The sequence below is a fragment of the Suncus etruscus genome, chromosome 17 (genome assembly GCF_024139225.1).
Source record: "Suncus etruscus isolate mSunEtr1 chromosome 17, mSunEtr1.pri.cur, whole genome shotgun sequence".
Taxonomy (NCBI): Eukaryota; Metazoa; Chordata; class Mammalia; order Eulipotyphla; family Soricidae; genus Suncus; species Suncus etruscus.
Window position 1 is genome coordinate 69,287,128 of NC_064864.1, and position 140,046 is coordinate 69,427,173.

At 50.1% G+C, this 140,046-nt stretch overlaps 5 protein-coding genes and 1 non-coding gene across 8 annotated transcripts; 3 read left to right on the forward strand and 3 right to left on the reverse strand.

Moving 5' to 3' along the window:
* The first annotated feature begins 49,382 nt into the window (after window positions 1-49,382).
* On the forward strand, window positions 49,383-49,488 carry LOC125995394 (U6 spliceosomal RNA). The gene has a single exon (XR_007490930.1). It is a non-coding gene; the product is annotated as a U6 spliceosomal RNA (small nuclear RNA).
* Window positions 49,489-60,682: 11,194 nt separating this feature from the next.
* On the forward strand, window positions 60,683-92,853 carry EDRF1 (erythroid differentiation regulatory factor 1). 2 transcript variants are annotated; one of them, XM_049764408.1, is made up of 25 exons: window positions 60,683-60,790; window positions 61,639-61,847; window positions 64,072-64,138; window positions 64,819-64,944; window positions 66,404-66,528; window positions 66,894-67,050; window positions 70,310-70,411; window positions 70,642-70,763; window positions 71,279-71,390; window positions 72,895-73,042; window positions 73,118-73,226; window positions 73,991-74,102; window positions 77,619-77,882; window positions 78,520-78,591; window positions 79,049-79,199; window positions 80,822-81,010; window positions 81,411-81,611; window positions 82,473-82,691; window positions 84,289-84,512; window positions 86,102-86,260; window positions 86,359-86,508; window positions 87,582-87,735; window positions 89,608-89,723; window positions 90,760-90,911; window positions 92,538-92,853. In XM_049764408.1, the coding sequence occupies exons 1-25, from the start codon at window positions 60,683-60,685 to the stop codon at window positions 92,683-92,685; spliced, it is 3,696 nt and encodes a 1,231-aa protein (XP_049620365.1). In that variant the 3' UTR covers window positions 92,686-92,853. The 2 variants fall into 2 exon arrangements, with proteins under 2 accessions (XP_049620365.1, XP_049620364.1); XM_049764407.1 differs by lacking the exon at window positions 70,310-70,411.
* A 2,293-nt stretch (window positions 92,854-95,146) lies between these two features.
* Window positions 95,147-101,473, reverse strand: MMP21 (matrix metallopeptidase 21). The gene is made up of 7 exons (XM_049764475.1): window positions 101,327-101,473; window positions 100,509-100,986; window positions 99,988-100,127; window positions 99,471-99,612; window positions 98,905-99,162; window positions 96,118-96,290; window positions 95,147-95,437 (listed from the first exon to the last, which is right to left on the reverse strand). Exons 1-7 carry the CDS (start codon window positions 101,471-101,473, stop codon window positions 95,147-95,149), a joined length of 1,629 nt encoding a protein of 542 aa, XP_049620432.1.
* A 1,767-nt stretch (window positions 101,474-103,240) lies between these two features.
* Window positions 103,241-110,696, reverse strand: UROS (uroporphyrinogen III synthase). 2 transcript variants are annotated; one of them, XM_049764522.1, is made up of 9 exons: window positions 110,582-110,696; window positions 110,377-110,460; window positions 109,135-109,231; window positions 107,045-107,119; window positions 105,421-105,495; window positions 104,780-104,860; window positions 104,613-104,698; window positions 104,123-104,221; window positions 103,241-103,640 (listed from the first exon to the last, which is right to left on the reverse strand). In XM_049764522.1, exons 1-9 carry the CDS (start codon window positions 110,642-110,644, stop codon window positions 103,503-103,505), a joined length of 798 nt encoding a protein of 265 aa, XP_049620479.1. In that variant the 5' UTR covers window positions 110,645-110,696; the 3' UTR covers window positions 103,241-103,502. The 2 variants fall into 2 exon arrangements, with proteins under 2 accessions (XP_049620479.1, XP_049620480.1); XM_049764523.1 differs by having other exon boundaries at window positions 103,518-103,640; window positions 104,123-104,192.
* Window positions 110,697-112,830: 2,134 nt separating this feature from the next.
* BCCIP (BRCA2 and CDKN1A interacting protein) lies at window positions 112,831-118,261 on the forward strand. The gene is made up of 7 exons (XM_049764511.1): window positions 112,831-113,014; window positions 113,889-113,963; window positions 114,579-114,659; window positions 115,351-115,440; window positions 116,096-116,283; window positions 116,647-116,821; window positions 117,879-118,261. The coding sequence occupies exons 1-7, from the start codon at window positions 112,853-112,855 to the stop codon at window positions 118,047-118,049; spliced, it is 942 nt and encodes a 313-aa protein (XP_049620468.1). The 5' UTR covers window positions 112,831-112,852; the 3' UTR covers window positions 118,050-118,261.
* On the reverse strand, window positions 118,237-132,986 carry DHX32 (DEAH-box helicase 32 (putative)). Its single transcript, XM_049764438.1, has 11 exons — window positions 132,474-132,986; window positions 125,998-126,191; window positions 125,373-125,748; window positions 123,254-123,499; window positions 121,922-122,021; window positions 121,676-121,834; window positions 121,009-121,200; window positions 120,239-120,388; window positions 119,465-119,652; window positions 119,078-119,259; window positions 118,237-118,481 (listed from the first exon to the last, which is right to left on the reverse strand). Exons 1-11 carry the CDS (start codon window positions 132,900-132,902, stop codon window positions 118,310-118,312), a joined length of 2,388 nt encoding a protein of 795 aa, XP_049620395.1. The 5' UTR covers window positions 132,903-132,986; the 3' UTR covers window positions 118,237-118,309.
* Between the last annotated feature and the right edge of the window lie 7,060 nt (window positions 132,987-140,046).

The following is a 140,046-nucleotide window of genomic DNA, read 5'->3' on the forward strand; positions in this document are numbered from 1 at the left end:
GAGCCAGAGCAAAGCCTCTCTTTCTGTGAGTTTACTCGGCACTAGGTGGGCTCAAGTCTCCTGGAACAGGGCCCTAGACATGTGCCCACCTGCTCCCATCCTCACCTTCCTGCAGACTCCAAAGCTCGGCCTCCACCTCTGTGTCTCTGCTGCAGCAGGCCCAGCTCTCACCTGTGTCCCTGCAGCACACCCAGATCAATGGCGATCTTTCCAACACTGAACCCCAAAGAGATTCCCAGAGGCCCAGGCACTTCCTTCTCTGTGGGGGCCCCCCACCGTCCCTCTTTACCACCACCACCACCCCTGCCACCAATGGAGCCCCACACCTGTCTCCAACACCCTCATCTCTCTTCCTCAGCCTCTGAGCATCCCACAAGTCTCAGAGCCTGAGCTTCTGTTCCCTGAGATATCCTGCTAAAGACTCAGGCCCTGGGCCCGGAGAGATAGCACAGCGGCATTTGCCTTGCAAGCAGCCGATCCAGGACCAAAGATGTTGGTTCGAATCCCGGTGTCCCATATGGTTCCCCCGTGCCTGCCAGGAGCTATTTCTGAGCAGACAGCCAGGAGTAATTCCTGAGCATCGCTGGGTGTGGCCCAAAAACCAAAAAAAAAGACTCAGGCCCTAACTCAAAGTTCAATCTTTCTTGCTGTGGGCTCCCTGCATACCTCAGGTCTAGCACCTCATTTCAAGCACTAGAATCTCAACTTCTGAGGGAATCGTGTTTGTCCACTCACACCTTCTTATCCTTCCTCAACTCCAAGCTCATTTCTTGGAAGCAAAGAAGCATCTGAGTGCAGACGAGACTATTAGCAAAAGAGGTCTGCTGAGTAAAAATCAGTTGAGTGAAAGAGCAAAGAGCAACCCCTTTGGAAAAGACTGTGAGGAGACTCAGAGGATGGAAGCATCCAGGCCCCTGGGCTCTGCCCAGCCACTTCTGCTCTTTCATTGGTCTCTCAACCAGGAAAGAAGCTTCTTGTCCAATTCATTAAGGTCAGGTAGGAGAAGGACCTATTTCAAGCGAGGGAAAGAGAAAACATGAATCTAGCTAAAATGTCAATAGCCCTGAGGTGTGAAAAAAATCCTTTAAAATTCCCCACTTGTTCCTTTGTGGTAGCAGTCTTTGTGCAAACCCTTTCTCTAAATTATCTCCATGCCTGATAAATGCAAGGAGGTTTTCTAGAATGTTATCAAATACAACCAGATACCTGGGGCTTAAGTGTTCTAAGTGCCTTTCTAATGGGCACTGCCCAGGGCATTGAAGATTAAAAAAAAGAAGGAGGGTCAGTAACAGAGAGATATGGGAGAATGGGAAGGATAGAAATGGGGGAAAATCTTAATTTGGCACCCAGAAGCTTTGCAGAAAAGAAAAAGGATTTGAGCCCACACATTCCTCAGCTAGTCAAATGTGGACATCTAGGTGGTCCAGCTGGCCCACCCATTTCTCATGTTTGTTTAAAGGCACCTTGTGGCCTCAACTCCTCTTTGGTGGGAATAGCACCCCCCCTCCATCTCCAAGCAGGGCAGGCAAAAGACCCATTCTGAGCCAGTCAGAACCTTCCATCACCTCCATCACCAGCAGGTACCATTGTGACTGGGTCAGGGATGATCTCATAATCTGTCCAGGCCAGTCAGGTGCCTTCCCAGGGGTATTGTTGACTGGAGCAGGAAGCTGTGTCCTGTGGCCATCCTGGGCATCCAGCAGGGCCTTGGGCTCAGTTCCTGGAAGTAATCCCTGCAGCTGGGAGCAAAACAAGACAGAAGAGACCATGGGGTAAGGCATGAGGTCCTAGAACAGAGAGGCTGGTTTCTTCCCCAGCACTGTGGGCCCACCGGGTCCTTACTTCCCTGTAGTCACTGTGACTGGCTTCTCCCTGGGAGTGTCTCAGCAAACACCCCTCAACCCCTGGCCGGTCCCAGGAAGTTCAAGTTCTCAGACTAGCCTTATGCCAGCAAGGAACGACAGGGAGTGGGTGAATGGCCCCATGACAACTGCACCCTCAGCCTGCACTGAACATCCCACATTGTGCTGGACACTATTCAGAAAGTCCTTCCACAATGCCCAGTGTCCTAGCTCTAACCCATCACTCAGTACCATCCCAGGCCTTTCTGACCCTTCTTCCACATTCCCCAGGGCCTCATTTGAGCTTCCTACAAACACCTCTCAGAAAACAACACATTCTTCGCTCAGGCTCCATTTTAGGAAATCCCAAACACCAACCCTGGCCTGCCTGGAGACCAGCTTGTCTAAACCTACAAATTCTCTTTCTGCCAGAATGCATGAATGAACTAGGTGCTGTCCCTCTGACAGGGAGAATCCTAAGAACAGGCTGGTGGCAGTGACCTGAAGCTGGAGTGTGAGGGCTGTGAGGTGAATGAGGGGAGTGAGAGGAGAAAAGCAAGTGAGAGCTATTAGGGCTCTAAGACCTATCAGAGCCATAGGGTCTCGGGCGTGGAAGCTAGAGGCAGAAGGTTGGGAAGACACATCTCTGGAAAAAGCTTCTTTTTCCTTGGACTGGAGCCAAGTGCATCCCACCAGGCCAGGCCATTGCCTATCCCTGTCTCGTAAGAGGAGGCAGCTGCCTCCTCCACCAGGAGGACCCAAGGCCACAGTAGGTGCCTTCACAAGGCCACAGGCACTTGCCCTGCAGGCCCCCCGAAACAATCACACAGAATTCAAGGTTTGGGGTTGGGGAGGCAGGAAGCAGGACCTATGGTCCTCAGACAGTGGGAAACACATCTTTCATCTCATCTCACTATTTCTGCTCACAAATTTCAGCCATAGACACTGTGGCTCCAGGAGGCTCCAGGTACCTGGAGAAGATCAAGGAACTTCCACAGTCCTGGCCTGCCCTCACTGCCTAGCCATGCTTTTGCAGGGTCCCCATTCAACCATTCAGGGACCCCAGACTCTGCATCACTCTGCTCATTTGGGTGAACCTCATGAGACCCTACATTGAGTGTGTGTGGGTCTCTACCCTTCTTAGAGTGCCGACCTGGTTTGTGGGTTCATTTAGACCTTCAGCAAACAAGCCCCAGGAGCTGAAGGGTGAAGAGCCCAGAAGTCCCCTCAAGCTGTCATTCCTTGGTGATTTCACTTTGGGTTGCTAGGAGATAAATTGGTGTCTTTTTTTTTTAACAATTTGCATAAAGAACAGGAAAGCATTTTAATAATGTCAATATATAGCCAAATGGACTAAAGTGCTAAAGTGACTATTTTTCACTGGATAATTAAGCCTCCAAATTTAAATGTTATAAAAGAGATATACTTGTATTCTGTGGCGGTCTCTTCCACTTAGGTGGCTAATTATTTCTCAAGAACAACACAGAGTCATGTTCGACAGCTTCTTGCTAATCTGTTGATATTAAGCTGCCGGGCGCAGGCTATGGCCTATTGAGGAGGAAGGAATGGGAAAGCAGGCAGGGATTTAATTGCTGAATTGTGAGAAATTCATTTTTCTAATCACTGGCACCAATCTGACAATCTGTCCAGCAGCCAGGACTTAAATGAAAGAAGGTCCCTTTTCCCCCACGTATATGCTGATGTCTCCTTAATTCGAACTGAAAGGGAGAAATTGCTGATCTGTTGGGGGTTGGGGGAGAGATGGCCACTTGAGGACTTAGTGGAGACTTTATTTTTTTCCCCTTTCAAGTCTAAATAGAATTTTGAGTCTGGCACAACATAATCAATTTATAGCCAAGTGACTGCTTCTGGAAGATACCTGGGGGACACACCAGAAGGACCTTACATGCCCCTTAACCCAGCCTGGAGTTGCATGCAGATGTTGGCAAGGGGAGTCTGGCCTTGCTCCCCGCCCCTGCACACTGTCTCTTTCAGGCCCTGACCATCCCCTTTTCCTGGCCAGCCGGCCAGGTGGGTGACTTGCTTTGCAGCAGATGGGGATGGAGTCAACTGGGTGAGCCCAACTTGAAGACGTCCTGTTTATGGCTTTCTCTTCTCTTCTCTGGGTGCCTCTCCCTTATGGGCTAATATGCACAGCCAAGGTGGGGACCAGCAGAGATAGACCAGCAAAGGGTCAGACACATTGCCAGCTGGTGAGGTTGAGAGAGGTACAGAAAGCCCCCCAAACTCCTGGGCCTTCGAATCCCTCCTCATCAGGCTCATTCCTGCTCTCCAAGCCCCAGAATTATTATCACTCAGAAGGGGATTGCTGGAACCTGCCGTGTGTGTGTGTGTGTGTGTGTGTGTGTGTGTGTGTGTGTGTGTGTGTGTGTGTGTGTGTGGTGGGGGGATGCTCAGTAAACAGCAGAGAATGAAGACAGACTGGCTTGGACTAAAAATAGAGGAGTCTTGGGGCCCAGGAGATAGCACAGTGGGGAGAGGGATTTGCTTGCCTGTGGCTGACCCAAGTTCCATCCCTGGCACTGCCTATGGTCCCCTCCATGCATTTTCAGAAGTGACCCATGAGCACAGAAGCAAGAGTAAGAGCTGAGCATCCCCCTGGGGGTAGCTCCAAATTCCCAAAGAAACCGAGGAGTGATGCCCTGAATGGGATGTAGCAACCAGCCCATTATCACATCCAAAGTGAACTTATAGTAACATGGACATATTTCTTCCAAACCTTTTTATGTTTGCCTTTTGTTTTTGGGCCACCCCCAATGGTGCTCAGATTTTACTCCTGGTTCTGTGCTCAGGAATCCCACCCCCTGCAGGTTCGGGGGACCCTCTGGGATGCCGGAAATCAAACCCTGCCCTTAGACCTGGGTGCTTAGAGGCCTCTTGAGGTGATGTGAGCAGAGGGACAGTGTCCCCGTGGAGTGCAGGCTGCACAGAGGTGGCAAGGCTAGGGGATTGGCTGGTGCCTCTTCGGGATGAAACCCGGCTCTCTCTGCCCATCTCTTCTCAGTTCAGCAAGAAAGTAAACTATCTAGGCTTCACCCTTTAGAATGACAGAATAGGGCCCGGAGAGATAGCACAGCGGCGTTTGCCTTACAAGCAGCCGATCCAGGACCAAAGGTGGTTGGTTTGAATCCCGGTGTCCCATAGGGTCCCCAGGGCCTGCCAGGAGCTATTTCTGAGCAGACAGCCAGGAGTAACCCCTGAGCACCGCTGGGAGTGGCCCAAAAACCAAAAAAAAAAAAAAAAATAATAATAATAATAAAATAAAATAAAAATAAAATGACAGAATAAGGCACTATATTGGCTTTATCCTTTTATTTTGGTTTCTTGTATTTTTTGTTGTTTGGTTGGTTGGTGAAGTGGAAGCCTTACGGGGGATCTAACCCGGATTGGCTGGGCTGTGTGCAAGGCAAATGCCCTTCCCTAACCATGCCCTGGCTTCATCCTTTTAAATGACTTAGTATAAAACACTATTCATCCTTTTAACTGTCTTAGCATAAGGCCTTACCACAAATACAGCCAGAGGCAAGGATTAAGGTGCTAAAGCTTCTGGGGGGCTCAGCAGGCCTGGATGGTAAGAAGGGATAGAGAAACTGAGAAATGCAGTGAAATCAGCTGTGGGTGGGGTCCTCACAGGGACAGCAAAATACCACCGTTGCCTAAAAGACACATTTTCTGGGAACCAGAAAAGTGTGTGCTTTGCGAAGGCTACAGGGATCCTGCTCCAGGGAAGCTCATAGTGGGGAGGGGGGGGGGGGAGAGTCATCTCTGGGGGCCTAAGCCACCTCCTGATTAAGGACAGAGGCTGAGAAAACCCGTGGATCAGACCTTGATCTATGCCTGGTGGCTGGCAATAAGGGTTTCTCTGCAGAGCCAACCTCATAGGTGGAATGAACCATAAGCAGCAAATGGCAGGCACTCACAGCCACAGCTGGCAGAAGGATCTGCTCGAACTGGAGTCACCATGCCGGTATCCTGCCTTGCCTGCACCCAGCTTTCCTCCACCTTCCAGGGAACCGCCAAAGCCCACTGGGGCACTGGTCTGTGGCATTTCCTGAGTGTGCGAGCCGGCCCTTGCATTTCCCATGAGCAAGCGGCTAGTCGAGTCCTAATAAATGATCGTTCTCCCCGAGAGCCGCAAATGAAATGTGGTGTCCGAAACATGCAGAATGTTCCTCCATGTTTGCAAACACGCACAGAGTGAGGTCTTAGTGACTCCAGCGATTGGGAAAACAAAATGATCTTGCAGCCTGTGGGAGGGAGCACAGGGGACTTCTCAGGCACTGGGAGAGATGCCTTATGCTCCCCAAGTAGCAAGGCTTGTGCCTTGTGCTCTGAAAGAAAACTCGGGACCACCACAGCAGTAGGCAGAGCAGAGGCTAGGGGAGAAGACCTGTGTGCGGTCCCCTGGGTCCCTGCCAAGGTTCTGACCCAATTTAGTACCCGTCTTTTAAGCTTGTGTTCAGAGAGCCCACAGAGTCCAGTCTGTCTGGGCTTGCGCACAAGGTAGCCATCTGTGGGGATTTCCATTACAAAGACAAGAAACAGCTTCTGAGCAGGTTCTAGAGCAAAGAAAGCCAGGAGGAGTGTGCAGACTGTGAGAGGCGCTGTGGAAATGTGAAAGCACACAGGACCTGGGAAGTGTATTTTCTGTCATGTGCCTCTCTGTTAGGTTTTCCTACTGGAATCTGTTTTCCCTGGGAAATAGCCCTAGAAATGAAGAGCTAACCCAGTACTAAACCCCACGCCTTCACTTTTGAATGGTTGATTTGATGAGATGTGATTTTTATCTGAATTGGAACCAAACAGAACAAACAGTAGTTTTCCTGAAAAACTGGTGGAAGCCTGAGCAGGCAGGCCCCAGAGAACCTGAGGCCCCTCTGAGAAGATGGCTGCAGGGAGGGAGCCCTAGTATCAATCCCCTGGTTCTAGGGGCTAGGAGGTGAGAGACGGGCCCACTCACCTCCAGAGCATGGGCCCACGTAGGCTTCATGTCTGGTTTCTGTAATTTAGCAGTGAAGATCTTCAGATAAGGACTGCTAGGAATTAGGTTAGAAACACGTTTAAACAAGAGAAGGTTAAAAGTAAACAAATTCTGGGCCCGGAGAGATAGCACAGCGGCGTTTGCCTTGCAAGCAGCAGATCCAGGACCAAAGGTGGTTGGTTCGAATCCCGGTGTCCCATATGCCAGGAGCTATTTCTGAGCAGACAACCAGGAGTAACCCCTGAGCACCGCCGGGTGTGGCCCAAAAACCAAAAAAAAAATTGATAAACAGGCTTAGCAGGGAAGAAAATGTACAGCAGTTTTGGGACCAAGAGGTCAAAGGAAAGAGACGCTCCAGCTAGAGAAAGGTGGAAAATCACATCAAGGTGCCAAGAAGCAATGCCATGGGCCAACATCTGGAAAGACTCAGGGGGGTTCTGGGGGGGTGAGGAATACATAAGGAGGGAAAGAGAGGAGAGAGAAGAGGGAGAGAGGGAAAAGAGGAAAGATGGGAGGAAAAGGAAAGACAGGGAAGGGAGAGGGGAGAGAGAAGAAAGGGGAGAAGGGAGGAGAGAGAGGACAGAGAAGAAAGGGGAGAAGGGAGGAGAGAGGAGAGAGCAGAGATAGGGAGACTAGTGAACAAGAAGAGAGGTGTGTGAGAGAGAGGCAAAGCTGAGTTAGGATTACAGGGTTGAGGTAATCATCGAAGATTGGCCATCAGGTAACTTGCAGGACATCAGCTTTCTCCAAGCCTCATATGGCAACGCTTGAAATAGGGTGATTTTGGAAATATCTCTCACAAACAATGAATTTAGGTAAAACAAGACCCAGAACCTTCTAATGATGAAACAAACTGACTTGTGCCAAAGCAACTCAACTCAGTGCGGCCTGATGCACTAACCTTTTTGAGCCCGAGTGCCCAAACTGCAGCAAAATACCCAGTCCTCCCAATGGCCAGTCCAGCCCTGTTGCCAGGTGAGCTGCAAAGCAGACACTGGCACATTCGCCTCATGCCCTGCCACATATCTTAATTGCGGACCCCTTCCCGTGTGGCAGCTGCAAGGCCTTCGCATGCCACCACTGGCACGCGTGTCATAGGTTCGCCGTTGAGGCACTAGACCCTGCTGGCACCAGATTCCCACAGCCCTGCACAGTAAGAACTGGAATCCTGAGAAAGGCGGAGCTATGCCTGGCCCTTCCCTTTCAGTGCATCCTCCCAGTACTGAGCTGAGCCCCCCTGCTTGGCTGACGACCCTCCTGCACCCCTGCTCAGAGCCTGCACCCACACCATGTCTGGCATGACCCTCCTCTCCTGTTCCCCTTCCTTGCTCCAGGGCCTTTGCACTGCTCTTCCCTCCCCCAGATCACTCTTACTTCTTGCTCTCATGTCTCCCGCCTGTTACTCCACTTCCCCAACTTCCTGTTTTGCTCACCTTTAGAGGCAGACCTGCCCACATCTGGGAGGGGTCTTTGGCTTCCAGTTTTGCTGACCAGGAGGATAGATTGGGAGAGATTCAAGGGGAGGATAAAGAGAGGATTCAGCAAGGGAGGTGGCTGGTAGAGACAAGTTTGAATGCAGAGCTAAAAGGTTAAAAAGCGGGGGAAATAAGGGAGACATCAAGACCAAACAGGTGCAAGACTACTAAGTAGTAGGTCAGATACAGAGGGGACCACATATTCTAGCCGCCCTGGGGGTGAGGGAAGAGGAAATGGGAGGGAGGACAAAAATGGAGGTGTAGGGAGGACAATTTGGTGATGGGAATCCCCCTTGATTTTATGTAAATATGTACCTAAAATAATATTGTCAACAATAATTAAGCCACTATGATCAAAATAAAAATTATATTAAAAAAAAAAGGTTAAAAAGCTCAGGAGCCACACATGGTGGCTAGGGCCTTAATAAAGTTGATGTCTCCTGAAACTTGACTGCCTGTGAATCATTTCCTCGCTGCCACCCTGAGACGGCCAGCAGGAGGGAGTTGCAGGCATGTGGCACCGGACGGCAGAGAAAGGCCTCACCCTCCATCCATCTCACCATCAACCAGCCCCATCAAGGACTTTATAATTAATATGTTTTCAACACCCGCCCACATGCACAGCCTTTGCTGGTCACCCTGTCCTCAAAAAGGCTTGCCTGGAGCATGCACCCTGAGAAGGTTCTTTCCCTGCTCTCACAGTGCCTAGCAATGCCCAGAGTTAGGCACCAATTGTGATGTCCTAAGCCTCACAGGCTAGAGTCCTGGCATGATACCCTCTCACCTCACCTAGCCCAGGCTCCTGTTCAAACAGGATCAAATATCAGGGAAAGAAGGCCCTTGTGTCTACACCGGCTTGCTCCGATGGGGATCTGTAGATTGAATCCTCTTTCTGCCCCCCAGGGCTCTGCTCTGCTGTTTTGAGGTTCTTACGCATGTGCTCTGGGCCGGGAGCTGTTAGTCCATCACCCTCTACCTTCACCAGGGAGACAGTCTGTTATTAGGGCACCCGTAATCATCAGCCTAGGGACCTCCCAGGAGCTTATCAAGAAGCACATCCAGGCAGGGGCTGTGCCAGGCGCCCAGCGGGGCTGCCCATTCCCCAACCTTCTATCACACGCCCCAGGGAAGGTATGGGAGGAAGCAGATGAGGCTTGTCTGTGTGGTGAAGGCAGGAAAAAAGCTTCGAGAATCTGTGACTGACCCTCCCTATGGGAGCGTATTAGCTGGACATTAGCGAAAGGGGATTTGGGACTCCAAACAGAGTCACGGACTAGAGAAGACAGAAAAGAGGACCCCCCCCCACTTCTGGTGACCTCCACTGCACGAGCTCACCCTAACTCCAGCTGCCAAGTCCCTCTGAAGTGCTAGGTGGTTTCTGGACTCGGGTGGTCATCAGTGGGGCAGTGAGGAGTCTGAGACTGTTTTAGGGACGTGTATGCACACCCCTGAACATGTTGGGGCACAGTCAATCTCAGGGTCCTCTGGGCAGGGCCCTGGAGCTGCAATTCCCCTCCTGATTGGTTAAGGAGCTCCCATGGCTAGAATGGAACAGTGGAACCAATCCCTGTAATAAAAGGCAGTTTTATTCCCTGCTCAGGAAGGTGTGGGTCACGTCAGCATAGACCTGCAGGAGTCTGAGGGATAGGAGCCCCCACTATCAGGATTTTTTTTTTATCAGGGAATTTACTATTTTAAGGGAACTTAGACCTGAAACACTGGCAACTCAGGGCTCTGAAAAACAACCCCTGTGGGCCTGGAGACATGCAGCAGCCTAGCTGCTATCCTCCAAGCATGGGGGAGGGGGGGCAGATAGGGGGTGCTGATTCCACCCCGCCACTACCCAACAATTGCATATGAGCTGGTGCATGTCAGCAAGTGCATACTCAGGTGGCACTCAAGGGTACGTAATAAAACAGGTCTCAACATGTACATGTGGACAATCATGTGTTAATAAGTGTACATGGGGGTCGGAGTGATAGCGCAGCAGTAGGGCATTTGCCTTGCACATGGCTGACCCAGGGTGGACCTGGATTCAATCCCTGGCATCCTATATGATCCCCCAAGCCAGGAGTGATTTCTGAATGCATAGCCAAGAAAAACCCCTGAGTGTCACCAGGTGTGGCCTCCCCCACAAAGAAAAACAAAAAATAAATTTAAAAAATAAGTGCACATGAACAGTGGTTTTGAGGGTGGCAGGGACCCATCCAGAAGTGCTCAGGAATTACTCCTGGCTCTATGTTCAGAAATCACTCCTGGCAGGCTTGGGGAACCCTCTGGGATGCCAGAGATCAAACCCAGGTTAGCCGCATGCAAGACAAACACCATCCCCACTGTGCTCTTGCTCTGGCCCCATGAACAATATATTTACACCCTGCGCTCAATTTAGAAACAACCCAAAGCAGGGGAACAAGAACACTCAGGAATCTCCTCAGATGTGGAAGTCGGGAGAGAGGGTCCTGTCATTGGAGCTGCCTGCAGACTCCTCCTGTAACAGAGCAGATCTGACAAAGATGACAAAGATGACGTGTTGTGAGCTTCCTTCATTTTTCAGCACCTTCAGAAGAAATTCAAACTGCCTGGCTTCACCTTCCCTGTCTGTTCATTAGGTCGGTCTACACCTGCCTCTCCCTTTGATCTATTCAGTGCACACAAAAAAATAAATAAAAAATAAAGAGAGAGAAAAGAAAAAGAAAAACACCAGTTTAACCTTTAAGCCCAGCCATGGACACCGTTTTTGCCCCTCAAAAGATGCTTGTGTGTGGTTTTGTCAAATCAGTCTAAACCTGACCTTTAAACACATCAGCATTGCTTGTGAAAATATTATGGTTGGGAGTCTAGTGAGAGAGACTATTAGCTGCTCCCGATCGGTGCTGTTGAGCCTTGGAGCAAAGAATGGGGGGGCCATGTCCCCCCTGCCCCCCAGCTCCTCTGATAGATGCTACAGGATCTGAGGAACAAGGTAACTGCTCCTGGACTTGAAAGCTTGGTTTCTCTATTCCAATCCCTGAGCTCACGGCAAAGGTGAGTCATTTACCACCACCTCCTGTCCAAATGATTCCAAATTCTGAAGGGGCTCTATTTGTTTCATTGGTAGCTAGCAATTTGCTGAGCAGAAGATCATTATACTTACGCGTCAGTGAAATCCTCACAATAATCACACATTTGCGCTGTCTCCGATGTGTGATCCGAGTTCTCATTAGTCATAGACTTGGGAGAATATGAGCACGTCGTGGTAGCAGCTTTCAGTGAGGACGGAGAAGGCGCCCACATGGATGTGAACTTTGATTCTCACGGTTTTCTTCCATATCAGATTTATCAAGCAGCTGGAAGGACCCACATTCGCATGCAAATGAGTGCAGAAGGCTGGGAAATCGTCTTAATTTCTCTTTGCTCCCGGCCCAGGGAGGTGTTGTATCTGGTAGCAGGGAGAACAGATCCTCAGTGAGACCAGAATAATTGTAGGCTCTTACCCCAAAGTTCCGGAATGGGAAATCCTGTCTCCATCCCCACCATCACTTTTAGTGGGGAGTGTTGAGGTGTTTGAGATGTACCCCAGCGCCCTGAGTGAGTTGTCAGAAGAATGGGGCCCCATAATCCATCTTTAGCAAGTTGGAGTCAGATTCTTGAAAGATTGGTTTCAGAGGGATCCACTGCTACATTTCAGGGGACATTTGGAGCATCTCCTAAGGGCAAGCCCACACAGTGGGTCTCCCTCCTGAGCAGAGTTCGAGGGACAGAGGCACATTGTGTCAGTGATGCTAAAGGAACCTGGAATTCCCAGCAGAGGGTTTTTCCAGCACATTTCCAGTGCATCCTGCCTGCCCTCCCTCATCCCTGGAGATGCGGATAAAGTACCACGCACTGTATGGAGTTCCCTGGGTCTACTGGGTTTTACCCTATACCCTCAGCCTCCAGGACAGACCCTCACATGGAGCCAGTACACCCCTAATATTGATTTGGCACTGAAATATGACTCTGAGCCTGCTCTGGTCCTTTAGATGGGGTGTGCCCTTGTCCAAGGACGACAGCTTAGCTTGGATGGAGCGGGTAGCCCAAAGGACCAGTCTCGTTGCCAGGGGTGGAGAGAGAACCACAAACATTCAAGTGAAGGCAAGGAATGGTGTGGGGCATCGCAGAGGCATGGGGTAAGAACCTAAAGCAAGGGTCCGAGACATAACACAGCAGAGAGGGTGTTTCCCTTGCACGCAGTCAACTCAGGCCCAATCCTGGGAATCCTGTAAGGTCCCCTAAACATCACCAGGAGTAATTCCTGAGTCCTGAGTGCAGAACCAGGAATAACTTCTGGAAATTTCTGAATGTGACCCAAAAAATGACAATAAATAAAATAAAAATAAAACACTTAAAGCAACAAAAGAGGAGGTGGAAGAATGAACAGTCTATTTGAGTGGAGTAGTTAGTGGCCTGGGGCCCAATTGGGGGTGTGGTCAATGATCCCATTTCTGCCTTGGCAGTCAGGGGTGGTAACTTCTGGGCTGTCCCAGCATTCTCTGGCTGCCCTTAACTGGGCCTCACTTGCACCATAGGAGACCTGGCCAGTGGCCAGCGGGATCCTGAGCAAAGCCCCCAAGTTCCTGGGCCCTTTCAGCCCCATGCAGTATCCACACTTCTCTGTCTCTTGGAACAGGGCCCAAGTGTCAGAGTAAAGGTGGTTGTGTCTGGCCTAGGAGAATCTTTTGCTTCTTCCAGCTGCTAGTTGTGGGTCACGTTGAATGACAACCCAAAATAGATCAAAGGTTCTATCAGCCAGAGGGGCTGTCAGACTTTTAGTAGCTACAGCAGAATCTGCCCTAACTGCCCTCTGCCCTGTTTGCAGGAGCAAGAATGAACTTTAGGAGAGCATGTCAGTAGCAGCAGCAAACCCATCCCAGCAAAGTGTTTTCTGGATCCCTGGTTGGCCTTTTGGAGTGTGCTAGCATACCCTTTGCCTCACCAAGCATGGTGTGTGTGTGTGTGTGTGTGTGTGTGTGTGTGTGTGTGTGTGTGTGTGTGTGTGTGTGTGTGTTCTTTCCCTTCAAAACAAAATTGAGGGGCCAGAACAATAGCATAGTAGGGAGGCATTTGCTTTGCAAGTGGCTGGCCTGGGTTCAATCTCTGGCATCCCATAGGATTCCCCAAGCACCCCCTGAGTGCTGGTTATGGCCAAAAACCCCAAAAAATGTTTAAAAAGGGGGGGGGGCCGGAGAGATAGCACAGCGGTGTTTGCCTTGCAAGCAGCCAATCCAGGACCAAAGGTGGTTGGTTCGAATCCCGGTGTCCCATATGGTCCCCTGTGCCTGCCAGGAGCTATTTCTTTTTTTTTTTTTTTTTTTTATCTTTTTTTTTTTTTCTTTGTTCTTAAAGTTCATTCTTGCTCCTGCAAACAGGGCAGAGGGCAGTTAGGGCAGATTCTGCTGTAGCTACTAAAAGTCTGACAGCCCCTCTGGCTGATAGAACCTTTGATCTATTTTGGGTTGTCATTTTTTCCCCTTTGAACATTCTAGCATTAATCGATATTTTCTTGTAAGCATTGTCTCTCCTTGTTGCCGCTAGAAACTTCTCAGCCTAACAGGGTAGCTGGGAGACTTCTAAGAAAATAGAAGAAATCTAAGAAAAAAAAAGTACAGTTGTTCTTTCCACTGACCGATCCCGCCTTGGCATTTCTGCCTGCCTGTCATATTCTACTGGTTTCTTGCTTCCTGTGTGGGTGGGCAACAGTGGCCTGGGTCCCTGCCTCCCACCCCTCTGTTCCCAGCCCATTCTCAAGTGCTCTCACCACCTTGCTCTCCTCCGCTGAGCTTTCCCCACTCCCAGCTGGATATGAGGACTATTTTCCTATGGAGAGGGTCTTCTCTGAGGTGCATGTCAGCGCTGCCTGATTATTTGCCTTCTTCCTTTCCTTTTGCAGTTCTGGCATTCCTATGTCGTAACATGGGGTGAGTTTCCTTCACACAATCAGAACATGCATGTGCATGGATTTTAGATCAGTCCCCAAAGTGGCATTACCAAGTCGGCATCTTTTGAAAACATTTGAGAGTCATTGCCAAATCGTCTCCAGAGAAGTGGTCCCAATTTCTCTTCCACCACCAGCTTCCTGCATCCAATCTCAACTTGTTTAATATCCCAATAGCTTCATCCCTGCCAACTCCACAAGTAAAGAGCATAAAGATATGCTGTTGCTGCTCTGAAGAGTATTTTTCAGAGATTTTTCTGAGTATTGGATTTCTGTATTCACTTACTCGAATGTGAGTAAACACCCTGTTCTAAACCTATTTTCACCTGAGGTGCTTGTCTTTCTTTGCTCTGACAGGTGGTTGACTTTTTAGAAAAACAAACCAAAAATAAAAAATTTTAAGTTCTTGGGCTGGAGGATAGTACAGCTGGTACTTGTTTTTTTTTTTTTTTTAATACAAGGCCAACCTGGGTTCAACCCCTTCCTCCACATATGGTCCTTGAGCACTGCCAGGAGGAATCCCTGAGCCAATCCCTAAGAGCAAAGCCATAAGTCAGCCCTGAATATAGGCAGGTGTGGCCCTCTCCACACCCATACCCACACCCCAAAAAAGGCATTTTTGCCTGTACCTGTTACTATTTTTTTTTTCAATCTGGTGATATTTCTGCATGCAGAATTTTGGCCTGGTCATATGCAGCAATACTTTCCTTAAGGCAAATACTCAACAAAACAAAAACCCTTGTCTAAAATCTACCTCTCAACTTCTTCCCCCTCTTCAATATGCTGTTTAAAAATAAATAAATAAATAAATAAAATAGAACACAGAACCACTGGGTTGGCTCGTTAGTTCTGGCCTCAGAAGACTACTCTTTCCTTCCTCTCACTCTATCAGATAAAGGGGGCCACTTGCTCCCACATTTCCTTCTCAGCTCAAAGCTGGCGGGAATGTTTTAGGTATACATGCATTTTCTGGCAAATACCTGTGTACTTCTGGGGCATGTTCTAGACCTCTGAGATAGCATGAAAGTGGGGCCCTCAGGCCTTTCTACCTATCAGAATGCCTGTTGCTGCATCCAATCCTTCGAGGACAGCCTCTGCCTTTGATGGGAGTATCTGAGGGTGTCTCCACGGTCCCCCTGTCTCTGTTTAGCTCGGAGAGTGCCTAGAAGCCAGGCATCATGGTACATCCTCAGTCTCCATGGTAGCCACGCACAGGCACAATCACCCTGGGATGGCTCTTCCCTCCTTCCACGAACCCAGTGTTCGCCAGGCTGCCCAAGGACCAGCCAGGCTGCATTGCATCCTCAGAGCAGGTCTGTGGGGAACCCCTTGGGGTTTGGAAGCGGGCAAATCAGAGAGCTAAAAATAATCGAGCCTGTCTTGCTTCTCCCCGTCATAACTCACATCTTCGATTTGTTTATTGCGTTGGCTCAGACTTCTAGAACACAGAGTGCTGTTGTCCTGGGGGGGGGGGGGTAGTGGGAGGGAGGGAGCTCCAAAAACCTCAAAATAGAAGAAGATAACTACATTGTAGTTAGGTTGTAATTTTTTTCTTTTGGGTCAATTATAAATTTCAAAAGCTATCCAGATGGTTTCCTGATGTGTGTGCAAAAATAGTTCCCACCGCAATCCTCAGGGTCCGGGAAGCAGTCTTCACCTCCCCAAAAGATACACCCACCACCCCCACGGTTACTGCTCCGTGGCAGTGAGACTAGCCTTTTGGGGAGAAACGGAGTCATTCCTTGCTCCAGCAGCCCACCCAGTGCAGGCCATGAGGCTGGCCAGTGGCAGACACTGTAGTCAGTTGTAGAACCCAGATGTGGGCAGCAGGTCTCAGTCAGTCCTGGGGGAGTGATGGTCCCTGACTGGTACCCCATGAACACTTTCCAACCCAGGTCTCTGCACCCCAGGTCTGAAGCTGAGGTCCACAGGATGGCATGGGGTGGGCCCTGTAAGATGACGCCAAACTATTAACCCCCAAAAATGGCATTCCCCCATCTTCCTTTTTCCTTTTTCACCTAGCCCTTTAATATATAAAAGCCCACCTGGATCACCTGACCTTTCCCCCTTCTTGTGAATTGGTATTGGTTTAATAAAAAAAAAGTTGGTTTAATAAAGTCTAGCTTGGGACTGGAGAGATAGCATGGAGGTAAGGCGTTTGCCTTCCATGCAGAAGGACGGTGGTTTGAATCCCAGCATCCCATATGGTCCCCCGAGCCTGGTAGGAGCAATTTCTGAGTGTAGAAGGAGCCAAGAGTAACCCCTGAGTGCTGCCAGGTGTGACCCAAAAACCAAAAAGAACAAACAAACAAAATAATAAAGTCTAACTTGGCACACAGACACCAGGAGGCAAAAAGCAAACTGACTCCATGACTCTCCTGACAGGCTTGGTTTATTAATTCTTCACTGCTATCCTACCTGCATCACACCTGTCTCCTAGGGGTAGAGATACTGTGTGTGTGGGGTGTGTGTGTGTGATTTCACAACATGGAGGTTTATTTTATAGGCTCTACCCTCAGGGAGTGCAGGTTTTGCCCTCCCAGGTGACCTTGACCTGTGAGCCGGACATCAGAGCAGATGCCAGCCATCTGGGTACCCCTGAGTTTGGCTGAGTGGGGTACCAAGTAGCTAAAGGAGCCCCAGAAAACATTACACAATTATTCACTTAAGCTGAGGTAGGCTCCAGAGTTAAGGACAAGAGCACAAACTGTCAGAAGGGTGCAGGGCCAGCAGGAAACAGAGACAGGATGCCTCCAAACAAATAATTCCAGTCTGTCCATGCCCAAGCCAGTGCCTCCAGTTGTGTGTGGAAGACCCACTCCATCCACCTTGGCAGTTTCTAGAGACTCAGATGGTGGCTGTTGTTTCACTTCTTTCAAATCACACTTTTTTAAATATACAAGGGCTCTTTATTTTTATTCTTGAGAGGTGGCCACAGCCTGCAGTACTCAGGACTTATCCTGAAGGTGCATTGGGCAACCTGTGCCTTGCCAGGGATCAAGCCAGGATTAGCCAAGTGCAACACTTAACTCTTTAATTCCTGCACTATCTTCGGGACCATTGTGTTTATGATCAAACTACTACTTTTGATGAGGGGTTGGGCCACACCTGGCAGTGCTCAGGGCTCATCCTGGCTCTGAGCTCAGGAATTACTTCTGGCAGGCTCAGCGGACCAAGGGATGCTGAGAATCAAACCCGGTTGGCCACGTTCAAGGCAAAAGGTACCCACTCACTGTGCTACCGCTCTGGCCCCTCAAATTAATTATTTTAGCTGTTTTTTGTTTTTTTTTTTTTTTGCACTGCGATTTGCAATACTGTTAATGAAACAGCTTTTTAAAGATGTAGGAGATACCAAAAGGTACAGAAAAAAAAAATATATATATATATACAGCTACTGTACCTGTTTCCTCTCTGATTAACTAATATGCATCTATAAATAAAAATTTCTGGGACCTGGAGAGACAGGACAGACATAAGGCTTTGTACAAAGCCAACTAGGTTTGATCCTGGCAATTTGTTTCCTTGCAACTCACTCACTCACTCACCCTACCAGAGTGATGATCCCTGAGCTCAAAGTCAGGAATGAATCCTGAGCACTGCCAGGTATGGCCCCCCAACAAACATACAGACATAAATTTCTTGCGTCATGGCTTTTTCTGAGTGGCTTAGGAACATCATTTTTCAGCTTGTATCAAACATTCTTTGTTTGCTTGGAATTTAGTTCTTCTAATAAGCAACCTTTGTCCAAAATATTTCTCTAAATCCCTCACTGACTCCTTAAAAATGTGTTCTTTGGGGCTAGAGAGATAGCACAGTGGGAGGGCATTTGCCTTGCACTGGCCAACCTGGGTTTTATCCCCAGCATTCCATAAAGTCCTCAAGCTCACCAGGATTCCTGAGTGCAGAGCCAGGCATAACCCCTGAGCACCACCGGGTGTGGCCCCAAAAGAATGTCCATAGAAGAGGAATTATTGGGTCAAAAGACAGAGATTTTCATAGTGCAGATCCTGTTGACAATCCTCTTTCCTTACAGAAATCTAGTGATTCTCTTTGAAAATCTCCACCTGAAACTCTGGCCAGCCTTAGGTATTTAAATTTCCATAATAAAAACCTTTGCTCACTTTTCCATGGAAAATAGAAACTCATTGTTGCTTTAATGGGCTTTTCTATGAGTATTGGTGAGGCTGAAATTCTTGTCATGCTCTGACTATCCATTTGTAATTTATATTTTGAGGATTTTCTATTAATTTTTCCCCTCCCTCTTGCTCTCTTCCTCAGACAAGGTATAAATCTATACTGATTCCAGAGCCTGTCTGGGGGGGCCCCAGTGGACTTGGCTCAGGAAGACACAGTCCAGGACTCAGCTTAGTACAGGAAGTCCTCCACATTGCCAGACAGCCCAGGAACACTGCCTGGAGGTGGCTGTACCCCAAACCCCAAGTTTGGCTGTCCCCAAACTTTCGTGAAATGTACAGAACTTGATGCCGGCCAATGCAGTGGAAGGCCAGGCCATATAAACTCTGGCAGGACCAGCTGAAGAGGGGACCTGCCAGCTCCAGGCCCTCCTGGCCACAGTCCCACAGCCTTCTCCCTCCAGCAGCACCCCTCAGATTTGCAGGGTCTCCCCTGGAGACTGCCACACGGGGGTTCCCACCCCACTGGGCTACTCCAGCCTCACCCTCCAACTTCTGAAGTCAGGATTGAGTATTGGTTGGAATCTGAACAATACTGCCCCTGGAGAGAGAAAACAGGAATGGAATTTGGGAGTCTCAGGGTGCTTTGTCTACAGAGCACCACCAAACTCCCCTCATTTTGGTCCCATTTAACTCATTTACTCACTCGATTATTCACTAACTCAATCGAATGAGAATGAATTCACTCGTTCATTCTCTCCTTCATTTTTCATACATTCATTCACTAACTCATTACTCATTCTCTCACATGTTCACTTATTTATTCACTCACTCATTCATTCTCTTATTTACTCATTCATTCATTGGCTCATTTTGTACATTCCCTATTCAGCCATATCTCATTCTCTCATTCCCTACTCCCTCACTCACTCACTTATTCACTCTCATTTTCTCATTTATTCATCCAGGTACTGTCTTGTTCTCTTGTTCATTCCTTTTTCCCTCCCTCCCTCCCTCCCTCCCTCATTCTCCCACTCAGTACATGACTTATTCATTCTCTCATAGTTAATTAAGTTATTTATTATTAATAATCAATAATAATATAATTAATAACTATTGATTAATAGCACTAATCATTCATAGCTCGTTCTCTCATCCCCACTCACTCATTCACTAACATTCATCCTATCATTTATTCATCCAGTAACTGTCTTATTCATGTACTTGCTCATTTTTTTATTCATTCCCCACTCACTCATTCACTCATTCATGCTCTCATTTATTCATTCAATAACTGTCTTATTTATTTACAAAGTCATTCATTCTTATTCACTCATTCGCTCTCACTCATTCACTCATTCGTGCTCTCTTTTACTCATTCAGTACCTGCCTGATTCATTCACTCCTGTCTCTTATCATCCTCCCTCCTTCCCTCCTTCTCACTTTCTCCCTCCCTCCCTCCCTTACTCACTCACTCGCTCATCCACTCAGCCTGCACTTGGTTATCCATGATGTGCTGCTCCTGACCATCAGATTTTCATTGAAAATCCAATGAAACAAAGACCTGCTTCTTCTAGGATCTCCTGGTCCAGGCAGAGGTTGATGGCAAAGGATATTTCTGGAGTGGCTGGAGGAAGTGACCAGTAACCAGAGATTGTGACTGCCCCAGCCACAGGACTTGGAGCAGCTTATGAGCAGGACAAAGAGGACAGGTGTGAGACACAGCAACCCAACACTGCTCAGCTGAGTGGGGAGCTCTGGGGGTCCCACAGGCTAACTCCTGGGGAGACAGGAAATTGAAGAATCCAGCCTCCTTGGGGGCCTTCTCATTGGCCCCTGTAAAGCAGAAGGGGGGAGTGTGCAAAGCAAGAGGAGTGGATGGGTGTGGTCTCTCTGCCTCACTCTTGTCTCTGTCACAATCAGTGGGATTTGTTGAATTTTGTGCCATTGAACAGGGCAAGACCCCAGCATGAACAAGACAAAAAATAATCTCTAAGTGAGATTCTCTCACCAACTGGGGGTAAGTCAACCCTCGGAAAAATATTTAAGTACTTAGGAGGACAACTACACTTTGTTAAGATAATCTGCCCAGAACCATGAACATCAAATGATGCTTTTAGATGTATCAAAGATGGAATGCTCTATCTTGGCTATTTATCAAATTAATCACCCTATAATCTAAAGACAAATGGGGTTCTTAGGGCAGTATTCAGCCAGTAATTTAATACCTAAGTTTTCTGATCAATAAGCCATTGGTCTGTTGGAATATTTAAGTTGTGCTTACAGTCTGTTCAGGAAAATAAAATCTATTAACTTAAGTTCTCTGAAAGCTTGTCTTTAATTTAAAATGTAATTTTCCATTTAAGCATTTTATTTTCCATTATTATAAAAAGCACTGAACTTAGTTTTTAACCATTTTTTTAATGTTTGGAATCGGAACTATGTTGTCATTGATGAAGCCTCTTGTTCCACAAATATTTAAATGCCAGTAAGAGGTGCCATGGACTTACTAACTCTTTGTGGAGGTGTTGAGGTGGAAAGAGGGAGATGGAGACCAATATTTCTGTTGTGAGCCTAGGAAGTGGCCTGGGCCTAGGAGAAGATCTTGGGGTGCTGGCTGTGTGTCCATGTACCCTCGAGATTCCTATGTTGACATTCAAATTCCTTGTGTCTAGAGGTGGGCCTGTGAGAGATTGGGAGGTGTCCTAAGATGAATGAGAGGGTCTTGGGAGAAGAGCCAGAGGCCAGAACTACTCAAGCAGTGGGGTGCACTTGACCCCATCTCGAGCTTCATGTTGCAGAAAGCATTGTTGTTGTTTCAGACATCCCCAGGACCAGCTGCTTTGCCAAAGACAGGACTGAGACAGTCCTCAACAATGGAGCCCTTAGCCTTGGGAAGACTGGACAGACAGACAGACAGACAGACAGACAGATGGAAGCCAAAAGAGAAAGGCTTGAGAGACTAAGCACCTTCAATGGACATGATGGAGGTGCTGAGCCAGACACCTTTCAGACAAGTCTGTGCAGACCAAATGGGTTTATGCTCTGCAGAAAGGGCCAAGTAGGTCCTGGTACCTGGACGAAAACACACCAAAGATAGTGGCAGGTGGGAACTGCTGGTGTGTGAAAGGGGAAAAGGGTACAGAGGACAGGGAAGATACCCATTCTTCCCTGGGAACATCTAACTGCTGACCCACAGAGCCAAACCTCCAAGAACTGCATGGGGTTTCATGTGAACTGGCAGGTCTGTGATGGCCCACAGAGACAAAAAGCCATGGAGGACAGATCCCAGACCATGGAGCTATGGAGAATAGATTCTGGGCAATGGAGAGCAGATCCTGAGCCATAGAGGGCAGAGCCTAGACCACAGAGCCACTGAGGACAGATCCCAGACCACTGAGCCATGGAACCATGACAGACAAATCCTGGACCATGAACACACAGAGGACAGATCCCAACCCACAGAGCTACCGAGGACAGATCATAGACCACAGAGCCATGGAGCAATGCAGACAAATCCTGGACCACAGAGCCACAGAGAACAAATTCATGGCAGACCACATAGCCACAGTCCATTGGTCCCCATGACTGAGCACACTTGCAGTAAGTGGGACACAGTCTGAATGTAGGATCTGCCAGCAGGACCCACAGTGCAAATCAGAGGAGGGAGCAGGGGTCCTTGGGACTATGGGATCAGGGGATCCCTTCAGCAAGGACCTCATCAGTGCCCACATTGGGTCTTCAGATGCAGCACGGGGAGTCTTTGAGAGCCTCATCCATGCCGAAGGAAACTTCTAGAAGACCATTTTGTGGGCAGCACGTACATGGGTTTGGGGGGGGGGGGACTTGGTTCTCCCATATCAGTTTCAAAATCCGACTCGGTTTTTACTGAAACCAAGCAGACAGGAAGTCAGGATGGGATGTGTGGAGCCCAGTGGCTCTTCAATGGGGGTCCCAGAGGTGGCTGATCTGGTGGAGAGGATCCCACCATAGTGCTCTACGCTAACCCTGAGTCGCTGCACACTCTCTTGTGGACGGGTGCATGGGCCCCATTTCACAAATGAGAAAACTGAAGTTCCTGAAGGTGCCAGACTCACACACCCAACTTGGGCCTGCCCAGCTCTCTGGTCTCTGCTCATGGCCAAGAAGCAGATGAGCCCGAATCTCAGAGTTTGCAGACCCAGAACCCCCAGGACCAGGAGAGTGATCAGAACCACATGCATGAAAGGAAACGTCGAGAAAACTATTTTCAATCAGAAAAAAAAAAAAAAAGTGTGGGGGGGGGATTTCCTCCTCTGTCTTTGGAGAAATTGAGGCGCTTTGAAATTACCCAACAAATTAGTTCATTTTTGTGTGAGAATGCTTGGGGGTTGGGGGGGGGTGTTCCGAGGTGAAAAGGAAACTACGTGTAATTGCTGCCTTTTTTTTTTCAAAATCACATATTGCTTTGTTCATTATGAAATAATGAAGCATTATTTAATCCCATTATGAAATAAATGAGATTGAGTAAATAGCACATCTGCTTGCCTGCAGTGATGGAAGGTGGGGCGCATTTACCCCACTGACATTTAAAAATAGCAGCTCCATTTTTCTCCGTAATGAAATTGTAGGTGTCTCTCATTACAAAACTCGATTTGATAAGAAATACAAATACGACATTGTCAAATTCGCAGCCAGGGGGCCCGCCCCTGGGGAAGCAGCTCTTCTAGATGTCAACGGCTTCGAGAGAAGCTTAGCTGTGGGCCCCCATCAGTCTCGGAGATCATGAGTGAGATGCAAAAATTAAATACATCAAACACGAAGCCAGAGGTTGCATCTCTGATATTTTTGCAGGGAACCCCGCCCCCTTGTGGTTGCCATCTGCACAGCCCACCTCCATGCATGGGGGGGGCAAGGGGGGGTCTGGAAAAGAGGTCTCCAGGCAACAAATATCCTAAGTGGTCGTTTGTTGCTTGGCTTAATCACAAAGCCTCCAGCTATCACAAGCCTAACCAGACTGATCCCCTGCCCAGCACACAACACACGTGGTCTAAGGATGTTCACCTTGGTGATGGGGATGTTGGGGCAAACAAAAATCTATCTAGGTGCCTGGGAGATAGTGCAGCAGGCAGAGAGTGAATGACTTTCCTTGCAAGAGGCTGACTGGGGTTTGATCCCCAGTACTATATAGGGTCCCCTGAGCATGGCCAGGAGTGATCTCTGAGTGCAAATAAGTTCCTGAGCATTATGGCCCCAGTGTTAACAACAAACAATACAAAACTACATCCCATGTAGAAATGTCTCTCCAAGCAGGGCCTATGCAAAGGAACCAAGCCCTGCCTCCGTAGCCAGTTCAGTTCAGTTCAGTTCATACTAGAATCAGAATTAGAGTTTCCCCAGACCTTTTCTCGCTGAACCTCACTAAGGGAACCAAGTTACCTAAATAATATTAATAACCTGAAAGCGGGGCGGGAAAGATAGCATGAAGGTAAGGTGCTTGCCTTTCATGCAGAAGGACGGTGGTTCGATTCCCGGCATCCCATATGGTCCCCTGTGCCTGCCAGGAGCGATTTCTGAGCGTAGAGCCAGGAGGAACCCCTGAGTGCAGCCAGGTGTGACCAAAAACAACAACAACAACAAAAAAAAAAAAAAAAAAAAAAAAAGCATTCACTAAGTGGAGAGACCCAGGGAAAGCAGATCGTTTTTTATTAGTTCTTTTCAGTTTGGGCACTGCACTCAGTTGTTGTTCAAGGCTAATTCCTAATTCTGTGCTCAAGGGTTGCTCCCAGCAGTGCTCTGAGAGCCATATGCGGTGCCAGGGATCAAACCAGGATCCAGATTCTCTAGCTGGTTCTTTTTTGTTCATGGTAGAAACTTGGGCCACCCAGGAGCCAACCGCCCTCCAAGTGAATGCAGAGAAATTGAGTCATTTGATGTAATTGAACTCAGGTTTGAGCTGTTACCTTAAGTGGCAACACCCTCCTGTTGGCCTCTTGGCTCAACCACAGCCTAAATGTTTTGTCAGTCATTTAAAACAAATTGTTGGTGTTGTAAAAACCAACACAGTGGCAGAAAACTCAGAGAACAGGAGGGGCAGTGGGCCCCCAAATCCTGTCCCCCAGCTCCAAGGTCTGCTAGTCAGGGGCCTTCCCATTCCATCCTGATCAGGGGGTGCTGGTTGTAAACACAGCATCTTTCCTTTCCTGTTTACTTTCACTTAACATTATCTGATTCTTTTGTTTCTGTTTTTTGTTTTTGTTTTTGTTTTTAATGAACAAAGAAATGGAGCTAAGGTAATGCTTTACATATGTATTTTTGAAAGCTCATTTGTTGGAAGAATCTCTGCAGATTCCTGAAGCCCCATCGACCTCAGGGAATCAGGAAATTAAACTTTTTTATTTGTTGATCTTGGACTTGCCCATAAATGGACGCAGCGCCCTTGCTTGGCTGCATTGTAAACCGCGGAGGCTGAACAAAGGCTCGAGGAGGTAGGAGGGAAGGGCCCAGTTTTGTGAGTCACCAGTGCCACCGGCAGCCAGCCCAACCAAATACCTGAGCGCCTTCAGTTTCAACAATTTACCTTGCATGGGTTTATTTTTTGTGGGGGAATCCCAAAGTTGAATGAAACACCATGCACTGATCTTTGGGCAGAAACTTAAGGGGCCGGATGGAGCGTGTTTATGACATGCGTGATTTTTAATAAACATTTTCTGAATCTGGTTCATCTTGGGAGCAGTGTGTCCTATTGGGGCTTAAAACAGAGGTTGTGGGAAGGTTGGGGAGTGCAGAGCCAGCAGTGCAAGTTTATCAGCCTCTGGCCCTGAGCAGGGGAAGGGGCTGGGGGGGGATAATTTTCCAGGCCTGTTGGCTGCCTCCCGAGAGGCTGGGAGGCTGTGTTCATCTTTACCAGAGTTCTGCAGGAAGTGTGTATGGGTTGGGGGAGGCTGTGCCTGAAATATTCTCACTTGTCTCAGTAACAACTGTTTCTTTCTCTAGCTGGGATGATTGTTGCTATTAAATAAATAACAAAAGCGAAGAAAAATCTGGCATAGGTGAGAAAAAGGGGAAGAGCTAAGTCTCAAAGGCGGGGATGGGGGGTGGAGAGGGGGGTGGGGGTACATTGGGGTCCTGCCACAGCCCAGCTTTCTCCACGGTTCTGCAGAGGGAAACGACCTTCGTGGCTGCTGGCTCGGAAAATGTCCTTTTGTTGAAAATCAGGTTAGAAAACTGCCCTGGGCAGTGCAGGCTGCTGTGGAGGTTCAGGGTTGGCGTTGGGAAACAGACGCTGGCTCAGCAGCACAGTGGGGTACGGGGGTCAGCCAGAGAACTCACTTGGGGAAAGATGGGGCCCCCTTAAGAGTTCAGGACCTGGGGCCGGAGAGATAGCATGGAGGTAAGGCGTTTGCCTTTCATGCAGGAGGTCATCAGTTCGAATCCCGGCGCCCCATATGGTCCTCTGTGCCTGCCAGGAGCAATTTCTGAGCGTGGAGCCAGAAATAACCCCTGAGCACTGCCGGGTGTGACCCAAAAACCACAAAAAAAAAAAAAAAAAAAAAAAAAAGTTCAGGACCAGGGTGGGGCTCAGAGGAGGAAGGAGTTTATGCCTCTGGGGATCCAAGTGAAGGGGCCAAGGGTCCCTTTGAGAGATGGAGGGTCAGGCCGCACCCCACCACTGCCCATCCTCATGGCTCCCCCTCTGCAGGCACCCGAAGATTTCATGGCTGTGTTCATTGCCTGTGCTCCAGAAAAGGGAGCTGGAGAGTCATCCCAGGCCTCTGCCTGACCATGGAGCCCTCCAGATAGCAGTGCCCCCCAACATGTACCCCATGCCTGAAAAAGCATTTTTTTGTTTTGTTTTTGGGTCACACCTGACAGCGCTCAGGAATTACTCCTGGCTCTACGCTCAGAAATCGCTCCTGGCAGGCTCGGGGACCATATGGGATGCTGGGATTCAAACCACCGACCTTCTGCATGCAAGGCAAATGCCTTACCTCCATGCCATCTCTCCAGCCCCAGAAAAGTTTTTTTTTGTTTTGTCTTGTTGTGTTTTTTTTTTGGTTTTTGGGTCACACCCGGTGAAGCTCAGGGGTTACTCCTGGCTATGCACTCAGAAGTCACTCCTGGCTTGGGGGACCAGATGGGACGCCGGGGGATCGAACCGCAGTCCATCCTAGATTAGCGCTGGCAAGGCAGACACATTACCTCTAGCGCCACCGCCCTGGCCCCCAGAAAAGCATTTTTAAAGCAACTCTGGGGGCCCAGTTCGGGGCTCCCCTTACCAGTGAAATTGAGACTTGGGAGTTACTTTGCCCTGAGGTAAGAGGCACCCCAGCACATTCATGCTGCATTCACAGGTGGCCTCTGCAAAGATGTTCTGGAAATTTCTTTCCGAGGTCACCCATAATGATGCCTTGATTCTGGGTGGAGCTGGGTGTGGAGGTCTGGCAGATGAGGGAACTGATGCGTTTTCTACTGTCTCCAGTTCCTTGTTTCCCTCTGAGCCTACCAAGTGCCTTCCGCAACCTAAGCTGGCTTTGGGACTCCAAACAGTGACCCCACTTCCCACCCCTCATGGCCCTATGATTAAGTTTCTAGGAAGGACACTTGGAATATTTGTACATTATGTTTGTCTGATGGGGAGAGAGGAAGTGAGGGGTGTTTGGGCCACATCCAGGGGCTGCTCCTGGCTCTGTGTTCCAGAGTGAGCTTGGTTGAGATTTGGGGGACAATATCTGGTGCCTGGAACTTAATCCAGGACTGTGGCTGCAAGACAAGGACTTTCCCTCCTGTGCTCTCTCTCTCAGGCCTTTAATTCTCTTTCCCTCCCTCCCTCCCCCCCCCCCACACTTTTGGGCAATACTCAGCAGTGTTCAGAACGTACTCCTGGCTCTGTGCTCAGGTATCACTCCTGGTGAGCTCAGGGGACCCTGTGGGATGCCAGGCATGAAACCCAGTTGGCCACTTTCAAGGTTGGTGTCCTCCCCACTGTGCTGTCCCCTCAGGCCATGGCCTTGTTGGTTTCTAACACAAACCTTTCATTCCCTCTGAGGCCCTTCTGCCCTCAGCAACTCTGCCTCAACTGCCCCCAACCCCGCAATTTGGTCTCCATCCCGCACTGGTCTCTCCGCTACACAAACCCATGATCTCTCATGATGACACTATTAATTCCTCATTTTACCTATCATTATGCTTCCAGTAAGTACATAAATGAAAGCAAAATAACTGCTTATATCCCTAAGTAATCAAAATGTATTTAGTGCTTTGGTAAATAGTTTAGTTCCCTAATTTTCCTGTAATTAGCAAAGAAAGAATTAAAATCAATTCGTCATCCAGCAAAAAAAAAAAAAAAAAAGAAGATTGCTTTGCCCTTACCCAGCTCGAAATTTAGTGAGCACCAGAAACACACAGTCACAATTGCTCTGGAATATAACTTGTCTCCAGTATGAAATGCATTTCCCTGACATTTATTTTCTCTTCCTGATGGCAGCTTAACACAACGATAATTATGACCTTTCCAAGCATTGTCCCAAGTCTCCCTTCACTGGGAGTGACTGGAGCTGGAGGTGCGGGCAGGGCTCTGGACTCGGTCCATCATCTGCCATGTCCCCTGCTGGCCATGGGAGTAGGAAATGGCTGGGACTCCCAGCCCTGAGCATCACCTGGGGCAACGATCCCTGCATAAAGGCTGGGTAAGCTGTTTTTGATTCATACAGGCCAAGGGTATGTGCAGAAATTGGGTGGGCTTGGGGGTGCAGGAGGGGATGGGTGGCCAAGGCCCCTGGGAAGGAACAAACACCTGTGTCTGTGAGCAAACATCAGTGTGAGGCAGAACCAGCTAGTCCCTGAACCCACAGGTCCTCTGGCAGAGCCAGAGCTGCAGATGGGCCATGCTGGTTTCTGTACTGCACATTCTTGGGGACAATCACAGGGTTCACCCTATGGCATGATTCTGTGGCTTCCGGTCCTGTGGGAACACCCACAGGGGCTCCCAGTGTTTTTTATCCTTTCTATGGCCACCAGCCAACATCTTCCCATAACTGAGGCTATGAAAAGAGGTAAAAACCAAAGTTGAAATTGCAAAGCAATAGCACAGAGGGGAAGGTGTTTACCTTTGCACAAAGCTGACATAGGTTCGATCCTCAGCATCCCATAGGGTCCCAAGCCTACCAGGAGTAGTCTCTGAGCAGAGCCAGGAGCCACCTCTGAGCACTTCTGGTTGTGACCCAAAAATCAATAAAATTGTTTTAAAGGAATTTGTTAAAGAGTCAGAACAGTAGGAGGGAGGCTGGGGTAGTGCGTGGTAGATTCAGAGGTGGGAGCGTGGTAGGTCCCAAAGTCTACTGTGAGCAAGTAGGTCTGTCCAGGTGTCCAAAGAAAATCCAAAGTAAATCCTAAGAGGTTCATCAAACAAGTTAAGGCTGCCTCAGGTCTTACCGGCCTAAGCAGAACTGATACAAAAACTCATTAGTGACCCATCATCTTTAATAGGACCAAGCATGCATCCACATATGAACACATCCTCAGAATAGCAAACCAGTCTGTGATGCTAAGACTGAGACAAAGCCAAAATACAACTGTGGAATATCTCCAGTAATTGCTGGAACATTCTGGATAGTCACACAAAAATATGTCCATGTACTGAGGAACCTCTGTATGCTATGTATACACAGACAAAAATGAAGAGGCCACTTATTTCCTGGGGAGTGAAGTGGCAGAGATCAACAAGATCCAGGAGTTTCTGTAGATTCCATTGTGTTTGCAACTTCAAAATCAAAATCAAAGTCAAAGGGATTCATGGCGGGTCATCTAAATCTCCCCCAGAAGTGAATTTGAGGTGTTTTTTTTTTTAAGTGAAGTCACATTTTTTATTTCATTTTTCTAATTGACCATCACACACTATTCTTAGTTTGTATCTCAAAAGGTCAGCATTTGGTTTATGGGAATGTGAGGGAATCTGTGGGACAATGGGGCTTTTGATGAGGAGCAAATCTAACTTTGGGTTTGGTTTGTTTTTTTCTTCAAACTTTTCGTTTCATTTCATATTTGTCAAAAACGCTTTTAAAATTTTTCCATTTCTCATCATAGCCTCTTGGGAAGCGTCGGTAAGCGGGGTCCACCATGGTTTCCTTGTGGACATAAGATAATTGATTATTAGAAAAGCCATCCAGGCTACAGGGAACATAGTCACTGGCCCAAAGATTGAAATTTTGTGACACCTGTTGCCTTTTTTCCGGAGAGATCTTCTTACGTCCCAGACCCTGGGAAAAAATTACAGGAGAATTAGGGAAAAAAAATACCCAAAGTCACACGGGGCTTTAAGAAAACCAACTACTTTGTAGACAAGTAGAGGCTTGTCTCTGTTTCTACTTAGAGACTGACATGCAATATAATAATTCTTTAAAAAGCTACTTTTGGGATCAGAGAAATAGCACAGCAGAAAGGGCATTTGCCTTGCATGAGCCAATCCAGGTTCAATTCCAGGCATCCCCATTGGTCTCCCGAGCCTGCTAGGAGTGATTTCTGAGCACAGATCAAGGAGTAACCCCAGAGCACTGCTTGGTGTGGTCCAAAACAACAACAAAAATAAAATTAGGGCCCGGAGAGATAGCACAGCGGCGTTTGCCTTGCAAGCAGCCGATCCAGGACCTAAGGTGGTTGGTTCGAATCCCGGCGTCCCATATGGTTCCCCATGCCTGCCAGGAGCTATTTCTGAGCAGACAGCCAGGAGTAGCCCCTGAGCACCGCCAGGTGTGGCCCAAAAACCAAAAATAAATAAATAAATAAATAAATAAAATAAAATAAAATAATTAATTAAAAAAATGACTGGGGCTGGAGGGGTAGGGCATTTGCCTTGCAAGCAACTGATCCAGGATAAATGGTGGTTCAAATCCCAGCATCCCATATGTCCCCCTTGCCTGCCAAGATCCATTTTTGAGCACAGAGCCAGGAGTAACCTGCCACAGAATGTGACCCAAAAACAAAATCAAAACAAAAGGCCAAACAAAATGATATAAAAACAATGGAATTAACCATAATTTAAAGAACAAATCAGTTGGGACTGGCAAGATAGCATGGAGGTAAGGCATTTGCTTCCATGCAGAAGGACAGTGGTTTTTGAATCCCGGCATCCCATATGGTCCCCTGTGCCTGCCAGGGGCGATTTCTGAGCATAGAGCCAGGAGTAACCCCTGAGCGTGCCGGGTGTGAACCCCCCAAAAAAAATCAGGGCCAGAGTAATAGCACAGTGGGTAAGGCGTTTTCCTTGCACATAGCCCACCCAGGTTTTATCTTGAGCAGCCCATACAGTCACCCCAGGAGTGATTTCTAAGTGCAGAGCCAGAAGTAACCCTTGAACACTGCTGGATGTGACCCAAAATCAAAAAATAAATAAAGAACAAATGTGCACAAAGTCAAAATGGCAGTAAAACCATAATGTAAATTCAGAACTAACACACTTAGTCATATGAATGTGTTTATATATATATATACATACATATATATTAATAAAAAACCTACGAAGAAAAATTCATGATTTTTGAGGGGCCAGAGCAATAGTCCAGCAGGTAAATCCTGAGCACTGCCAACGTGGCACCAAAAAAAATCATTTTATCATGTGATAATGTGGCATTAACCTAATAAAAAAAACATTTAAAAATTTCATAATCCACAGGAGAAAGTAATAGATGAAGACAAACTTGAGTTTTTTTGGTGGGATTTTTTGTTTTGTTTTGTTTTTTGGGCCACACCTGGTGATGATCAGGGGTTACTTCTGGCTATGTGCTCAGAAATTGCTCCTGGTTTGGGGTACCATATGGGATGCCAAAGACTGAACACAGGTCTGTCCTGGATCAGCCACGTACAAGGCAAACGCCCTACTGCTGTGCTATTGCGCCAGCCCTGAAGACAAACTTTTTTAAATGATATGAATGTTATATAACATAATAATAAACAAATACAAAAAATTTGTACAAATGGGAAGTATAAAGGTTTTACCTAAAGTTCTATGAGCCACTTATCATTAATCATGTGCAGATAGCAAAGATAATTTTCATAATTCAAAAAGTAGAGTTTACAGACTGAATTCTAGAAGTTTCTATGATGCACAGACATAGGTAGCAGCAATAAAAGAATGATGAAACAGAAAGATAGTACAGTGGGGAGAGTGCTTGCCTTGCAACCTGTCAACCCAGATTCAGTTCCCCAGTCTATAGTCCTTTGAGTCCTACCAGGAGTAATCCCGGAGCACAGAGTCAAGAGTAAACCCTGAGCACCACAGAGTATGGTCCAAAACTTTAAAAACAAATTTAAAGGATTATGAAAAGGAATTTTAACCCTTACAGAAAATTCAAAACATTCTTGCACTTTTTTTAAATTTAAAATTAAATATAGGGCCGGGCGGTGGCGCTGGAGGTAAGGTGCCTGCCTTGCCTGCGCTAGCCTAGGACGGACCGAGGTTCGATCCCCCGGCGTCCCATATGGTCCCCCAGGAAGCCAGGAGCAACTTCTGAGCGCATAGCCAGGAGTAACCCCTGAGCGTCACAGGGTGTGGCCCAAAAAAAAATTAAATATAAACTATTTGGAAATAGACTAGAGTTAGAAAAAGGCAAAGCAATTATGATAAAGTCAAAACAATAACAATAGGGGCCGGAGAGATAGCACAGTGGCGTTTGCCTTGCAAGCAGCTGACCCAGGACCTAAGGTGGTTGGTTCTAATTCCAGTGTCCCATATGGTTCACTGTGCCTGCCAGGAGCTATTTCTGAGCAGGTAGCCAGGAGTAACCCCTGACCACTGCCAGGTGTAGCCCAAAAACAAACAAACAAAAAACCCAATAACAATAATCCAAAGTATATTTATAGTTAAAATTAAGTTACTATCAGGAACAGTTACAAGTATATGAACTAAGTAAGCCACTGAAAGAAATTTTAAGTTAACAGTAAGAACATTTTAAGCAGTATTATACCAATAAAGTTGAAATGCCCTAGCTAAGTTTTAGGCAAATGTATTAGCAAAATTGACTCAAAATGAGAAAGTCTGAATAAATTAATAACCAAGGGAGAAGTTGAAAGGCAGTTAAAATATCCTCTAAAAGAGATACAACTCCAAATAGTTTTATGGCCAAATTTCATGTAAACTTCATTAAACAGAAGATCTGTACGTTACAGAAATCATTCCAAAACCTAAGAGAAAGTTGGAGAGCTTCCAATGTTTTCTGTGAGACAAGCATAACTCGGATAAAAATATATGTGGCAATAAACTCCTGTTTGTATCATTAACAGGGATGTACACTGAGGAGTGTGTTTTGCATATGAATTGGAAAATTCTCAAATTTTAGCCACCAGGCCATTATTACTGAATCATGAAGTTGTGATTGTACGGAAGGTGTGAATAAAGATGTAAATTGTTTATTTTCTATCATTTTGGTATTATTTACGAGTTTTAAAGGACACATTACAGTGGCAATTTAAAAGTTCTTTAACAACGTTTTTTTAGAGAGCAGAAAACATTGGTAATCTTGTTCCCTACTTAATACTCTGCCAAAAGCAAGCAGAAACTTCTGTTTATATTCTTGTGGGTTTTTCTATGTTTGCCTTCACCGCTTCAATTTAGCTCAAATATTATAGATTTGAGGAGAAAGGCAACTTTGGACAAATTGCGTATCAGTTTCCTTATCTCTAGACCAAATATCATTAAACCTCAGTTAACCAGCCAGTGGAGTTGATGTTAAGATTGAACAAAATGGGGGCTGGAGTGATAGCACAGCGGTAAGGCGCGTTTGCCTTGCATGCAGAAGGATGGTGGTTCAAATCCCAGGATCTCATATGGTCCCCTGAGTCTGCCAGGAGTGATTTCTGAGTGTAGAGCCAGGAGTAACCCCTGAGTGCTGCCAAAAACCAAAAACCGAACAAAAAAAAAGATTGAACAAAATGATAGTGTTAATATCTGAGGTGTTAACTTTAGCAACTTCAGGAACGAAGGAAGGATAGTACCATCACTACCACCACCATGAGATCATCTTCCCACCACCACCATCAGTACTACCATTGTCATCATTTTCTTCATCAGTGTTAGCATCATATTGTCACCAACACCACCTTCATTATCACCACTTACATAATCACCACCACTGTCATTGATACCATCACCATTACTATATCTGTCATCTTTATCACTGTCACCACACATCACAGATTTCCAGGTTTGGTGAGCTTCTCAGAAAATGTGATACAGCCTAAGACACATCAATCCTGCTCTGTCAAGTTTGGTAGCACCTGGCCACATGTGCCATGGAGCAAGGGGATGATGGGTCTTCAGAATTGAATGGACAATAATTGAAAGATGCAAATGAACTTTTAAGATAAATTTATAATGGGATAAATCTAATTTTTACATTGGTTGCAGGTAACATAGATTACTGGAGGAGCCAGAGCAATAGAACAACAAGTAAGGTGTTTGCCTTGCAGGCAGCCAACCTGAATTTAATCCCTGGCATCCCATATGATCCCACAAAAGCCAATTAAGAGTGATCCCTGAGTACAAAGCTCAATCAGGCACCAGCTGACTAGAAGGCACTTGGAGAAGTGCCAAGCTCCCAGATCCTGGGCAGCAGGCTGGTGCAGAGAAGGAACTTGAAGATCTTGCATCTTCATAACCTGCTATCTGGTTTGTGAGCTGGTGTTTAATTCTGTGCCTAAGGAAATCAAAAAATCTGCTCTGGCTTGCTGCTGTCACCGAGGAAGACTCACCGAGTCCAGGTAGTGTCCATAGTTCTGTAACTGATGCCGGTTGTCATGGTCAGAGAAAGGAAAGCTGTTGTTCACTGCTTGCTGCAGAGTGTGGGGGGAGAAGGAAAGTCATGCATCAGAGCCCCAACAGAGCAAAGGAAGATGCTTCAGGGAAGGCATGAATAGATGCCTTCTCAGAAGGAAACCAGCTGGGGAAAGGGATGGTCAAGGTGGTGCCACTAGACCAAGACTTCAAAACTCAGCCTCACTTTTGACATACTGGGCTCCTTCAGAGTCTCTCTCAAAACCCCATTAGAGGTTAGGAAACAAGTTTCTCAGTCCAAAACTGTGAATACTGCCAGAGCCTTTGAAGCCACTTTAAGGCCAAGGTGCCTTTATCTGACCAATGGGGACCTTGCCCTGGGGTCATACATGTCCTTGAATCAGCCTATGCCACAGAGGGTAAAAAGGGGAGGCTTCAGACCCATGGACCTTGTCACATGGCTGTGGGATGTAAGATGGCATCCAGATATTTTTGTTTTTTGTTTTTGGGTCACACCCAGCAGCGCTCAGGGGCTACTCCTGGCTCTACACTCAGAAATCGCTCCTGGCAGGCTCATGGGTCCATATGGGATGCCAGGACTTGAACCACCGTCCTTCTGCATGCAAGGCAAATGCCCTACCTCCATGCCTTCTCTCTGGCCCCGACACCCAGATATTAACCCAAAACAAAGACATTCCCTCATCTTCCTCTTCCTTTGATATGTCAAAGCCCTCTTAGATCTTACTCCACCCTGCCTGCCCTGCCTAGATGGATGGGTATTGGTTTAATAAAAAGGCAGTTCTGGCATGGGGCACTCAGAGAGAGGATGAGACAAAAAAGCCTCTGACTCCATGACTGACTTGATTTATTAATCCTTTGCCACTATCTTGCTTCCCCAGACCCATCAGACTGGGGCTGGAGATTATGGTGTGTGGGTGATCTCACAAGCCGTATGAATTTATTTTACAGTGGGGCACAAAAGCTGGTGCCGGGGCCGGCGCAGTGGCGCTAGAGGTAAGGTGTCTGCCTTGCCAGCAATAACCTAGAATGGGCCGAGGTTCCATCCCCTGGCGTCCCATATGGTCCCCCAAGCCAGGAGCGACTTCTGAGTGCATTGCCAGGAGTAACCCCTGAGCGTCACTGGGTGTGGCCCAAAAACCAAAAAAAAATAAAAAATAAAAAAAAATAAAAACAAAAAAAACCCAAAAGCTGGTGCCTTCTGGAGAGGATATGGAGGTTATCTAAGGATGAGGGTTGGGGATGAGTGTGCTCAAGAGCTGATCTCTAGGGAAGGGGTGGTGTGGGTGGGACATCCTTAAGTGGATGGGGCATCTGAGTGGGTGGAGCATTCCTGAGTGGTAGGATATCCCTAGTTGGATGGGGCATCCCTGGTGGGTGGAACATCTCTGATGGGTAGAGTGTCCTTGAGTGAGTGAAGCATTCGTGTCTGTTACCCTGAGTGGGTGTGGCATTCCTGGGTGTGTGGGTCATCCCCGGTAGGCAGGCAGGAAGTGTGGCACACACTCACCTTTTCCCGGACTTTGTAGATGGATGGCAGCTTGCACTGAGCCTGCTGGCACAAGAAGGATGAGCAGCACTCCTTGAGCATTGCTTTGGTGACAGACTCAGGAATCTCCTGCTGTGGTCCACTGGGTAAGAACTGGAAGAAAAGCACAGGCCATAATTAAAAGCCAGATACCCTCTGTTCCAGGCCCTGTTCAGCTGGCCTCTGTAACGCCATGGCCAGGGCATGTAGTGCCTCTGGTGGACAGAAGTGGCATCACTCAAGTTGTCCCTGTCCAGTTGAAAAATCAAGGTCCCAACTACTGGGAGTCTTAGAGACTCCTAGCCATGGTGGGATCTGGCACGGCTTCTGTCATGTGCTGAGCAGGAGAGGAGGATCTGCTCACTGAACAGAAGGACCAAGAAGAGGACACATTGGGAAAAGACATTCTCCAGACCTAGAACCAGGGATCTTGCCCCTGTTCAAAGGGGAGCCAACCTCGTTGGGGTGCAAAAGCTCCAGTGAATGGTTCCAGCTCATGTGGGGGTGAGATGTGGTCAGTACTTGGTGACTGTACATGAACACACTGTGAAATGGAGCATGGAAGCAGGATTGGCAGAGCAGGAGGACCCCACACAGGCCAGACCCCCACTGGTCCCACAGAGATCTCTGGGCTCAGAGTCTCCAATGTTGTCCTGAGTTGGGGTGAAGGGTATGATCAGCCTTTGTTGAACAGATAATGGAAACCTTTCACAGCATTATGCCCCGTTATTTTGCTCCACAAAACTTAGCACTGCTCGGGGTTCAGAAAGCAAAACCATAAGCCTCAGATCTTCGATTTGGAGGGATGACCCCTGTCTCTGGGAGAAAATGGAGCCTAGACCCCAGAATGGACAGACCTGATCAGTAGGACCCTGCAATGGAACTTGAATGCTTCCACCTTTAGTCACAGGGCTCTTCATTACCATACCAAACTATGCCCTATGGTGCACTGTCCTAATTAACATACTACCATGCCCCTGTGATGCACGGTTCCGTTAACAATACTAAACCATGGCGCCGAGCGATAGCACAGTGGTAAGGTGTTTGCCTTGTATGCGACCAACACAGGACCCCGATTTGAATCCCAGCATCCCATATAATCCCCTGAGCCTGCCAGGAGTGACTTCTGAGCACAGAACCAGGAGTAACCTCTGAGTACTGCCAGATGTGACCCAAAAACAAACAAACAAACAAAAATGCTAACCCATGTCTGACTATGCTCCATTCATTACCATATTAAACCACAATGCCCGTGGGTTTAACATACTAAACCACACCCAGTGATGGGTTCTTAATTAGCTTACTAAACCACACCCATGATGATGCTACACTTATTACTATACTCTGTCCCTGATAATTAACATACTAAGCCACACCCATAGTGGTGTGACTTTTCTGAATTTGCATATTAACCATGTTCATGACAATGTTTCATTTCCATTCTAAACCACACTTGGATATTTCTCAATCCTTTTCTGGTCATGGGATAGTATGTCCATTGTATGTTCCTCAGCTACACATGCCATTCCCCCTCATACACACGAGAGTTCCCTGGAAAAACTACCATGACTAGATTGCCAGGTCATTCTAACTCAGACAGATAAGAAGCCAGATTCATTCCTCCCCATGTCGTTCCTTCCCCCTCCCCTCCTCCGCAACACACACACACACAGTTTCTCCCTTGGAAGCTCTATCTCCATCCTGTGAAGGTCAGAGATGCTCCCCCAACTGAAGTTGTCTGATCTTATAATAGGTGGGGTGCCTGCCTTGCATGTGGCCAACCCTATCACAGAGCCAGGAGTAAGTCCTGAGCTCCTCTGGGTGTGATCCCAAACTTCCCTCCAAATTTAAGTCCCTCTTTGCTGTTCAGTTGTTCTTTGCTTTTTGGATGGCCAGATGAGGCTGGATGAGAGGGAAGAATATTGTTGGGGGGATATTCCTTTCTGAAGGGGAATTGGTAGCCAGTTGATGGAATTGATAGCACTGATAGTCAGTACAGTGCACTCAAACTTTTAACCCTTTGCAAAGCCACCCCCTAAAGAGTAGGGAGATGGTTCACCTCGTAGAGCCAATGCTTGGCACCATATATCACTGCCAGCACTGCCAGAGCAGCCCCAATGCAACACATCTGGGGGCCAGAGCAATAGCACGGGGGTGGGGGGTGGGGGGGGGCATTTGCCTTGCACAGGGTCGAACTGGGTTTGATCCTCAGCATCCCTGAGCCAGGATGATTCCTTCGTGTAGATAGAAGTAAACCCTGAGCACAGCCATGTGTGGTCCCGAAACCAAAAAAATAAAAACATCTGAGGAGAGATAATATAGCTCATCTGACATATAATCTGTCAGGGACTCATTCCCATGCACCACACAGGAACCCCTGAGCACCACCAGGAGTGATCCCTTGGCACAGAGCCAGGAGTAAGCCCTGAGTGCCCCCAGGTTTAACCCCCAAAACCCAAACTAATAAAATTTTAATGACATATTAAAATATATACATATCTGTATATACTTTAATTTTTTTCTATTTAACTATACATACTGGTTTCAGTATTTTTAATGATTGCTTTTTGAAGACATACACAAATATACTACCAAGATCGTCTTCTCCCCCTCCTCCACCACTAGGTCCGTTCTGTTCCTGTCCCTTTGCAATGTCCTCGGCACAGGAAGGATCCTGGTGACCTGCAGCCACAAAGTCACTAAAACCAAGACTTCATTTGTATTCAGCAAATGGGGCACTTGCTGCAAGAAAGTGATGCTAGTGTTTAAATGTCACTCTTTTCAAGTAGATATATTTAATGGCTTTAGCACGATGGCTGCAAGATAAACCCTTCTGTAAGATATTGTAACCATGAAATATGGCGTTTTAACTAGTTGGCAGTGAAATTTCTGCTGTGCTCAGTCCGGGATTGCTGAAATATGAAGTGGGGTGGTGACAGTGTGAGCAGAGCAGGAGAAGAGTGTGGGGGTACTCAGCAAGGTCCCTCCAATGGGGCGACTATCTGTTTTCCCACAATGGCTGCCAGAGTTGTTGATGTCCCTGACCATCTACAGTCACTTAAGGCCATGTCACACTCCACACTTTTGCTCTAGGACAGGATTGGAGTGTGGGGGTAGTTGACTCATCATTACCAGGAATCCCCAAAAGAGAGGACTTGTCCATTCTGAAAACACGGAGTGGCATTGAAATGGATTACAAATAACCTTCCCAGGGGTCAGAATGGTGGTCCAAGTGACAGAGCACATGCTTAGTATGTTCGAGGTCTTGAATTGGATCTTCTACCTCTGCACATGCGCTATCACCCCAGCAACATGTGATATCACCCCAACAACCCAAATTGAATGGCCTTCCCAAACTGCCTTGTGCTACATTGGCCACAGAAGCAAGATTTTGCAGACTAGCCCCCCTGAAAAGGCTGGTCTCTGCATCACAAGGGCAAACTTCATGGGTGCTTCTGTTTTCTTGCCTTTGGACCCTCCCTCCTCATCCTGCCCCAGATACCTGGACAGATGGCACTGGGCAGACAGAGGGCTGGAAAGGAACCTGTTTTTCTGGATTTCCTGGAAAACCAAATAACCCAGACGTCTGGCTTGTTCCTTGAGGAATTTGGAATTCTGATGATGTAGGAGGCAGCTGACTGCAACATTCCCCTCAACTGCCCCCAATTGATGGGGCTTCTCAATCAAGGGCCAGATGGTCCCCCAGGCTAGCCAAATGGGAGGCCACAGGGGAAGACCATGCACATGGGTGGGGCATGAAAATCTTGCACAACACGAGGTGGGGGGAAATAATATGATGGCGGGAGGTGGGCTCATTGCCGGAAGAAGGTCCTGGCAGGGATGAGGCTGAGAAACAGGTGCAGATGGACAAAAACCAGATTTCTAGAGTCAGGGAATGAGTTTTTCCTTTCTCACAGCATCTGTGCTGCCAGAGGGCTCAGACTTCACCCACTGTTCCCCAGGGCCGCAGACTAGGGCAGATGAGCCCAGTCCCCATCGGATCCACTATCTCGAGTTTATGGTGGGTGTTTTCTACGCACATCACAGCCCTAGGTTACTGGAAGAAGCCCTGTAGGTATAGAACATGTTCTAAGAAGTCTCAGTGGGCAGATGTATCTTTGGGGAAGTGGCTAAGGGACACTAAACTGTGCCTTAAAGTCTGAGGATGAAGCAGAGAACACAGAAAGCTGGGAAGGGTGTTAGTAAGAAGCATATACTGGTGTATATGCAGATACACCCCATCTATTGATGTATATGATGTTCTTATGTGTTGGAAGCACTTAGGAATGATCTCGTTTATTCCCCAGAAAGCCCCACTCTCCTTGTCTTGTTCTGCCCCTTTTAGCAGATAAATCAGCTGAGATTTAGAAAGATGATGTTCAGGAACTAAGACAATGCCCAGACGGGCCCAGTTAGCCAGGAGAAGCTTCCAACTAACTGTCCCCCAGGCTTTGCTCTGCCTTTCTTTATCCTTGAAACCAGATGTTCAAGTTTTCTGCCCATTTCTGCCCTCCAAGTGGGTGATTGCTCTGGTTTCTGCTGTTCTCATGGTGAGCAATCTGAGTGAGCAGCCTGCAGTGCAAGATCACCCCTTCATATGCCTTTGGGAGGGGCCCTGAAATAGACATAGCAGTGACCAGATTGAGCGAAGTTCCTGGGCTGGATGAGGACTGGGAGAAAGATCATGCTAGCCCCGTAGATTAGGGGGCACGTTAAGAAAGTGGTGGTCTATGTAAGAGCATGAGATGGAAAAAGGGGAGCTCTGGGGATGCAGATGGGGAAGAGGCACTTAGCTGACTGCCAGATGTGTCCCAGACTCAGGCCACATTCCTTCTTTCACCAACTGAGACCCTGCTTGCTAAACAAATACTAGGTGGTTTTTTTTTGGGGGGGGATGTGCCCAAAGATGAAGAAGAGTAATAACTAAACACCCCCCTCAAGCTCCCATCCCACTTATCACCAGGTGGCAGAACAACAACAGTGTCTGAAGGTGGGGCCGGAGTCATAGCACAGCAGGGAGGGTGTCTGCCTTGCACCTGGCCGACCCAGGTTTGATCCCTGGATCCCATATGATTCCTCCGAGCCTGCCAGGAGTGACTTCTCAGTGCAGAAGTCCCTGAGTAATCCCTGAGCATCACTGGTGTGGCACAAAAAAAAAAAAAAAAAAAAAAAAGTAAATAAATTAATAAAAATAAAAATACAATGCCACCTTGGCCTCAAAGTAAAGCAAGAAGGAAAGAAACTGAGTGGAAGAAGAGAAACACACACATATATATAAGGATGGGGGGCCAGAGACCAAGCAGTCTCAAGTGCATTGGTTCTGTTAAAATAAAAAGGGGAGGCAGCACTAAATATCCAAGCCAAAGGCCACACCATGGAATCAAGAGACCCAAACTTTCACAATCTAAACTTAAACTGTTATACTGGCAGGCTAGGGGCGGGGGCGGTGGGGTGATGGTATGGAATGCACTCTGGGAACATTGGCGAAGGGAGGTGGACACTGGTGGTGAGATTGGCCCTGATGCTTTGTATGTTTGAAACCCAACTATGAAGGACTTTGTAAATCACAATGGTTTCAATAAAATAAAATTAAAACAAAACAAACAATGTCAGAAGGTGTCATAGGCCATGGCCGTGAGTGCTCTTCTCTGAGCACCTACTCGCACGATCATGTGTTTCCTTTCCCCAAGGTGCTGGGATACCCTCGGTTCCCAGATGGAGGAGCTGAGACCCAGTGGGGTGATTTGCTGGACATTCAGCAGCAGAAGTGGGGTGGGGATGTAGTATGAATTCATTTTAAGGCACCTGGCTACCCACCCCAACCCCTAGGGCTGAGAAAAGCCACAGCAGCCGCCTTCTCCTTACCCAGATCCCATCCTTGTCCGCAGATGGGTTGAAACGTCTTCCTTTGGTCATTTCCTGAAGGTCAGAGGAGAGCTCTGCACTCTGCACTCCAGAAAGGCCTCTACTCAGCCTCCCCTACTTCTCATTCTCAGTGTCTGGGGAGGTAGCTCCCGGAGAACCCTGGTTGCCATAGCAGCAGTCCCCACGTCACAATAGGCAGGCTGCATGGGTCATCACACCCCATGGCCAATGCAGAGCCCTAAGGAGGCAAAGAGCATCCGAGGGCCCCTGCTGAGGACACCCAGAAACATTGGGGTCGGGCTTCAGGACAAGATCGTTGGCAGCACAGTGGCCCATGTTGATATCATCCAAATCCCAATGGTCAGGTGTCACATCCCTGGGGAACCTCTGGTTCCCATCAGGTCAACCTAGGGCCGGAGGGCAGCATCAACATCATGACACCCAGGGCTCCTCATCCTCTGAGCCTCAGTGCAGAGTGGAGATGAAATGAGGTTTGGGGGTGAGGGGGAACCTATTTGCTGAGCACTCACTGTGGCCCACTGTTGCAAGTCAGCCCCTGAAGAGGTTGACTGATGGAGGGATGGAGGATGAGGTCTTTCCCCTCCAGCTCGGAGCACGCGTCTGTCACCCCATCCAGCTGATGGTTCTGAGGTGAAACGGCGGGTAAACAGCTCACAGACGGTAAGGCTTGTGAAAATATTAGCTTTATTCGGTGGACAAGACTGAAGTCCAAAGTCTCAGCCTCAGTTCCAGCCAAAAAGCCCCTCGCCTTCCACAGATCCTTGTTTTTATCCCCCAGAATCAGGTACCACCCAATGATGGGATCAGATACCACCCAATGGTGGAAGCAGAATCAGGTACCACCCTAGGGTGGGGGCAAAATGCCAGGTCACACCCTAGGGTAGGGCACAATCACTGATCAGGGTAGGGTCAGTAACATAATAATCCCATAAAATGTTTACATACACAACAGCCCACCTGTAGCCTGAGGAATGTGATCGAGGGAGGAGTCATGACCATGAGCGAAACGGTCCCCTCGTGGGCTTTGTGCTATGTTTTTTCCATGGCAACCCACCCTTGACCCATGGAGAAACAGGTCTCGGAGCCAGTGGATGGGCCCAGTGGCTCAGCTGCCATCCTTAGGCCATAGGGACTCCCTGATGTTGCCTGGGCATCCCTGGCTAGAGCCCTGAGTCCCAGCTCATGTCTCTGCTAGAGCAGTAATGGCAGCTTTTCCCTCATTCATGCTGTATCTTGTGATCACCATGGCTTGCCCACATGTCAGGCATGAACCTTGCCAGGGCCTGTCCAGACTCCTCTTTTGCTAAGAAACTGCATCTTTAGCACCCTCTTCTCTCATCATGAGCCTGAGTGTTGGAACAAAGGTACACAGGTGAGAGAGGGAGACACCCCATCCCCTGGGTCTTCACAGATGTCCCAGGGACACCAGCTCCTAGTAGCACTAGGAGGACACATGAGCCCCTGGCCTCAAGGCTCCAAGTACAATAGGGAGGTTGGAACAGGGAGAGGGGGTGGGCAGAGTCTTCTAGCATCTTTGGGCACACAGCCCTGAGATAGAGGAAAGCAATGCTCTTTATGCTGTCCATGGACCATCCTCAGAGCTGAGGTCCCTGGCTGGCCCAAGGGGCACCAAGGTGGCACCTACCAGAGAGAGAAGAAGCGAGGCAGTCCAGGCCCTGTCTCACAGTGGTCCATGGCAGTCCCTTAGCTCCTGTTCCCGCACATCAGGGAAGGTCCTGGTGTGGCCATGGGGTCTTGTACAGGGGTCATGTGAGCTTGTATGAAGAGCAGGTGTGGTCCTAGAATGGGGGCATCTGTCCCTATCATGGGGACCGATTTAAAGAAAAGTGAAAAGCTCTGTATTGTATGGTAAAGTGCTCTTTACCCCTGAAAGTTCTTGGGTAAAAAGGCAGAAAAGCAGGCCAAGCCCAGAACGAGCTTCTAGACAAAGCAGAAGCTTTGAGCTTGAGGCAGAAATTCAGGGGTTATAGGGGTCTCACTGGCTCTGTGGACTTGCTGCTCACTCCCCTCCTTTCCAGCTTCAAGCTGGGCTGCTTTTTCTGAATCCCCTGTCTGCACTCCCTCCATTCCCTCCTCGAATTCCTTCATTCCCTCTCTCCTGGCTTTACCCAGAGGAGACCATGGGGCCTGGCAGGACAGAGATGGCATGGGTTGGCAAACTAAAGCTCACCAGCTCACTGGAGATTCAGCTGATTGATAGTGTCGCATGTCAAGATCCCTGGGGTAAATGCCAGCTCATATGCTGCCCAAGACATATTCGTGGGGTAAGGGGACCCACGGGAGGTTCCAGACCCCACCTGGGTTTAAGCACATCCCCATAGGCACTTGCATCTACCCTCCTCCAGTTACTGAGTTGTCAGGCTCCTTTTGGGACACAAGGAAAACTGAGGCAGGTTTGCAATGGCCTTCACTTACAAAGAAGGAGGTAGTCAGGCTCCTGGGTCCTATGTGACAGCCAGATCCAGGAGCTCCAGTGGGCAAGTTCTATGGCTGGGGGGGGGGGGGTCCTGTGGGGTCAGTGGGTGGGGCTAGTTACCTTCTGTTTCCTTCCTCTCTCTCCAATAGAGCTGTCTGCTTGCCCACCTTCTCCTCATTCTCTCCCTTTATGGTGAGCTCTAGAGGATCAGGGGTTAGGTGCCTGGGAGACCTGGACAGGCAGAAGCAGAGCCCAGCCTCACACAATGACAGGCAGGTATGCCACCAATCCTTCCCACTCCTGTGCCCCAGAACCGAGCTGTGGTGGGGAGAGATTTAAAACTTAAAGCTCAAAATAATAATAATAATAATAATAATAAAATAAAAAAAATAAATAAAACTTAAAGCTCAGAGCAACATCCCTTCCAAAGAGGCACTGGGGCACGCTCACTTGGTGTCTGCTGATGAAGCAGAAAATCCCTGTGAACACAAATCTTGTTTAGAAAAGGTATTTTCTGGGGCCGGAGAGATAGCATGGAGGTAAGGTGTTTGCCTTTCATGCAGACGGTCATTGGTTCGAATCCCGGCATCCCATATGGTCCCCCGAGGCTGCCAGGAGCGATTTCTGAGCGTGGAGCCAGGAGTAACCCCTGAGCACTGCCGGGTGTGACCCAAAAACCAAAATATATATATATATATATATTTTTTTTTCCATCTCCCCTGAACTGAATCTTCTGCTCTGTTAAACAAAGGCGTGTGATGGAGGCGGAGCTCTGTGCCAATGTGCCCCTTCTAAAGAATGAGTGAAAATTTGAACAAATTTGTCCAAGACCATCAGAGCTGAAGAGAGAGAACTTGGCTGGGAAAAACTCATTTTCCTTCGGCAAAAAGAAATAAAGAGGGCCAGGCGGTGGCGCTGGAGGTAAGGTGCCTGCCTTGCCTGCGCTAGCCTAGGACGGACCGCGGTTCGATCCCCCGGCGTCCCATATGGTCCCCCAAGCCAGGAGCGACTTCTGAGCGCATAGCCAGGAGTAACCCCTGAGCTTACCGGGTGTGGCCCAAAAACCAAAAATAAATAAATAAATAAATAAAGAATGGGTCTTTTTTCTGGACGGGAAGATGAGAGGAGTCGTGGGACAGGCCACTCAGGTGACTGAAGGGACAGGTGCCCTGAGGAAGAGGAGAAAGTCTTTGACCACATTGCCACTACGGCTTCTCCAACCCTCCCTGTACATTTTACGCCCAATACAAAGCTTGGCAGAGACGCCCTCATTCGGCCAGAAATTGGAAGCTTAGAGAAAGGACATGCCAAGGAAATAAAAGCCATTTACTAAAGTATCAGTGGGGGGCCCTTACTGCAGCTTGGCAGGGACCCCAGGATCCTCTGGGACCTGTGTGCATGGCCACTAGTGTGATATGACCTTCCCTTTCTCCATCCTCTTATTTCAGGGTACCCATGCCCCAGGAGGGCCCTGGAAAAGGTAGGCAGGAATTTCTTCTTCAGTTTCAGCATCAGAGTGGCCTTTGATACTCACAACTCTGGCTCTTGAGTTCTGAACACATCCAGAATCCCGCATTGGGCCCTTCCCTTTGTTCCCTGAAGCACTGGATCTCTCTGAAACCATCACACACACACACACACACACACACACACACACACACACACCACTAAAATGTCCCCAAAGCATCATCCTTGACAGGTTGGAGCGGGCAATGAACTGGAAATCCAGCCTCCTTGATCCAATTGGGGTGGTGGGCCAGTTGCTAATGGAATTTTTAGCAGTGTTTGGAGGGGAGGGCTGAGATGGGGCTTGTGGATGGGACATGATCTGAGACGCTTAGCCCAAGGGGGTCCAGCAGAGGGACTATCTGGTGGTGGGACCAAGTGAGGGATCAGACATGCCAAGCCTCTGCTCCAGGCCTTTGCACTTCCTCCTGCCTCTCTTGATATCTGCATTTTAGCAAGAAGTGGAGTTTGCACAAGACTGTTAGAGAAACAGAGCTGTAGAAACACCAGAGGCCCAGCACTTAGCCACTTTGCAACCTTCTCTCTCTGCCTCAAATCTGCAGGTCAACTCTCTAGCCTCATCCATGCTTCTCCGTGATGGTTCAATCCTCTGCAGCCAAAGCAGGAGGTTTGAACATCAATCATGCTTACCTTGATGCTTCAGGGCCCCCACTGATCTCAGCACCCAAGCAACACATCCTCCCTCGGCTGGGCAGGACCCTCCCCTAAATACTGTTTCTTGGCTCGGTTCCACAAACATGCTGCTGAGTGGTGGTCTTCATGTTGCATGTAGTTTGCTGCCCCCGGTGATTCAACTTCGGCACAGGCGACTGCAAGAAAACTATGTCGCTGGTTCCCCAGAGCCACCGTTGAGTTTCTGCTCTGAATGGGGTAGATGACCACATTGGGCTGCTCGCCTCATTAAGCACTCAGCCACCCTCTCCCTCTGCACTGGGCTCCATCGGGCATGGGAAGATAGGACTGAGCAGTGAATACGGGTAATTCAGGCAGGAAGTTGTCACTGAAGGGGATTGATTGGAATTCATTATTCTGAACTCGGGGTGGGAACAGGGAGAGAGAAAATGCACCTTTCTTCTCCCTGGCTGGGAAGGGACAGGAGCCAGTATGGAAACCCAGTCTGTCAAGGGGCCTGGCGTGTAAAATGCTGAGAACCAACACCCTGGTTTGGAAGTAGAGATGAGTGTCTCCTGGCCACCTAGGAGGGCTCGGAGACTGGAGACAGTACATGGTTTCAGGTTTCTAAATGTTCTGGGGTGAGGTAGGCACCCTCGGCTCTCTCTGGGCTCTGGCCAGCTGTTGACAAAGCTGTTGTACTGTATGTACTAATGTACTAATGTGCTAATGGCGTTGCGGGGGGAGGGGGGGGAACCTTGAGCGAAGGCACCCAAAGCTGGACAAACAAGCAAATTTCTCCTGCCATAAAAGCTTCCAGTAGGTCGGCCACTGCACAGCATCTGTTGAGCCAACCTCAGCAGCAGAGAATGTATGTTTCCTCATCCTCTGTCCCTCTTCCTCCTCGTGGGCTGAGGGAGGTCTGTCTGAAACAGGAGGACCGAGCAGCCGCCCTTGGATGACAAACTGTTTCCCTGACATCCCTCGCGTCCTGAACCACGTCGGATTCTTTCATCAGCCATCTGTTAGGATAGATGCAGTCATCAGAGACATCTTCCTTCAGAGGAATAATTAAAAGAGATTCTCTCCGCTGCAGAAGCAGTGTTACATTTACATTCAAAGTTATTTTGCTCTCTCTCTCTCCTCTCTCTCTCTCTTTGCCCTTGCCCTCAAGGAATTGTGGGATTTCGAGTTAATAGGCTTTTAATGGTTCTGTGATAACTGTGATTATAAACTGTGAATCAGATCAGGGGAGCATCCAAGTTCAGCTGCAGCTCACGCAAAAGACACTCTGGCTGCTTATGATCCTTGTCTGAAATTTGGTTTTCCGTGTTCAGACACCACCATCCTTTAAAAGAAAAAAAAAAAAACTGAAGACATCTCATTTGCTTCACAGTTGCTTTGATAACTGTAAAGCCTTTAACGACACATTTTCTTTTTTTGATACATTAGCAGTATTTGGAAACACATCCTGTTGCTGAAAATTAAATTTCAAAGGCTGCAATTGTATTTCCTGCTTCCTTTCCAGAGAGAGAGGGAGAGAGAGGCTGGTTTATTTAAACCACATGCAACACGTTAGGCACACACATACCCACGCCTGCACACACACATGCACACACCCACAAATGCACGCACACGACATTCCACTTGCCAAACACTGAGAAAGAAATTTTTACTGTGGTTTCTGAACATGTAATTACTGCTTTGAAGCTAGTTAATGAAAATCCACTCTTCTTTGCAACATGTTGGCTCTCCAAAATGAGCCTCCTTTCCTTGTGGGGTCCCCAGATGAATTGATTGTGAGCTTCCTTGAAAAAAGAGGAATTTTGATCATTGGTGCCAGATGTCTCCAACGAGCCTGCCAAACCAAGTCTAGAAACACAGCCTTAAAATAGTAGGCAGGGAATGACACCGCCGACCAATGAGTGCCTTGGAGGCAACTAGCTCTCTTTTTCCATTGGCTGGAACAGTAAAGTCCCTTGCTCGTTTGGTCTAAGGATGTTCCAGGAACATCTCCCACGTTGGCCAATTGTAGTTGGCATCTAAAAGGGCCACAAAGAATGGTCAGGCTACAGCTTTTCAAAGCTAGACAATCTCAGCTCTCTTCCCAGGGGTGGGGGTGGGGGGGACATGGCCACCACCTGAGGAAGCCACTGCATTGTTTAGGGCTAGGCAAAGTCATTCCAACAGTTGGAATAGGGCTCAATATCGCAGTGTCAGCCACTGTTCACTTCCAGGAGGGGAATCCTTTACCTATAGGTCTCCCCGAGGGCGAGACCCAAATGCATCCAATTTGTCCATTGAAAAATGCCTGAGCTAAGTAAATTGAGTCCCAAATAGTCTTCACTGTCCTGCCTCCTTCCCTGGTGCTCAGTGGAGGCATTGCTTGCCTGGGGATTTGAAAAGGCATTTGAGCAAGAAGGTCTGGATGAAGCTCTGATATCTGTAAGCCATGACAGATCGGGGGATCCCAAGTTCCATATACAAAGGGAGAGCTTGGCCACTGGAACCCCACCAGGCAATCAAGGATGTGGTGAGAGTTTCAGGTGCCCCCGGGACCCACTTCAGGACCAGGATTCAAAAAATTACTCTTGGCAGCAACAAGCAACTTGGTGGCAAGAGCATCCCAAAAGCCTTTACAATTTCTGTATTCTTTTGCTTTGGCAATTTGGCTTCTGAGAATTTACCCCCAGAAAACACATATATGTGCACAAAAATGGATCCCTGAGCATTGCTCATTATGCTGCTTTTAGAGAAAAAATGGAAACATAATATAGGTATAATTGAACCCAATGCAAGCATGAAAAACTATGAAAGAACAACAGAGAAATATGTATAATGTTTGGTTAAAAATAAAAAGCAAATGATACCAAATAATGTTGTGTACGTCTGTTCATGGACAAATAGGTCACAAAAATTTTAGAAATACTTTAGTTGCTTTCGTTGTTCTCCATTGTGCTTTTATAGATTTCCATAATGAACATGTATTGCTGTTATGATAAAAAAAAAAAACACCACTAGAAGATGTTTTTGAAGACAAAGCAATATCAAGCACATAGCTCTAGGATTTACCAGAGCCATCTTGGAGACCCCTCATTGCTGACCCAAGTAGTCCTTGGTCAAGTAAGCCTGGAACTCATCTCTCTCTCTCTCTCTCTCTCTCTCTCTCTCTCTCTCTCTCTCTCTCTCTCTCTCTCTCTCTCTCTCTCTCTCTCATTTATAATAGCACTCGCTTTGGCAGCACATATACTAAAATTGGAACGATACGAGAAGATTAGCATGGCCCCTGCACAAGGATGACACGCAAATTTGTGAAGCGTTCCATATTAAAAAGAAAAGAATTTACAATAAAAATAAAAGAATTCACAGCATGTCAAGGAAAGAGTTCATGTCTGACAAGAATACACACCCTTGAAAGGAAAGGAAATACAAGGCAGCCCCAAATATGTAGATTCCCTGATGACCTGTTTAGGGCAAAGAGGTACAGATTGGCTCAGGGAAAATTTTGTCTAGTTATTTTATTTAGGGGCCATACCCTGCAGTATTTCAGGGACCATGAGTTCTAAGCTTTAGGTCTCTTCCAGGGTGCCAGGGGAATTTGTGCCAAGGCTGGAACCAGGCTTCCTGCATGTCAGGCGCAAGTCCAGCTCTTTGAAGTGTGCACGTGCTCTGCGCTGCATTTTTATATACAAAAATTGAAACAGAAAGATCAAGGAGACTATCTCACTTAAAATAGTATCCCAAAACATCAGGTATCTAGGAATCAACAAAGACATGGGAGATATATTGCACAGTCATTTCAAATCACATAAAAAATAAATAGAAAAAACTTAGGAATTGGAAAATATTTCATGCTCACAGTCTGGAAAAATCAATATTGTTAAAAAATACCTATCATACCTAAGCTACTACATAGTCAATGCAAACCCCATCCAAATTCAGAAAATATTCTTCAAGGATGTAGAAATGCCCTTAGTAACATTTGTATAGAATCAAAAGATACCACAAATAGCCAAAGCCATTTTGAAAAGTAAGAAATGTGGGGCCCGGAGAGATAGTGCAGCGGTGTTTGCCTTGCAAGCAGCCGATTCAGGACCAAAGGTGGTCGGTTCGAATCCCGGTGTCCCATATGGTCCCCCGTGCCTGCCAGGAGCTATTTCTGAGCAGACAGCCAGGAGTAACCCCTGAGCATCGCTGGGTGTGGCCCAAAAACCAAAAAAAAAAAAAGAAATGTGGATGTATCTCATTACATAATTTGGAACTGTATTATAAGGGTATAGTGATCAAAACTGCCTGGTACTGGAAAAAAGATAGACTCTCTGATCAATGGGACAGAATTGAATACCCAAGAACAAAACCCCATATATATAGACAGTTAGATTTTGAGATAGGAGCTGAAAACATGAAGTGAAGATAGCCTCTTCAATAAGTAGTGCTGGGGAAACTATGTATAAGAAATTAAAGCACAGAACTGGAGAGGTAGCACAGCAGTAGGGCATTTGCCTTGCAGGCGGCCAACCCAGAACAGATGGTGGTTTGATTCCCGGCATCCCATATGTTCCCCTGAGCCTGCCAGGGGCAATTTCCAAGCCCAGAGCCAGGAGTAACCCCTGAGCGCTGCCAGGTGTGACCCAAACCCCCCCAATAAAAGAAATTAAAGTTTTATTTGTATCTCACTCGTTACTCAAAAGCCAATTCAAAGTGGATCAAAGACCTCGAGATCCAACTGAAAACTCTAAAGAGAAGAGAAAAACAGAGGCTGAATGCTCTAAGATATGGACCTCAAAGGTATCTTCAATGACCTGACACCACTGTCGACCGCAACAAAATCAAAAACAAATGAGACTACATCAAACTAAAGCGTTTCTACATTACAAAAATGAACATGGTCTAAAACTGGAAGATAGCTAACTTAAGGGGAAAAGATACATATTCTCATTCAACACATCAGATAAAGGCTTAACAGCCGGGATATAGAAAGTACTCACAAAGATCAATGAAAAAGTTTCCAAAATCCGGGGCCCGTCGGTGGCGCTGGAGGTAAGGTGCCTGCCTTGCCTGCGCTAGCCTAGGACGGACCTCGGTTCGATCCCCCGGTATCCCATATGGTCCCCCAAGAAGCCAGGAGCAACTTCTGAGTGCATAGCCAGGAGTAACCCCTGAGCGTCACAGGGTGTGGCCCAAAAACCAAAAAAAAAAAAAAAAAAAAAAAGTTTCCAAAATCCTATCCAAAAATGAGGAGAGGGAATGAACAGATACTTCTCAGAGAAAGACAAGAGGATCACCAAACGGCACGTGCAAAAGTGCTCAGAATGTTCAAACCAGACCAGCCTTATAGTCTCTCTCTCTTCTCAAACCATATATAAATGGAGTTGTGAGAGGTCATGGGGACACAAGCCCAAACAGCAGAAAGCTAATCATCTCAGGAGAGAGGGCAGGCCATGTCCCCACCCTGCTGAAGCCACATCTGCTGCCTCCATCATGCAGAATCACCATTTCCTTGATGGCCCTGCCCCTCTACAATGCCCTGCAGGGGCACCAATCTGACATCATTTTAGATATGCCGGTTTTGAGGGGCTGATATCACCAGGGCTTTTTGGAGTGAGTGGATGCGCCCTCCCCCATATGTTCCTTCTTCTGAGAGACTTGGTAGCTGAATATATAACTCTAAAAGTTGTAGTATCAGTAATAGTGCTTTGACTCTGGACAACTTCATTTGTTTGATGCTGTCATCTCTAAAGGAACACCCCAATTTTAAAAAATGGGCAACTAACGAGTTTATTAAACTTCTGCCATTGGGGGCCAGTGAGGTGGCGCTAGAGGTAAGGTGTCTGCCTTGCAAGCACTAGCCAAGGAAAGACCTCGGTTCGATCCCCTGGCATCCCATATGGTCCCCCCAAGCCAGGGGCAATTTCTGAGTGCTTATCCAGGAGTAACCCCTGAGCATCAAACAGGTGTGGTCCGAAAAAAAAAATGGCAAAATGCAGTATGTGTTGGGGCCGGCGAGGTGGCGCTAGAGGTAAGGTGTCTGCCTTGCAAGCGCTAGCCAAGGAACTGACCACGGTTAGATCCCCTGGTGTCCCATATGGTCCCCAAGCCAGGGGCGATTTCTGAGTGCATAGCCAGGAGTAACTCCTGAGCATCAAATGGATGTGCCCCCCCCCAAAAAAAAGTCTGCCATTGTACTAATGAAGATACATTGGGGATATAATAATTTTCACAAATGTGCTTACTACTCTACTTTGTCTCTTTTTTTTTTTTTCCTTCTCTTCCATTTTTTGTTCTTTTTTTTTTATTTTTCAAAGACATCTTTCACTCATCTGGAAACAAATATATTATGGTCAACTATGTGATACATTTTCTTTAAATAAAAAAGGAAAAATAGTACTTGGCATCATTTTTTAATTGGGGAAATTCAAATCCAGACAACAATGAAATCTCATCTCACCCAGTGAGAAGGGCACATATCAAAAATAGTAGGTACAGTCTGTGCTGGCAGGGATGTGGTGAAAAGGAACCTTTAGCTACTGCTGGTGGGAATGTTGTCTCGTTTAACCCTGTGGTAAACAATATGTAGAGTCTTTAGTAAACTCAGAATTGAGCTGCCATATGACCCAGCAATTCCACTTCTTGGTACTTGAGGATGGAAGGGAGGGATGGGGTTGGCTGCCAGAGGCCTTCTAGTGCCTCTGTACACAGATGTCAGGTCCCAGAGCAAGGAATTGCCTTCAGAAAAAGGAAAATACTTGGAAGTTGAGAAAACGAGTTGACTCCCCCACCACCACCAATGTGAATAGTTGCATCATGATTTAAATACATTTCTGTCTGAAATGGAATCAGTTTGCACCACCTACTGGAACAGATGGCTCTGGAGAGGCAGAAAATTTCCAAATTATTTAAAAGTTCACTTTTAAGAATGCAGAGCTAGGTTTCTAGTTATATTAAAGATACCAATCCTTTAACACCTGAAAAATGTCCAATGCTAATTTATTTTGGGGACCAGAATCTAAAACCAACACTCTTTGGAAGCCAGATTTAATCATCTAGCTAAATGAAAAATTGTATAATGGCTTATCAAAATAAAATGATTAAGCCAAATACATCCACCAAAGAGATAAAAATGCAAGTTAGCAGCAAAACTGAAATCAATACACATTATCAGTTGCTAACTCACAATCCAGTAAACAAAGTGGAAGCAGACAAGTGAAAAATGACAGGAAACATACGCAAACGGGATAATAAACAGAACATAACTCAGCATTAATCCAAGAAGAATTTACCCAATGACAAAGCGAGAGTGGTGACATCCAAAGTCCTAATCATTGTCATGATAATCACAGCTGAACAATGCAGTTTTTCTCATGTAGACTAATGTTTTCACGGAGGCCCCAACCAAATTTTCTTTCTTTTTCTTTTTCAAGAGACACTCCTCCAAGCAATACATTTCTGATTAAATGGCAGCCACATTTATTATGGTGTAATTGACAGATTTGAGGGGGGGGGTTGCATCTATCCTGCCTATTTTGCTAGGTTAAATTGCTTTCAAATAGAAGACTAAATAAATGGCGTTTTAATTCCTTAAAACCGATGATAGCGTTTCACTTAGTTTATGGATATTTTGTCTGAAAATTGATTTTATTTTTATATGGCAACTAAATTAGATGTCAACTAAATGAACTGAAGCATAAAATATACACGCAAGCGAGAGTCACAAATACACTCGGTAGAATGTTATGCTTAGAACAAGGATCTGATTGAAACCTGCAAGCAGGGGAAGCGCCCAGCATGGGTGACCAGGACTGTGACCCTTTCACAGGTGATGTGTATGAGATGCTCAGCTTATAATGACTGAAGTCCTGGGTAGGTGGCCAGAGATGTTCATTTCTTCTGAATTCATCAAGCATTCTTGGTCACCTGGCAAACTGGACTGGTTGTGTTGCAACCTGGCAGATAGGTCTTTCTGCAAACTTTGCCCTGTCTTTGCCTTTCCTCAGAAATGAGTCTCACATAGAGCTGCAGCTTCATTCTTTTTTCTTCTTTTAAAAAAAAACTTTTGGGCCTGAAGAGATAGCACAGTGGTGTTTGCCTTGCAAGCAGCCGATCCAGGACCAAAGGTCGTTCGTTGGTTCGAATCCCGGTGTCCCATATGGTCCCCCGTGCCTGCCAGGAGCTATTTCTGCGCACACAGCCAGGAGTAACCCCTGAGCACCACCGGGTGTGACCCAAAAACCAAAAACCAAAAAACAAAAAACTTTTATTTATTTATTATATTGATGATTGGCTTTTGAGCCACACCCAGTGGTGCTCAGGGGTTACTCCTGGCTCTGCACTCAGAAATTGTCCCTGGCAGGCTGGAGAACCATATGGCATTCAAGGAATCAAACCGGGTCCTTCTAGGGTCGGCCACATGCAAGGCAAGCACACTATCACTGTGCAATCTCTCCAGCCCTCATTCTTTTTTCTCATTTGTTTGTTTGCTTGCTTGGTGGGGGGGGGGCTAAGGGGCTTCCAAGTTTTACTAGGGATGGGGAGGCACTTCCCAGCTGTTCTTGGCCAATTTGGCCAGGGATTCAATGCCAGGGCTAGAGGATGTGGTGTCACTTTCTCTGCAGTACAAGGGTTGACCCGGGTCACTTGGGATTCCTGGGGGATGTCATGGGCTGCACCCAGAAGTGCCTGGGGAAGTGTATGGGGCCAGGATCGGTGTCAGGTTAACTTCTTGATCCTGTTCTATTTGTCGGGTGTCTGCACCCTCTTTGTTACTTGAGTTCTGCAGGGACGCAGTTCTGATGAATATCTACGGGAACACACACTGCCAAGGCAGCTAACCAGCCAAGTACAAGTTTGGGATCATGCAGGAAATATGCACACAGCCTCCTGTGTGTCCTCTTGAGGCTCAGAGGCACCTCAACCTGGTAGTCCCCGAGCCAGTGCTTGGTCTCCTCACTTGCCACTGCATCCCCCCAAAATCCAGCCCATTCATCCATCCGGGATCTCTGACACCCCTTCCCCAGACCCAATCCCCACCAGATTCCAGACCCTTTTCCTCCCTGGCCTCCTCTTATTAACTTTTTAGGCCAAAAGACCCTTTTCTCCAGGGACCTGAGCAATAGCACAGTGGGAAGGGCATTTGCCTTTCATGTGGCTGACCCAGGTTCAATTCCCAGCACCTCATGTGCTCACCTCCCTCAGCCTGGCAGGAGTGATTTCTGAGCACAGAGCCAGGAATAATCCCTAAGTGCTGCCAGGTATGGCCCAAAAACCAAAAGAACTTTAAAAAGAACCATTTTTGGGCCAGAGTGATAGCACAGTTAGGGCGTTTGCCTTGCACGTGGCCAACCCAGGATGGACCCGGGTTCAAATGCCGGCATCCCATGTGGTCCCCCTGAACCTGCCAGGAGCAATTTCTGAGCCAGGAGTAACCCCTGAGCACCTCCAGGTGTGGCCCAAATACAAAAAAAAAAAAAGACCCTTTTCTCCCACCTACACCCCTTCAAAAACCGGGCCCTCCTCACACACCCAAGCACAGGGCTGCTTCATTGGAGATTTCCACAGAAGCTGCAGGTTTCCTGACCATGTGTGGCCTGCACCCTCTTCTTCTTTCTTCTAGTTCCTCCTCCCCACTAAGCAGGTCCCCAATAAAAACCGCTTGGTTTTTCCTCTTATGGGAGCAATGCTAGAATGTTCTGTCCATGTCTAGATTTCACTGGCAGATGCACCTACTATTTCAGGATGAGGGTTTAACTGGCAGCCAACGATAAGTTTTTTCCTTTGCCTGGGGCTGAAGTGATAGTTAGCATAGTGGGGGGAGGGGAGGCATCTGCTGACCCAGGTTGACTTGGCTGACCCAGGTTCAGTTCCCAATATCCCCTGAGCCTGCCAGAAGCGATTGCTGAGCACAGAGCCGGAAGTAATCCTTTTGTACTGCCAGGAGTAGCCCAAAAAACAAAGTGTTCCTGGGTAGAGGCTGACAGCTGGTTTGGAGATGATGGGCAACACCCAACAGTACTCAGGATTTGAGTATTTTCTCCTGCCTACAGTGTTCTCTGACTTCCAGAACATTCAAGGAATGACCAGAATGTTCAATCCCTGGCATCCCATAAGGTCCCAGAGACTGCCAGGAGTCACCTTTGAGTGCTAGGTATGACTCCAGAACCAAAAAAATAAACTGTCCCATGTGAGTGGCACCAGGGTTCACCCAGCATATATCACCATTCTGCCCAGTGTCGGCTGTTGCTGAAGCTGGAAAAAGGATCACAACAAGAAGAAAGAAAGAATTACAACACTACAGAAATGAAGTTTGGTGAAGAAGTCCCATTGAGGCTCAACACTTGACATTTTGGGGACTGAGGTAGGGGGTTCCTAAGAGGTGCTCTAGGAGTTCAGGGACCCCACAGGCGATTCTCACCCAATGGGCCAGTGATTGGAGGCAAAGACTCAGGCCCTATAATGCTGGGGCTACCCAAGCCATCCATCACTGCTCCTCCGGGCCTTTGGAGCTACCCCCTGCCAGACTTGGGAAGCTGGAGAAGTTAGGAATTGAACTGGGTCAGGCATGGTGACTGCTGTCCTGTCTCCCAGCTCCACATTTGATGTTTGTTGTACAGAGCCAGGTTTTGATTTCACTGTCTCTGCTGAACTCCTAGAAAATGTTTAACAGCAGCCCATTCACAGAGAGGCAGAGGAAACCCCCAAGCTGGCCTGACTGTGGAGTAACTTGACTCCTTTTATTTTATTTTATTTATTTATTTATTTATTTATTTATTTATTTATTTATTTATTTATTTATGGGATGGGGATTTGGGCCACATCCAGCCCAGGGGTTACTCCTCGCTCTACGCTCAGGAATCACTCCTGGCAGGCTTGGAGACCATACGGGATGCTGGAATTGAACTTGGGTAGGCCACATATATAGCAAAAGCCCTCCTTGCTCCACTCTCGCTCAGGCCCCTTGACTAATTTTAATAACGAAAGATATAACTGCACTGTGTTGGAGCTACTTAACCCGACATTTTTAACTTCAACTTTGCATATTTAAAAACATATTTTGAAGCCAATACTTTTTTTTTTTTATTATGTGCCACCATGTCTCCTCCTGGCAGTGTTTGGGTCAAACACAGGGCTCCACACATGCTGGCCACATGACCCAAACCCCAGCTGGACATCTCCATGATTCAACAGGCCTTGAAGTATATGGACACAGGGTGTTTTTCTTCCATCAGCAGGCCCAAACAACTGTGCATGCAGGTGGTGCCTGCTGGGACAGAGGGGATTCAGCCCTTAAGATCTGTCAGTAGAAAAAGGGCCAGAGAACAGCTAGCGGCTCCAGTACAGAGAAAGGGACCTGTAAGGGGAAGCAGCTTATCTGGGCACCCCTTGAGAATAAGCTGAGAGGCAAAGCTATGCTGAGGTAAAGCTCAGAGCAGAAAGGGAGCTGGTGGAAGGCTGTTTATTTACTCAAAAACTATTACTTGCATGTTCAAGTGAACATGAGCACTGGCCAGCACCTTTTAGAAAGAACTAGAAGTAATAGCTCACAGTCCCAGAAATACTGTACTTCATTCATTAGCAACTCAGAGGGCTAGAGATTGAAGCAACCTCAGGAAATCTCTTCTTAGCTATGAAGCAGAGGAACTAAAGTAGTGAGAAGCCAGTCCACATACACACAAGTGTTTAACAGCTTCATTAGACTTGACTACAAAAGATGCAGACTCAGAAAGATAAGAAAATAGCCCAAAAAACTGGGTAATACATTTTTATTTGGGAGCTATACCCAGCATATCTTGGATATTAAGGTGCTCAGGACTGAATTCGGGCCTCCTGGGAGGAAAATTGAGGAAATCCTTGAGCTGTCTAGGATTTACAGCACTGAGGCCCCAAAATCACAAGAGCATAGCAGCTGCAGTTACATCAATGCAGAAAAGTTTCTCAAGGTCATCAGCTTTGACTGCAACTTAGTGTAAAAGTGTTTGCTTATTAGAATGCAGCAATGCAGTGTAGACCCTTTTCTCTGGGTCAAGAGTAGTCAGGGATCCTCGAACTCTTTTAGTACCCATAAATCAACTCCTTTTCCTTCCACCCACCTTGGCTGCGATCTCCGTTCTGTAACTATTCTCTAACACTCCTACATACAAAATATGCTTCAGTCCCTCCGAAAATTATAAACTGCTCCAGCTCATCACTTAGAGATATGTTTGTATGGTAACATAGAAATACTCATGTTTGAAAAATTAGGAACACACTGCAGATTTTCTTTTAAATTTTTTTATTATTTGTATCAGAGGAATAGTACAACTTGATTTGATACAGAGCCTCATCTGGTCACTGGAGCCCACAGAAATGATCCCTAAGTACAGAGCCAGGAGTAGGTTCTGCACACCACCTGGTGTGCACTCCCTAAAATAAGTTAAACCAAATTTTATCATTTAACATCATATTAATTCAAATGGCCTTAAATTGTTTTGAAAACCTCAAGTTTGGTGATTGTGATAGGATAATATTAAGTGCTCAAAATAGACTTAACTGCCCTCATAAGGTTAGATGCTTAAGTTCAACATTTTGCTATAAATTTGGGGGGGGGGTTGGGACACATCTGGTGACGCTCAGGGGTTATTCCTGGCTATCCACTCAGAAATCACTCCTGGCTTGAAGGACCATATGGGACGCTGGGGGATCGAACCACAGTTGGTTTTTCGGGCCACACCCGTAACGCTCAGGGGTTACTCCTGGCTAAGCGCTTAGAAATCGCCCCTGGCTTGAGGGGGACCATATGGGACGCCGGGGGTCCGGGGGATCGAACCGCGGTCCTTCCTTGGCTAGTGCTTGCAAGGCAGACACCTTACCTCTAGCGCCACCCCGCTGGCCCCTTTTGATATAAATCTTGTCTTTTACTAGTAGACTATAAACAAAACCATACACAAAATCAATACATGTTGAGGTAATGTCTACAAAATGTACTATTAAATTCGTTAAGTTTCGGACAAGTAAGGCTTTATAATAGTACATTGAGATCTTTTCTGGTTTCCGAACATGTACCTGGTTAGTAATTCGAGTCAAATATAATTTAAGACAGTCAAAAAACTGCCAAGGCAAAATTAACTGAAAAAAAAAAATTCCAGCTTGCAACGGTTACCGCAAAAGGAAACAGCCACTTTTCGGAAGGATGTGGCTGCGCTTAAAAAGCTTGAGATGAGGGGCCGGAGAGATAGCATGGAAGGAAGGCATTTGCCTTTCATGCAGGAGGTCATCGGTTCAAATCCCGGCGTCCCATATGGTCCCCGTGCCTGCCAGGAGCAATTTCTGAGCCTGGAGCCAGGAATAACCCATGAGCACTGCAGGGTGTGACCTAAAAACCACCAAAAAAAAAAAAACAAAACTTGAGATGATACTGCAAGGCGGAGTGGCCCCCAACAGTGGGTCCACTGAGGATAGTCTTAATTCCTTCCTGACCGTTTTCCTGACCTCCTCCTTGCTGTGGGCGGCCAAGTAATATTCGGAGCACAACCGTGCAAAGCTTGGGGTCAAGAGCACAACCGTGCAAAGCTTGGGGTCAAGATCCCCCGACCTGTACACGTCGCTAGTAAGCTCTGGCAGGAGTCAGAAATCCAAACCCAAAAAAGCACCAGCCATGATAACAGGCTGGGCCCAGCTCAACGCCCATTCCGCCCATTCCGCAAGGCAGCTTGCAAGCTCAAAGACAGTCCTTGGGGCCAGAGAGAGAGCACGGAGGTAAGGCGTTTGCCTTGCATGCAAGAGGACGGTGGTTCGAATCCCGGCACCCCATATGGTCCCCAAATGAGCCAGCCAGGAGCGATTTCTGAGCAGAGAGCCAGGAGGAATCCCTGAGCCCCATATATATATATATATATATATATATTCTTAGGTTTCTTCCCTCCCTGCACAGATGGGCCGTGAGGGGACGGGCAGGGCGAGCGGCACAAGCTCCGGGCTTCCCAGACACCCAACGGTGCGTCTCCAAGAGCCCCGGAGAAGTGGGGGCGTCCTGGTGCCCCGTCGAGAGCACAATCCCAGGAGGACTGCCAGGCAGGAGGCCCTCGCCCCGTTTCGACGCGGGGTGGCATTATGATGCGGCGGGTCCCGAGCCCTGCCTGGAGCCCTGCGCGCCCCTTCCTAGGCTGTCAAATCCCCGCGGGGAACAGCGCAGCGCCCGCCCAAGATTCCATCACTGTTTGACAACAAAGACGCGCGACCCGGGCGGGAGGGGGCGGAGCCTGCAGCAGGCGCAAACATCGCGAGACGAGATTCCCGATACACGCATGCGCACGAGCCGCAGTCCACTCACCACCACCCCCGTTCCCCGCGAATGCAGTGTCTTCCGGGGCGGGCCTTAGCGCGCAACGCTCGCGAGATTTGAGCGCGCCGCCCGGGGCTAACTTCCGGCGGGGGCCGGAAGTGCTGCGTGCCGGGCTCTCCGGGCTAGTTCCGGGCCTGGCTGCAACGCTGCGGACTCGGGGCTGTCAACGAGGCCAAGTCGGCTGCGTCTCGCCTGGTTTCTGTCGCCAGTGATGGGGGACTCCAAGGAGAGCGGGGCCGAGGCCCCGCAGGCTGGGCCCGAGGCTCGAAGAGGGCTCAGCCTCTTGGCCGCTGGCGAGTCGGAGGAGCCTTCGAGCCAGGTGAGCCCGGCCCCAAGCCTGGACGCCCATCGCCAGGGTTCGGGCTTCTCCTTGCGAGCCATTGCTTACCCAAGCCGGGCCGGGTTCCCCCTCTGCTCCTCCGGGAGCCCAGTGCCAGGCAAGGGGCGGCGCCCCGGTGATGCACACACAGCTGGCTTGGGTGCCTCGGAGCTGCAGGTCGCTGCCTGGCGAGACTGGGCAGAGGCGCTGGCAAGGCTGTTCCTCCCCTCGCGAGCCCAGACCCCTCTTCCCAGCCTGCTTGGGGTGTGCAGAGAAGGAGACTGAGGCTCCCCTTTGGAGAAGTTAGAAGTCACATTCTGGAGATGTGTGCAATGAGCCCCCCGTGGATTTTGACAGCGACTAGAGCTTCCCCTCCCCTCCCCAAGTCTGGCTGGACTGGAGAAGACTTTGTAAAAGTGAGCGGGGTCCATGGCAATGCAGTCTTGGCGGAGCCCCGAGACCTCATCAGCGATTGCATTTAGTTCACCTGACACCCTGACTCACTTGCCCCCTGGTCTTCCTTACTCCACTTTTCTGAGATCATCAGTTGCCTATTTAGCAGCTTCTGCTCATCACTGTTGTCCGCTCTGTCACACCCTCTGTCTCCTTTGAAATCAGATGGAAAAGAACCCGACTAGTGACCGCTTCTGTCATTAGTGTTTATTAGTGTCATTGAGTGAGTGTGCTTCCTGTGCTGGCTTGTTGGGCGATTCAGAGCTTGTCGAACAAAGCCTTATGTGGCCTCAGCTTTGAGGGAGAATAGTGAAGGGTATGTAGGATTTCTCCCTCCCTCCCTCCCCCATTTGGAATGTTGTTTGCTAATGCTTGTCCTTCGATGTGGTCACCAGGGCTCCGCTCTGTTTCTGGGAGGCAGTGAAGTGAAGAGCCGGGCAGTGGTGAAATATTCCTCGGCCCCACCCCGAACTGCTTTTGCCCGCCTTGAGGAGAAAACAGACTTGAAACTCCCACCTGCCAACTGGCTGCGAGAGAGTGCCAAGCTCGGGCCAGCTGGCACCACCATTCTTGGCAATAGTAAGAAAAGCAAGCCCTTTTCAAGGTAGGTGGGGGAATCGGGGGTGTTTTTAACCAGTCTCTCTGTCCCCACTGGCAGCTCTGCTACTTCTCAGTGTCACTTGGAGTGGTCGGCAGTGTGCTGAGGGGCTGCTTGAGGAAAAATTTGCTTTCCAGGGTCCCATTTCCCCCTTTCATGATAAGAATCTGGGGGTGGGGTGAGGAATGGTTTTTGCGTCAGCTGCGTTCCTGCCCATATCAGAAGACTGAGGTTGGACTGGTCGGATTGAGTCAGCTATTTGGCTTTTTTGATTAGTTTTACTTAGAGAATACAAAGTCAAGAAGTGGGGTGGGTGGTACATGGGAGAAAAGTTCTTAGTATTGCCTCCATCATTCATGCTTCCTCATGGAGGTTTTCAGTGAGTGGTGGTGGCTTCGCTGGTCTGGAAAAGAATATAGTATCCCTGTTGATCACTTAATGAAAGGAAATCACGTTTTTCCCTCTTGAATGATGGAACCTTAAGTAGTTCCACCTTGATATCTCAGTAGATAGTTTTGAAATCACCCCAATGCATCTTCTAAGATTTGAGATCTTTTTGTACATACTTGTTATGTGTTTTCACTAGTACAGGGGTCTCAAACTCAATTTACCTGGGGGCCGCAGGAGGCAAAGTAGGGGTGATCTTGAGTGCAAAGTCAGTAGTAAGCCTTGAACATTGGAGGGTGTGACCCAAACAACTAAAACAAAACAACAAAAAAAGATTCCTCTAGGACAGGGCCACAAAATGTTGTATGGAGGGCCGTGGCCCACTGGCCGCGAGTTTGAGACCTCTGCACTAGAACAAGTTGGAAGTAACCCAGGTGTCTTTGTAGAAGAATGGCTTCATAAGATCTGAGCACACGAAATGCTAAAAGGGGATTTAAATTACAGCTGTTCTTTGATAGTGGCCTCAACCTTCTATTCAGAAATGGGGAGGCCTGCCAGGCAAGGGAGCCGTCTCTCTGAGCAGCAGGAGCTCTAGTCCTAAATTACAGATTCGACCCAAGAGTTTCTATTATTATTCTGTGACACTTTATGAGTTTATCTCAGTGCTCATAACCAATAACAGAAATCCCTTTGCGATAGATACTGTTGACTAATTTTCTTGAGGGGAAAACTGAAGCTTAGAAAGATTAGGTGGGGCCAGAAAGATAGCATGGAGGTAGGGCATTTGCTTTGCATGCAGACGGATGGTGGTTCGAATCCTGGCATCCCATATGGTCCCCTGAGCCTGCCAGGAGTGATTTCTGAGTGCAGAGCGCTGCAGGGTGTGTCCCAAAAATAAGTAAATTAATTAATTAATGAAAGAAAGAAAGATTAGGTAACTTCCCAGGCCAGTGTTTCTTAGTGCCCTGATCTCTAGCACTTAAAACACCAACTCCTGCTTTTCAGTCTCCTGTGGCCTTGTGGCTTACAGGCTCTGTGCTTGACCATGGGGGAACGACTGGCACGTGCTCCGCACGGAGGTCTCCGAGGTCAGGATGCTGCTCTGACTGCTCCTTGGCATCTCTTACTTTCCAGGCATGGAGAGTGAGATGCACCACTGGTGGGACATGGCCCCATATGGCTGCTTAGATCATTGTGTTCTTCTCATTTTCTGACCAAACTGGCATTTGATGTATTATCTTTATCGTGTTTCTTCAAACTACAGCCCGCCGGCCACATATTGTATTTATTCCCATTTTGTTTCTTCACTTCTAAATAAGATATATGTAGTGTGCATAGAAATTTGTTCATAATTTTTGTTTTTACTATAATCTGGCCCTCCAACAGTCTGAAGGACAGTGAACTGGCCCCTTGTTTAAAAAGTTTGACGACCCCTGCTAAAAAGAGTGATGCCATATGATGCCGACTCAATCCTAGACACTAACATCATGTTGTTGGTTTCCATTTTTCTTAACCACCCCATCCTAAAAGAGTGGCTTGATTTTTTTTAATCAGAATTTTTTGATTTCATGATTGCAAAAATAAGAAATGATAGTTTCTATTCAAACTACTTTCTGTTAATTGCTTTGGAGAGTAACTCTCAGATCACACTGAGTAATCTAAGTGGTGAAGTCAATACTATTATTTTACCTGCAAGGAAGAAGAAACGAGGTGATAGGTGGGCCTAGCAGTTTCACAGGTGTTAGTTGGGATAGAAACTGCCTTGGAAGCAATCACATGTGGCCGATAAATTTCCTGTCATTGTGAGCATGACATTTGGCCTCTGCTTTTCTCTCCCTGGTAGCTTTGGCATGGCGTATGACTTCATTGATTCTGTGGGAAATGATGTTGATGTGGTCTCAGACTCTGAGGTAAGCGACATTATGGTGGAAGGTAACTGGGGTGTTTGAGAATCTGTGGGTTCCCTCTTCTGTGGTGTAGAGCACTTATGGGAGATACTGACCGAAGATCACATCTTCCAGGGCAGGGACGAAGCTCTCAATGCTGCCAGTTGTCATACTGGTAAAAGCAATTCCAGTGATGATCATATGTAAATTATTTTGGGGAATGTTACCAGTTTAGAATTGGGAATATTTCTAGTGATTCCTGTCTATTTGGGAGGAGAGTGTTTTCTGTTGAATAGTGTAGCCTGCATACACCTCACTTGATACAATTCCCTTGTATGCCAAAAAATAGGTGATCACTTGGCAAAGTAGATGATTCTGGTTTTTTAATTTTTAGCTTTGTGTGAAAATGAGTTTTGCAGTCTTAGGGGAAGAAGTTTGCTCTTTAAAATTGAGTTGCAGGCTGGAGAGATAGCACAGTGGTAGGGCGTTTACTTTGCACAAAGCTGACACAGGACGGACGGTGGGTCGAATCCCAGCATCCTATATGGTCCAATTTCCTGCCAGGAGTGATTTCTGAGCACAGAGCCAGGAGTAACCCCTGAGCACCGCCGGGTGTGCCCCCCTCCAATTGAGGTTACATTTGGAAAGGCTCGGGGTCATTTAGTGGCAAGTCACAGCTGGGTGTCCCCCTCTTTTTTTTTAAGAACATCAAGAAGCTCCTCAAGATTCCCTACAGCAAGTCGCATGTGAGCATGGCAGTGCACCGTGTTGGGCGCACACTGCTGCTGGACGAGCTGGACATTCAGGAGCTCTTCATGAGGTCCTCACAGGTAATGGGCACAGGCCTCAAGGAGGTCATTGGGAACAGGAGTTTGTTTTCTGAAAGGGTGAACTACCAACGTTGTTGGCTACTGAACGTGATTTCTTTGTGGAACACAGAAAATGTGAGGAAAGCAGGGAACAGAGAAGAACCTTCAGTGAAAACTGTTACCCGTCCTGCAACAAACACTAGTTGCCCAGATTTGTAAAAGCAAAGGAGACAGAAAGCAGAAAGTAAAGAATAAGATTTTGAAATTTTCCTGGCTTCTGCCATTAGATGTTGGAAAACACCCTGGCATGAGTGATTCTCAGGTTGCAAGGCTCTTAAGAATATGGGCATGGGGGATATTAAAAGTTATTCCTGGGCCCGGAGAGATAGCACAGCGGCGTTTGCCTTGCAAGCAGCCGATCCAGGACCAAAGGTGGTTGGTTCGAATCCCGGTGTCCCATATGGTCCCCCGTGCCTGCCAGGAGCTATTTCTGAGCAGACAGCCAGGAGTAACCCCTGAGCACCACCGGGTGTGACCCAAAAACAAAAACAAAAAACAAACAAACAAAAAAATTATTCCTGTGAAAACATACTTACTAGAATTGAGTTCCTTAAAACAAAACTTCACACAATGGATGTCAGCAAATGAGTGTTTGACCCTTAGTGTTGAAGGGCCATACTTTTTGTAGAGAATAATCACTCAGCATTAGGTTGAGGTTGACTTCTCTTCTCTTGTCACGGGCTGGTTACCAGTAGTCTAGAGTCCAGCCCATGGGCCAGCTATTCTTTGAGAGTATCCCCGCAGTACTTTGTTCAAGGAGAAAAAAAAAAAGATAATTTTAAATAAGGCTTGAAATAAAACCTTTTCAGTCATAGGCATGATAAGTGACCTGACTTACAGTTCAGTCACCATTAGATAAGACCTTGGGTGATGAGGGTAAATAAGTCATAGGCCTCACTTCCTGGTGGCTCACATTTGCAGGGGAATGTTCTTGCAGTTTGGGTGTAAACTCAAGCCTTGCAGGACCGACACTGGAGTGTGGCACTAGGAGAAAGGACATCTCAGAGGGATATACTTCCTTAAAGAAGAGGTGCTGGGGGGGGGAGAATAAATGAAATAAAAAGGGGGGGCAGCATGATAGCATAGTAGTAGGGCATTTGCCTTGCAGGCTGTTGACCTGGGACAGACCAAGGTTCAATCCCCAGCATCCCATATGTCTCCCAAGCCTGCTAGGAGTATTCCCTAAGCGTCACTAGTATAGCCCGAAAACCAAAATAAATAAAAGTGGTGCTCAGGATCCCAGCTAGAAGGTCTGCCATGAGTATGCGAATGAAACAGGATACCATAATAGATATTTCCTGCCATAGTGAGAGTATTTCCTGCCAGAAAGTGAGAGCACTTAAAGACAGAGTGAGTGCTTCCTCCCAAAGAGTGAGGTGCCCAATGACTCTGACACTCCCTGTGTTTCCTTCTTATGTAGACCGGTGACTGGACATGGCTAAAAGAGTTCTACCAACGACTGATTGACCAGAAGTGGCAGAGAAAGAAGAAGAGCAAAGAACACTGGTACCAGAAGGCCATTCTCTCCAAGTTCTTGTACTACAGGTACTGTAGCTGTTCTGTGTTAGAACAGCACTGAGTCTGACCTGAAATCTCACTTGATAACTCGTGGTGGTGTTGATGTTTGTCTCATGCTCCTTTTCTCCAAAGGTGCTTAAATTTTGTTCAGCTTTTAGGGACCCATCCATTGCTAAACACAACTAAAGTTGTCTTTATTTTGTTTGTTTCTGGGGTCACACCCAGCTGTGCTCAGGGCTTACTGCTGACTCTGCTCAGAGATCACTCCTGGTGGGAATCGGAGACCCTCTGGGGTACTGGTGGGAAATGTAGGTCAGTAGTGTGCAAGGTCAGCTCTGGCCACTGTCCTGCAACTGAGTACAGTGACGCTGTTTTGTTTGGTTTGACCTCAGTATCAATGGTGACGGAGCAGCTCAGCCTGTGCCATCTGCAGCCGAGCAGCAGGACCCGCCCAGTGCAGACCAGCCCCCTGACCCTGACGGGGCCTCGTGGCCTGCCCCATTTGAGATGCCTGCCTCGGTGTCAGAGGATCCTAGTGCTCCCAGTCAGGTGAGTCTGGGCAGATGACATGCTTGTAGATGGTTGATAGACCGAGTAAATGACCTTGGTTTACCATCTTTGGAAAATGATGAGCCGCTATAAAACACTGTCTTGTCATAGCTCATAGGATACACACTGCATGGTTTCTCAAAGTAGAACTTATAAGACTGGGGTCTACATGTAACTCCGCTAGATTTGTGTTGGAGTGTGAGGCTTGAAATTGCTCCAAGATTTCCTAAAGAGAGCTCCAGAAAATTGACCCACATTAACACTAACATTACAAAGTTTTTAGAAAGGAAGTGGGAGTAGAATACATTGCCTATTTTGTATCATGTTCTTTGTTTCTTGTTGCCTCCAAGTTTTGTCCTGAGTATATTGACCAGAGATTAAATTCTTTGTTGGTGTTGTCATTGTCTGCTTTCAGGGAAAAAAACTTGACAAAACTTGAAGATAAAAAAAACCCCCAGCCTGCCAGGAGCGATTTCTGAGCATAGAACTAGGAGTAATCCCAGAGCGCTGCTGGGTGTGACACCCCCCCCCCCAAAAAAAAAGATCTTTCTGGGCCAGAACAATAGCACAGTGGTAGGGTGTTGCCTTGCACATGGCCAACCTGGGACAGACCCGAGTTCAGGTCCCGGCATCCCATATGATCCCCAAGTCTGCCAGGAGCAATTTCTGAACACAGAGCCAGGAATAACTCCTGAGCACTGCCGGCTGTGGCCCCAGCCCTCCCTGGCCCCAACCCCCCCAATAAAAAGGATTTTTCTGGGGGTCAGAATGATAGCACAGCAGGAGGATGTTTACCTTGCATGCAGCAGACCAGGTTCAATCCCCGGCATCCCATATGGTTCCCCGAGCCTACCAGGAGTGATTCCTAAGCACCACCAATAGGTATGGCCCTAAAAGAAAACAAAACAAAAGGTCTAACAACCCCTGGTATTGCCAGCCAGGAATGCCCAGCGAGGAAGAGGCAGGAAGATGTCTCCATGTTGAGGAAGTACCTGGGCAAGCTAAGGCCTGAGCTCTGTCCTTTCATCTGTTTGTCTCCGGTGGCACCTCAGGCGCAGGTGCATTTGCTACTGTGATTCCCTGTGAGAAAAAGGCTATGATTTTTTATTTGGTCAATAGGTTTTCTCCTCTTGCCATGCTTTCTTCCACTCAAAATACTCAACTGATTTATTCATTGCCATAAATCAGAATCAGAGGAAGAAGAAAATGGAACTTGGTACTTGTTTGTGCAAGTTCTTAGGTAGCGAGACTTTCTATAATGCATTTTAATTACTTCAAAGTCAACAGTCTCAGGAAAGAGGCTGGTGGAGACTGCCTGCGAGTCCTCAGAGTGGACCCTGGGTGGGCACCTGGTAGAAAAACTGAGCTGCAGGGCCTGGTAGGTGGCGACTCTGCCTGGTCTTTTGTCCTGATACCAGTGTGGTTGTAGGTATTTTGCTGTTACTAGTTGTCAAACTGTTGCATTTGTTTTTGCACTTTGCTGAATGTGGTCCTGTTTGGCTGTGGGTTTAAAAAAAAAAAAAAACTACTGTAATAGTCCTGCGCTTTACAACCCACAAGATGCAAAGGGCTGTGTAGAGGGAATCCCGGTCTCCTACCAGCTCTTTCCCTGGTGTAGAATCTACTATCTGTCCTGAATTGTTGTTAGGAGACCTCTTGGCTTGGAGACTCTGCAGGCTTGGTAGAGAGCAGCAAGCGCTCATCGTTAGTGCCGCGCACTCACTAGTGTGTGTGTATTCATAGTTCTGTGCTCTTAGAGCTGTGCGCATCTTAGCAAATGTCTTTAAGGCTCATAAAAATAAAGTGTTTTTTTTTTTTTTCATTACCCGCAACTGCTGATGTTCCAAGTAGTATCTGAAGGTTCCTGCTGCGAGACTTCCTCACAGTGTCAGTGTTTCTTTGGCTAATATGTGTATCCTCACATATCAGCAGGCCAGGTGAATTTGGGTATTGCCTGCAGGGCCTTCCAGTGCCCTCCCATGTTTAGGGGACCTAACTGGTCTCTTCTGGCAGGGTGCAGCCAGTCTGATTCAGCACTGCTCAGGTCCAGCAGGGAGGCTCACCCTGGCAGGGCTTAAGGGTCTCCAGGGTTGTACTCCGTGCTGCTTGGGGGGTAGGGGGGGGCAATACTATGTAAGCCCTGAGCTCACTCTGTGGCTCAGCAGTCACACTGCCCTAACAGCACTGCCCAGCCACCCTGGCTGGTCGCTGGTCCTGGAATCAAGTTGCTTTTGTTGACAGTGACATTGGGGTGACACTGGTTTCTGGCAGGTAGAGGTGTCACACTCTGCAATCTGCTTCCGCCATTCATGGCTCCTTCGAAAGAGGCCCCTGCTGGGCGCCTCTGGCCTGTTTTGTTTCTTGTCTAGTTCATCTCTATGGTGTCACTACCCATTTGAAGGAGGTGAGGCTGAGTTTGTCTCCTGACTTTTCTTGGCGTCCAACCCTCAACCTTCCAGGAGAAGAGAAAAGAATCTTTTTGTTTGTTTGTTTTTTGGGCCATACCTGGTGACGCTCAGGGATTACTCCTGGCTATGCACTCAGAAATCACTCCTGGCTTGGGGGACCATATGGGATGCCAGGGGATCGAACCATGTCCGTCCTAGGCTAGCGCTTGCAAGGCAGACACCTTACAGCTTGCGCCACCACTCGGCCCTGAGAAAAGAATCCTGAGAGTACCGTGTCTTACCCGAGTTTCATTGTGTGGCAGTTGATTTCTGTTTATGGCTGTCACCGCCTGAATTCCTGTCTCCAAAACCAAACTATTCTGACCACTGGTGTGGAGCACTTAAGGTCCAAGGAGGTGGCTGTGACCTGGATAGGCCTTTTCTGGGAACCTGACCTGTCTCCCAGAGCTACACGAGAGACAAATAAGTCAGATAGTAAGTCCAAGGACTGGAGCACAGTGGGGAGGTTGCTTGCCTTGTGCACAGCCCGCCTGGGTTCGATCCCTATCGTCTCATGGTTTTCCGAGCTCCTCCAGGAATGATCCCTTGAGCACAGAGTACTCTGGACATTTCGGGCTATTCTCTCCTTTTTGAATTTTGGGCCACACTGGTCAGTGTTCAGGGCTTACTCCTTACTCTGACTAGGAACCACTCCTTCCGGGCTTGGGGGACCCTGTGGGATGCTGGAGATCGAACCCATCGGCTTCGTGCAATGCCAGCACCCTCCTCCACCCTGGGGCTGCTCTAACAGGACAGGCCCTAGTGATGGTGCACAGGCTGCTTAGTCACTCGGAACCTTGCACTCTCCACAGGGAAGGGAGCCTCTGGAGCCCTCATACATAGTGGGCCATGTGGCCTCCGCAGCTAGAGAACAGAACCTCACCCCTCTGTTCAGTGACGGGGAGCACAGCCAGGTATGCTTCCCGCCGCCTCCGGGACTGAAGCTCATAGGGATGATCCGCCAGGTGGACAGTCTCGATCTCCCTGCCTCTGGGTTTCAAGCTCCGGGCTTCCGTTTCCTTTTCCATCTTATCTTTTTTCATCTTTTTCTGTCTCTTTCCCGGTCTCTCCATGGGCTCTGGGGGGCCGTGGCACTCTTAGGCTTGGGACATGACACTCTTTCTTTCTCTGTCTTCAACCCAAGGGCCTGAAGAATGACTTTGTGCGGAACATCTTGTGGACCTTTGAAGACATCCACATGCTGGTCGGCTCCAACATGCCCATATTCGGCGGGGGTCGGTACCCAGCCGTCAGCCTGCGGCTCAGGTAAGTGGGATGGACTTTCCTGTTGTCCCCTTATACTTTGCCATAATGCAGTGGCCCTTTCTTCAAGGCATCTCTTTCTCTTAGAGCGCCTGGCACAGCCCACCCCTCGTCCTTGTTGGATAGAGCCAGAGTTCTGCACTCTGAGTTTAGAATCTGGGATGCTGTAGTGGGCAGGAGTGTGCTTAGTACAGGATGTGGAACTCCAATTGCGTCAGCTGTGCTTTTATCTTGCTGATGCTCCTGGGCCTGGTATTGGCAGCACCAGCTCTGATCTGGGCAGACACTAGGCTGTGGGCTCTTGGGACGCACATCCAGTTCTATTCTGTTTTTCCAGAACACCTTTGCTGCTCCCTGTCAGAAATCTCAGCCAGGTGCCTTCAGAGGGGTGCTGGCTGCAGCCCTTGCCTATCTCCAGGGGCACAGAAGCATCCGTGGCATCTCTCAGCTCGGGGTAGAGATTGGTTGATGCTAGAAACCCTTTGTGACACTGAGCTACAGAGCTATTATGTTTTTAGGGACAACAACAAGCCGATCAATGTGCTGACAGGAATTGACTACTGGCTGGACAACTTGATCTGCAACGTGCCGGAGCTTGTCATGTGTTTCCATGTGAACGGGATTGTGCAGGTGCGGCGTCCACCAGGCAGTAGGCGGGGCTCCCATCCCAGGATTCTTTAGGTTCTTCCAGACAAAAGTCTATGTTAGGGAGGGGAGATAACTGAGTTGGCTAAAATTGGCGTGTTTCCACGCTCATCTTGATACCAGAACTCTATATGTTACAGGAATATGAACTTACAGGTGATAAGAAGTAAGAAGTTGTAAGAAGTTGTGAATGTACATGTTTACCAAACTTGCGTGTCTAGCCATCGAATTTTAATGCTAGATACTCAAAATGAACTGGAGGTGTTTATATAATGCGGCTTTTTAGTATACAAATACCTACTGCACATAGGCAGAGGAGGAAAGCATAGTATCAATTGCAGAAAGTGGTAGTGGATATATATGTCATATAGATAAAAACATGAGTATGTTCTATGAGGCACTTGGTCACTTCGAACAATAAAATTTGATTCAAAATGAAAATTCTTCAGTAGATTAAAAGTTTCCTGGAGAAACTTTCTAGGCATTTCTGATGTCTAGGGAAAGAAAAGGCTAGATAAGGTGCTTTTAAAAAGCTGATTGTCTGGGCCCGGAGAGATAGCACAGCGGTGTTTGCCTTGCAAGCAGCCAATCCAGGACCAAAGGTGGTTGGTTTGAATCCCGGTGTCCCACATGGTCCCCCGAGCCTGCCAGGAGCTATTTCTGAGCAGACAGCCAGGAGTAACCCCTGAGCACCGCAGGGTGTGGCCCCAAAAAAAAAAAAAAAAAAAAAAAAAAAGCTGATTGGCTGAAATCAACTTCTTCTGCCATCTTCCCAGTTGGAAACCCCTAGAACACAGTGTTCAGTTCAGTTCGGTCCACATTTGAGCAGAAATAAGGTTCACCTACATCTGTGGGTGGGAAACTGGTGGCCAATAGTTCTCAAGAATCAGTGCTCTGAGAAACTGGCTGTGTAGTCACCGAGGTAGGAACCCAGGGCAGTCAGACCATTGGAACCTGGTTCCTGCTTGGCCAGAGGAGTGCTAGCTTTGGCTGGTCATGGGTAGGAATGGTGCTTGTTGCATTAAATAATTAATGATGGAAGCTGGATCGTGAAGGATGGATGGTGAGATCTTTCTCTGCCACCCCAGGCCACGTGGCTCCGCAACCCCCATCCAGCTGGCGGGTCCCAGGTTTAGGTGAACGGCGGAATCACTCATCCAGAGACAGGCATCAGGAAGCATCAACTTTATTCATGCCCTATTCACCACATGTGTGTGGCCTCTATCATAACCTTTCAAGCACAGCCATTCTTAGCTAGCCCTGCATCTTAATTCCTTTCAGCCATCTTCCCTTTGACCTCCATGCTGGCCAAAGACCAAAAGGGCAAAAGCCCAATCCCCTGGGTCAAAGGCCTTATCTACCTTTTCCAAGACCCCTCCCAGGAATGGGCGGGGTCTTGCAGGTAAGGTCAAGTTACCTAGGGAGAAAGGAGGGATGAGGCTTCAGGTGCTACCTGTGTTTGTTCTTTACACTGCCTGTCTGTCTGCAGAAGTATGAGATGATCAAAACAGAAGAGATTCCCAATTTGGAAAACTCGAATTTCTCGACAAAAGTCATAAAAGACATAGCCCAGAATATTTTGTCATTTCTGAAATCCAACTGTACCAAGGAAGGACATACCTACTGGCTGTTTAAAGGTGAGTCCAGCCCATGCTTGCCAGGACTACCCAGGGGCAGCGCTGGAGAGTGAGTGCCCTGCTTTGCCCTTTCAGCCAGTGGCAGCGACATTGTGAAACTCTATGACCTCACAACTCTCTGTGAAGAAACGGAAGACAAGTACCAGAACCCCTTCACCATGCCAGTGGCCATTCTCCTCTACAAGTGAGTTCCCCCGAGAGGTAGAGTAAGGGAGGAGGTGGGGCTGGGAGGGAACCTGGGGACCCAGCTGATGGATTCAGCTCTATCTCCAGGGCCCTACAGCTCTTATTAACAGCGCTGTGCTGTGCCTTAAAATGCTGTGTTGCATTTTAAGATGAGAAGATAAAAGTCAGAGACTGATTTCAAATCCAAAGTTCAGGGTGTAAATGCACTTCCCAAAGTGGAGACCACCTCGCCTACACCAGGTCTCCCACCTCTCTCCTGGCCAGTGGGGGTTTGATGGCTGTTGAGTTGCAGTTGGGGTCTGGATATTCTCTTTTTTTATCTAAAGAAGACTGATTTCAGCTCAGAGTTGAGAGATGTTTTTCCAGAATGGGGCCAGCTGGAAAAGTTTGAGAACCTCTTCCGGGCAACAGGACTTTCCAAGTTCAGATATTTGAATGCCTTTTTAGGTTTTCAAGTTTAGTTGGTTCCATGGTTGAGGTGCTGTGGTTTACAGTATTATGCATGATGGCTTGCCACATCCCAGCAAGGTAGTCATAGTTTTCAAAGCAAAGTATGTGTGTGTGATCAGAATAAACCTGGGGAGTCTGCAAAAGAAGTGTTTGCCTGCTGCTTGTGTTTGTGTGGTGGGGTTCAGGGTTCCATGTGCCGGGTTGAACTTAGGCCCTTGGAGCTTGTGTCCCTAGACTGTGAGCATCCTAGATTCAAGTCGTGCAGAGATCGCTGAGTGGGGAGCCTAATTGCATTGGACCCCTTTATTTCAGGGTCGCCTGTAATATGATGATGAAGAAGAACCAGAACAGAAAACATTATGGGACAATTAGGACTTTGCTGCTTAACTGTGTCAAATTGCTGGACAAAAGCCGACACCCTCAGGTAAGATGGGGGTTTGTGTGTTCTATGAAGAGCCTTTGAAAGGTGGGGAGGATTGTGTCCTTAGAAGCTGCCTGAAGCACAGCAGGCCCTTAGGAGTTCCCTTAGCCAAAAGGAAGATACGTGATTTGGGCCACAGGAGCAAAGCTCTGTGTAGTGGCCTTTTTAGTGTTACTAAATAAGATGCGATGGCATTTCAAACCAAATTTTGCTCCTTTTTTGGGAGGGGATTGTAACTAATTATAAAAATGTATCAGTGACTTTCATGACCCTTGTTGAGGTAACAAGTTCAGTGCTAAGGTAAAGTACATCCAAAACAAGGCTGGGCCATTATTTTAAGATAGTAGAAAACTGCTGTGAGCCAAATTCTGTTGCAGTCTTCAGCGCCTGCAAACAGATCCTTTGTGGAGTTCGGGAAAAAATTCCACGGGGAGAGAGTGGGCACACGGAATGGCGAATGACGGAACGATATTGTAGAAATGAATGAAACCACACAGATTGTATGGGGACTCGCGTCTAAAAAGACGAAGACAAATTTATTTTTTGAGCTGGCTGACTTTTAAAGGTTAGAGGCTTGGAATGTAGGGTGCAAATTCTTGACATCAAAGAAACTGGGAAAAGAATGGAGGACCCTAGCTTAAATTAGCATATCAAAGAACCGATACTGAAGGTGAAAAGGCAGTTTGTGTTGGGTTTGCTTTGTTTTGGGTAAACAGAAGGAAAACAGGTAATTTTCAGGGAAGTGGGAAGAGAGTTTTGGGGGAAAACTGAAAATTACCTTGTTTAGTGTGAACAGGGGAAAAACTGAAAATAGCTTTACTATGAGCTAAGTTTTGGGAAAAACCTGATCTTGGCGCCAAAGTAGCAAAAATTACAGGGAGCTGTTTTGTGGGAGACTTTTGGCAGGATTTGTACTGTCCTCCTTTGTTAGAAAGAATTAACTAAGGCCTGATTATTAATATTGGTTAAAAATAAAGAGAGAGATAGTTACAGCCACTTTTGGAATTATGGTCAAACAATCCACGCAAAGGGTCAAGTGATTTTGACTGCTCTAAGCGGGCCTTTTTGACAAATAATTCCTTTTCAGGAGGGCACTATACTTTTTGGTGTGTGCCTCTCCTGAGTGGGATGTGGCAGAAAACTTTTTGCCATGTCTCTAAAAAAGATCTGCAAACATTTTGTTAGTTAAAGAAAAAAAAAGGAGGGGCTGCTGGAGAGATAGCATGGAGGTAAGGCGTTTTGCTTTGCATGCAGAAGGACGGTGGTTCGAATACTGGCATCCCATATGGTCCCCCGAGCCTGCCTCAAGCGATTTCTGAGTGTAGAGCCAGGAGTAATCCCTGAGCACTGCCGGGTATGACCCAAAAACCAAAAAAAAAAAAAAAAAAAAAAGGGCCGGAGTGATAGCACAGCAGGGAGGCCATTTGCCTTGTTTTGCCTTGCTTACTGACTGATCCAAGTTAGATCCCCGGCATCCCATAGGGCCAGGAATGACTTCTGAGCACAGAACCGTGTGGGGGTAAAAATGAAAGGCTTACAAATCATACTTTGGTGTTGAGGTTAGCTGGTTTTCACTCTACCTTGTCCTGCTCCTGGAGGTAGACTTCATTTTCCCAATAAAGGCTCCCTGGGAAAGCCTTTATACTGCATGGTGGAGCTGCTAGCTGGTGGGGTTCAGCTTGCATTGTGAGTTCCTGGTTGTTTTTTTCCAATCATATGTGGATTATTTCCTGCATTGGATTTACTACTGAATTCTCATCTCCCTCATTGGGGCTTGTGGAATATTCAGCCTAATATTTGACACTTTTTTTTTTTTTTTTTTTGGTTTTTGGTTTTTTGGGCCATACCCGGCAGCGCTCAGGGGTTATTCCTGGCACTCTGCTCTAGAAATTACTCCTGGCGTGCATGGAGGACCATATGGGATGCTGAGATTTGAACCACTGTTGGTCCTGGGTTGGCCACTTGCAAGGCAAATGCCCTGCCACTCTGCTATCTCTCCGGCCCCAATATTTCACACTTAGTATATAAAAACAGCTCTTAAAATCAGTCATGGGCCGATAATTTTATACCATCCTTCCTGGTCAATTGAAATTGAAGGCCATTTTTTAGTCTTCAGGCTCATTGTATCCAGTTTAATTTAGAAAAGCTGTGTAACATGTAACTTATAAAATTTGAGTTAATTTTATAGCCAGTTTGGTGTTTGACAGGTAGTCTAGAGACAATATTTAAATTCAATTCATTTCATTGTAGTAATTTTGGAGGTGTTTTTTTAAAGTTTTGGGCCACATCCAGCTGTGCTTAGGGGTTACTCCTGACTCTGCACTCAGAAATTGTTCCTGGCAGGCTTGGGGGGATCATATGGGATGCCTGGAATAGAACTTGGGTTGGCTGCTGCAAGGCAAATGCCCTATCCGCTGTGCTATTGCTCAGGCCCCTGGAGACCCAGCCAAACCAAACCAACCAACAAAAAAAACGTCCTTTGAAGAAAAGTGGCAACTATATATAACTGTTGGCTGGGGTGGTGCAAGTGGAAACTGGTTTATGTGAAAGTTTGGAAACGATACTGAATATCGTGAAGAGGAATTACTTAAGTAATAATATGGAATAATATGGAATAAATGGTAATACATTGTTAATTTTAAGGAATACCTTAAGGTTTGTGTGTTCTCTGAAGAGGGTTGGAAGGTGGGGAGGATTGTGTTCTTAGAAGCTTAGAAGGATGGACTTTTCTCATGGTCAGCTCCTGGGTTTTACCATTTGAGAATTGTAGATCATGTGGTAAATTTTAGTTGCTGATTAAAGATAAACTTACTTATAAATTGTTATCTTGCAAGGAGAGATTTGGATTTCACCATTTGATGTGCTGTGATATCTTAGCGAAATTTAGATTTCTCAAACGATGTCGTGGAATGTCCAAGTGAAAAATTGGTCTTTGATTGAACATGAGCTATAGAACAGCAGGGAGAGTATTTGCCTTACACGCAGACATCCTGAGTTCAATCCCTGGCACCCCATAATTGTCCCCTAAGTACCACCAGGAAAAAAAAGCTTGAGTATTGCTGAGTGTGACCCAGAAACAACAAACAACAGTCAAACAAAAATTTTGCTCCCAGGGCTGGGGTGACTTTACAGTGATAAGGCATTTGCCTTGCATGCTGCTGACCTGGGACAGACCTGGGTTCAATCCCTGGCATCTCTTATGTTCCCCCGAGCCTGCCAGGAGCAACTTCTGAGCAGAGTCAGGAGTAACCCCTGAGCACCGCTAGGTGTGGCCCAAAAACTCCCCTCAAAAAAATCTTGCCCTTGACTTCAGTAAAATAGTCGCCAGCGTTTTCCAGAGGGAAGCCGTGGGCTGATTGAGGAAATGGAAATTACTTCAAGGAGAGTGTTTTCCTGTGAGCATTCAATGGGACTATATTAGGCTGGAGGGAACACCCGGGTGCTTCCTCCAGGAGCACTTGTGGAATGATGAGTTCAGACAAACAGTCCTTGACACCTCGTTCTCACTTTGTCTCTAAGATCATCGCTTCAGCCAACTACATGCTTTCAGAACTTTTCCAGCTGGATGAACCTAAAAAGGAGGAAAGCTCTGAATCATCCTTGAATGAGAATTCTGATGAGAGCTATAGTGAGGAGGAAGAGGAAGAGATGGCAGACAGTGATGAGAACGGGGCCTACAGCAACAGCCCCGACCCGGCGGAGGACAATAAAGCAGTTGCCATAATTAAGTCTGTGGGCGAGTTGTCCGTCCCCGAAAAGTACAAATCTATCCATCAGATCCGGGTAAGTACAGGTCCACTCAACAGATCTGGGTGAGTGCATGAAGGCCCAGGGGAGACTGGGCAGAGTGCGGTGGGGGATGGGTTGGTAAGCATATGAGATGGAATCACATCAGCCTCTGGGTTTCTGGGCCGTGAGGTCTGGGTTCTCCAGGTCTCCCGAGAGCAGATGTGCTCATTCTCACCAGGCATCCTTCCGGGCAGACCTGAGGTTCTTGGTACTCAGGCTCTGAGGAGAACTCGGGCACTTGTGGGGAGAGAGATGGTGCTTATGGCTCCTGAGACTGGCTTCAGAGGGTCATATGGGTAGTTGGAAAATGAACTGGGCTTGGGGGCTGGGATATTGCCATGCTAGGTGTGTGTCCTAACCCACTGCTGTGTGTCCCCAGCCCCTGCAATCATCATTAGGGTCTCCTGCTACCTAAAGCAACTTGTGTGCTGGGATGTACCTTTAAGGGACACTTTTCTTTGATACCTAGATTAATGTTAACAGCAATTAAAACTAACCTTAATATCCACCACTCCACTCAGCCATGATCCATGAGCACATTTCCAAGTGATCAGAGATTCTCAGAGGAGGGCTGTGATGTTGGTCACTTTGCTGGCACTAATTCTAACCCTTGTTGGTGTCTGTCCTGCAGCCGAGCTGTGCATTTCCAGTCTGCCACGACACTGAAGAGCGCTGCCGGCTAGTGCTGAGCTACGTGTTGGAGGTCAGTGTGGCTCTATCCTTAATCTCAGGGTACCTGGTAGTGAGGAAAGGATGCCTGTTGGTTTGGGGAGCTAGACACGAGCCTGATTAATTGCTGATAATTTTTAGCTTTAAACATAAAGTGAGGGGCCGGAGTGGTAGCACAGCGGGAAACGATTGCCTTGCAAGCGGCTGACCTAACACAGACCATGGTTCAATCCCCCAGCTTCCCATATGGTCTGCCAAGCCAGGAGCGATTTCTGAGCGCATAGCCAGGATAACCCCTGAATGTCACCAGGTGTGGCCCCAAACCAAAAACTAAACATAAAATGTTAAACACATTTTCCCAACCCTAGTAGATTGATTGCAACTCTCCGGGTTTTTTCAGACCAGAGCTTTCTGTGGTGTGTGAGTGGCCCAGACAGCACCCTGTATTTCTGTCTGCTTCCCTTAGTAATGCGTCTCCCTTTCCTGTGAAGGGCTTGAAGTCCGTGGACAGCAGCATTAAGAAGGAAAGTGACCTTCCTGCAGCTGATCCCAGCACCCCAATCCCCTTAAAGTATGAAGACGACTCCACCAGAGCGGGTCCCGAGGGTTTGGAGAAGCAGATGGCTCTGTTTTTGGACAAAAGTAAGCCGAATACCAATTCGTGCTCAATTCGTGTGCAAATTGCTGTACTGGAGACTGATCTTCAGGCTAATTAGATTTGGGTCATAGAAAGACCTCAGAGAAAGGGTACCCCTTGGTAGGGATGGAACCCGGAGAGCTGGTCAGTTCAGGCCTGCTTGGGTGTTTCTCAACACAGTCCCTGCATGAGGGACTCAAGCCCTTAGCTGTGAGAAAGTGTCCGCTGAGGCTTTAAGCATCTGAGGGCAAGGTGCCTGGTCATTAAACCTTTTGGCACAGGAGATCCCAGTGCCCACTGCCAGGGTTAAGTGGGCCCCATGGGGAGTGAGCCAAGGTGTTCCCAGCTGAGACATCATCCTGGACTCATGAAGTTCCTTGGAAATTTTCTTTTTCTTTTTCTTTTTTTTTTTGGTTTTTGGTTTTTGGGTCACACCCGCCAGTGCTCAGGGGTTACTCCTGACTCTACACTCAGAAATCGCTCCTGGCAGGCTCAGGGGACCATATGGGATGCCGGGATTCAATCCACCATCCTTCTGCATGCAAGGCAAACACCCTGCCTCCATGCTATCTCTCGGTCCCTCCTTGGGAATTTTCAAGAAAGGCTTCTTGAGTTGGTTTTCAACTTATAGTTACTTTCCTTTTTCACATCTTATCTCCCATGACCCATGACAGCATGTCTGCTTATGGGAATGGCAGGTGTTTTTGTTTTTGTTTTTTTGTTTGTGTGTTTGTTTTTGGGTCACACCTGGCAACACTCAGGGGTTACTCCTGATTCTGTGCTCAGAAATCACTCCTGTCAGGCACGGGGGACCAAATGGGATGCCGGGATTCGAACCACCATCCATCCTGGATCGGCTGCATGCAAGGCAAATGCCCTACCTCTGTGCTGCATTTTTTGGAACTGACAGCTTGCGCTCATCAGTTGGGTGACAGGATAGATCCTCCCTCGAATTGGGCCCTGAGCTCTGAGCACCCACTTTCGGTTGGGTGTCTCACGGTGCAGAATGGGAGCAAGGATCTAGCCTAGACCGAAAAAACCACACATACACCCTTTAAGGACCTAGGCACATGCGCACACACCTTGAACTGAGGAAGTTGGAGTGGGGACCTTTACCCTTAGTGTTGTGTGTACTCCCTTAAATCTCTGGGTGCAGTTTATGCGGTGAAGCCATCTATCCATCTGTCTCCATCTGAGGTCTGTGGGAACAGCAGCTATCTAACTTGCTGTCCCCTCCTCTTCACTGAGGAGTTGGTTCTGAGGTGCGTGGGGGGGTGGCGGAGAGAGTACATAAATGAGCATGAGCACAAGCTCAGCTTCTCTGCAGACAGCAACAGCCCAGGAGTTAGTGGTAAGGACCCATTGGCCACAGGGCATATATTGGCCTGGCCATGGAGTGGGTAGCTGAGGGTGACCTGTAGGGACCAGGTGGCGGGCAGGGACAGCTGCAGGGAAGTAGAACAAGGCCCCTGCAGTTGAAGTGGTGACACTTAGTGTTGATGGACAGGGACAGGGACCCGTCTGGAATGTTTTCCCTCTAGAATAAAACTTTGGTGCTAGGATGTTGTCTTTTATGACACTTGACTAAGTTGATGTCCAACTTGCTGCCCTCCCTCCTCACGCCCAGTGGGCTCCCTGCAGAAGGACAATCACTCGAGTCAGTCTGGCATGATCCCCGGCTCCTGGCAGCATAAGATGAAACTGCAGCTGATCCTTAAGTCATCTAAGGCCTATTACGTCCTGTCGGATGCAGCCCTGAGCCTCCAAAAATATGGGCGAGCCTTGCGCTACATTAAGCTAGCCCTGCAGAGTCATGGTAAGTCTCAAGCAGCTGAGCGAGAATTCTGTCCCTTGGGAAATTGGATTCTGAAGTCCAGCTTGGCTCTGTGGGGTGGATCCATTTCCCTCCTTGAAGCTGTGTGTGATCCTGGCAACAAAGATGTCTTAGTGTGGGGACTGGAGGGAGGGCACAGCAGGGAGGACATTTGCCTTGCATACGACCAACCCAGGTTTGATCCCCAATACCTCATAGGGTCTACCAGAGTTTGCCAGAAGTGATTTCTGAGCATAGAGCAACAGTAACCCCAGAGCACTGCTGGGTGTGGCCCAAAAGCAAAAATATCAGAGGAGACGCAGCTGGCAACAGGTTCCCCCAAGTCTCTCTGTGGCCTTCGGGCCAGTCACGTGTGCTTCTCTCTCCCTTGTCGGCCACTCAGACACGTACTGCTGCCTCTGCACCAACATGCTGTCCGAAGTGCTCCTCTTCCTCTCCCAGTACCTTACACTCTGTGGTGACATCCAGCTCATGCTGGCCCAGAATGCCAGCAACCGCGCGGCCCACCTGGAGGAGTTCAACTACCAGACCAAAGAGGACCAGGAGATCCTGCACAGCCTCCACCGTGAGGCCAGCTGCCAAGGTAGCTCTGGTCAAGTCTGGGGAAAGATTTCTCGTAGCCAAACTGAGTCCAAGAAAATTAAGTTTAAAAATAATAGTGGGGCTGGAGAGATAGCACACTGGTAGGGCATTTACCTTGCATACAACTGATCCAAGACGGACTGTGACTCGAATCCCGGCACATTTATGGCTGGAGAAATAGCTCAATGGTAGGGCATTTGCCTTGCATGCAGCCAATCCAGGACAACCCAGGTTTGGTTCCAGGCATCCCATATCATCCCCAGAGTCTGCCAGGAGCAATTTCTGAGCCCAGAGTCTGGAGTAACCCTTGAGCACTGCTGGGTGTGGCCCTAAAACCAATACTAATAAGAATATGGTGCTGGAGCGATAGCACAGCAGGTAGGGTTGCTTGCAGCTGACCCAGGTTCAATCCCTGTCATTCCATAGGGTCCCCCGAATGTGCCAGAAGCAATTTATGGGCCCAGAGCCAGGAGTAGCCCCTGAGTGCCTCTGGGTGTGGCCCAAAACCAATAAAATTATAAAACGTGGCTGGGAGTATGATAGGACAGTGGGTAGGGCGTTTGCCTTGCATGCAGCTGACCTGGTTTTAATCTCCGGCATCCCTGAGGCTGTCAGGAGTGATTTCTGAGCAGAGAGAGAAGTAACCCCTGAGCACCAAGGGTGTGGACCCCCCCCCTTCAAAAAATAGTGATCGTTTATAAAGTGACCTTACCATTGACGTTTAAAATATTAGTTGTTTTAGGTGAATCTTCGTATATTTGTACTTTGCATATGTTACTTGCGTCTGAAATATTTGATAGTTTACTATGATACTAAGGAAGAAGGTTCATGATTCAAGAGTTCTTTTTTTTTTTAATTTAAGGATTTGCATGGGCAACTGATCTGTCTACAGACCTTGAAAGCCAACTCTCTGTTAGTTGTAAATGTTATGAAGCTGCTAATGAAATCTTGCAGTTCAGTGACTTAAAAAGCCAAAACCCGGAACAGTATGTCCAAATCCTGAAGCGAATGGGGAACATTAGGAACGAGATCGGCGTGTTTTACATGAACCAGGCTGCGGCGCTACAGAGTGAGCGAGTGGGTGAGTAGTCGAGGGACTCTCAAGGTGCCGGCTAAAGTTTGGTTGTCTGGTGCTCCATACTGAGCATCTGTAGTATCAGCTCCCACCCCTGCCTTGTCCTCAAAGAATCTGGTTAGGGACAGGAGCATGTCCCGCAGCCTCCTATGTTTCATGGCATTTGGTCAGAAGTTCATTGGTTAGCTGGGCATAGGCTCGCATTGATGATGGGTGTGATGTTGCTAGGACATAGTCCTCCCATGCACTATCTGGACACAGGCTGGATCTGGACACATACATATCTGTGTCATGCCTGAAGTAGAATGTAGTGGAGGAGAGGGAGGGAGGAAAGTATGGGCCCTGGGAGAACAGAACAGGGAGAGTAGTTGTAGGAGGAAGGAGGAGGGGGCATAGGGTGAGACCAGACACTTTATGGAGAGGCTGGCTAGACAGAGCAGCCTTAGGAAGGGCCTAAGGTCCTGCTAGGCCAGACGAGGGATGTTCAGAAACTAGGAAGTGGCTAAGCGGTGGAGAGTGGGGCTCAGCTGGGTCCCTTCTGACCTAGCTAGAGATGCCCAGTGACCTGGGAGGCATAGGGCAGAGTTCCTCAATAGCCACCACTGTGAGTCAGGAGTTGGAGTCTGGAGGGAAACAGGGATTCTTGGTACACAGACATTCACAGCTGGGGCTTGAGCCTCTGGCAGCTCTGGAGCAAGGGTGAAGGGCAGGGAACAGTCATAAGCCAGGAACAAGTTGGCAGAGGAGAAAGCAGAGGTGAAGGATGTGGGGGCAGCTGTGAGAGAAGTGTTTGACTCCAGGGCTGTCCTTCTTCAGAACAAGTGCTCAAAGTCACCTGCTTTAGGTTTAGGAGCTTGGGTCTGGGAAGATAGCCTAGAACCAGTGGGCAGTGCACAAGGTTCTATCGGGATGCTTGGAATTGACCCCTGAGCACTGCTTGAGCACTGTTTGGCCAAGAGCCAAACCCAGAAAGACTCTGGGCTGATGCCGAGGTGGGTTGTATGTGTTTTGGTCAGTTTGACCGTGGACTGCAGGACAGAAGCAGGTTCCAGCCGCCCCAGTGGGCTCTGGGCCATGTCCTCTTTGTAAGGACATAGGCCATGTAGTTCCCATGTGTGACATCATAAACTGAACTGCCTCCTTAAAAACACTTTTAGCAAGGGGGCTGGAGTCATAGGACAGCAGAGAGTATGCTGGCCTTAGATGTGGTTGACCTGGGTCTGACTGCAGAGCCCTTAGGACTTATTCATGGGCACTGCCAGGTATGGCCCCAAAACTAACCATAAGAGCGACAATTTAGACTACAATAAAGTTTATTTTTGAATTTCATAAATAATTACATGCTTAGGGCTGGTGAGGTAATACAGCAGATAAGGCTACTGCATTTGATCCCCAGCACCCCAAATGCTCCCCAAACCCTGCCAGTAGCATGGCCCCAACAAGCCCTTGCTGCATCCCTGGGCCTGTACCCTGTCAGCCCTCAGCTCTCAATGTGGGAGAACTGTGTGCCTCAAGGGTCTGGGCGCTGTGCCCCCCACTCCAGTGTGGGTGAGGGGGCTCCGCTGCCCACCGCTGACTTGGCTGTTCTCTCTTTTGTGTGAAGTGAGCAGAAGTGTGTCTGCCGCAGAGCAACAGTTGTGGAAACAAAGCTTTTCTTGCTTTGAAAAGGGGATCCTCAACTTCGAGTCCATCGGGGATGCCACCAACACTGCTCTCCTGCTCTGCAACACCGGGAGGCTAATGCGGATCTGCGCCCAGGCACACTGCGGGGCTGGCAGCCAGGGCAAGCGCGAGTTCTCACCCGAAGAAGGGCTCTACTTTAACAAGGTACTGCGTGCTGTCACCACTCCTCACCAGGCGGAACACTGTCGTGCTGAGAACTGGCCCAGTTCCTCTTGGGTCACTTGGTGGGAGATGCACTGGGGTTCTAGATGCCTGCACTGAGGTGCCTAGAGTGAAGGTCTGGGGAGCACAAGCTGGCAGGAAACAGTGTGGGCCCAAGGGGAAGGAGGTGTGAGCCCCAGCTCCAGGGCAAGTGTTGGCTGTGTCCATGACATCAGAATCTCCAAGTGCATGAAGAATAGTTAGGCTCGTTGAGAATAAACAGCCTAGATTTTCCAAAGGACATATAATGTTAAGGTTAAAGTGGAGCCCCGTTATATCATAGCAGGGAGGGCACTTGCCGTGCCTGTAACCAATCCGGATTTGTTCCCTGGCATCCCTTACTATTCCCTAGCCCCACTAGTTGTAGCCCAAAAACAATACAAACAAAATGATGAAAACTCAAAGTTTGAGGCTTCATGACATTCCCGAGTTGAGTCCTTACATCGGGACCAAGAGGAACTGTGCCCTGGGGTATAGTGCAGCTGCTCCCCCTTGCTTCCCAAGGAGTGAAAGGAAACCCTAGGAAGGGGCTTCCTGTTTTCCTTTTGGGGTCCAGTGGGCCCTGACTGTGGATACTGAGGTGTGGACAAGGTTCTCCTGCCAACTTTGTGTGAGGCTTGTGTTTGCAGTCGGACCGCAGGCTTCAGGGGCAACTGTTTTGTATGTTAAAATACAGCCCGGTTTCCTGATTTGTGATGTTATCCTGTTTGTTTTGGGACCACACCTGGTGGTGCTCAGAGGTCACTCCTGACTTTGTGTCCAGGAATTACTCCTGGAGATGCTTGGGAAACCATTTAGGATGCTAGGGATCTAACCAGGTTTGCCATTTTCAAGACAAGTGGCCCCCAATCTGCCTCCAGCCTATTTTATCCGGGCAATCTGTGGACTATTTTTTTTTTTTTTTTGGTTTTTGGGCAACACCCGGTGATGCTCAGGAGTTACTCCTGGCTGTCTGCTCAGAAATAGCTCCTGGCAGGCACTGGGGACCATATGGGGCACCGGCATTCGAACTAACCACCTTTGGTCCTGGATCGGCTGCTTGCCAGGCAAACGCCGCTGTGCTATCTCTCCGGGCCCGGACTATTTTTTTCTAGTTTGCTCTACAACAAACTTTTTTGCTTTAAAAAAATTTTTAAAGGGGGAGGGGAAAAAAACATTTTAAAACCAAAGGGAGCTGGAGTGGTAGTGCATTGGGGGAAGAAGGGGTGCTTGCCTTGCATGCATGTGACCAACCCAGTTTCTATTCCCGGTACCATATAGTCTCCTGCCAGGAGTGAGCCCTAAGCACCACCCAGTGGCCCAAACACCCCCTTCCAAAAACCCAAAGGACAAGAGTGCCTCTTCCTGTGAGCTATTGACTTCTGTGCTCCATTAGAAGGAATGTTTAGTAGTGAGGGGTGCCCAGTAGTGGGGGTTCAGCAGTGGGCAGCCAGGCACCATCTGCTGTCCCTCCCTGCGTGCCCTTTGCTGTTTGCCGGCATCTGGCCCTACCAGGGTCCATGTGCTTTCTCTGAGTGCAGCCCCTCCCCCAGGCCGTGGATTACTACTCTAAGGCGCTTCGAGCACTGGGCAGCCGGGATGTGCACCCCATGGTGTGGGACTCAGTCAACTGGGAGCTGTCCACCACCTACTTCAACATGGCCACTCTGCAGCAGGACTTTGCACCCCTGTCTCGGAAGGCTCAGGAGCAGGTGCTACCCTGGGGTGCTGAGGAAGTTGGGGGGAGGGCTACGGGGGCTCTCAAGAGGGCACTAAGGAGGATTTCATGGGTTCCTGTGGCTGTGCACAGATCGAGAAGGAGGTGAGCGAGGCCATGCTCAAGTCCCTGAAGCACTGCGACTTGGACGCGGCATCTGCGCGGCAGCCACTGTGCCAGTACCGGGCTGCCACCATCCACCACCGACTGGCCTCCATGTACCACAGTGGCCTGCGGAATCAGGTCTGTTCCCATAATGGTCACTAGCCAGCTGGGCCCCAGTCCCTCTTCTGCACCCGTGAGAACTGCACAGCCTCTGTTGTGAACATCGCTGTACAGTCACTGTGGCTAAACATAGATGCATGCCAAGGAGCCCTGAGGGTCTGTTTGCCCACTCTGATCGTCAGCTCTGAGCTGACAATATTTCCATTTAGGCAAGAGGATGATGGGCTGATTTAGGATGTACTTGAGTGCCACTGTGGGTCGGTGCAGATTTTAAAAATTTTTGTGAAATGGAACCCATGTAGAAAAGCACATGGGGGGCTGGCGAGGTGGCGCTAAAGGTAAGGTGTCTGCCTTGCAAATGTTAGCCAAGGATCAGGACTGCGATTCGATACCCCCCCCCCCCCCCGCATCCCAAGCCAGGGGCAAACGTCCAGGCTACCCATGAGGCCCTTGTGTCCTTGTCTGGAGCCGGATATGGTGGGAGAGGACGTGAGCCCTTTCCAGGGTAGGGGGCCCCTCCAGCCCACGCTCCCTCCCACCCCCTGGTTATTGCTGCCCCCGTTCACGTGAGCAGGACTCTACATGGAAGATGGGGCTGAGGCGGCCTCCCCCTGCGGCCTTCCAGACTTCCTCAGCCTATGGCTCTGCCTAGGCATGCTATCAGGTTTTATGGGAAATTTGGGGTTTTGGTTCCCCTCCCTAGCTCAGCCTGAGGAAGCTGTTTGTGGTTCCTTGGGCTGGGCAGACAGCAGATGGCTTTGGGGGGCACGGGGGGGGGGGGGGGCTTGTGCATGCGGTCGCCTTAGGTTGGAGATTTCTTCCCACTTGTCAGGAGGCCAAACCAATAAGCAGATATAATTTTCCCTGAAGGACTAATATCTAGGTTCAGGATCTGGACCTGGTGCAGGAGGCCAGAGTGGGTGCCGCTGTCCCCTCCTCGCCTTATGCCTAAACACACTGGGCCTCTGGGGCTCCATCAGCCTCAAGAAAAGGGGAGCATGTGATGGTCCTGGGCTGCCCAGACAGGCAAGCAAGATAGTCCCATGTGCCCGGAGCTTTGGGATTCTTTACGTGACCTTCCTTTGCTCTAGGTGGGCGATGAGCACCTCAGGAAGCAGCACCGGGTGCTGGCAGACCTTCACTACAGCAAGGCCGGGAAGCTCTTCCAGATGCTCAAAGATGCACCGTGCGAGCTGCTGCGGGTGCAGCTGGAGAGGGTGGCGTTTGCCGAATTCCAGATGGCCAGTAAGTCAGGCTATTTTGGAACGTTCCTCGGGCTGCTACGGTACAGCTGCAGAGGGTGGCATTTGCTGAGTTCCAGGTGGCCAGTAAATCCAGCCGCTCCACCCTTGACCCTGGCACTCTCCATGTCAGACAGACCTGGTCGCTTTCTATAAAATAATTCCCACGGTTCCCCCCACAAGCTGTGTTTCTAACACCAGGCAGACTAGTCTGAAGCAGGTAAGGTATCAACAAAGAATTAATAACCAGGCCAGGTGGGGCTGGAGAGATAGCACAGAGGCATTTGCCTTGCAAGCAGCCGACCCAGGACCTAAGGTGGTTGATTCCCAGTGTCCCATATGGTCCCCTGTACCTGCCAGGAGCTATTTCTGAGCAGATAGCCAGGAGTAACTCCTGAACACCGCCAGTTGTGGCCAAACAAACAAAACCCAACCAGGCTAGGGACTGGAGTGATTGCACAGGCAGGGCATTTGCCTTGCACATGCCAACCCAGGATGGTCCCAAGTTTAATCCCCAGCATTTCATATGGTCCCCAAGCCTGCCAAGAGCGATTTCTGAGCGCAGAGCCAGGAGTAACCCCTGAGTACCCCAGGAGTAGCTGCTGGGTGTGATCCAAAAAAAAAAGCAAAACAAAACAAAGCCAGTCAGGAGAGTCCTGTTTGACTCAGTTTGCTTTTTGCCTCCTGGTCTCTCCGCTTGTACCAAGCTAAAACCTAAACCTCTTTTTATTCTACCAGTACAAATTTAACCAGGAGGGGGAGGGCCAGTAAGAGATAAAAGTACCTATCCTGGTGGATTTTTAGAAATCAAAGGGCTTTGTGAAAAGAAAAGGGAAGTTGGGGGATTGCTTTTGTTTTATTTATTATTTTTGGGCCACACCTGGTGGCACCCAGCGGCTACTCTTGGTAGGCTCAGGGGAAGATATGGGATGCCTGGAATCAAACCTGGGTTCTCCCGAGTTAGCTGCGTTAAAGGCAAATGCCCTACTGTTCTGTTATCTTTCTGCTGCGCGCACACACACACACACACACACACACACATACTCTCTCTCTCTCTCTCTCCCCCCCCCAGTCAGCTGCGTGCAAGGCAAATGCCCTACTGCTATGTTATCTTTCTGCTACACACAAGGCAAATGCCCTACTGCTATGTTATCTTTCTGCTACACACACACACACACACACACACACACACACACACACACACACACACACACACACACACACACACACACACACACACACACACACACACACCCTACCTTACTGTTCTTTTTTTTTTTTTTTTTTTTAGTTTTTGGGTCACACCCAGTGGTGCTTAGGGGTTATTCCTGGCTGGTCCTGGATCGGCTGCTTGCAAGGCAAACGCTGCTGTGCTATCTCTCCCAGCCCAACCCCTTACTGCTCTTTAAAGGGCTTTCTGGAACTGAGGGTAAACAGCTGGGTTGTTTTCAGTGGCTTGCTCTATTGAAGTTTATAGCTCCTGGGCCTTTTTTTTTTTTTTAAAGAAAGTTATTTATCTTACAACAAGTTAGTGTTTTTCCCATTGTTAAATTATTTGATGCATAGGATAATTTGGGTATGGCTGGTTGGTAAAGCTGCCATGTCTCTGAAGACTCCAGTTGGAATCCCTGTCACTGAGCAGCAGTAGACTCAGCTTACCAGAAACAAACAGCTCAACAAGGGCCTGGGGGAGAGAGCATGCACAGTAGGGAGGGCGCTTGCCTCACATGCAGTCAAACCAGCTTCCATCCCTAGCACCCCATGTGGCTCCCAGCCCCTGTTACCTGGTACAGGAAGCTCCTCTTTCCTATTTGATCATTCATCCTGAGTGCACGTTCAGATTTCTTTATTTGAGTCTTTGTGCTCAACCCCCCAGGCCAGAACAGCAGCGTTGGGAAACTGAAAACGCTCTCAGGCGCTCTGGACATGCTTGTGAGGACACGGCAGGCACTGCAGCTTATCCTTCAGGAGCTGGTCGGCGAGTCTGCTCAGGTATGGGCGGGGACAACAGGCTTCTGGGGCCTTGCCATAGGTGACATACCCAGTGGGTAGGGTTTGGGGAGGAAGGATATTTTTTTGTATGTCTCTCTTGTGGACACATAAACGCACAGTTTTATACACTAATAGGCTCAGGGTGTTGCTCAGTGGTTACAGCACAGACAGGTTCTGCATGGAACCAAGTTCTTCCCCAGCACCAAAGGGTCCCCCACAACACAAGCACCAACTGAGGAGTGGCCCCTGAACATACGAGATACATCCCAAGGAACAAACCCACCCGCACTTTGAGCAACTTACTTCATTTATAAACGTATACTTTTGGGGGGGGGTGGAGCTGGGGGCCACACCCAGTGACTCTCAGGAGTTACTCTGGTTATGCACTCAGAAGTCGTTCCTGGCTTGGGGGACCATAGTTCGTCCTAGGTTAACGTTTACAAGGCAAACGCCCTATTGCTTGTGCCACCACCACTCTGGCCCTTGATACTTTATTTTTTAAATAGTTCTTGGAAAGGCCCCCAGATTGGTTACTGAGCCCCCGGGAGTAGGTAGTTTGCCTTGTTCTCCTGTCTCTTAGGAGAGATCAAAGGCCTGGAGTGAGGGGTAATGGTGGGCTCAGGCCTTCCTAGGTCAAGCTGCGGGGTCACCCTGTTCCCAAGCCCACTCTGACCTGCCATGTCTGTCACACTGTCTGGAGCTGGGAAGGATTCACTTTAGGGTAGCCCTCAGGATCCTGGAGTCTACCAGGTCATCTCTGCTTCTGATGGGATTCAGTTTACTGGGGGCTGGAGAGATTGGACAGCAGAGAGGGCACTTGCCTTGCACGTACCCATCCAGGTTCAATCCTCAGTATCCCATATGTTCCCCAAGCACTGCCAGAAGTGACTGACCCCTGGTGCTGCTGGGTGTGGCAAGGAAAACAAAAAGCATTTCCAAGCTGAAGAAAATGTGGTTTGAGGTTGTCCACTATGCACCTGTCACCGGTCTCAGATCGGAGAGTGACTGTGGGTCGTTTTTTTTTTTTTTTTTTTAGCCCGAGGGTGATACCGCCACTCCTGCCACCGACTCTGCACCCAGCCTCCCCCGAGAAGAAGTGCTGAAGCTCCTCAGCATATTCGAGTCTCGCCTGTCTGTCCTTCTCCTACAGTCCATCAAACTGTTGTCTTCAGCCAAGAAGAAGGCCGGGTAAGCTGGGATGGCAGGGCTGTTTCTGCGCTTCCCTCCCCTTTGGAGCAGGGCAGCCCTGGGGTCATGCTGTATCCGAGGTTCTGTTCTGAAAACTGCTTCAGTTTTTTTTCTTGCGAGGGGACATTGGAGAGGCACTCTGTGCTTAGAGAGGCAGGTCTGGGGCCTGGTTCCCTTGCCTGAGGGGAAGAGCCCTGAGTCCCTGGAGCCTGGCACAGTAGAAAAGGTCCCCAGGAGCAGTTAGTTGTTTCTGTCAGAGTGATGTTGGCACCGTGAGATCCAGAGCCTGGTCCAAGCACTGAATCGGGGGAATGTGGCAGAGCAGTTCTCTTCTGTGACCCTCTAGTGAAAGAATTTGCCTTCTCTTCATCTCCCTTGGGGGCTGGTTGTGTGTGCATGCACACACCCCTCATCTCACAACACACACACACACACACACACACACACACACACACCCTCATCTCACACCACACACACACACACACACACACACACACACTGAATACTCAGCCATCTACTTTCTCTCCCCCCTTCCCCCCCCCACACATACAGAATATTCAGCCATCTACTCTCCCCCCCTCCCCTTCCTTCGTCCCTCCCTCCCTCCCTCAGCACTGGCCCTGCAGAAAATCGCACTTCCTAGACACACACTGATCTCCGAATTGGGCCTGCACAAAGCCAGGGTCTATCTGCTCATGTGCTCTCTGTATGCTTGTCTTTGTGGTTCGGGCCCATTGGTAGCTTTTAGGGTCACAGAATGAGAAAGTATGAAGCCTAAAGGCCACATGAGATGTGGGGTCGTGGCTGCAGGCTGGTGCAGTCAGGGTGGAGTTGAGTCTAGTGAAAGGGAAGGTGGAAGGACCCAAGGGTGCTGCAGGGATGAGAAGGTGTCGCTCCTGGGCATAGACGATGACTTGGGAAAGAAACTCCTGGCAGCAGCCGGTCAGCAGATGACTCGCCCGCACAGGCACCAGGAGCTTTTATGCCCGTGTGGGCACACAGTGGAAACTAGCCTGGCCAGTGCCATTTTTCCTAGCCTGGCTTTTGGGGAAAATGGTCTGAAAGGGGGCTATTGGAGGAATTGGGAGAGGAAGTTTCCAGATTCAGAGGCAGAGCAGAGGCTTTAATCCTCCATCCTGGCAGCTGATACCCCCACCCCCAACCAATGAGACTTAAGACTTCGACTCCTATCAGACCAACCTCTGATGGCAGCCAGGAGGGGTGTCCGACCCAAGCACATCCCACCTCAGGGTCTTCACCTTTTTCTCAGTTCTGAAGCTCCCTCAGAAGTTTGCTCACCATTTCCTGACTTGACACCTCCCGGTTTAAAGCATGCCCCCTCCAAGCTAGTGCAGGGTGGAGAAGGTGGTCAATTTTAGGCTGGGGCTTGCAGGAAGGTGCTGGTTTGGGGTTGGCTGAAGAAGAGGAGGCGCCGGAGTGTGCCCAAGGTGCAGGGCAGGGCCTGGACTGGGAAGCCTCTTTGTCTTGGACTTTACCTCCCAGATGCCATCCTGGCCCTCAAGGGAGACACAAGCAGTGGGGGAGGTTGATGCCCGACTGCAGAGACTATGACCCCAGTAAGCCCCCTAGCAGGTCCCCTCACACCACCTTCTCTGCCACCCACAGGAATACCGAAGATGACGCAATGCTCAGAACCCACAAGCTGGTCTATTCACAGCTACTCAGGGCAACGGGTACCAGGGCTGCAGGCCTGCCCGAGAGGGTTGGGCTGCTTGTTCGACTGCTGGACCTGCAGGCCCGGGGCACCCAGTGAACCCTGCCTGGCCCCTCAGTAAACCACGCCACCCCCCAGCCTGCCTGGCCAGCATCTTGTCATTTCCCTGGCAGACATGGTGCAGCCATACTTTGGCCTCTGCTGGAAGTGCCCTGGGGAGCCCCCTGCAATCCCCTGCACCATCTCCTGCAGTAGGTTGGGCTCAAGAAGGGGGGCAGGCTGAGCCCTGAGGCTCTGGGCCTTAGATCCTGCACAGAGGTAACCTTGGTCAGGGGGTTCCCTCCTCAAGGAGGGGGGAGGAGTGTCAGGAAACCTCCCCAGATCTGCATGGGATGGTGGTAATTCTGGGGAACCCCAGAGCGGCGCTATATGTACAAATGTGTGGGATTTGAGGCTTGGATAGTGGCTCCCGGTGGAGTTCTGTCCACCTCACCCTCCACCCACACCCCTAGTTTTCCACTTGAAACTTGAAACTGTGAATATGGTAAGAAGACTATTTTGAATAAATAAATTATTTATTTAAGCCATTGCTCCCTCTCGGGTTCTTTGCCTGGACTATTGGTTGGGTAGATCTGGTGAAGTGCTTGGAACTTCCCAGAGAGCAAGGGGCTGGGCTTCCACCACTTCCAGGCATGGTGCCTCTTGGAATTGTGCCCACCCTGGCCATCACTTTCTGGTGGCTGAACAACCGCTGGGATGACCTTGGTCACAGGCTGCTTCTCATGTCCTCAGGAGCAGCAGAACACCCCTGAGCCTCCTTCCTCAAGTTCCGGTTTCCCAGATCTATGTCCTGTGCTGGGAGTTAGTGGGCGAGACTGGTGAGGAGCCTGGGGTGGGTGAGCGAAGGCCTCTGCTGCTGTTGAATGAACAATTCAGGGGTTCCTAGAAACAGCCAAGGTGTAGGACCTGAGGGGTCCTTTGTCTGATCAGCCATAAGCTTTCCAGTCACAGCAAGAAGATCTGAATCCCAGCTACCTTCTCTTGTCAGCACCAGAACAGGAAAGTCTGCTAAGGGAAGGAAACCCCTTTTTGTCCTTTGCTGATTTGTCCCAGTTAAAGCTGCTACAAGTTCCCACTGGAGCTGTTTGACCACATGGGCTGATGATGACGTTCAAGAATCTTCTCCCGTTCATTTCACTGCTTATTGTCCTGACATGCCCTTGGGTCTTTTGTCAGCATTGCAGTCCCCAGACTTTGTCAAGGTTTGAGACATGAGAAACTAAAAGAGTCTGGCAGATGAGCCCTTAGAATGACACTTCCTGGGGCAGGAGCATTTGCACAGCAGGAGGACATTTGCATTGCACACAGTCTACCTAGGTCCAATCCTCAGCATCCCTTAGTAATTACTAGCTAGGAAAATCCTTGGAGCATTGTCGGGTGATCTCAAAGCCACAAAACAAACGAACTAAAACCTAGAGTTTCACTGTAGGAAGGTTGGCGTGACCTAAGACATTCCTGTTCTGGTCAAGGCAACAGTGTCAGACAGCAGCGGAAAGCCGGGGCCCTCCCCCTCAATTGACCAGCTCTTAGATCAGAACTTCCATAAACTTGGCCAAAGAGCCCAGGACATAGGGGAAGGTCCCCACGTTAGAAATGATGGTGCTAGTGGGGATGGTCACTTGGGGTTTTGGCACCTTTCCCTGCATCTGGAATGCTTAGCCCTGGACTTGGTCCTGAGCTGTGGTGCTGTCCTGGGGATGAGGGTAGGGTTTTATAAAAGGGGGCCAAGGTGGGATTCCACAGGCAGATTTTTTTTGCCTTCAATTCTTAGAATTGGATGGGGCGCGTGACTTTCTTTTGTCTGAGAAGGGCATATTTTTTTGTTTGGTTTTGTTGGAGAATGTAAAAGTCACAAGTCAAGCGTTTTGGAAGCTCGAGCAAAGGTTTTCTTGGGTTTTAACCTATTGACTTGTGCTTGTTTAAGATCTTATTTTCAGGGGGCCGGAGAGATAGTACAGTGGTAGGGTGTTTGCCTTGCATACAGCTGACTCAGGATGAATGGTGGTTTGAATCCCGGTATCCCATATTGCCCCCCCCCCCCCTGCTTGCCAGGAGTGATTTCTGAATGCAGAGCCAGGAGTAACCCCTGAACGGTGCCAGGTGTGACCCAACCCCCCACCCCCAATCTTATTTTCAGGGCTGGAGAAAGAGCACAATGGTAGGGCATTTGCCTTGCACACAACCGACCCAGGACAGACCTAGGTTTGATTCTTGACATCCCCTGAGCCTGCTAGGAGCGATTTCTGAGTGCAGAACACCGCCGGGTGTGGCCCAAAAACAAAACAAAACAAAACAAAATTCTTAACTTTCATGGGGCTGGAGCAGGCAAGACATTTACCTGGCATGCTGCTGATCTGGTTTCCATTTCCAGCACCCTGTATGGTGTCCTGCGCACCACAGGGTTGACCCCTCCACCCCAAACCCAAAATAAGATGGTCCAATTTGCCTGTAGAAGAGATGAGATGCTGAGGGCACAGTCCCCCTGGCAGGCGTGGCCTGGTCACATACTCAGGGTAGACACGTGCACATCACAGATGTCAAACCACGTCCTCGAGACAAGCTGTTTGGGGAGCAGCGTATAGGGAGGCATCCCCATCCCATCCTGACCACCAACCACCTTCCAGTAGTGGCGGCCCTTGAAGAGGAAGACAGAACGCTGGGCAAAGGAGAAGTAGGCTGAGTCCAGGCTCCTGAGAGGATGGTCTCGAGGCACTGTGGCTTGGAAAACCTCCGTAAGTTTCTTTGGGTAAGAGTCAAGAACTCGGTTACTGCTGATGTTAAAAGCAAACACCTACCAGGCAAAGCCAGAGAGAGACAAGACTTACGCTAATGTTTCCATGGGAATTTGAGCCTCAGTTGTGCCCGCAGCTACATGTGAGGGTCCCAGGTGTCATAGGATGTGAGGTTGCAAAAAAACTCTGCATGAATTTCTGCATGGTCCCCCAAACAGCACACCCAAAAGTCGGCCCTGATTACCAGCAGGTGTGACCCAAAAAATGACATAAAAAACCAGAATAGGGGCCAGAGTGACAGCACAGCCAGGAGGGATTTTCCTTGCATGCAGCCAACCTGGGTTCCACCCCCAGTGTAGCATGTGGTCCCCACAAGCCTGCCAGGAATAACCTGAGTGTGGAGCCAGAAGTAAGCCCTGAGCACTGCCAGATGTGGCCCAAAAACAAAACAAAAAATAAAGCCAGAGAATCAATTGTTAATGGCCAGTAAATGTTTATATTTACATTAGAAAGGATTGTGATTGATAGGCCCAGTCTGTGGGGAGCTGTGTTCCTGTTTTATTTGGGGGTCATACGCAACAGTGCTCAGGACTGAGTTAGACACACACACACACACACACACCCCAGGGTGCTCTGAATCAGACCCAGGTCTCTGCCGTACCAGCCACAAGCCAACCCTCAGCCCGGGAGTGAGAATAGCATCTATCTCCAAAGGCAGCTCTGGCCAGCAGCCACATACCAAGGACGCCTGGAAAAAGATGATCAGCTGCTTCTGTAGGTCGTAGAAGGCAGTGTCCAGAGGGCTCGGAACTCCAGGAAACCCTTCCGAGATGAGCTTGGGGTAACTTCTCCCATGCTCATCTTTGCTGTGGGCCTGGTCCTTCTCACTGTCATATCTCCAGTACTGATTTCCTGGGAGCAAAACAACATGTGTTACTGTGACTGTGGACCTCAGCTCTCAGGAAACCCAAAAGGGCCACCTTTCTGTCCTGTTGCAGGCAGAAGAACCATCTCACATCTACCCCGTTTCCTGGGTTCATCCTCCAGGACCTCACTGGTGCCTTAGATTCAACTTTATTTGTTTTATTTTTATTTTTTGGTTTTTGGGTCACACCCAGCAGTGCTCAGGGGTTACTCCTGGCTCTATGCTCAGGAATCGCTCCTGGCAGGCTCGGGGGACCATGTGGGATGCCGGGATTCGAACCATCAACCTTCTGCATTCAAGGCAAGTGCTTTACCTCCATGCTATCTCTACGGCCCTAGATTCAACTTTAAATGCAGATGCTGGAATGAGTGATGACCTTCCCTCCTGCCTGCCTGATCTCTGACTGCTCCAATTTTCCTGGCCCAGCTCCAGGCCCATGCCATGTCCTGATTCACTGGGGGTATTTTTGTTTGTTTTGGTTTTTGAGCCATACCTCGAGGCACTCGGGAATTATTCTTGGCTCTGCACTCAGAAATCACTCCTGGCAGGCTCGGAGGACCATATGGGATGCTGGGAATCAAACCTAGGCCTGTCCTGGGTCAGCCTCATGCAAGGCACATGCTCTACTGCTGTGCTATCACTTCAGCCCTCTCAGCTTATTTTTACTTTTTGTTTGTTTGTTGTTTTTGGGCCACACCAGATGACACTCAGGGGTTACTCCTGGCTCTGCACTCAGAAATTGCTCTTGTCTTGGGGACCATATGGGATGCCAAGGAATTGAACCATGGTCTGTCCTAGGTCAGCTTCGTGCAAGGCAAATGCCCTAATGCTGTGCCACTGCTCCAGACCCTCATTTTTACTTTTTTAATAATCATCATGAGGTCCTCTTTTCAGGGGATTATTACTGAAATTTACCTTTACCTAGGGTTCTAGAACCTTCTAGATTCATTACCATCTATAAACCATAGAGATTGACTATGGAAAGCAGTTAGAGCCAAGAAGGAAATGATCTACAAAGGGGCATCTCTAAAGTCTATGGCAGATTTACCAAGAAAAGCTCTCCAGGCCCAAAGACAGTGGTGAGATCTTAGGGGGGAAAATGGGGGGCTGGAGCGATAGCACAGCAGGGAGGATATTTGCCTTGCATGTGCCCAACCAGGGTTTAATCCCCAACATCCCATATGGTCCCCTGAGCCTGTCAGGAGTAATTTCTGAGCGCAGAGCCAAGAGTAACCCTGAGTACCACCAGACTTGGCCCCAAACAAAATTAAAAAAAAAATAAACAAACCAAAACCCAATGAAATGAACATTTCACTAAGAATACTTTATTCAGCCAGACTTTCATTCAGATTTGAAGGAATTAATACACAATTTCAAGATAAATACACATCTCAGAAACATTATTATCATTTCAAACCATCTTTACAAGACGTGCCAAACTCCTTCAGAAAGAGAGCATGAATGACAAGAATCTCACTGTCAGTGGGCTCCGTGCCCTTTATGAAGTTCCCCCAGAAGTTTTCGTCTCCCTCATGCTTTATTCCTGGCACACAGTGGATCCTAATTTTATTCCCTATTGGGATTGAACTCAGGGCCACTGGGAGGTACCTCAGTCAGATCTTGGCCCACCCTGTCTTGGAAATGCTGCTTTTCTTCCAGGTCTTTTTCTTCTATATCTGGCAGTGCTCAGGGCCTCTTCCCTACTCTGTATGTAGCCAGAGCCCTTCAGAGACAGGTTTTGACCCCATTATGATGGCCACTCTAGCAGGGCAAACTCTCATGCTGCTGACCAGAGCCCCAGAAAGAATGCACCCTGTAGGCGAAGACACCTCCTCCCCAGCTGGGGTAAGAGGGAAATGAGTGTCTGTTGGAACAAACACCTGGCAAGTTACAATGGAGCCCACCCTCTGTGCTCTCCCCAATCACATAGGACACATCGCAGACTGACATACTGCATGTACACCTGGCCAGTGAGGCCCTCCCTTTCTCTATGTTCCAGCTTCCCGAGCAAGTAAATCCTATTCACTTTGTCACTTTAAATACTACTCCTTGGGCTGGAGAGATAGCATGGAGGTAAGGCGTTTGCCTTTCATGCAGAAGGTCATCAGTTCGAATCCCAGCATCCCATATGGTCCCCGTGCCTGCCAGGAGCAATTTCTGAGAATGGAGCCAGGAGTATCCCCTGAGCACTGCCGGGTGTGACCCAAAAACCACACACACACACACACACACACACACACACACACTACTGCTCCTTCCTGGTAATAAAGAGTCTGCTCACTGCAGTGGCTCCAGAAAGCCTTTCTCTGGACACCTTTCACCCTGCCCTAAGCCTGGGTGAGGTCGTGAACATACTTAGGATCTAACACTTCTAGCCTATCATACTTTACATCTTTTCCATCTGATCACTCCTGAACAGGCCTGGGGGACCCCCATGGGATGCTGGGGATCAGACCTGAAGGAGCTGCATGTGAGACAGGAAAGGGTCCTGCCTGCAGTCAATAGATCAGGCCAGCCTCTGGACCTCAGGGGACCAAAAGAACAAACAATGGGTGGTGCCTGAAAAGGGTAAGGGGGCCTTGGCACACCAGCAGGTCTCACCTTTGAAGAAGTAGCGCTCGTCCCTCCCGACGCCCCAGACGTGCACAAAGGCATCTAGGTCTCGTGCTGGGACTCCATGCCAGCCCAGTGAGATGGGGAGTGGGTCCCCGTAGCGAGTCCTGTTGTTACGGTTCTCGTATAGCCAGTACCAGCTGCGGCGGAAGAAATAGGTGCTGAAGCGCAACGAGGTGCGGCCATTCGGGTTTCTCTCACGGCGGATCCAGTCAAAGGCCACGTCGAAGGGCCCCTCACAGGCACCTGAGAGAGAACAGCTGAGCTGGGACCAGCCCTGACCCTGGCCCTCCCGTGTCTGCACTTCTTGGGACAAGACCATGTGGCTGCGGCCCTGTCAGGGTCCCTTGGAGGAAACCCTGGGCCCTGAGGCCAACGAGAATGGTTCTCAGGTCGTTGCTCCATTATTTATCTGAGCATCCTGGGTGGCAGCTGGGCTGTCCTGTCACATCCCATGTTGGCAGGGCCCCTGAGCATGGCTGGCCTTGCCACTATGGGCTGGACAGGTGAGCTGCTGGCATAGGCCCTCCCCCCCCCCCAAGTTCTACTCTTACCGTATAGCTTCTGAACGGCCCTGCGGTCGGCCTGGTCTAGCTCAAACCTCGGCTCCTGCTGTGGGTAGTTGGGCTGCATGATGGAGCCAGTCCTGTAGCTGTGTGGCAGGCCCAGGACATGGCCAATTTCATGGACGGCCACCTGGAAGGAGTATGATTCATCCATGAGGGCTCGACAGTGTCTGAGTCTCCCCAGACTCACCCATTCCAGAGGGTGGATCCCAGGACACAGGTCAGATCCCAAGACATAGGACAGATCCCAAAACACAGGATCAGATACCAGGACAAAAAATGGAATATTGGGATGAGATCCCAAAACATAGGACAGGATCTGCTGACACAGGATGAACTCATGGGATTGGATGGATCTCATGGCACAGGATGAATTCTCAGACACAAGATGGATCCCATGGCACAGGATCAGGATGGATCCCATCACAGGGCAGGAGCAGGGAGCCATGGTAGGACCAGGAGCTCTTTGGGCCTTTAGGTCACCCTAGGCCCTGCATCCACTCACTCGTAGGAGGCTAATGCCTGCGTTGCTGCTGGGAGCTGTGAAGTGCTCATCATCGTCGAAGTGGACATCGCCCAGGCGCCAGGCATGCGCGAGCTCCTGCCCGCTCCCGTCAAACGTGCGTGGGCAGCCCAGGTGCCGGCCTGTGGGGGTTGGGGGCACAAGTCTGTTTGTACCCGGCAACAGGCCTGCCTGGAGCCCACAGGCATGAGTCTGTTTGGACCCAGGACTGAGGTCTCGGGTTCTGAGACCCAGAGCAAAGGATCCCCATCTCCAGGGAGCATAGGAGCTGACAGGCTCGTGCAGGGGAGGGTCTCAGCCTTGGCCCAGTGATCAGGAGTCAGGCCCACACTGGGGCTTACTAAGCAGAGGGTAGCTGGTGGCTCCCAGAGCCACTGGCTTTGTTGGGTCACTAGGGGATGGCCGGGTTCTCATGGCTGCTCAGGGGAGGAGGGACCGATCCCTAGGATGCCTGACACTGCTTCCTCGAGCCCCCACTGTCCAGGCTCCCGGGGGCACCTCACCTCGGCCGAAGCCCAGCCTAATGTCCACTGCAGCCACAGGCCCTGAGAGGTCCTCTCGGAAGTGCAGGGGTGCCACCTCGCTCCACATGCGGAAAGCGAGAGCCAGGACACGCCTCTGCTCGGCCGCCGCCAGCTGGCCTGTGTAGCCCTCGGTCACCAGCCGCCAGCTCAGGGTGCGCCGCGGGAAGACTCGAGGGGCCTTGCCAGGAGCGCGGGAGGCCTTGCTAGGAATCTGGGGGGCACTCCGGGGTGGCAGTCGTGGCAGGGAGCGCTTGGGCCGGGCTCTGGGCAGCGCCGGGGCCAGTGTGTCAGGGACGCCGCAGCGTGGCCTGTTCATGGCCTCCAGCGTGGCCGTGTCCAGCTCCCCACTCACTGGCAGTGCGTTCACCTTCTGGAACCTTCGTACAGCTGGGGCCAGGGCAGCCGGAGTCCGGGAGCGGGGCTGTGGCTCGGTCCAGCCATACTTGGACAGGAAGCGCTGTGGGCAGAGGGGGAGCAGGGGCTGATGGTGTGTGTGTGTGTGTGTGTGTGTGTGTGTGTGTGTATGTGTGTGTGTATGACTATGTGTCTTTGTGACTGTCCATATGTGCTTAACTGTGTGACCACATGTGTGTGACTGTGTCACTCTGCATGTGTGTGACTGTGTGTCCATCTGTATGTGTGACTGTGTCTGCATGTGAGCTGGTGTCCATCTGCGTGTGTGACTATGTATGTCCATGTGTCTGTATGTTCATGTGTGTATTTGTGTCTGTCTGTGGCTACGAGTGTCATCAGGTGTGTGCATGGGGGGGGCGTTGGGGCTGCCCTTGGTCTCCTACCTGTGCCGCAGGGAGGTCAGCGATGGGCTGGGCACGTTGCTGGGGGACCGGACGCAGGTCTGAGCGGTCACGGCTATGGAAGAGCATCTCCAGATGGGTGGGCAGGGGTGCAGCGAGGCAGCAGAGCAGGAGGGAGGCTGCAAGCATCATCTTGCCTGGTGTCTGTTCATCAGCTGCTCTCAGGGCAGGGGCTGGCGGGCTCTGGGCTCTTAGCACCCAGGGGCGGGCAGAGGGCCCCAGCAGGGGCCGGGTGGACCATGGGCTGCACCCAGGTGCCAAGTGTGCAAGCAGGGAGCTGGGCGGGAGGCCACTGCTTGGGAGCCGTGAGATCGGCTCTTTGAAGAGCCTCATCACCTTCTCACAGGGCAGGGAACACCTCCGACCCCCTACCGGGCCCACCAAGTGCTGCCATTTACACTCTTGCACGTTCCTAGATCCCTGTTTCCAAGGTCACCACCTCGCCCCTGATAACATGACCCAAGTCACACACAGTGTCACCCTGTGACCCCGTTTGCTCAGTCACCTGCTGTTTCTTGGGGTTGAGGTAGGGTGGCAGGGGATGGTGTGGATTTTCCTGGTTCTTACTTTTGTTTTTGCTTCTTTAAAAAGCAACGTTTTTCCAAAGTGGGAAAATGTGGGATTTTTGTCTATTTGTTTGTTTATTTATTTGCCACACCAGGGATACTCAGCACTTACTCTTGGCTCTGTACTGAGGGGTCACTCCTGGCAGGCGAGGGGGACCCTATGGGATGCTGGGGATGGAACCTGGGTCAGCCGTGTGCAAAGCAAATGACCTCCCCTCCATACTATGGTTCCAGCTTCAAGTGTGGATTTTTTTTTAAAGCAGGAAGCAAGTAGTTGTCGGGGCAGGTGAAACCTCACTGCATGTGGACAGGGCTGGAGGAGCTGAAATCACAGCAGGAAGACAGGGGGTGAGCTCTCGCCTGGGGGAGCAACAGTATCCAACAAACAGACCCCAGAACTGTGACCTCTGAACTGAGATGACCTGGGGGGCAGGATGAGTGTCCCTGTGGGCTCGAGGCTGTGGATTTCTGAGTGGCATGTTCCAGCTCCTTCGATGCTGAGGGGGGTCACTGCACCTCCTTGAGCCAACAGTGAGGAGCCTGGCATTAGGGGATGCTGAGCTATGTGCAGGGCCCGGCCACCTGTTACGCCCCCCACCCTCCATCCAAGTCAGGATGTCAGGTCGCAGACCAGTGTCAGATTTGGGGAGGGCCCCAGGTGTGCACCTCCAGTTTTTGTCAGGGAGGTGTGGCGGCACTGGCCCAGCTGAGCAAAGGCTGCTTCGGTGACCCTGGCTGACGCTGTGCACTGTTCCTGAGCACTCCCTGCAGCTTTGCAGAGATCATCAGTGTTCCAGCTAGCCCTCCCCCACTCCCCACCCTGATGAAGCCTGAGATCTCCAGAGTATAGAAACTTTGTGAGAAGTATTCTGCTCAGCTATGTAGCTCTGGCCTGGCTCTTTTTTTCAGGGGGCTGGTGCCCTCAGCGTCCTTGGCTCCACACGACTTCCTTTCTGTGGGTTGCCAGAGCCTATGAGAAATGTTGCTCCAGCATTTCCACCAGCATTCCAGAAAAGAGGTAGGGGTGGTGTCCAGGGTACAGCCCCAGGGTTGCCACAGAATTCTGCTCAAGGCTCCCTGCTTGGGAGCTCGGAAGGGCCTTCCTTATCCCATTGGGCCAGGCCCCTGCTCAGCACCGAGTGCTCCTGTTCCAGAGTTCCAGATCCAGTATCAACAACTAGTTTTTCCCGCTGGACAAGTCTTGGGAGAACCATCATCTCCCACCTTGTCTCCTGAGCACTCAGCAGGGTTCCAGTCCTGCCCTGCATCGACACATATTGAGGCCGAGCTACTGTGGAAACAGCGATTTCATTGAACAAAAAAGACAAAATCACACACACACACACATTTTATTCTCAGCGTAGGCATGACTATTTTCTTCCAGACTTGGCTCGGCAATGAGAAATGCCCAGAACGGGCAGTGAGGAGGTCAGTGAGCCCCTGGGCACTGCTCAGGGCTGGGTGGGTCCATGATTTTGGGCTCTCCTGGGGCCTGATGTCCCCTGTGGTCTGTCTGAGGCAAATATTAGGCCCACATGGCCCTGAGCGGCAGTCTTTGGGGTGAGCCCAGCTCTTGACCCACCTACACCTGGTCAGCGGGCACCATGAGCCTGGAGTGCTGAGCAGATGCCTGTAGCCAGGGACTGTGGCGTGGGACTCTCGGCTGTGCAGCTCACGGGAAGGCCCTCTGCGGCTAAGGCCTGGGCTGTGGTGGGGCCGATTGCCACGAACTGCAGATGGAAGAGAGTAGCGGGGGGTGGGGTGGGGTGGGGGGAGAGAAGGGAATAGAGGAGAGGGGAGAGAAAGGGGTTCCAGCAGCAGAATGGGGAGGTGAGCCCCACTCAGAAACCCTCACAGACCCTATACCTCCAGGAGGCTCCTGCCCCAGTTCTGAGGAGCACTTTGGAGCTCCACCCTGCAGCGCTCAGTTGGCTGCACCCACTGTGCTGATATGTCTGGGAGACTGGGCAAGTTGAGGCAACATAGTCAAGCCTCAAAAGGCTTCTGGGGACAGCAGAGTGGGGGCTCCCCAGAAAGCAGTGCTTATGGGAGCATTGTAGGCTGAGATTAGCTGCCCAGTGTGCAGTGTGAAGGGACCGTGATGGGTGCTGGCAGCCCTGAGCAGTGAGGAACCTGACAGGAAGTGCCAGCATCTCTCCCCCACCCCCGCAAGCCACCCCTACAGATGCGCTATCACCTGTCCGTCTCTCACCTGGATCTGCTCAATGTGCTCACCCGACAATTCCCGGATGTACTCGAGGCTGTAGCTCAGGCCCGATGGGCTGAAAAACGTAATGCTGGCAGGGACCCCCTGGGGGAAGGGGAGGTCAGGCAGCAGCCCCAGTGCCTGGGTGGGTCTGAGGGTCTCACTGACAGGCTCTACCAATCCCTGGGCTACCCTGGGCCTCAGCTGCCTGGTGAGGCCTGGGGCTGGCATGGCCTCCTGAGCACCAACAATGGGATGTCCTGAGGGACAGCAGAAGCCCTCAAGATCACCCCCAAGTCCCCTGGTGGGCGCAACGGGGCCCTAGGCTCCTCTGCCAGGGTCTGCTGGGCAATGCCATGTAGTACAGCAGGCAGGGCACAGCTGTGCTGTGAGGGGTCGTGTGGTTACTTCCCAGGGGACTTGGCCTTCCGGGGTACCCCAGCAGGGTCTGGAACATGTTTGGTGACTCCAGGGCCCGGGGACAGTGGGGACACACCTGCTGGGCATAGTAGTTATGCAAGCTGCTCCGGATTGCAGGGTGTGGGACAGTGCGGTACACAGTCAGGCTCTCCAAGGGAACCCCTAGGAACAGTGCAGGAGCCCTGAGTGCCTGGGAATATGGAGAGCCCCACGCAGCTGCGCCCATGGCACGGCCCGCCTCACCTTGGTTCCGGAGTGCTTTGGGCAGAACCTCTCTCTTGAGGTTGCCACAGGGGAACAGCAGTGGCAGCGTGGGGAGCTTCCCTGGGAGAGATGGGCAGGCGCTATGGGGGCTCCAGGAGAACCTGCTCAGGGCCCAGAGGGTGCCAGGCCAGGGGGGCTGACACCATAGTGTGCCCCAACCTCCTTCCCCAAAACCTCGAAGCAGGGTGCCCCACAGCAGGTTCTGCTCACACAAGGCTTTGCCCTGGAGTCAGAAGTGTGGGTGAGCCTGGGTGAGGGGCTGATGGTAATGGTCTGCTGGGGCGACCTCAGCTGAAGGTGCCTGAAGGCAGGGCTGAGGGGCAAGGGGGAGCAGCAGCACCCTAGTAGGTGCTGCTGGGACAGCAGGGCTTCCTGCATGCAGAGTGCAAGGCTTCACCCCATAGTCAAGCACTACTGCCTAATGTTGTCAAGATGATTGTGTCGAGGGAAGGAAAGGGGTCATGGAGGAGACAGAAAAAGCCACCCAGCAGTTCCCTCACTCCTCCCTAGGCATGCTGGGGGAGGGATGAGCATTTAACTGTTAGGGCCCTTGGACTCAGTCCTTGGGGGCAGAGGGCAGGGGCCAGGGACATCTCAGCATGGGGTCGTGGCCTACTCACGGGCGCAAATGAATTCTGCCAGTCTCTCAGCATTCCCGCAGGCTTCTCCGGCTGTGTCCAAGCCCAGCCTGTGCACTGACAACCACAAACACTCTTGGGGTGACCGAGTGGCTCCTGCAGCCTTCTCTTTTCCCCCCATTCCTCCTTTTCCCAGGGTGCATGGGAAATATAGCCTTTGACAGGCATCTCTTCTGGGGTCCTGTGCTGGGGCTGAGGGAAGCTGAGAAGGGGACCCTGAGCCACGTCTCCGACATGGGGTGCTGGAGGCCACTGTGGTTGGATCATGGCCAGCGGGCTGAGCACAGGCTCGGCATGCAGGCCTGGGTTGGATTTCTAGCATTACATGGATCCCTGAGCACTGTCAAGAGACATGGAGCAGGAAGTAGACCCTGAGCACTGACAGGTATGGCCTCCAAATCAAAACAAGCCAAACCAAACTCAGCCAAACCTGTTTCTCAGGACACTAGCTCTGGCCCCAAGTATGGAATCTGCCTTTGCTTTGTTTGGGGCGTTTGGGGCCACACCTAGCAGTGCTCAGGGCTGACTTCTGGCTCTGCACTCAGGAATCACTCCTAGTTTGAATTTTGGGGACTGTCCAGAGCATCTTGAACCTGGGATATCGCCTATAAGGCAAGTGCCTATCGCTTCAGCCCCGCAGGAGTTCTGCTGCGGGCCTTGTTCACAGTTTGGCCTCATGTCTGGCTCTCATAAACAACTGCTTCTTCAGTGTCCATTCCTTTTGCAACAAGCATCCAGATTCCTTTGTTTTGGTTTTGGAGACACATCTGGAGGCGCTCAGGGCTTACTCCTGGCTCTGTGCTCTGGGACCACTCCTGAAGGAGTTATGCAAGGCAAGTACCCTCCCTGCTGCACTATCTCCATGTCCAGATTCTTTCCTTTCAGGCCTGTGTGAGTCTGAAGACCCATGCTGGCTCCTTAAACGGGGAGCTGCAACCCTGAATGGGACGGGGGGTGGGAGGGGGTGGGGGGGGGGAGAAAAATCTGGCCCCAAAAATGTTTCTGAGTGCACAAGGGCCAAAAGTGAATTCAAACTCAGCTACAACACTTTACCGAAAGCACCCTGAGCCCTGCAATATCTCCCGGGCCTGTCATCTGGGGTTCCCCAAATTAACAAGAATAAAATGTCCAGATAAAACCAATGGTACATCTCAGGGGCTGCAGACTCCTGCCCCTCCACTCCCCCACCTGCACACAAAGACCCTTGACTCTCCACTGGGCAGCCCAACCCAGTCACCGGTCCCAGTGGGGGGTCATAGCCTGGGACCCCTTGGACCTCCTGTAGCTCAGAACTGTGGTCTATGCCATAGTCCTGGGAAGGAGCCCCGGGAGTGAGTGGCCCCTAGTTTCCTCTTGTTGCAAATCTATTGTAGATGGGCTGGAGTAAGGGGTGATGTGCCAGCAGGGGGCACTGAGATCCAAGCCTCTAACTTCCTGTGTGGTGGGGGTCCGGGGTTTCAGCCTTTGCCCAGGGGAGCAGCAAGAGGGGAAGCATGAGCGAGAAGAAGCATGTGGCAGGCCTAGGCTGGAGGCAAGTGCGATATCTGCATCATATCCTGCCACATCAGCCAGCTGGGCTGAGACTCGGCTTTGAGTGCTCACTTACCTAGGGAGGCGGTGGCATTCCCGACTACATACACTGGCTTGGCCTTCCACTGCTCCCTCAGGGTTTCTGTCCACACTGCAAGGCAGCAAAGCAGAGTTGAAGGGCAGAAGCCAGACAGGCCACCTAGAGGGCAGCTCAGTCTTTCCTGGAACCCGGCGTGAGGAAATGGAATGTCGAAAAATGAAACCCCCTCTTACACTGCTCATGTTCTGTAAATACTAATGAAAATTTTAAGTCACTCTGAGACACATCCCAGTAGGCTGTGCTAGGTGATTTATAGATGGCACTCCAAGCTTTATTCTTAATATTTTGTACTAGAACAAAAACACGACCCGGACACTCATTTGCAGGTGGATACTGAGATGTTTCTGGCTAAAGATTTTGGACGAGGGGCCAGAGTGGTGGCATAAGTGGTAGGGCATCTGCCTTGAATGCCCCAACCTAGGACGGACCACGGGTCAATCTCCCGGCATCCCATACGATCCCCCAACCCAGGAGCGATTTCTGAGTGCATAGCCAGGAGTAACCCTGGAGTGCCACCAGATGTGGCCCCCAAAAATAAAAAAACAAAAACAAAAGATTTTGGAAGAAAAAAATGACTGGCCATTAAATACAGGTGAATTAAGTCCTGAAAATAAATCTTGAAGTAGCCAAGATCAGCTGAGACAATACATTTATCTAATAAGTCACACCAGCGCCAGTAGGTTTCAAGGCCATAAGTAAGCTCAACTTAACTTTTTTTGACAAAAGTTACAGATAAAAAAAAGAACAATGAGAAATGCATGCGATGAATATCCAATACCTTCTTAGGAAAACAACAATAACAAAAAAAAAAAAAACAACAAAAAAATAACCCCTATCTTCCTCAAATCCGGTGATGAGTACAGCTCTTCTGTAAAGGCAGTGGTTTCTCTCAGTCCTCTGAACCTCTTTACAAGGAATTGAAGGCCGGTCCCTCCAGGTACACACTAAACAGTCATTTCTCAATGACCAGGATCAGGGAGAGCGCAGTTCCTGTGGCTTGGGTGGCTCTGGCTGGGGCCTTGTGTGCCCCCCCAGCAGTGCCTGGAGCTCTACTGCCCACCCAGAGGACTGGATTTAATTGCATTCCCTCTCCTATTATGAACTGCTGAGAAGCTCCAAGGAAGTGACACATGGGAAGGTGCTCTGGGAAAGAGCACACTTTGACTTGTCTACACTTGTGGACCCGCACTGGGTTCAGGCTGGAGAGTCAGACCAAGGGGGCAGGCCAGTTCTTTTTAACCTGTGAGGCAGGGCAGGATGGGGAGCTACAGTGCCCACTCGGGGTTTTTCTTTTCTTTTCTTTTCTTTTTTTAGTTTTTGGGCCATACCTCTCAGCGCTCAGGGCTTGGTTCTGCACTCAGAAATCACTCCAGGCAGAATGGGGAAACCATATGGGATGCTGGGGATCGAACCTGGATCTTCTGCATGCAAGGCAAATACCCTATGCTATGACTCTGGCCTCATGTGGCTTTCTTCTTCTCATCCTTCCCATGGGCATTTCCTGCAGGAAAGCAGCCTGGCTGCCTTGGGACCACCCATCCCGGGACCACTTAGTACCCTAAGTCCTCCCTAAGTGCAGAGTCAGGAGGAAGCCCTGAGCATAGCTAGGTAGGAAACGAATAAAATTTAATAAAATAAAAAAACTGAAAAAAGAAAAAAATCAACAGTTGCCACAAAGACAATGTTGACTGGATGCGGCCCCAAATAAAACATAAATAAAAATCCTTTAAGGAAAATAAAACAACAAAAAAGCAGCTGCTAAGAAGCCATATGTCTCTGTTCAGCCCCTTGGAGTCTAAACTAAGGTTTCTGAGTCGACACTTGGTGCCATTTTCTCTGCCAGGAGTGCAGCTGTTTTGTAATCGTACCCACACAACCCTTGGGTGCAGCTGTTTTGGACCACCCTGCCCCCCAGAAATGGGAGCAAAGACTGGGGCGTCCTCACCTGCAGCTTTGCACAAACACACACACACACACACACACACACACACACACACACACACACGTGTGTGTGCATACACATACGCACACCTCAGAAATGTGAACAAAGACTGGGGCATCCTCACCTGCAACTTTACTGTCTTTCTCCAGACACAGCTTTGTTGCTTCCACCGCTCTGGGGCTGGTGAAGATGAGGCCCCCGTAGTTCTCAGGTTGAGACAGCTGCCACCAATAGCAAGAGGGGGAAGCATGAGGAGCATACCAGGCGATCCCCAAACTCAAAGACTTCCTTTCTGGGAACTGAGCCTGGGCCATCCACGCCCACGGACACAGTGGGTGGATGGATCTGGACTGCCCAAGGCCTTTCTGCACCTTACATAGTCTGCACAGTCATTTCTGGGCTTCTGCTGTGTCCCCTGACCCGCATGTTTCTGGAGGGACAGGCCAGCACAATGCAGAGGGTGTGCATGACAAAATCAAACTCAATGTTGGAGCTAAAGAGACAACACAGGGGAAAGGCACTTAGCCTGTACTGCTGACCTGGGTTCAATCCCAATAGGGCCTACCCCCTGCCAGGAGTGACCCCTGCGTATCGTCAGATGTAGTCCCAGACAACAGAATTGGAATGCTCCTGGGGCCATAACTGCTCAAGCAGAGAAGTCCCAGGATTCCGTGAGGGGGATAATTCCCGGGTGCATATCCCCACAGGCCTCAGGGAACCTGCCAAGTGGGGCTCAGGGTTGTCATCTCTGAGATGATGTCTTGGGGTTCACAGAAGCTCTGGAAGGAGCCGATATGTTCCTCTTGACTTCCTGGAGCTTTGAGGACAGTCCTGAGAGGTCTTGTGGATTGAGTGGCCAGGAGGTACTAAAGATCCTGGTCTCTGACATTCTCCCTAGCCACTGGTCTGGCAGCGACTAGCTACCACAAACCCCTTCGTTTCCGTTGAAGCTGCTTCTCACAAGTCAAGCACCCTCGGCTGTACATCCAGGCAGGTATTGGAAGGCCAGAGGCCACACTGATGTATACAGGCACAGGGCCCCCCCACCAATCCCAGCTCAGAGTGACAACAGATGACAGCGGGGTATTTCAGGATGGACACTCCTAGCTCAGGTGGCATGAGGGGCCTACTGGACAGAGGAGGCTGCAACCAACTCAGAGTGGGGCTCCCTGGGTTCTGCCCCCTCCTGTAGCATGAGTACTCTGCAGTGAGTTGCCTGACCCCACAGCACCCCCAGGAGATAGATCTGCCCTTTGCCCCCAGGCAGTTAAAGAGGAGGTGCTGGATTAGGGGTAGGTGGGTGGGTGGGTGCTCTGGCTCAAGCAGGCAAGAATCACAAAGATGAGAGCCTCACTCAGGAACTTACCTTTTCTGAGAGGCTGGCAAGAGACAGGAACTCAAAGGACAGAACGGGGATTAGGGTGGCACTGACTCCACATGAGTCCAGCTCCTGCCGAAAGGAATAGGCAGCTGGGGATGGGCCTCAGGAAAATAAGGGTATAACATGCAGGTGGGGTATCCCCACCTTCTGCTGCCCCCCACCCCTTGCTTCTGAGGTCCCAGACACCTACCCTGACGTAGGGGTCCTGACCACACTCATCTTCCTTGGGGTCCTTCAGCAGGAGAACCTGCATGGCTGCGGCAGTCAGGGCTATGAGTGGACAGAGAGACTGGTCTCAGAGCTCAATTGGGTGGGGCGGGGTTATGATAAGACTGAGGCCCCCCCCCAGGGACGCCTGTGGGCACTTGATAAGGGGCAAAGGCAGGAGCAGCCCTTAGGACGAGCCAGCACCTGGCTGGCTGGCATCAGTGGGGAAAGAGAAACTTCCAGCAGATTTCTATGTTAATGCACTAATGCTCAGAAGCCTGTTAACAAAGCCTGTGTTATCAGGACTCTTCTTACAGTCTCTAGACATTGTCTTTCCCAAACCCAAACTTTCCTACAAGTCTGCATACACTTTATTTGTCTTTCCTGACTATTCCCCTTCGAGAATTAGCAGGTAACACTCCGTCACTCCAGCCTGTAGAATATAAGCCCTTTAAACGGGAGCCAACACAGCCTAGTGTCCTTTGCTCTTGCTGGTACTCGGCTGATTTACCTGTCACTCTAAGGGTCCTCTCTGTGAGCTTGTCTCTATATGGATTCACACATTCTGCCACCCCAGATCCTAACCCCTTCTTTCTCCTGTCTAACCACTGCTGATGTAGGGTGGGGAAGACACTCCACTGCAGCTGAGACCACTCTGAATCAGGTCTCAGAATGACTTGGACAAGTTGTCCCCGTCTGTATTCTAAAGCCTTAATAATAGGGACAATGAAAATGTCCAACACAGAAGTGTTGATTAAACAATCAAATGTTATACCATTATTAGAATGCTCACAACTTTTACTCTTTACACAAATTAACTTACAATCTCTTTTTTTGTTTTTGTTTGTTTTTGGGTCAGCCCGTGGGCGATCAGGTTTTACTCCTGGTTTTGCACTCAGAAATTGCTCCAGGCAGGCAAAGGGGGGCAATATGGGATGTCGGGATTAGAACCATCGTCCCTTATGAATTGACTACTTGCAAAGCAAATGCCCTACCACTGTGCTATCTCTCAGGCACCACAATTATCTTTTTTTTTTTTTTTTTTTTTTTTGGTTTTTGGGTAACACCCAGGCAGTGCTCAGGGGTTACTCCTGGCTCTATATGCTCAGAAATTGTCCCCATATGGGATGCTGGGATTTGAACCACATGAGAGGCAAGCACCTTACCTCCATGCTATCTCTCCAGCCCCCACAATTATCTTAAAAAAAAAAAACAAAAAACCAAAAACAACTCAGGGAAATGATTTGCAGCTTATACACACACCACGAGCGTAGGTACCAAAATTCTAGCTAGATTATTACTGAGGTTAACGGGTTAATGTCCTTCCTTTTCTCTTGACAGATGGTAGTTTTGTAGGTTTTGTTTATTTATGTTGTTGTTTGTTTTTGGGGCCACACCCGGGGACGCTCGGGGGCTACTCCTGGCTATGCGTTCAGAAATCATTCCTGGCCTGAGGGGGGGACCAGACGGGACGCTGGGGGGGATGGAACCGCGGTCTGTCTTAGGCTAGCGCTTGCAAGGCAGACGCCTTTCGTCCTGCGCCACCGCTCCGGCCCAAAGGGTTCTGCTTTGTTTACTTTTACAATCAAATTAATATCCCTTCCCTATCAAAGGGGGCCGGATTGCATCTGACAGCGGCAGGGCTGGGGGTGCCTGCGCAGATCCCGAGACCTTCCGTTCTCGGGGGGCTCCGCGGAGGGTCACACCTACCTCGCAGGGCAGGTAGACCCCTAAAGGAGCAGGAGCCGCCCGGCCCTCGGAGATGCCCCAGCCCGGGCGAATGCCGGGCTTTTCCTCTAGGTCTAGGAGGAAGGAGGACCGCGGGGGCGGGGCCTGCCCCGCACCACGTGACCTGCGTTGCTACGACGACGACCCACGCCGGGCGGGGCGCCTGGGGCAGGACCAGGGAACCGCGGTTCGCACCTGCGCAGTGCGCCGGGCGCGGGCGCCGAGTCGGGCCGAACCATATACACAGAGGGGCGGGGAGAACCTGGGAGAGCGTGCGTCGGGATGACTAGAGAAGCAAAATCCATAGAAAGGCCTTTGTGAAGATTTATAAATGAGGAACTCAGTAGTTGAGCGCATATGGGGTGCTGAGTTGTCGTGGAGTCCGACCCGGCGCCTTTTCGCGGCCTTAGTTCTCCCTGGCCGGGATGGACAAGTCCGGAAGTGGACATCACCGGAAGTGACGTTAAACACCCGGGGACGGAAGTACAGCCCGCGCCGGCCGCGCAGGCGCAGCAGGGCCGGCAAGATGGCGTCCAGGCCAAAGCGGCGTGCGCTGGGCCAGGAGGTTCCGCAGGCGCCCAGCGAGCGGGAGGACGAGGAAGCGGAGGACGAGGAGGACGAAGAGGATGGGGAGGACAGCGAAGAGGAGGACGAAGACAGCGACGAGGAGGACGAGATGGTGGGAGAGGTGGGCACACTCAGAAGAGCCATCGTAGCCCCCCCCCGAGGCCCGGGCTGTCAGATCGGGTCGGAACCTGCCCGGGCCCGGGGTCCTGCAAGCCGGACCTGGGGGGCGCCAGGCCGCTTCCCGGGGCCTCGGGTCGGGGAGACCTGGTTGCACTCCGGCCTGCGCGTCCTCCGGGTTCTGATCCGGCCTCGCCGTGGGCTCTGCGCCCTCCCCACTTCTGCAACTGGATTCCCGGTGGAGCCCCCGCCTTGGGTTGTGTTTCGAGTTTTATTTTTGTCTTTGAGCTCCACTCGTCAATGCTCAGGGCTTCCTCCTCGCTCCCTCCTGGCGGGGCTCGGGGAACCATATGGGATGTTGGAGCATGAACCCAGATCAGCCCGTGCATGCCAGGAAGGCAGGTGCATGTACTACAGCTGTACTCTTGCTCCCGTCCTGGCCGGGTTTTCCTGCCATGAGGGTGGGCTTCCTCCTTGTTGAATGATTTCGAGGACTCTGACCCTCAGGGGTCCTACCTGTCTCTCACAGCCCATCGGAATGGGGCACCTGGCCTGTATCTCTCCTCCTTAAGAGTTCTGTAAATGCTTGTCCCGCACCCCAGACCACTAGCCTGCAACTGAAGCGTGATCCTGGCGTGTTCTGGTCCTCATGGATGGCTCTGCCCCATTTTCTGAGCGGACCCTCCCAGGAAGCTATACCTCTGTCAGCTTGGCTTTCCTGGGCCCCTTTGCTGTCCACACTGACAACAGCGCTGGCCTGTGAGAGGCTTAGAGCGCGAGGTCCTGGATGCCACTCTCTGTCCCCTTTCCTGTGGTGGGGCTGAGACTGTACAGAGGAGCTAAGTATGTTACCTGATAGCCTGTTGTCTTATTGACAGGAAGTGAATGTCGAGTTTGAAGCTTACTCAATCTCAGATGTCGATTTTGATGGTATTAAGAAATTACTACAGCAGGTATTGTCCTCTTGGGGTGTGGTATCGGGGTTGCACGCTTGTGGAGGTGCTGGTCCACTTGGTTAAGGTGCACTGGGGGTGGCACTTGGTTGTGTGTGAGTACTAGGTGTCAGACTCGAGGCCTCCAGATGCATACTGGACACTGCCCAAACCCTGCAGGGTCTCTTCTGAGGGAACCTAGGTTCCTATCCCCACCCTGGCCTGCGTTGGTCCATTCAGGACATCTGTCCCGATGACAGATTGTTCTTCGGTGTTCAAGATGTTTGGAGACATCTTGTCTCCAGATTCCTGGTCTCAGTTTTCTGTGGTTCATCTCTGCAGTTCTCCTGTGATTCTCTAGTCCACTAGTCCCCACACAGCCTCAGGGTACATCCTTACTTCTGCCATGCCCCATCATACCTTGCCTGAAGCCTCTGTCCACCCTCATCCCCCTCCCTTTCCTTCTTGTGTCACTGTTGGGTTCCATCTTCCTACACGTCCCCTTTCCTTTTGGGATTGGTCTGGAAAGCTCGTCTTCCAGGTCCTGTTGATTGCAGCTCAAGGTTTGTTCCCGACCAGAGATGTCGGGCTGTTGGCGCCCCTGCCATGACCTGGGGAACTCGCCTCTCTTTGCAGCTCTTTCTCAAGGCTGCAGTGAACACGGCCCAGCTCACAGAGCTTCTCATCCAGCAGAACCACATTGGCAGCGTGATCAAGGTAGGCGGCCCTGTGGCGCCCTCACCCTGCTAAACGCCTCCTGTAGGCTGCCAGCAGCCAGATGGTTACAAGGGGTCTGGGGGGCACTTGGTTGAAGGCCTTACCCCAGTCCCAGGCAAAGCCCTGCAGGGAGCGAGGGGGCCTGACTCAGTTGACCAATTGCTCTGGTTTAACTCTGTCCCTGGCATGTTCCTCTCTCTTCTCTGCTTCCAGGGACGTTGAGATCCCTCTCTGCCTCGGCTTCAAGAATCATTGGGCAGCATAGTAGGAGAGTGGCCACCCCTTTCCTTGAGCCATTCAGCACAAGACCATCTGCTGGGTGCAGGGGTTGCCCACATCGCAGGTGGGCAGACAGGCAGTGAGAGCCCAGAGGGGGCATCCTTAGTTCTTGGAGACTGCCTCAGGTGACTCACCTTTATTCCTGGTACTCAGAGAAAGGTGTGGCAATGGCCCCCAAGAAACAGTCAGGCAGCTTCTAGGATTGAGTCAAGTGCCTCATGTCTGGGAACTTGTGTGTGAGCAACAGCATGAAATGGGCGAGTTTCTGAGATGCCAGAGGATGCGCTGGGCTGGGGGCCACACAGAGCTCGCTCTGGAAAGTCCAGAAACAAGACTCAGACGGAGAGCAGGAATTGCCTTTCTTCCAACAAACGGTTGTTTTTTGTTTTTGTTTTTGTTTTTTCCTGCATAGCAAACAGCAGTTTCAGAGGACAGCGATGATGATGGGGATGGAGATGAGATTTTTGGCTTCATTAGCCTGTTCAACCTGACGGAAAGGAAGGTCAGTCTGCCCAGAGATGCTTGAGGAGTGCTCCTAAGGCCCAGGGCCCCTTTATCAGCAAGGGGGGGACTGTCTAGCAGATGGGCCCTGTGCAAGCGTACCCTGCCCTGTAATGCGAGGGTGTTAGGATTTGATGGCTTTCTCTAGGTCAGTCACTTCTTCCCTGTAGTATATAGCCTTGAGGCTTAAATGTGGGTTCTGTAATCATGGAAATGGTGAAAAGCCCTACAAGTTGGTCTTAAATCAGATTATCTTATCCATAAACATTCTCTTTGGACACTTGCTGTCTTTGACTCCTGACCGCTACTTGGGAGTGGGCAGTTAAAATGGTTCATAAATAGGAAAGGTTCAAGGAATCCCAAGTTCAAGGACTGTGACCTGGGTGGGCCCAGGGAGGCCAGCATGGAGCTAAGGCCCTGAGTGCTCCCCAGTTAGGAGCAGATGTGGATGAGACACTCATGCACATGCCCAGCACAGCTCTTTGCTTTGTAGCTGATTTCTGGGCCAAGGATGTTTATGGCTGCTGGCTCCCATCAACCTGAAAGCCAGTGGTTCCCGCTCAGTGTAGCAGCTGCACTGGTGCCGGTTCCGGTCCCTGTGTCCGTCCATCCCCCATACCCCCCACCCCCCAATAAAGGCACCTCTTTGTCCGCAGGACACCCAGTGTGCGGAACAGATCCAGGAGTTGCTGGTCCGCGCCTGTGAGCAGCATTGCAGCCAGAGCCTGGCTCAGCAGCTGGATGGGCTCTTCCAGGACTCAACCAAGCCCGTGGGCCTCCTCCTGAGCGAGCGATTCCTGAATGTGCCACCGCAGTTGGCGCTGCCCATGCACCAGCAGCTACAGTAAGGGCAGGTGGGAAGGGGAAGGAAGGAGCTAGGTGGGCCAGTACATCCACTAAAGCCTGGGTCTGACACGGTGGGGCCCAAAGGAAATGGGAACGGCCTAGCCAGCACTGTTCCATCCCTCACCGCTGGGTGGCCTGTGTTAGGGGTAGGGCCAGGAGCTTTGTAACAAGGCCCAGGAGGCTGAGTTCCATCTCATGTTTAAACCCAGTTCCAGTGTTTCCAGGGCCCGAGGAGCCCCCTCAGCAGGGTGGTGCATAAACTCTTGGACAGTGCACATTGCTGGCCAAATGTCCCAGGTGCTGACACTGGTAAGGGGTCACCCAACCTCACTGTTGCCACTGATACTTCATTGGCCTGTAGGAAAGAGCTAGCGGAGGCGCAAAGAACCAATAAGCCATGTGGGAAGTGCCACTTCTTCCTCCTCATCAGTAAGACGTTTGTGGACGCAGGCAAGGACGGTTCCAGAAGGAAGCCAGGGGGCCAAGGCATAGAGGAACTGAGGTTCGCCAATGCAGAAGAGGAGTTTTTCTATGAGGTACACGTCTGTCCTGTCTTCTGGCAGCTCAGATATGGATGAGGGCTGGGGTTGGGACCCAGAGTCAGTGCTCCCATGCCCACAGTGTGGGATGTGGAGAGAACCATGAGCTCACCTGCTCCAAGAGGCAGATATCACCGTGACAGTTAAGGCCTCTGAGCCTGAGCTCTCACTGTCCTGTGTTGGCTCTAGGCGATTGGGTGCCCATTGTCCCATGTCTTTGAACTGTAGGAGTCACTAGCTCTTTCCCCAGAGCAAGTAAGTAGCTTGTGGCCCGACTGGACAGTGTTTCCCATCCTCCAAACTGATGATTAGTGCTGGGGTAAGAGGAGGGGGCTTATTTTGGGGACACACACTGTAGTGCTCAAGCCTTACTCTTGGCTCTGAACTCGGAGATGACTTGTGGCAACATTTGGGGAACTGTAGAGGATGCTGGGATTGAACCCAGGTGGGCTGCGTGCAAGGCAAATCCCCCCTCCCTCCGTTTATTTGGGCAACACTCAGCGGTGCTCAAGGTTTACTCCTAGCTCTGCGCTCAGAAATCACTCCTGGTGGCAGGCTCAGGGACTTTATGGGATTGAACCCAAGTAGGTTGTGTGCAAGGCAAATCCCCCCTCCCTCCGTTTATTTGGGCAACACTCAGCGGTGCTCAAGGTTTACTCCTAGCTCTGCGCTCAGAAATCACTCCTGGTGGCAGGCTCAGGGACTTTATGGGATTGAACCCAAGTAGGTTGTGTGCAAGGCAAACACCCTACCACTGTGCTATTGCTCTGATAGCAAATGCCCTTTTAAACTAGTTTGAAAGCCTGGGTTTGTGTCTAGGATCAACCGCAGATGAAAACATCAGGTTTGATTTTGCTTGTCCCAAGATGGATAGGGGACTCGTATGAGACTGGCCAAGTGTCCTGAATTGTAGATGCTGTGTCAGCGGAGGTAGTAGTGGAGATAACGGGCTCCCGAGACAGGGTGCTTCTCTCCCAGCACCAGAGCAGGAACCAGAGCGGGCAGTGGGCTTTCTGGCCCTCGGTGACTTGGTTGTACGTTGTGTCTGCTATAGCGGGCGCTCCTGAAGTTCAGCTTCCCCGTGCATGAAGATGGTGACACGAGTCTGGGGGGCAGATGGGCCTTTGATGACGTGCCACTGAGGCCCCTGCGGACAGTGATGGTGGTACCAAGCGACAGGATGGGCGCCATCATGAGCACTCTGCAGGAGCACCTGGCTGTGTGAGTGGTCCAGCATGCTGGCTGCATTCTGATAGGCTTGCAGCCCTCCCAACCGAGCGTGGTTGCCTGGGTGTGTGTCACAGGATAAAAAACTTTCCCACCTTGGTTGAAAGAATCATGTTGGGTTAAAATCTTTTCCAAGAAGGGGGTAAATAAAAACCCCACCATGTAGTAATTTAAAGAACACAATAAAAATTTCTATTTTTTATTTTTAAATACTATACAAAGTTAGTTTTCTGGGGCTGTTCTGGGAGGGCGCATGGGTCACTGCACCAAACACCTCTGCTCAGGAGTGTCAGGGCTCCCCGTCTCGCATGCACCAGGCGTTTTCCCAGAGGGCGCCAGGGTCAAATGGTCCATGAGACGCTGGAGGATATCCTTGCTCTCACTGGCCGGCAGGTTGCTGAAGTAGTACTGTGGGGCCAGCTGGACAAACCTGTATGGGACCAGCGGATGGACATAGGCTGTCATGGCACCACCAGCCTGACCCTGCAACGAGTCCTAGAGCCACTCCTCGCTCAGCCGGAAAAACAGAGGCTTTGGGGCTCTGCATAGAGCGAACAGGGCTGCATTTCTGGGCAAAGCTGCAGATTGCGCCCCACTGTAGAATGTGACTGACACCTTCCTTGGCATCTGACTGCTTCGCCACAGCCCAGTTCTCTTGTCATGCTAGTGTGTGTGTGTGTGTGTGTGTGTGTGTGTACACACTTACTATTGGGGGTCTCTTGTCATGCTATTGTGTGTGTGTGTGTGTGTGTGTGTGTACACTTACTATTGGGGGCCTGTGTGTGTGTGTGTGTGTGTGTGTGTGTTTATGTTGCCTCACTGCAACCTCCATCAGCATCCAGCTGATGCTCCACGGCCTTGCCCGCCCTTCACTGCCCCAGGCTAGGTTGCCTATGGCTGCTGATGCCTGTACTGGAAGGTTACTTGGCCAGTGACTCTGGAGTCCTGCCTGTGCCCTCCCACCACTGGGAAGGCCTTGGGTCAGTCTGAATCCCCCATACAGGTCTCTCCTCTATCAAAACTTACAATTCTGGGGAGATCTCTGAGGTGACCCGGATGTAATTGTTATCGGAGATGCTGAACTTGTGGAAGAGGACCCATTCAGGTGTCTTCCCAGTTACCGAGTAGCCTGATACGGGGTGCAGTTGGGCCACCTGCTTCTGCGCCAGCATCAGGTAGTTACCAGAGCCGTCCACGTCCCGCGCAATCTGAAGGCAGATGGGGTGCCCAGGTAGAGCTCAGGGCTTTCAGAGACTGTCCCGGCACACAGGGGCCATGCTGCGTTTCAGGTGTGGGGAATCCACCCTTGGTCCTGCCCAGGGCACAGGCTGCGCCCAATGCTTGCCCAATGATGGCAAACAGTCCCCTTCACTGGAACCTTCCCATTCAGGGCCATGGTTGGGCCATGCTCACCTGCATGAAGAAGCCGGACACGAGCGCTTTCTTGAGGTTCAGGGTGTTCTCAGTGGAGCCAAAGGCTGGCTCGGCGTAGGGAAGCTCAATGCGCCGGACAATGTCCACCAGCTCAGCCCGGATGGCGGCCGCTGTGCTCAACGCTGAGCTGCTAAGCAGGTGCTCATGGCACCATTTCTCCAGACTGTCTGTGAGGGAGCACATGGGGGCCTTGTTCCCTCCTGCTCAGCCAGGACCTGTTGGCTCCCCCTACCCCTAGTGCCCTTCATGGTGGCTTCACTTCCGGGCACAAGTCTGGCCGGCCCCTTCAGCTAGCCCACAACTGGGGACATTGACGCAGAGAGGCTCGTGTCCACCCTGCCTGTCTGCTCAGGCTGTCCTAGCCACCAGGGCCTCCCCCTGGGCACAGCAGGGTGCCCGCCACCTCTGGAGGCTGCCCAGGCTCTTAGCTCCCCCAACACTTCCTGTGTACCACACTCCCACTCTGGCTGCCCCGCCGGCCTGGTTGCAGAGCAGGGTGGACACATCCACATGAAGGAGGAAGCAAAGGCTGCTGGGAAGGATCCCCCAACCTCCATTCTTTGTGCAAGTCAGCACACCCTGGGGCTGGTCTCTATCATCCTGGCTCCATGGGGCCTATACCCCATACCCCAACTGTTTGCCTTCTCGGGATCTAGGCCAGGGGTTCCACGGCTTGAGGGTGGCACAGGAGTGCATGGGACGCCTCCCCATCTCATAAGGCAGGACCAGGGGTAGGTTTCTGTAAGAACTTACGCTCACTGCTGGATGCTAGCAGAGCATCCTGGTAGGCCTTGAAGACGTTGATGAGGGTGAAGTGGTCCCCATCAGGGTGTAGGAACGACTTCCAGCCGGGTGAGGGGCCTCCATCTGCTTCTGGCGGCAGGTCCAAAAAGCAGGGTGGGGCTGGAGGACACATAATGCCACAAGGTCAGCAGGAAGATGCCAGCGGGTGGAGGACCTCATTTGGGTATGCTGTGCTTCTGGGGCTCTGGGAGCCTAGGGCCAGGAGTCAGAGATTCAGGCCATCCATGGAGTCCCAGTTGTCAGGACTAAGGCTGGAATGGGGTGGGGGTGTGGGGCGGTCTCAGCAGTAGCCTGGCTAGTGCAGCACAAGGGAGCTGAGTATGCTGTCACCTATAGTACCACTGTTAATGCCAGTGGCCCATGGGAAGCGACCTGCCTTGTGCATGGGCCATGGGGTGGCATTTTTCTGTTTGAGCCCAAGGCCACACTTGCAGTGCTCATGGGTCACTTGTGGCGGGGCCTGAAGGATCAAATAGGGCCCAGGGATGGGGCTCTGATCTGTGTTCAAGGCAAAATACCTTCCCTGCTCTGCTCTGGCTCCAGCCCCAGGGAAGTGGCCCCTACAAACTTTCCAAAAACACTCTGGCATCTGTCTGAGGCATTAGTTCGAGGGTATTTTTTCTGTGTTGCGATTTTTGGGTTCCCTGGACCCAGTTGCTGTCTTTGCCACACACATGTGGCTCATATTCTTGCTCAGCATGAAGTGGGGTTCCTGGTACCTGTGACCATGGCAGCAACAGTGAGCATCTCGTCCACGCAGTTGAACTCGCAGGATGCCAGGATGGCCTTGGAGAGCTGCGGGTCGAGCGGGAACTCAGACATGATGATCCCAAACTCTGACAAGTTGCCATCGTTATCCAGTGCAGCCAGGTAGTCCAGGTCCTCCAGAGCTTGCATCAGACTCTCGGGAGCTGGGAATGGGGTGCAGGGGCGGCCCATTGTGAACCCTGGCCCCAGTGGGTGCCCAGTGGGCACTGCCAGCTGTGAGAGTTAGGGGTGGGAGGGGATGGGACAGCTTGAGTCTGGTGCCACCTAGCTGCAACTGGCGCCAGCAGGAGTTGAGGGGCAGGGAGGGCTTGAACCACTGTGAGGATGGGCCTGGCCTTCGGTATGCAGCCTCCAGGAGGGAAACCTGCTCCCTGAGTGCAATAAGGTTTGAGCACCAAGAGAAAGGGGAGAGCTGAGATGCCCACCCTGCATTGGGCTCTGGGCTCCTGAGAAGGTCCCCAGTAGAAGCTGGTCCTGCCTTCTACATGCAGCCCTCCCCCCAACTCTGGTCCTGTGTCCCATTGGCCCAGCCACATCCCCTGGCCTCTTTTTTGTGGTTGGCTCTAAGTACTCTTAGAACTTTCTAGAAGGCTTCCTCAGGGCTGTGGACTGTATTACCTGGTCTGTTCATGAAGTCACAGTGGCCAAGGCCAGCAATGTCCACTCTCTTCAGGAATAGCACCAGGCCAGTAAGGTTAGACTCCTGCATCTCAGCGGGCCTCAGGGGCCTCATGGCCTTGGCAGCGAACTCTTCCGAGTAAAGACAGAAGAGTTTGCCTGTGGAGAGACAGGGCGAACGTTGCACCGTGCCACCTTCAACCCAGAGGGACGACCAACCTATGGGGTCAGGCCGGGCCACAGTACCTGAACTCGAGGCGCCGAGGATCTGTTTGCGGATGTCGGCCTGGCTCTGGCTGACTGGCTGCAGGACGAGTGAGTCGGCCCGGATCCGAGGGTTGTATACCTTGTGGGGGGACAGACCTGTCTCAGAGCCCCCAGCCCTAGCCCTGGGGCCTGTGGGAGCTTGTCTCAACAGGCAGGTGTTGCTAGTCCTCATCTCATCTGCCCATACCTTGACAGGACCACCCCATAGGGCCTTGGGCTCATGAGACATCTCGACTCTGTGATGTGAAAGCTGCCTAGGATCCAAAAGAACCAGCATGAGGCTAAGCCAGACTCACTTTCACAATCTGGCTGTACTGGCTGGTGTCAGACACCTAACCTCTACTCTTCCTTGAATTTTTCTTTTATGGTGGTGATAAACATTTGAAAAATTTAAGGTGGAATTTTTGTTTGTTTGTGTCACTCTGGGTGACGCTCAGAAGTTACTCCTGGTTCTGTGCTCAGAAGTTGCTCCTGGCAGGCTTGGGGGGCCATATGGGATGCTGGGATTTGATCTGGGGTCTGTCCTGTGTTGGCCGTGTGCAAGTTTTGAGGCTGTGCTATCGCTCCGCCCCACAGTGGAATTTTAGCAGGCTGACTTGAAAGCCAGAATTCACTGACATTAAATTCTGTGGATTTGAAATGCACTTCTAGTATAAATTATACTGGAAAAAGAGGATTAAAAACAACCCAGCCCAGCAATACTTGTAAAAAATGGAAACAATGAACTCAGAGGCCAGAGAGTTAAACTCAAGAGGCTGAGACCTCAGTTTGATTCTTGACACCACCCAGTGTGACCCACAAAAAACGGGTGTGGTGGTGTGTGTACGTGTGCAAACAAACAAGGTCCATAGTGATAGCACAGCAGGGAGGGTGTTTGCCTTGAGTGGCTGGATCTGATTTCTGGCATCCATAAGCTACCCTAAGCACCACCAGGAATGACCTTTGAGCACAAAGCCTTGAGTAACCCCTGAACACCACCAGGTGTGGCCCCCAGCATCTCTGGGTGTGATCCCCAAAACAAAACAAAAGAGACAGAGCAGGTAGAGCATTTGCCTTGCACGCAGCAGTTGACCAGGATTCAATTCCTAGCATCCCATAGGGTCCCGAGAACAGTTTACTTTTTTGAGACCAGAGCAAAAACAAGGACAAGAGAAGATGCTTGATAAGGTGACCTTGCTCATCACCTTCCCCCAGCACTTCGATTCTCGTCCCTACTTTCAGGCTACAGGCCATCAGGGTCATCAGGGCCCGATGCTCTAGGCCAACCAGTGAGGAGCAGGGAGGGGAATGGCGACAGGGAACGCCTGTTACCTTCCTCCTCTCCAGGCCCACATCGATGACGAAGCGAACTGTGTGGCTGCAGATGAGTGTCTCGCCCGCACTGGCCGTGAGCACCACCCGGCGCAGGTTGGCCCGGCTGCCCCTCTCAGACTCCTCGGGCGGCCGGAACACTGGACTCTTCTCCCCCGGAAACAAGGGCACCACCAGCAGCTCACCGAGGTCTGGGTTCAGATTCGAGCCTTCTTGGCAGAGGAGTTCATAGGCCTTTTCAATATCCTAGGTTTAAGAGAGGTTTTCTTGGGGCTGGCGAGGTGGCGCTGGAGGTAAGGTGTCTGCCTTGCAAGCACTAGCCAAGGAAAGGACCACGGTTCGATCCCCCGGCGTCCCATATGGTCCCCCCAAGCCAGGGACAATTTCTGAGCGAGTAGCCAGGAGTAACCCCTGAGCATCTAACCAAAAAAAAAAAAAAAAAAAAAAAAAAAGGTTTTCTTCCCTGAGGAAGGATTCGGCCACAAGGGCCTCAGCCACAAGTTCATGGCATCTCTAAATGTTCAGTTCAAAACAGTTTATGTTAAATCCTGGAGTCCCATGATTAGCTCATCCGCTAGGCCCTGCTTCTGCTTCGAGCTTTATTGTTTTCAAGTCCCATCTGGGAGTTTTAATTTACTCTGACTTGAAGGATGATGATGTGCCCTAAAATTCTAATCACTCCTTTTTTTTTGGTTTTTGGGCCACACTCGGTGACACTCAGATCATTCCTGTACTCAGAAATTGCTCCTGGCTTAGGGGATCATACAGAATGCCGGGGGATCAAACTGTAGTCCGTCCTAGGTCAGCTGCTAGCCAGGCTCCGGCCCCTCTAATCACTCTTTGTGTCTTCTTTTTCCTTCTCTTATTTTTTTTGGGGGGGTCACACCCAGCAGCGCTCAGGGGCTACTTCTGGTTCTACACTCAGAAATTGCCCCCGGCAGGCTTGGGGAACCATATGGGATGCCAGGATTTGAATCACCGTCCTACTGAAAGGCAAATGCCTTACCTCCATTCTATCACTCAGGCACCTTCTTTTTCCTTCTTGATCATCTGAATCTCTGACTTTGGAATGTTCTAGATTCTCTCCCACCCTCTCTTCTTTTCCTCTTGGGTTTTGATGGCCCTGTAAGTGCTCCCATACCCCCTTTACCTGCCTCCTTTATCTTTTTAATGCTTTCCCTTCTTTGGCTCACTTCAGTGTCTTGAATCATGGGGGTTAGGGAGTGCTCAAGAAATTGTGATGGAGCCAGAGCGATAGTGTAGCGGTAGGGCATTTGCCTTGCACACAGATGACGCAGACAGACCTGGGTTCAATTCCCGGCATCCCATATGGTTCCCCAAGCCAGGAGCGATTTCTAAGTGCATAGCCAGGAGTAACCCCTGAGTGTACTGGGTGTATTGGGTGTGGCCCCCCCCAAATCACACACACACACACAAAAGAAATTGTGTGTGAGATATCCAGGTGGAAAATGGATAAAGAGGCTGTGTAGTTATCATTCATTTGAGGTTCCCAATTACTTCATGGAAATAGATTTAAAAAAAAAATCTATGTTTTGAGAAATAAGCTAGAAGTCCCCAAAATGCCAAGGATCTTTTAGCTCTGGAGAGCAGTATCCAGTTACAAGTGTGTGGAAACATCTGGAAGTGTCAGTGTGCTGAGAATCATTGAAGGGGAGAAGGGAGGGAAGGAATGGAGAGAGAGAGGAGGGAGGCATAAGAGGGAAGAGGGAAGGGAGAAAGAAAGGAAGGTGGGAAGGAAGAGGAGGGAAGAAAAAATGGGTAGGGGAAGGTGGAGGGAGGGCAGAAAGGAAGGTGGGCAGGTGGGAGCGGGATGCAGCTATCTTCTGGGAAGCTCAAGTCACTTTTCCTCCCCGTCCCCCTACTGTAGGGGCACTTGTGCTAGGGTTACATTGTTCCTTTCCAACAACCATTCCTGATCCCCACATTGGGCTGGACAGTCCTTCCCAGCATGTCCAGTCCCAGTGGAGTGGCTGTAGAAGCCTTGGGCTCACTGTGCAGATGGTCCAGCTGCCTAAGCTGGAACTTTGGAACGAAGGCTCATAGTCCTTCTACGGTCCTGGCTCCCTTCACCCCACCGCAGCTTCTTGGGAACACTCACCTGCTCCCCTGCCAGGAAGACCACGATATCGCCCTTGTCTCCCGAGCGGTGGATGTCAAAGATGAGGTGCAGGACATGCTGGAAGGAGTCACCGTCAGCACTGCCACCCAAGTGCACCACCTCGACGGGGCACATGTGCCTCACCTCCAGGAGCGGTGCATCGCCATAGTAGGTGTGCAGCCGGCTAGCCAGATGTGGAGAGGAGCAGACAACCAGCTTGAGCTCGGGCCGGGCCAGTAGCACGTCCTTGAGCAGCCCCAGCAGCACGTCGGTGGCGATGCTCCGCTCGTGGGCATCGTCCAGAATGATGACGCCATAGCTAGCTAGGAAAGGGCTGGACATCATCTCCCGCTGTAGCATGTCATCCGAGCAGTACCTGCGGGGGAGAGGTAGGGGTCAGGTGGGCAGGGGTAGCCATGAGGACCTCCAGGACAGGAGGGTTGATGCTAGCTGGAACTGCTCCATGGGCTCAGGATGGTCTCAGGGGTAGAGAGAGAGTCCCAAAGAGCTTAGGATAGCTCAGGAGTAGACAGTCTGTCCCCAGGAGCTCAAAATGGTCTCAGGAGTGGACAGCCCCCACTGACCTCAGGATGGCCTCAGGAGTGGACAGTCAGTCCCCACTGACCTCAGGATGGTCTCACTGGTACAGCAGTTCTCAAAGGGGATCACGTAGCCAACCTCGTGCCCAATGTTCACATCCATCTCGTCGGCGACCCGTAGGGCCAGCTGGACAGCTGTCTGCTTGTGAACCTGCGTGCAGGCCACCCCGCCGTGCTGGTAGTGGACTGACAAACAGTACTCGGCACACCACTGAGGGATCTGCAGCAGCAAGAGGAGACAAAGCTGGTGAGTGTGGAAAGGACGAGACTCAGGCACGAGCTTCCAGCTCAAAGTGGCTCTGGGCAGTTGCTGCCAGTAAGGGAAGGAGAGAAGAACGGGAGTGAGTGGGACCCTGGCATGTGGCTCCCATGAGATAAAGCAAAAATAAATAAATAAATAAAAGGCAGGACACACAAAACATTAACCAGGTCTATTCAGTGGGGAGGCATTTGCCTTGCACAAAGCCCACCCAAGTTCAATCCCTGGAATCCTGTATAGCCTACCAAGACTGCTGGTAATGATTCCTGAGCACACAGCCAGGAGTAAGTCCTGAGTACAGCTGGCTATGGCCCCCCAAAAAAATGTTAACCTCAAGGGCCAGAGAGAGAACACAATGGTTAAGGCTTTTCCCTGTATGCAGAAATATAAATGCACGCTGTTTACATGTGAATTACCAAATTCCATGGAGGCAAGCCAGAGAAATTAGAGAACTGCAACATTTGTGCACCATTAACAAAGAAAACTCACATAGCAGGAGCAAACCCAAGAGGCTTACAGACTAACAAAATCTGGCAAATGGATATAACTCAAACAGATTTATTTCCAAGAAAACCTTATCTCCATGTTGTGGTGGACACACATTCTCGGTTTATGTGGGCAATCCCTATGTCTTCTCAGAAGTTTAAGGCTGTTTGTAGTTTCCTTTTATGTGTTTTTCTGTGATAGGTATTCCATATTCTAAAAACTGATAATGGGCTAGCCTATAATAGCAAAATTTTTTATTTTTTTGTAAAGAATGGCAGAAAAGACATCTGAAGGAGGGGCCGGAGAGATAGCACAGCTGTGTTTGCCTTGCAAGCAGCCCACCCAGGACCTAAGGTGGTTGGTTAGAATCCCTGTGTCCCTTATGGTCCCCCGTGCCTGCCAGGAGCTATTTCTGAGCAGACAGCCAGGAGCAACCCCTGAGTACTGCCGGGTGTGGCCCAAAAACCAAACAAAAAAAAAAGACATCTGAATGGGATTCCTCACAATTGTTGTGGATAGGCCATTGTGGAAAGGACTCACAGAACCTTAAAAACTCAATTACAAAAAAATAGAAGAAGAAGCTCACCACCAATGGATTTGTTATCTTTGACTCTTATCACACTAAATTACTTAAATTTACCCCAAGAAGAAAGTTACACTGCAGGAAAAAGACATTTTAAAGAAGATATTCAGAGACAAGAAACAATCCATACTCCTATTTGGATTGAGGATGATAAATGGATAGCTGGGTATCTTCTCCAGAAAGGAAGGGATTATGCCTATGCTTCTATAGATGACAACCCTCCCAAGAAATTTTGGGTCCTCGTCAGAAATCAGGCTAGCACAAATGATCAGGTTCAGACTGCTGGGACTACAAACTCGCTTTCAGATCAAATACAAAATACTGAAGACACCTACAACAGTAACATTGCTGAGCCCTCCATGACAGGGAACAAAGATTTAACATCACACCCTATAACTTGAGTGAGACTGACAATAGTGATAAGCCTTTACATTCCAAGATAGTAGTTGGTAAATAAGCATTAAGAAAAATTTAAGTTTATGGAAAAGTCTGATATTTTATTATTTTTTTTTTTTTTTGGTTTTTGGGCCACACCCTGTGACGCTCAGGGGTTACTCCTGGCTATGCGCTCAGAAGTAGCTCCTGGCTTCTTGGGGGACCATATGGGACACCGGGGGATCGAATCGCGGTCCGTCCTAGGCTAGCGCAGGCAAGGCAGGCACCTTACCTCCAGCGCCACCGCCCGGCCCCTGAAAAGTCTGATATTTTAATTTTACACTTTAAACTTTTTTGCTGTGGAAATATTAAGGTTCCAGCCTTTGGCTAAAGGTGGAAGCCAGGAAAACAAAGAATAATCTATGCTCTTTTGTTTTTATTTGTTTTAAGAAAGGGGCAGATGGGCCCAGAGAGATAGCACAGCAGGGGTTTGCCTTGCAAGCAGCCTATCCAGGACCAAAGGTGGTTGGTTCGAATCCCGGTGTCCCATATGGTCCCCCGTGCCTGCCAGGAGCTATTTCTGAGCAGACAGCCAGGAGCAACTCGGGATGTGGCCCCAAAACAAAAAACAAACAAACAAAAAAAGGGGCAGTTGCTACCCCCATCTCCCATTCTTCCGGTGTAACCTTACCTGATAATAAGACCAGCCCATTTCTGGGAGGGGTCTTTGGAAGGTAAGAAAAGGATTGCCTCAGGGGCAGGGAGGGATTGATTGAGGGATTGATACAAGGATTAATAAGAGTGAAGCAGAAGGAGAGCTGGAAGTATGGAGGGAGAAGAAAAAGCTTGATTGCAGGGCTAATAATGGAGATGGCTTGAAAGTTTTTTTTTTGTTTGTTTGGTTTTGTTTTTGGGCCACACCCGGCGGTGCTCAGGGGTTACTCCTGGCTGTCTGCTCAGAAATAGCTCCTGGCAGGCACGGGGGACCCTATGGGACACCGGGATTCGAACCAACCACCTTTGGTCCTGGATCGGCTGCTTGCAAGGCAAACGCCGCTGTGCTATCTCTCCGGGCCCTGCCTGAAAGGTTTTAAAGCTTTGGAGCCACATGTGGTGGCTAGGGCCTGAAAAAAGCGGATGTCTCCTGAAACCTGACTGCCTGTGGATGATTTCCTCATGGCTACCCTGAACCCTCAGACCCGCCGGCTGGAGGGGCTTGCAGGTATGAAACCCGGGCCGGGAGGAGAAAGACCTCACCATCCATCCATCTCACCACCATCCACTTCCATCTAGCACTCCATAATTAATCTGTTTTACTACATGTATCAGACCCAGATTCAATCCCTGGCAATACATATGGTCCCTGAGCTATGCCAGGATCCCCAGGCTCTGGTAGTATGGCTCAGACACAACACAACACTGAACCTCAGTTGTGTTTCTGAAAACACAAATGTATTTACATATAATTTTCCTTCCTTCCTTCCTTCCTTCCTTCCTTCCTTCCTTCCTTCCTTCCTTCCTTCCTTCCTTCCTTCCTTCCTTCCTTCCTCCCTCCCTCCCTCCCTCCCTCCCTCCCTCCCTCCCTTCCTTCCTCCCTCCCTCCCTCCCTTCCTTCCTTCCTTCCGGCAGGCACACCCAATGGTGCTCAGGACTTACTCAGTTTTAAGTTCAACCTGGGGTCAGCTGTGTACAAGGCAAGTGCCCTCCCCACTGTGCTATTATTGCTCAGGCCTCAGATAATTTCCTTTTCGCTTATGAGAAAACCATTGTCAAAAACAGCTTTTCAGGGGCGGGAGCAATAGCAGGTAGGAAGCTAGCCTTGCACATGGCCAACCCGGGTTCGATCCCTGGCATCCCATCTGGCCACCTGAGCCCACTAGGAGTGATTCCTGAGCACAAGAAGTGCTCTGAGCATGGGTAGGTGTGTCCCCAAAACAAAAACAAAATGCTTTTCCTATCTACTGTTATCTTAAGTAAACATTAAATACCCAAGTGGTGAAAAATAGTGACTCAGAAGAAAAAGCACGTACTGGTAAATCTTTTTTTTTTTTGGGGGCCACACCCGGCGGTGCTCAGGGGTTACTCCTGGCTGTTTGCTCAGGCTGCATGTAAGGTCAGCATCACACCCACTGTGCTACCTACCACTCTGGGCCTACCTCAATCCTTTTATCCAAATTGTTCTAGTAGAAAGGAGTCAGTCCACTACATGTTACAATCAGAAAGTACTATCAGTAAGTTTTATATTAGATGCACTTAAAAAATAATTTCCGGGCCGGAGCAACAGCACAGTAGGGAGGGCCTTAGTTTTGCACACAGCCGACTCAGGTTCGATCCCATTTGGTCCCTCAAGCCCCTCAGAGTGATTCCTGAGTGCAGAGCCAGGAGTAAGCTTTGAGCATCGCTGGGTGTAACCCAAAACTGACCAATCAACAAACAAAAAAACTTCCAATATTAAAAACAACAGACCTGGGCCCGGAGACATAGCACAGCGGCGTTTGCCTTGCAAGCAGCCGATCCAGGACCAAAGGTGGTTGGTTCGAATCCCGGTGTCCCATAGGGTCCCCTGTGCCTGCCAGGAGCTATTTCTGAGCAGCCAGGAGGAACCCCTGAGCACCACCGGGTGTGACCCAAAAACCAAAAAAAAAAAAATAAATAAAAATAAAAAAAAATAAAAACAACAGACCTGAGATACTTAAAAATCCTAATATTTTAAAAACATCTCAAGGACGGGGGCTGGAGAGATAGCATGGAGGTAAGGCGTTTGCCTTTCATGCAGGAGGTCATCGGTTCGAATCCCGTGCCTGCCAGGAGCAATTTCTGAGCCTGGAGCCAGTAATAACCCCTGAGCACTGCCGGGTGTGACCCAAAAACCAAAAAAAAAAAAATCTCAAGGATGGCAAGACCATGCAGTGGGTAGGGATGTAGGACTCAGTCCCCTGGCTTCTGGTGTTACTCCAGCAAGGCCCCGTCAAGCTCCAGTTTCCTCAGCTTCGCTCTCTACCCTATAAGAAACAGGCTGTGGGGATGCAGGTGGCTCTTGTTCTATCCAAGGACCTCCACGTGCCCAGCATGTGGCCCTTGCAAACCTCCCTGCAGCCAGTACAATCATCTAGAGGTTCACCCCTTCATCCCTTCTAGACTCTGAGCTCTGGGAGATGCACCCTGAAGACTAGAGATTTCCTCTCCATCACCAGGTCATCACCATGACCTGCCTGCATTTGTTGAAGGACTAAATCATTTCTTCCATCTCCCAGCAATGACTGGTACACTCTCCTTGGTAAACTTAACCAACAGCCACTTCTGTCACCAGGTGGCCCTACTCAATACTCAGAAATGTTCCATCTTTTGGGGCTTGAGTGATAGCATAATGCTAAGACGTTTGTTTGCCTTGCATGTAGACGACCTGGGATGGATCTGGCTTCAATCCCCAGCATCCCATATGGTCCCCAAGACTGCCAGGAGTGATTTCTGAGTGCAGAGTCAGGAGTAAGTCCTGAGTGCTGCCGGGTGTGGCCCCCAAACAAACAAAAAAAACCCAAAAAATAAAAAAAATAAATGTTCCATCTCTTGGGGCCAGAGCAATAGCACAGTGGGGAGGGAGTTTGCCTTGCATATGGCTGACTCGAGTTTCATCCCTGGTATCCATATAGTCTCTGAGCACTGCCAGGAGTGATTCCTGAGGGCAGAGTCAGGAGTAAACCCCTGAGCACTGCCAGTGTGCCCCCCAAAATAAATTCTAGCAAGTAATTCTTCCTACCTCCTTTCTTCCCTCCCTTCATATTTTATGTGTTTATTCTGAGCCACACCCAGCAGTGCTCAGTGTTTACATCCTTTCAGGGATCACTCCTGGCACCCAGGAAACCATATGGGATGCCGGGGTCTAACCTGGGTCAGTTGCATGCAAGGCAAATGTTCTCCCATTGGGCTGTTACTCAGGCCCCCTTTATTTATTTATTTATTTTTGGTTTTGGGGCCACACCCAGCGGCACTCAGGACCATATGGGCTGCTGGGATTTGAACCACCATTGGTCCTGGATTGGCCGTTTGCAAGGCAAATGCCCTACTGCTGTGCTATCTCTCTGGCCCCTATTTTTTTTAGTGGCCTGATTTCTAGGGGGGGGTGGTCACACCCGGCAGTGCTCAGGGGTCACTCCTGGCTCCACGCTCAGAAAGCACTCCTGGCAGGCACGGGGGACCATATGGAATGCCGGGATTTGAACCATCATCCTTCTGCATGAAAGGCAAACGCCTTACCTCCATGCTATCTCTCTGGCACCCCCACCCCTTTGAACCAGTTCTACCCACAACAATGTCCAGAGGCCAGAGCAATAGGAGAGGGCATTTGCCTTGCACATGCCGACAGGGTTTGATTCCCGATATCCAATAGGGTCCCTTGAGCCTGCCAGGAGTGATCCCTGAGTGCAGAGCCAGGAGTAACCTCTGATGAACGCCTGGTGTGGCCCAGAAACTAACTAACTAAACATAGTTTGACTGCTAGATTGGACGGCTAGGTGGGTAAATGTGGCAGGTAACCCCCAAAGGGAAGGGGGAGTGGAAATTAAATTAATTCTACTTGTTAAGTATATGAACAACGTGTTTGTGCCTGTGTGTGTGTGTGTGTGTGTGTGTTTCTACTATTCTGGGGAAATGCAGTGTCACTCTTTACATAAATCCCATGGACCCCGACACCTATGCCTTTGCTGAAATGACTTTTGAGTTTCTTCTCTCCTGCTTGCTCTGGGCCTGGTATCCACAACCTGTCTAGGCGACTCCTCCTCTGCCCCATCCCCGGCCCTCACCTGAGAGCTCTTGCCACATTTGGCGTCTCCGGAGACCAGGACGACCTGGCTCTGCAGCAGGCTCTCCATGAAGGAGTATTTCTCCTTCCAGATGGGCAGCGCCTCCCGCTCCTTCAGCAGTTTGTAGTAGCGGGACGAGTAGGGCAGCCCATCAAAAGGGTTGAGCTCCAGGTCCTCGCAGGCCAGCACCCCATCTTCACCCCCATCGCTGGAGCCCAGGGAGTCAGGGAAGTAGCGTTTCTCTGGGGAGGCATCAGCGCCCACCAGGTCTTCATCCATCGTCTCTGAGCTACCACGAGATAGACATTCTCCAAGCGAGAGTGCTGGGCTCGAGGGGGTGGAACCCGGGGTGGTCGCGGGGAAGGGACAGGACTCGAGGTCGTCCCCAGCTGGAACAGTCTCGGGCTGCCTTGGGCTGCTGCTCTTCATTCAGGGATCTTGTAGGCGGGATTCGTCAGCGCTGCCTTGGCTCTTGGGCTCAGACACACCTCCGTGAGTTAAAGCAGGTCAGCCCTGCTGAAAAAACAGGAAGATCAGCCAATGCAGGAAGCATGCTTGGAACATGCATGGAGCACACACAGAGACCAGAAACTTTCACAGAGCTGGCATGCTCCAAACACGACCCTTCTCTAAATGGGCTGCTGTCTGCTGAAAGGACCCGGCTGAATGTGGCCGGTTGCTTTGCTCTCGCCTGGCCTCTTACTGGCCCCTGCATCTTGATTGACAATGAATAGAAAGCAACAGGGGACAGAGCAAGGACCGCCAGGCTCTGCATCACGTGATGGCTTAATCCCAGAACAAGAACACTGAGCAGTGGCGAGGGGTGGGGGGTGGAGCTGGGCAGGGCCTATGAGGGCTCCCTGGATGCTGGTGCCAAGAACTTGGTACTTTTCATTCTGGATTCTAGTAGGAAGGGGAAGATTACGGAAGCAAGAGGCCAGAGTGGAATTGAACTAACTTCTTTTGTGGGTGTAACCAACAGAGAAATATCAAGTGCATTTCTTGGGATTTTTGGATCCTGCAGCCCCGAATTACAGATGTGGGAAGCAAGATAAAACAACTTTTCTTGGGGCCGGAGCAATAGCGCAGCGGTAGGACATTTGCCTTGCATGCAACTGACCCAGGACGGACCTCTGTTAGATCTCCAGCGTCCCATATGGTCCTCCAAATTCTGAGTTTATATCCAGAATTAATCCCTGAGCGCAGCTGAGTGTGACCCCAAAAACAAAAACAACAAAACAACTTTTCTTTTGGTTTTGGGGCCACACCCGGTGGTGCACAGGGATTACTTCTGGCTCTGCACTCAGAAATCACTCTTGGCAGGCTCAGGGTATATGGGATGTCAGAAATTGAGCCCAGGCCAGCCATGTGTAAGGCAAATGCCCTCTTCACTGTACTATTATTCCGGCTCCCCCAAAGACAATTTTTTTGGTTTGTTTTTTTGTATTTTGGGCCACACCCGGCGGTGCTCAGGGGTTCCTCCTGACTGTCTGCTCAGAAATAGCTCCTGGCAGGCACGGGGGATCATATGGGACACCGTAATTCGAACCAACCACCTTTGGTCCTGGATCGGCTGCTTGCAAGGCAAACACCGCTGTGCTATCTCTCCGGGCCCCCAAAGACAATTTTTTAATTTTAATGTTTTTGGTACTGGTGGTGCTCCTGGTGGATTCAGAGGACCCTCTGGGTGCTGGGGATCAAGCTCTGGTTGGCTGAGTTCAAGGCCAATGTCCTCCCTGATGTGCTATCACTCTGGCCCCCAATGTTTTTCAGTTTTTTTTTTTTGTCACACCTGGCTGAGCTTAGGGGTTACACCTGGCTCTATGCTCAGAAATCATTCTTGGCAGGTTCGGGGGACCATATGGGATGCCGGGATTTGAACCACCACTCTTCTGCATGCAAGGCAAATGCCCTACCTCCACGCTATCTCTCCGGCCCCCCTGTTTTTTTAAAAATTGAAATAGATGAGAAATCACTTAGGAAAGGGGTCAAAAGCTACCCCAAAGTAGGGATACGGGAGTCTTCCGGTCATCACTCAGGCTGAGACACTTCTCTGTGTTCATATGACTCAGGGGCCGAGTCAAGTCCATCAGAAACACCACGGAAGAGCAAATCCTTCAGTAGTCAGGCCTGTCACGTGACCCTTCATCCAGCACCCACCAAGTGGATTGGCTGCTGGGGCCACCGTCCTTGACTTTCTGCTCTCTGACACCCCAGTCCTGCAGAGCAGTCCACAGAACGTCATTTAGACCTTTGGACAACTGGGGATGGCCGAGGTTGCCACTCAGGGGCCCCATAAGAAAGCAATTGATAAAACTGTCTCTGAGCCAAGCCAGCTCTAGAGAAAAGAGTGCTTGGAGCACTGCCCAGGGGGTTCAGCTACATGCCTGGTTCCACCTCTTACACGTGGCCCCTTGAAAATCTCCAGGTATGGTCCAGAAGACCCCTGGGGGAATCTTCAGGCCTTGCACTGAACCCCAGGGGTCCCTAGTCCCATGAAGGACAGGAGGGAAGAGACCGGAAATGCCAGGAACATGGTAAGCTGATACTAGACTAGATGCCACCAGGAGACAGTGGGGAAGGACCAAGGCAGGACAGTGAGGCTGGCACCACAGAACAGGAGAGAAATGGAGAACCAGAAGGGGACACTAGTCGATCACAGGCAGTACTCTCCAGGTTCCACCCCAAAAGCCACTGTTTGAGCATCAGTATGGAATTCGTGGGCCTGTGGATTTTCCACAGCCCTCAGTGCCACTAAGCGGGAGAAAGGCAGTGGAACTCAAGGAACTGGGGAATCCTGCAGTTTGGAGGTGCTCAAACTCAGTCCTTTTCATTAAGAACTGGGCATCATGGGCCCGGAGAGATAGCACAGCGGCGTTTGCCTTGCAAGCAGCCGATCCAGGACCAAAGGTGGTTGGTTTGAATCCCGGTGTCCCATATGGTCCCCCGTGCCTGCCAGGAGCTATTTCTGAGCAGACAGCCAGGAGTAACCCCTGAGCACCGCCGGGTGTGGCCCAAGAAAAAAATAAAAGAACTGGGCATCCCTGTTCAAAGAGGTGTTCAAACTTAGTCCTCCTTACTAAGAAAGAACCAAGCATCCCTGCTGTTTAGGGGTGCCCAAACTCAGTCATTCCTGTTGTTCAGGGATGCTAAAACTCAGTCCTCCTTACTGAGAAAGAACCAGGCATCCCTGCTATTCAGGGGTGCTCAAACTCAGTCTTTCTTCCATGCTTTCTCCTGTTGTGCTTAGAATTCCTTTCAAGGGTTTTTGTCCTGACACTAAACGATTCCAGAAATGGATTGCCTTAGGTACTATTTCCACACAGTTTACCTTTTGTGGGGAAAAACTGCCAGTTCTTATTTTTAGCCACCGTGTGTGAAGTTCTTCTCTGCTGTGCCGAGCTCCTAAGATTTTCCACCCGCTTGGGAGGCTCAGGGACATACATCCCACTCCTGAGCCCTGTGTGGGGATGTCACCTGATTCTTTGCTACAGCACCAGAAAAGGAGGGGTCATGTTCTCCTGGATGGGGTTGGGGGGTAGGTTGGGGGCAACCACCTCGACCTGTCTCAGGATGCCTGGGAGCCACTGGCCACACCAGGCACCTGGACAGATCGTGGTGAGGCTGCCAGCGGTCAAGCCACCAGCAGGGCAGTGAGCAGCCCTGAATCTTAAAAAAACACTTTATGTTGAATTCGAATGTCAACAAGATGCTGAAATAAGGGCAGGAAAGGCAACACATGTTTCTGCTTGGTTGGTCCCTTGGCTACTCCATAGGTTTGCTACATTTCATGAAGCATCAGCAGAAACCAACACTGATGTTACTGTTCTTTCTACCCAGCCTTGAACTTGGAAATGACAAGCCAGGTCTTTGTTTTCCACTTGACAACATCCCAAACATTTTAAATGTGAAATAAATTAAAACAGAATTTAAAAACACTCCCCCCCCCAATCAAGGGGGCAAACAACATTTTCACTCGAGAGGCCCAGAGTGGCTTTTTTTGTTTGTTTGTTTTTTGTTTTTTGGGCCACACCCGGTAACACTCAGGGGTTACTCCTGGCTATGTGCTCAGAAGTTGCTCCTGGCTTGGGGGACCATATGGGACACCGGGGGATCGAACCGCGGTCCGTCCAAGGCTAGCGCAGGCAAGGCAGGCACCTTACCTTTAGCGCCACCGCCCGGCCCCCAGAGTGGCTTTCGGACCTGGGCAATATTCACTCCAAAGATAGCACACATCCCCTTACTAAAGGCACCTCTGGGTCATTCATCATGAACGTTGCTACTACCTGGTCCAGGGCCTGAGAAAGAGCAGCAACATCTGCTCCTGGCCTAGACTCCTCTTCCTAGGCTCTATCGACTCAGCCCATGACTTCTTCCACCGACCAAAATCAGGTAGATCTGCCTCAGATTCCCATGTCACCTATGGCCCAAAATACTTCTATGAAAAACTTCCTTGATGTTCAGCATCTGACCCCGCCACTTCTCTACAGATAAGCAGGGTCTTCACGTCCCACCAACCTTCAAAAACGTGCACAAAGGCCCAACACTCCCTGATACTTCCTTCCCTGGTGTAGGAGCTGCAATGTGTGTCACTTCTTTTATTATTTAATATTTGAGCCACACTCAGGATTTTCTCCTGGCTTTGCACTCAGGAATCCCTCCTGGCGATGCTCTGGACCATATGGGGTGCTGGGGGGTCTGCTCCCCTATTTTGGGGAGGGTGGGGGAGACACCCCAACTTCTAGGTCTTACTAAATTTCAGAATTTCCCCTCCCCAATTACTATCTTATCATTTTAGCTTAAATCTACATGTGAGTCAGTGCTTCCTGGGTGAAACACCAATCCACGGAAACTAGATTTGGAAACCATTATACATAGAAATACAGTTTCTCTGAGATGCTTTTGGTCTCAAACATGCATACCCCCGTCCCTTCTCACCCCTCAAGTTTCCAGATGGGGCAGGCAGGGCACAAAGAAGTGACTTTCCAACCTGAATCTGTGTTTGTTAGTTTTTTTGGGGGGGATCCACATCTGGCTGTGCTCAGCGCTTATGCCTGGCTCTGTGCTCTGGGAGTGTTCAGGGAACCCTTATAAGGTGCTGAAAATCAAACTCAGGTCAGCCACGCTAGGCCACGGCCTTCTGCAAGCCCATGCAACATAAATCTGTGCGGGGTCAGCACCCTGTCCCAGCTACTGGGCGCTTGTGGGGTTCGGGGCCAATCTGGGGGTAGGAAGACAGCTTCCCTGAGCATCCTAGTCGGCTGCAAATTCCTCCGAGATCCCCCCAAGATTCTTCCCCACTGGGCTCCCGAGCGAGCAGGGGACACCCGCATCCCGAAGCTAGGGCCGCGCCCACGTTCCCCACCCCAGCCCCCCAAGCCTCGCTCCCGGGCTTGGGGGGCGCATCTCTCCACCCGGAGGCTTTTGTTTGTCTCCGCACCCCCTTTCTGGCGGCGCCCCCAGACCGTTCAGCTAGCTCACCGATCTCCGAGAGGCCAGGGCCACTGCTGGACATCCTCAGTCCCCACCCCGCACCCCCAAGAGTGTCCAGCGCCCGGAGCCATCGGGATCCCTGAGTCACCTCGGCGGGGCCGGCGCTGCTCCCTAGGCCGCGGGATTTCCCTGGATCGAGGGGGACCCCGAGGGCCCGGGGATCGCGGGGCGCAATGGGGATCCCGGGCCGAGCGGGTGGCCAGGCCTGGAGCGCAACAGGTGCGCCCCGATCGCCCGGCCTTTACCTGCCGTGCCGGGCGCTGCAGCCGCCGCCGCCGCCGCTCCCGGGTCCAGCCCCGAGGTCCGCGCCCGGCTGGCCTCTCCCCGGACAGACGCACGCGCGGCCCCGCCTCGCCCAGCGCGCAGGCCCCGATCAGGCCGCGCCGGGAGGTCGAGGCTGCCCGGGAAGGCGCCACCCGCCGGTCCGCGGGCCTCCGAGGCCCGATCTCCACTCGCAGCCGCGCACCCCGGCTCCTCCGCCCCGCACCCCGGCTCCCAGCCACGGGCACAGGGCTCTGGGCGCGCGCTCGCGACTCCCGCCGCCTTTTGGTCCCTCCCGGCCGCCGTGCGCAGGCCCCGCCCTCCCGCGCGTTGCCAGGGCGACCGGAGACGCCGACCTGGAGGAGCGTTAGGCGGGCGGCGGAGGAGGCGGAGGAGGCGGCGGCGGCGGCGGGGCGCCGGGCTCAGCCCGCTGGGGGCCCGAAGCAGCTCACCATGGAGCCCCAGAGTAAGGGGGCCGGGGCCGGCCAGGGGCGCACTGGACGGGATGGGACCGGGCAGCTGAGGCTGGAACTGGGAATGGGACTGGGCCCAGGAATGGGGCTGGATCTGGGAACTGAGGCTGAGCCTGGAAGCTGAGGGTGGGCCTGGAAAGTGAGGCTGAACCTTGGAACTATGGCTGGGTCTGGGAACGGGGCTGATCCTGGAAGCTGAGGCTGGACCTAGGAACTGAGGCTGGACCTGGGAACTGACGTTGGTCCTGGGAACTGAGGTGGTCCTGGAATGGGACTGAACCTAGGAATGGGGCTGGACCTGAAAACTGAGACTGGACCTGAACATTGAGGCTGGACCTGGGAACTGAGGTTGTCCTGGGAATGGGACTGAAACTAGGAATGGGGCTGGACTTGGAAACTGAGGCTGGACCTGAACACTGGAAAGTGAGTTTGAACCTGGCAACTATGGCTGGATCTGGGAGCGGGGCTGGACCTGAAAACCGAGGCTGGGCCTGGAAACTGGGCTGCTTCTTTGGCTCTTCTTTTGGGTAGAGCAGACAAGGTGTGTCCAGCTGGGCACTAATGCCTGGAGCCTCGGGACTAGGAGCTGGTGGTGGAGTTCACGATGTGGCACAGTGACTTCAGCCTTGCCTGTAGTCGTTGGTGTCCGAATCTGGGTTTGGGTGAGGACATGTGGGGTCCCCATTCATGATGCTGGTTTCCCAATTGGAAATCCTCGGGTTGAGAGAGACACGCCCTCACACTCCCATCCTCACACCCCAATAGACAAGAGATGTCAGGAGAAGGCAAACAACCGACCTTGGTCCTAAAGAGCCAGAGACAGAAGTGCAGGGCGTGGGTGCTGTCTTTGCCAAGCACCAGGCTTGGACCAGGGGTCACCAAGGTGGTCCACTGCACTCCTACCCCCTAATTAAATGAGAAATAAAGGCTTGATTCCTTGCTAGAGGTTCTTCTACGAGATCTAACATGCAGGGCTCTTTTGGTTGTGGTGGTTGGGTGTTGTTTGTTTGTTTGCTTCCTCTGACCAAAAAGTGCTCAGTCTGGCAGGGTTAGTCTCCAAGCTTCTGCATGGAGACACGGGGTTGGATCTCACTTCCCCAAGCTAGTTATTTGTTGCTTTGTCCTTTCCGAAAATGTAGTGTTTTTTGCAGCGAGGACAAGACTTTTGCCTGGATGAGGATGCGGTTAAATCCTCCAGATCAGCTTGTCTTTTCAGCTTGTCATTTTAGAGCCCACAGTCTCCCCTCAGGTTCATTCTCTAAGGGCAGATAATGATATTTTCTTTTGTCTTTTCTCTTTGCTTGGTTTTTCTTTGGGGCCACACCTGGCTGTGCTGGGGGCTTACT

Excerpts from the sequence above, each read along its gene's own strand:
- EDRF1 (XM_049764408.1), top strand. The coding sequence starts at position 60,683 with ATGGGGGACTCCAAGGAGAGCGGGGCCGAGGCCCCGCAGGCTGGGCCC. Across the intron at positions 84,513-86,101 it reads AAGGGCTCTACTTTAACAAG|GCCGTGGATTACTACTCTAA; the intron begins GTACTGCGTGCT and ends CCCCTCCCCCAG. Across the intron at positions 87,736-89,607 it reads TGCCGAATTCCAGATGGCCA|GCCAGAACAGCAGCGTTGGG; the intron begins GTAAGTCAGGCT and ends TCAACCCCCCAG.
- MMP21 (XM_049764475.1), bottom strand. The coding sequence starts at position 101,473 with ATGCTTGCAGCCTCCCTCCTGCTCTGCTGCCTCGCTGCACCCCTGCCC. Across the intron at positions 96,291-98,904 it reads CGAGCGCTACTTCTTCAAAG|GAAATCAGTACTGGAGATAT; the intron begins GTGAGACCTGCT and ends TTTTGCTCCCAG. Across the intron at positions 95,438-96,117 it reads TCTTTTTCCAGGCGTCCTTG|GTGTTTGCTTTTAACATCAG; the intron begins GTATGTGGCTGC and ends TTTGCCTGGTAG.
- UROS (XM_049764522.1), bottom strand. The coding sequence starts at position 110,644 with ATGCAGGTTCTCCTGCTGAAGGACCCCAAGGAAGATGAGTGTGGTCAG. Across the intron at positions 109,232-110,376 it reads TTGCCAGCCTCTCAGAAAAG|CTGTCTCAACCTGAGAACTA; the intron begins GTAAGTTCCTGA and ends TATTGGTGGCAG. Across the intron at positions 107,120-109,134 it reads GAAAGACAGTAAAGTTGCAG|TGTGGACAGAAACCCTGAGG; the intron begins GTGAGGATGCCC and ends GCTGCCTTGCAG.
- BCCIP (XM_049764511.1), top strand. The coding sequence starts at position 112,853 with ATGGCGTCCAGGCCAAAGCGGCGTGCGCTGGGCCAGGAGGTTCCGCAG. Across the intron at positions 113,015-113,888 it reads AGGACGAGATGGTGGGAGAG|GAAGTGAATGTCGAGTTTGA; the intron begins GTGGGCACACTC and ends TCTTATTGACAG. Across the intron at positions 113,964-114,578 it reads TTAAGAAATTACTACAGCAG|CTCTTTCTCAAGGCTGCAGT; the intron begins GTATTGTCCTCT and ends CTCTCTTTGCAG.
- DHX32 (XM_049764438.1), bottom strand. The coding sequence starts at position 132,902 with ATGAAGAGCAGCAGCCCAAGGCAGCCCGAGACTGTTCCAGCTGGGGAC. Across the intron at positions 121,201-121,675 it reads TGACTTCATGAACAGACCAG|CTCCCGAGAGTCTGATGCAA; the intron begins GTAATACAGTCC and ends CCCCATTCCCAG. Across the intron at positions 118,482-119,077 it reads TCAGAGATCTCCCCAGAATT|GTTTGTCCAGCTGGCCCCAC; the intron begins GTAAGTTTTGAT and ends GGTCCCATACAG.